Genomic DNA, 113,899 nt, shown 5'->3' with positions numbered 1-113,899 from the left:
GGCAGCGAGTGGCGCAGCGCGGCCGGCGGCTCCCGGGGCCGCGCCGGAGGCGGCGGCGGCGGCGTGGGGGGGACACGGGGCTCGGTGCCGCTTTAGCCACGGAACATCCCCCGCCTTCCCCGGCACCCGCTCTTACAGGTAGCGACCGGCCCCGCCGCGTCCTCCCGGCCCCGCGGCGCCTTCCCGAGCCCGCTGCCTGGGAAGGTTTGCGGGCGCCGCTGCTGCCCGCCCGCCTGCGCGCGGCCTTTCCCCGCTGCGAAAGTTTGCCTGAAATGGGAGCGCAGAAGCCGGCGKGTTCCCCGCGATGCCGGCTGCTCGGGGAGCCCGCAGGGAGCTTGCAGAGCAAGCGTGGATTGTGTGCAATCCACACAAACCCCCTGCTCACCCCTCTCTTGTCCCAGGTATTGCCACGGTGTTTTATTGAGCGCGTTCTTCCTGGTGTTATTGCTAGTCCCCAAGCGTGGCGTGTTTTGGTGGCCTGGAATATCCGGCAAGCTGTTAGGAAATCTGCCCACGCGATGTATGAGACTCGCGTTTTCTCGTCTTGCAGCCTTTATTTGTGTGTCTCGCCTCCAAAACCGGATCATGCGCCTCTTTTATTGCTCTAACATGCGTGGCCTAAGAGGTTCGGAACGCCGCGGAGCGGTGGCGAGCAGTTTGCAGAGCGCCCGGAGAGGGTTTCTCAAGTCTCAGCGCGCTGGGATGTTAATGGCTGGGATGGCTCTGGCCCAGGCCGTCTCCCGCTTCGAAACAAGCTCTGAATCCTCAGCCGAGTCCATGCTGTTGGCAAGTGGCTTCAAGGAGAAGGTCCCTCTTTGGGCAGCTGCAGCAGTCAGCCCRAAGCTGGCGGCTCGCGGCGCCCGGTGTTCCTAGACGGCGTGTTGCCTTCCTGGTGAGGTCACTGCTGGATGGCATGCCGGGAATTTGGGAAGCGGTGCCAGCTGCTTGCTGGGCTGCACGCGGGACCACGACACAGCGAGCTGGGGTTTCCGTCGTCGCTGCCACCGGGATTGCTTGCGGAGCTGCTCGCTTGGCTTGGCTTGGCTTGCTTCCTGCCCACCCTCTGAACAGGCAAGAAATAAGGGAGATGCCGAAGGGATGGATGCAGGTGCATTTATGCGGTRTTCTCCATTCCCAGAGGCTATGCCCCAAAACCCGCTTCTGTGAGATGAGCTGGGAAAAGGCAGTGCAGGGGGATGAGCGCGTGAGCGGGAAGCGCGCGGACAGCGGCAGCAGGAGCAGCAGCTGCGGCGGCTCAGGCAGGTGGTGGCAGTGCTGCAGAGAGCCTCTGCGAGCCATGAGAGACGGCTCTGTGCCCTGCTCATCCGTCTGCGGCTTCGGTGGCGGGGGGAAGGCTGTGCATGTGATATTTCGGGATGTGATGGGGCTGCTCTCATGGAAGCTTAGAGAAGGCTATAGTCAACTTTTATTGCCATAACAGAGCTCTTTGCTGCTGTTTTTTTCGTGGAACCAGCCCAATTGGTGGCACCAGTAGGTCCCCGCTATGGAGGCTCTGCCTCCGCAAAGCTGCAGGGCTTCAAGGGCTCTGAGAGCAGATACTGTGTGCCTGGCCGGACAGGGGAGGCAGGACAGAACTGCTCTCCTTGCTAGAGCTTGGGGCTGAGCCTGGGCTTTGCAGGCATCCCAATACCTCGGCCGGGTGTCGGGGCTGCTGGCTGGCTCACGTACACGGCACGGACGGAGCGTCCTGGTCCCGGCCTCCCCTCCTGCCTTCCTGTTTTCCCACTGGAAAGCATCAGGCTGCAGCTCCCGTTGGCCTTGGAAGCTCTCCGGAGCCCACTGCAGAGCTCGCCACGGCCCTCGCAGTGTGGGCCCTTGCTGGCTGGGGCTGCCTGCCCTTCCCCCGGCTCCTAGCCAGACCAGCAGCAGAATAGCTCCTTTTGTGAGTCCGTCTGCACCGCCGTCTCACAGGAAATGGGCTTTTGTGTTGGCTCCCACGGCCCAGGCTCCCAGTTCCTGCCTTTCCTCCGTCTGTCCCAGCACGGAGATGCTGGGATGCTCCCAAGCAGAGGAGTGTGCTTGGTGCCCTGCTGCAAACAGCTGCCTTGGTAAAGGGCCCTCCGCTCTTCCCTGCGGATGGGTTTTGGCAAAGGCTGCTGCTGGTCCGGCCTGATTCCCTCTTGACTTTTCCTGGAGGGATTTCCAAGGAGCTTGGGAAGGAAGAGGGCATGGGTGCCATGTAGCGTGCATAAGATCCATCAGTCAGAAGGCTCCYGGCGAGGAACTGGGGCTTTTTCTCCCCGGATGAAAAATGATGTTGAATCTTTTGCTTGCAAACTTTAAGAGCAGAAAGACAAGCAGGAAAATGCAGTAGATGCTTTGGCAAGAAAATGCTTTGCTGGTGTGTTTGCCAGCTCCTCTCGTACCTGGGACACAGGAATGCAAACACTTGCCCACTTTCTGTGCAGGGACTCAGCATCTTGCAAAGGGAAAGGGCTCTGTGCGTGGGCAAAATGTGCAATTATTTATTGCTAGGCTTATGTGAAATTAATTGTTAGGCTTCTGTATTTATTTCSCTTTTACAAGGACAGCAAATGAACTGCACGGGGGTAATGGCCTAGAAATGAAGCTTCATTTTCCGAAGCAAAGCCCTTTTTGAGTGGTTGATTGAAGCAGGGAAAGAGAGGGAGGAATAAATCTTAACTTCAGAGAGCAAGCAGGGATCTTTCTATTGGAGAGCTTCAGCGCAGCATAATGAACGTGCTCTGTTAGCAGAGCTGCGCAGGAGGATGAAGAGGAAAGTTGCATGCACCTGTGCATCCCTGAAATGCAGCTGGCCCACATCCATCACGGGCGACTCGGAGGTGACGGGGAACAAATTAGCTCACAGAGGCCCCACAAAAGGGTTTGAGGTGGCACCGATGCGGGTGGGTGCTTGGAGGCAGGTATGTCCCCGCAGGYGTTCCCAGAAGGAATGATGTCCTGGGAAAGCAGCTTGGAGCATTCTGTCATTGGGATGAATCTGTGACCCTCTCAGGCTCCCATAAAGGGCACGGCAAAGAATTTCCCTGTCTCCGGGTTTGCTCCAGAGTCAGATGGGCTGAAGCAGCAGGTGTTTCCCTGCGGCAGAAACATTTGTGCAAGGAGCTGGAGCACCAAGGAATAAGTGCTGGACCTGGCACAGAATCCGCTGCTGCGTCTCCTTGGCACTTCCAAGATCCCGATYGTGGGCAGTGGTGGCATTTGTTTGGCAAATCGGCGCGTGCTGGGTGGAATCAGGGCTCCACATCGCAGTGCGGCTGCAGCGTGTCGGGACGTGGCCTCAGCTCTCCGCAGCGATGCCTCCGTCTGCCTGGGCTGTTTTTCTTTCCCTCCCAGAAAGGAGCTGGGRTTTTGCTTGGCCGTTTGCCCAGGCTGCCGGTGGCTCCGTCTCTCGCAGGGTGACGCCGGAAGCTTTTTGCACGCCTGCTAAGAGAGGAGGACTGAGCTCCGCTTTGCAGAAAGGCGGTAGGTGCTCAGTTGTACAACGGATCAACCTGGCCGTACGCTTTTGCTTTCTGCCTTGGCTTGTTCATTTTCCACKGTGGCCCGTGCACAGGGTGAGAGCCATCTGACCCCTTGACCATGCCTGGCCTTCTCCTAAGCCCCTTCTTCCCTTCACCCGCCGGTATCCCCTGCCCTTCTGATGCTCTCCCTTCCTCTCCGTCACAGCCAGAGCCACCTCAGATTAGATGATGTGCTGCASAGAGCCCTTCCAGTTCCTCTTCCCYTCTCTCTTGGCATCTTCGGTCCCTGCTATTTTCTCCCTACCTCTTTTTTTCCTCTCCCTCCTCTCTCCTTAACGCTTCCATGGCTGCTCTCCTTGCTGTTGATGCCTCCCAGATCCATGCAGGCTGGAGCATTGACATCTTAGCATTCTGTCCCTCCTTCTCCCAAGGATTTGGTGTCCTCCTTGGACATCTCCTGGTGCTCTGCCAGCCTTCTGGCAGCTGCTTCTGTGCTGGACCAGGGCTACATCCTGCACTGTGTCCTATCTACAGTCTCTGCTGTCCCTCCAGTGAAGTGAAGATGCCGGAGGTGCTGGTTCTCTGAACATTTGCGGAAAGAGCACAAAATGCACCAAATAAAACCTTGAAAAACAAGGTTCAGCCRTAGCACCTATCTCTCCTGCTAAGAYGACCATGGCAGAGGGATYGGCAAATCTTTTTGCACGTGCCGGCAGGTTATTCCTGTGCGGCAGCAGCTCCTGAGCTGAACATTGTGGCTTCCTGCATCCTGGAGGGATGCTGAGTTGCTGCATTGGGCTGTGCACGTTCCAGCTGTGAGGAGCCACAAATAGTGAGAAACTTGAAATATTTTGTGAGGRAAAACATCACATTGGCCACTGCTTTCCTCACTGGGCTTTAAAGCTGGGAGCCCGACTTCTTCTTGTCATYAAAGGTCCCTTTTTTGACTGCTGTTGCCCTTGTGGCCTTATGCCCCTCCATGTGTGTTACACATTTGCTGTTCTCAGGGCTGGAATATTTTGTCCCTTTTCGAATCCTTTTTTTTCYTCTGAGGAATAACCATCCACCAGAGATAGCTTTCCAGCAGCGGGGAGGTGATCTGGATTGGTCCTTGCAGCGAGACCAATATTGGTGTTGCAATGGTCATCTTGGCAGGGTTGGCATCACTGCAGAGCACAGCTGGCCGCATCTCCAGTGCGCTGCGTGCTCCCCGGATTGGATGTGCCATGGATTGGATATGCCATGAGCTTTCCACTGGGAATCTATGCCCTCGGTGACGTCGTGAGAAGATGCCCCCCAGCTGCAAGATGACCCTGAGGAGGGTATTTAGGGCAGGCGCCTGGCCAGGTTCCACATGTGCCGGTGGAGCAGCGCCAAAACAATTGGAAAAAAATAATCTTGTTTTGCTGGGAATACAGCAGAGGAAAAGCTGCTTGAATTGAATTGCTTCTTTTGGGGAAGATTAAGGGTAAAAAGTGCTTATGCTTAGAAGTGATTTCAGGTCGGAGAGAGCCGTCTCTAAAGGAATGCAGATGTTTCTGGGTCACCTTGCAGTGCCTGGGAAATCCACCTCAGAWGGCTTCAAGTGGCCTCTGTGTGTGATTTTATTATTATATATATTTGTAATATAATATTTGTAATATATATATTTGTACTAATAATGGAGGGGAAATGGAGTCTGCAGCTGAGTTGCATCCTTTGCTGGGAGCCCCTTTTTGCAAAAGGGAGGCTTGAGATACATGTGCCCTGGGCCTCTTTCTTGCTTGTTGGCTCAGCCTGGGCTTTCTCTTTTACATGCTCGATACTTCTAGTGAGTTGTGGCTGCTGGACCAGGCTGCGCCAGTCCCGGTGCCTCTTCCTGCACTGGTGAAGGGTGATGGTGCAATTCCAGAATATCCGCTCGCCAGGCGGTTCATGCCACAGGGATTAGCGCTCGTTATCCCTATTGTCTGCACTTCCCGCAGGAAGCACTGTTTATCTTGCCTATTGAGCTGGGGAGCCTCTGCAGATATATTTAAACTTCCACAAATCGGCACAACAGCCTTTGAGATTCTGGATGCCTCGAGAAGCTCCGTGAAAAGTGGGAAACCTCAAGAAGAAATTGCAGTTTTGCCTTTTGCATCCCTATGCACTTTAGTCCGATGGGGCCAGGCAAATATGATGTTAGGAGCAGGTGGTTCAGCAGGAGGCCAAAGAAACAAAAAAATACTGTAGACACGAGCCTGTCCCGTAGGCAATTTCCCAATGCAGAGCAGCTTTGCTCTTCATTTTGCATGGAAGATTGTGGTCGACGGAAAGGTTTCATTTCATCGTGTCGACAAATGGCTTAATGCACCGATTTCTGTCCAGCTGCAGCAGCACTATTGGCCCTTTAAAGCGATGGAAACCGTTTAGCAGCAGCAAGGGAGAAGCGTTGGGGAGAGCCTGCCTGAAAAAATTGCATGGGCATGTGGAAATGCCCACGTTTCGAAGCAAGAGATTAAGGATAATCAAGCATGACTTTTGGAGCAGGAAACCCAGTTTAAGAGGGTTTGTATTGCAATAAAGAGTTTGGGGGGGAGATAAATTATTTGGCCTTCCCCAGCACCTCCAATAAATTCCCTGAACCACTGTGGAAACTGCCGGGTCTCATTGGTCCAGCCAAAGGTTGCTCCTCTCTGTTGGGGGGCTTGAAAGCTGGAAATGTCACATTAAATATWCCTGGCGGCCACGTACGTGCGTGAGTTGATGCAGTTGCCTCGCAGCCTTGATAGAGATTAGGCACCGCTAGGTCTAAATTGGCTGCGGGAGCTTGATTGCCTCCCCTCCTCTTCTCCCTTGAGCATCTGCATTAGGTAGGAAGCGGAGCTAATTACACGGCCGTGCGCTATTTTTACTCGTAGGGCACGTGCTCCGTGCTGTACGTGGGAGAGACCTGCTCCAAGGGCAAATAGGGCCAGCACGGTGCTGAGTAGTAATTTTTTTAAATATTTATTTATGGGGGGAGGGGATGGGGGGCCCACAGTTGCATGATGGAGGACACCAGGAATTACATCCTGTAGAAGCCAGCCTTCCTAGCTTGCTGGTCTGGGGAATAGCTGTGTTGACCAGTGCTTTGGAGAGGCTCTTGATGGGGCAGGAGTGATTGTGGATGTAGAATCCTACCAGATGTAGGGATGCAGGTGGAAGCAGAGGGCCTGAATCTCCTGTAGTTGTGCTCCTGGACCACAACTGGCTTCTCTCGGAGCTGGGGTGTGCRTGACCAGCCAACCCTATGACCCCGATGATGGGAATCTTTGTAGCCAAATGAGGTTGGGTTGTCTGCATGCGTTAGATACTTTTTATATTTTKGGGGAGTTAATTAATCCAAACAAAGTCGATTTTAATCTAATCGGCGCTTCCTTGTGCCACATCAATCATGGTGCATCAAAGTAAACATCAAAGGGAGAGGCGTGAATGGCTTTGGAGGCAGTGCCAACTGCTTTAGCCAGGTGCATCCCTGGAAGAGCGTCCTGTTCCACGGCCCTTGTCTCTGTTTCTGAGGCTCCTTCCATTTATCTCGGATCTAAGGGGTGCTKCAGAGGTGAGGAAAACAAGATTAACATAAGAATGGCCAGCATGAACAAAATCTCTCTGAACTTTATGCTCCTTTTTTGTTATTATTATTATTTTTTTTCTGTTCTCCCCCGGGCTCCCTCAGATGGCCTCTCCAGCAGGTGCTCTGGAGGAGGATGTAAACTCCATCCAGCCTGTAGTAGATGGGTCTAGCCATGAGCAAGACACGGGCAACTGCGTCCTAACCGGTGCACCTGCAGTCACTTTGCTGGGATCCAGCTTTGATTGCAGCTCCCTACAGAAGTCACTGGAAATGTCCTGTTGTGGTCCTTAATTTTCAAATGATATCCTTGAGACTCTAAAAAAAAAAGTSCTGTTTTGGTTAATTATATATATTTTTTGTATGCTCTTAAGACAGTAATTTTGCTTGTTGGTCCAACAGAGCCAAATCGGGGAGGTGGGAGCTGCTGGGTTCGCTTGGGTAGCACTAGTGTTTGCACTTGTGGATGCTCTGCAAGGAGAGAGATGGATGCTCAGCCCTGCAAGGGAGAACCCTAGTGAAGGGGCAGCTTGAAATGCAGGGATGTTATGACATGCGAACGCCCAGGATCTAAAAATACGACCTTGTTTTCCTGCAGCTGAAGTCGATTTAGGCATCCCTGTTTTGGTTCTTTTTTTTTTTTTTTCCACTGAGTGCAAGGCAGGGCAGCGCGGAGACAGGACTTTGCAGGCTGTRATTTTGCTCTCTGTCCTTCCTCACCCTCCTCCTAAAAGAAATAGGCTGGTAGAAGCTCTGCTTGCCGAAGACATCCCAGACTCCATTGGTCTTTCCCCTGCACATTAGCAAAGGCAAGGGAGAGGCTTTGTTGGATCAGGGTGCATGGAACCCAAGGGTCTTACGGACTGGGTGTCCTCAAACCCATCCTGCCTGCGGGCTCCTGCTGGAGAGGAGTCYCCAAGGTTTGGTTTTGCTGGCCACGATAACCCCTTTCTCACGCTGCTCCTTTCTGTTCTCCTTCCTCGCAGGTAACTGGCCAGCTTCCTTGGATTTCCATGCAGAATCAGGCTCGTTTTAACTAAAAATGGAAACACTGGAGTCAGAATTGACCTGCCCAATCTGCCTGGAGTTGTTTGAAGACCCTCTCTTGCTGCCGTGCGCTCACAGCCTCTGCTTCAGTTGCGCCCATCGTATCCTGGTGTCCAGCTGCTCCTCCAGCGAGTCCATCGAGCCCATCGCCGCCTTCCAGTGCCCCACGTGCCGCTATGTCATCTCCCTCAACCACCGCGGCCTGGAGGGCCTCAAGCGCAACGTGACCCTGCAGAACATCATTGACCGCTTCCAGAAGGCATCCCTGAGCGGCCCCAACTCCCCCAACGAGAGCCGACGGGAGCGGCCGTACCGCCAGAGCCCGACCATGGCCGGTGAACGGATCGCCTGCCAGTTCTGCGAGCAGGACCCACCCCGGGACGCGGTGAAGACGTGCATCACCTGCGAGGTGTCCTACTGCGACCGCTGCCTCCGGGCCACGCACCCCAACAAGAAGCCGTTCACCAGCCACCGGCTGGTGGAGCCCGTGCCCGACGCGCACTTCCGCGGACTCACTTGCCTGGAGCACGAGAACGAGAAAGTGAACATGTACTGTGTGGCCGACGACCAACTCATTTGTGCCTTATGCAAACTGGTGGGCCGCCACCGGGACCACCAAGTGGCATCGCTCAGCGACCGGTTTGAGAAGCTCAAGGTAAGCTCAGAGGGCTTTCAGGTTCTTGGGGACTGTGGTGTCCACGGTGGAGCCTTTGCTGCTCCCCAGCTTGATCAAAGCTTGAGGCTCCAAGCATGAAGGTGGCCATGTGGGGCTGGGAAGGACTCGTAGCCTCATGTCCTGCTCCTGTTTCCATGTGTCCCAGCCCTACGGCAAGGTGGAGCGTGAAGTAGTCAGATGGGAGTGGTGCAATAAGCCCTTGGGCTGTGAGCGAGGGCAAAGTGCCCAGGAGCTTTCTTTTGTAGGAACTGCTGTTGGCTGATGGAGTAGTTTCAGAGCAGGAATTGCTTCCAGATGTCCCAAGCAGCATCTCTCACTTAAGCTGAGCAARCTCTCTGAAACCCAAAAAGCCATGAACTGTGGGGCACTTTGTTGGCTCGCTTGGGTACCAGCAGGGTGAGCTGGGTCTCGTTTGTGTCGTTGCAGCGAAGTTTGAACCACTGTCCTTGGCCGCTGTCTGTGGAGAACCTCTTCTCTACCAGAGCCTTAATGTTGCAATGAAGCAGCAGAAATGGGCAGTCATTTTCCAGCCCCCTTCACTTGAGTACATAGCACATATTGATCCGAGCTGAATTACTGTTCTGATGCTCTTCAGGTTGGCAAGATCAAGCCTCTAGAGATCCCCCTGGAGTATGTTGAAGCTTAATTTTTATGCAGCGCTTGTGCTTGTACTGGATATTGTGTGAACCCGCATGGCTGATATTTGACCTATATAAAGCTAGAAATCCCTCTCCATCCCCTGTGCATTCCACGTGAATCTGCAAAACAATTTCAATTTATTTTCTTCCTTAATATTGAAAAAAATATAGCTGGTCCCATTAGAGCAAATGCTAGTATGACTGTAACTGTGGTTGCGCATTATAACCTTTATAATATGTTTCCAACTTCTTCTTCATGGGTTTTGTTCACCCTTAATCTTCTGGGCTTGTTCTGGCCCAAAAGTGCTTTTCTTGGCTCTTTGTCTTGTTAATGCCTTTGACAAAAATCGATTTGTCTGCTCTCGCATTGTTTTTTTTTTTTTTTTTTTTTTTTTTTTGAGGGCAGAGGAAATATTTCTATCAATCTAACAAAAATACTGACTTTTTCTTATGTGCAGACTAGATGATTGTTTAAAAAAAATCGTCTGTAAAAGTTCTGATGGTGGTAGAAACTGCCACTTGCAGTGCATGGAAAGGCTTGCATAGAAAGCACAGGATGTGTGGTTGCTGGTATGTGACTGCTGTATCTTGAAACCTTGACCTGACAGTTTCATCCTTAAATTTTGCTTCACCTAAGCTCTCCCTATTTTTCCTTTCCTATTAGTCTGTAGCCAGTAGGCCAATTTTTAGTTCAGAACATTCTTTTTCAATGAGGAAACGTCTCAATTAGCAAATTGGAAAGCTTGGAAAGAAACGACCGTGGATGTTTGCATGCAATAAAACCAGAGGATGGGAATGAAAACCCTTTAATGTTTTCCCCCCACTCTTCTGGAATGTGTCGGCTAGCTGGGCAAATTGATCAGAAGACAAAAAAAACCCTCAACCACCTAAATTGTTTCTTCCACTGGCCAAATTTTGCCCATTGCCAAAACACCATTAAAAAAAATATTCACAAGTGATTTTTAAGGAAAAAGGAAACTCTTCCTGGCTTATAATCATTCTTCCTATGGTGCTCGTCTCCCATAGTCCACCTTCAAAGCAGTGGAGCTGTGGTTGAATCCGTGAGATAGAGGGATCACAAGCTGCGATGCTTCTACCTGTATTTTCCCACCTGCAGGTTTTCTACTGGGAAATGCTGCTTTCGTGGGAATGTGTTCTCCACAGTGCTTTGGAGTCTTACTTCTTCCTTTTTCTTTCTTTTTTTCCCACTTAGCTGGCCTCCTTTTGCTTGATCTTAGAAGTATACAAATTCCCACCTGCAAGGGGCCGGTGGCCCCTTGAGGACAGGGTCTCTGCACGGCCAGCAGCCCAGCTGCTCTGTGCTGGATGACTCCACAATAACCTTTCCCGAGTGGAATGCCTTGCCCAATCCAAGGCCGTAAATAGCTAGTTTCTTCCTTGAAGTTGCAGGAGTTTCACCCCCGGGTCCACTCAGTGGAGCCAARAGGGATGAAGATTTTGCTGTCAAGGGATAATCATCTGAGGCACAGCCTTAGGGTACGTGCGACCAGAGCCCTCAGGTGTGGTATTAAGCTTCAATGGACCATAACGGCTTGCAAAGCCCAAAGTCAATCGACCAACCTGCTTCCTTGAAATGCTACCGTGCTCTGGCTTGGGGCAGCTACTTCTGTACATGAGAACTAGGCAGAGTGGATTTTTTTTCTTTTTTTTTACTTTTTTTTTTTTTTTTTCCTGTTCTGCCAGGTATATTTTGCCTGCAAATCTGATGAGTTTAGGAATTGTCTTTATATGTTTCTTTTTTTTTTTTCCCCCTATTACTCTACTATTACTGCAAGAAYTGCACACACTACACATGGAGTATGTGCCTCCAAGCTTTATAGTGAGTGTTTGCAATAGTGTTTTGTGTCTTCCTTCTCCTACAGCCTTGGTCTAAAGCAGACCTCAGCATTGTCCAAACTACTGCCTTCCGAAATACTGTTCAGTAAAACCTGAGATGTGAGCACAGGCGTGACAGTGCCTGCCACGAACCTGAGCCGAGTTGTGTTGGTTTGCAGGCACAGTTCTTGCCGCGCTCGATGATGGTTTTTGCTCTCTCCTTTCATCTTTAAGTGGTTAATCAGTGAGTTATACTGTCTCGAATGCWTGGACATTGAGTAGCTTAATCTCCAGCTTTGATGGCATAGCTAGAGCTAGCTGGATTTCTTTGCTTTTTCTTTTTTTAGATGGAAAATTGTGTTTTCAACCTGGTAACGCCTGTCAAAAGAAGCGTGCTTTCCCCCAGAGAAGTCCCCAGCGGTTCTCACCTATTTCTAGTGGTGGTGCTGTAGTCTCTATTTCTTTCCTCCATCCCTTACCGGTGTCCCAGAGTAACTCTACCAAGCCATCTGCCAGTCCTCCTCCTCCTCGCATGCTTGAATCCCAAATCCCCAGTGAGTCCCTGCAGCCTGGATTCCCCTTCGCGGCGCCGCACTGATTCATCCCCATCATAYTATGCACCACGAAGTATTTTAGGAACCATGTCTAATCCCTTTKAAAAAGTACGATGGCTTTTTTTATTATTATTTTGTGCATCTTTAGCTCAAGCAAGAAGAAATCAGTAAGCACAAGCAGGCTTCCTGCCCCTGCTGCAAGCACGAGCTGGAAAGCTTGCTTGGCTCGCTCTCGGGTGAGCTCACACATGCACCACCATCCCAGGGAGCTGCTTTAAGCTGCACGTAGCTGGCTACGCTGCTGCTCTGAAGTCACTCGCCCCTTGTTGGACCTTTTTCCACCTCCTCATCCCTTCGCTGTGACTTGCAGCCTGGGCGAGAAGATACCTGCATTTCAGAGGAGCACCAAGGAAAAGGAGGTGTTGCCTGGCCACAATGGGGTTCAGAGAACACCACGACCAGCACAATAATGAGCTGGGAGCGTGTCTGGGAGTTTTCTGAAGTTGTAATTACCGGGATTCCCAAAGGAGGCTTGGTGGCTTCCATTTATCCCATTTTCCAGGAGCTGCTGGAGAGGCTCCACATCAAAGGCCGCTGGCTAAGTCACGGCGACGGGAAGCCCGGGCAAAATAACTCTTTGGGTAGCAAAACACTTCATAATAGAGYGGCACTTTCCAGGACCTGTACTTAAGTGCTCCTAGAATTGCAGATAGAGGAGATGAAAAGACTTTATAATATAGAGTTTTGTCCTGCGGATGCTTGGGTTGCGCCTAGGCATGAGGGGATAGCAACGCCAGGGTTACCTGCTCGGGCAGGAGAGCTGAGTTAGGAGCAGCATCGCAGGTAGATGCACGTGGGTGAAAACAGAGGGAAATAGCAAGTTGCTTCGGGACTGCGGGACAGCACATGCCAGTGGCTGGGCTGGGCAAATCTCTCACTCTGGGCTACATCAGGAAACGGGACATACGCAGGGATGGGGTGAGGCCACGGTGTTAACGAGGGCAGGCAATTTCTTGGAGGCATTGCATTTCTTGGGGTTTGCTTTTGGGCATTGCTTTTCTGTTGGGTTTTGGTGTTTGCTCGGCATGATGCATTTTGGAGCATCCTGGTGAAATGTGACCTGGGCTGCCAAGACGTCCACTGAAATATTTATGTGCAATTCTGCACTGACGGTCACCTCTCTTCAACCATGAAAAGCGCTCACCTTTGGCCGCTTCCTGTGTTTTTAAGCGGCGACAGGTAGAGCGAGAAGTGCTCGTTCTCTTCTCCCTCTCTCGACAAGATGAGATCCGCATTAATATTTACCCCAGTGCAGGATTAGTGCCTCTGGGGTTCAAGCTTGCCTGCTAAACCAGACCTTTGAGGGTGGCCCTGCGCCTAAGGAGAGAACCGGGACGTGAACCGCAGCAAATGCCAACTAGCCCTGCAAATTCGGCTTGCTCATTAAGAGAATTGCTCCTGCTCCCAAAAGCTGACAGGAGAGCGTGCGTGATGCTTGCGACAGGTGAGCTTGGCTGTGAGCAGTCCCTGAACCTGGCCTTGATGCTTATTTTCCCTTCCTGCGTGTTCAGAAAGGGTTGAGATGTTGCACGTGGCAACAGCAGGAAGGGCCTTCTCAGGCTAGACTCACTGAAGAGATCAACATGAAAGATGCAATTAAAAATTCATGTAGATTAAGAGCGAAAAAAGGAGGAGAAAAAGCATGACCTAGATAAAGCAAACGCCGAGGAAAGCAGCGCGTTATCAGCCACGTATCATCTTTGCCGATTATAAAAGCAACCCAGCTTGCAACCCGTAATTATGCTGCTCTCGGTGGAGCATTGCCCCGTTGCGGGTGCCGCTCGCTCTGGCAAGCCCGGCGAGAGCACAGCGAGGTCGCCTTGCAGCACACAAATGCAAGACTGGAGCGAGAGGTTTTGGACTAGAAGCTCTTGGCCACATGCACATAAATGCAAGATTGGAGCAAGAGATTTTGGACTAGGAGCTCTTGGCCACATATCCCCGTCAGGGATTTGCGTCGCAAGGAGAAGTATTCAGAGGAAGGGTTTTGCTTTAATGACTTGGCTCCTTTTGCTTTCTCATTGCCGAGGCTCTCAGCAGATTGCTGTGCTAGAAATCCCGGGGAAATATAGGTGCCTTTTGTAACACTTTTATATAAGCTCTTTGCTAAAGGAAGAGCAATCCGCCAGGTAGAAAGCCTATCTTCCGTCTTTCAGAKAGCTGCAGTGACTCTAGTGGATTTATGCAAGTGTGACTGGAAGACAGAAAAATCCCTGTGCTAGACAAATCGCATACAGAAAGTTGCTACTTGTTCCAAGGCTCTTAAGAAAGTGGTAGAGTCGAAAGCATGAGGTGGGGGAAACTTCCATCACGCTGAAATGTAGGACTTCTTTGCCTAGGGACTTTTGAACGTGTTCTCACTTGCGCTGTGTGAGTCACCAAGATTGCTGCTTAATTTATAATTTACTGTAGCGCCATGGGGCTAAACTGAATTTTATGTATTTCTGTATTTCTTGCACACAAGAAAAGGAGTTAGCTTAGAATTAGGGTTGCAATTGGGATTGCTGCAACTCCCACACAAAACATTGGGGAGCATTACCAGAAAAACATGAAAATCTTTAGTTGTGTTCTCGGAGAGCTTGTACATTTGAGCTGCTTTGCTCTTGTAGAGAATGAGATATGCATTTATTAGCTTTCCTCAAGACCAACCTAGAGGGAGAGATTCAAAAATGGMCGAGATGTGGGTCTGAACAGGAGCTCCTTTGACCTGCTTTGGCAAGAGGACATGGCGTTGAGGTTGGAGTTGGGCACGTCCTGCTGCATGACTAGATGCGACAGCGTTGGGATTAGAGGCTAATGTCACTTCTGTGGTTCAAAAATCAAAATCTGTGGCTGCTTCAGGGAAGGCATCAAAATGTAGCCTGGTTTCTGGTGTAACTCYGCATTGATTAGGTTTTCCACCAATGCAGAAAGCATAAATATGTATCACAGAAGACATATAAAGCCCTCGCATTACATGAGATAGGTGAACTAGACTTGAAGTCTGCAGGTGAAGCACGATACCAACCAAATTTTTTTTTTTTAATAAGATGCCACTTATTCATTTAGTTATTTAGTAATTAAAGTCCTTGAAGCAAAATGCCTTCATTTCAGAAAGTCGATGTTAATCTGCTCACCTGGCAGATCATCCGCAAACTCAAGTGCGCAAAAGTGATGAAGCTAATGGTTAAAGATAAGATAAATATCATCGTTATGGGACTTGATAAGCCTAAATTCACTGGGTTTTTTTGTTTGTTTGTTTTTTAATCAGCTATATGAAATCATATGTTCTCAGAAAGCAGTAATTTTAAATAATCCCACATTAAATATTCCATTTTCAGTGGATAGATGCTATCAGCATCAGTTTATTACAATGCACTATATCCCTTCAAGGGAAAAATAGTAACTGGGSAACAAAGAGAAGTTGGCACTGCATCTTTTTATCCCCCAGTAAGCATGGGGTGATGTTGGTTTGGACACCATCACGGGAATATTTGTGTCATGAGCCTGCTGCCTTGAGGTGTTTTGGTGATTTGGAAAATTCCTTTGATCTGCATGTTGGGTGGAGGGAGATGTGTGAAGCCACGGCTTTGGTGCTGKCTACTCTGGAATTAAAAATTCAGACTGATCTGGGTCCTCCCAAAGCCACTGTTTGGAGCTGGAGGAGAGAGAGAGAGAGATGCAGGAACCTCSCCAATGAATCCTCAGAAGTTTTGTGGAGCAGCTCAGCCTTGTAAAACTTGGTCCTGGTCTTAAGGATGTGAATCCCTATTTTAGCAATGCGCCGGTGTGAGGGAAACGTGGCTCATGTGGACCTGGAGTCCCAAGGGTGTTGGGCAGCAGGCTACTCACATCACAGTTGTCACTTTGAGGGACACAGGTGACCTCCCARCCTTCTCTTGCTCCCTGTCCCAGTGGCTTGCAAGACTGGCTTGTTTTAAGCTATGTTCTCCCTTTAGGTCAGTGCTTGTGAAGTGTTTGTGGGGCACCATGTGCAACATCACCCCATGACTTCTACTGTCTTCTTCTGCACTTGGTGTGGTGCCCATCAGACAGATTTATGTGTGAGATCACAGGCTTAGCAGTCAGATTTTCAGCGCTATTTCTGGACAGTGAGAATAATCTCTAAGATCTAAGATGTAATATTTTTTTTCCAGCATAAACAAATCTCTGCCAGGCCTGGAGCTACAACCCTGTAGTTTTTCAAGCCAGTTTATGTTCCCAGCAAACGCTAATCTTTGTTCTATCCATCCCTTGTCTTGTGATTTAACATTTTTTTCCCCTGTCAACAGGTTTGTTAACAAAACAAATGCTTTTATGTTATCTCTTTCTCTGTGGGTGCTTTGAATTTGTGTTCTCTGTTGCAGTTTATACATTTGCATGTAATTCCGCTTTTTCTTTCCCTGCATTCCTACTGTTTCTCTCTGATAGAAGCTCTTGGAGGAAAACTTGGTCTTGCATAGATTTTTTCCTCCCCTAGTGCAGGTACCGCTATTTTCTGAAATAATTGCAGGTTTTATATCCAGTAAGGATGCCTGGCGTTGGGAAGGTGATGCTGCAACATCTGGATGTTGTCTCCTCTTAGCAGAGCCAGATGTTACACTCGGCAGGRGTGCCTGGATCTCGTGGCTGTGCAGCAGAGATCACCGCAGAAGTGACTTGCCCAAGTCTGCAGCACCCTCGCCTATGTGCAAAGAGAAGCAATTAATATTCTGTCCCTCAGTGGATGGCGTTTAATATTCAAGAAATATTGCATTATGGCCGTAATGAATATTCAGAGCGCCAATTAGCATCGTGTGGTTAATTACGCTCTGGGTGAGATACGGTGTGCGCAGCTTTTTTATTAGGTCCCTGCTCAGCTATTCGTGGCGCGTAGGCTCGCTCGGAGAATGTGTCCCAGGAACGGTGGAGATCCTTAARTAATTTGGAGAATCAGCTGTGTGCGCTTTGGCGAGCGTAATATGAATTTCATAGCAGGTTTGAAGTCATGCTCTGAGATGCTGAATATTGCTATTATTATCACATTAGACCCTTAAATAGGTTTACAGGTGTTATTAAGTGATTTTTACCATGATGGTTGACTTTTATTTTTTTTTTAAACTCAATTTGAATATCCTGTCAGTGTGTGCTTGATATGCCCTTTTAGAGGTGTTCGTGTGTTTCCTGATGAAGATCCTGCTGGGATTGGGTGGGAAATAGATCTTGGGACCTGGAGTTAAGAGATGTGTGAGGCTACCTGTTCCTGAAGTGGCTCCTACTTTGGGTTTATTTATTTATTTATTTATTTATTTATTTGTGTGTGTGTGTGTGTGTGTGTGTGTGTGTTTGCTTGCTCCAAAGATCCCATCGTCGGGCAGGTTGTCCAGCCTGCTCTCTTTGGACAGCATGAGCTTTTGGCACGGGTGCTATGAATGAGTGATGATGATGAAAGCCATAGGTTCCCATCATTGCCTAACTGGAGGACATTGCCACCCCTAAAGCACTTCCTCCTGGCTGGATGGCCTGTAGGAAGCCACATCTGAGGCATCCGGAGGGCTCTGCCCTTTCAGAATGTGGCGACTGTATAATGCTCTATAGGATGTATAGAAACTATGCATTTCTATGCTGTAATGGCAAAGATGGAAGCGTCATCATGGGCCACGCAGCCCAGCTGGGTGACAGTGCTGGCTAATTGCTGCGAGTGAGCCGTCACTTGCTGATTCAGCTAGTTAGGCCGTCAGTCCTCCTGACCTGTGCTTCTCCTGTGATTGTGTTTGGCCCTTCCCGACCGGATTAGCGCTGCTGCCCTTCRTTAATGCTAATGGGAATTGCATTCCTGAGCCTCTGGAAGCACTCCGGCTTCCTGCCTGCTTCCCGGAGTCCGGGCTTTGGCAGCGAGACGTGTTTTGAACTTGGCCTTCCCTAGGCGAGGGAGGGGACAGGGGATGGTGYGGGGGACATCAAGGGGATGGCGAGCGCGCGCTCCCCTCGTCGTGCTGGCACTGCTAAGCCCAGCCTGGCTGGGCTCCCAGATGTTGGAGCTGGCTGCCCAGGAGCGAGAGCTCAAGAAGCAAACCTAAACCTGTTCCTGCTGAGCTTACGGTGCCGCCTTCGGAGGCCAGAAGTGTCTGTATGAGCTGAATAACTTGTAGGCTTGAGAGCTGGTGAGCCGAGGCACCTATTTTTAGGGATCGGAGCCCTGCATCCCRACCGCCTTTGCTGCTTGGAGCAAAATGAGTTGCAAATGCGAGGAACAAAAATAACACTGGCAAGCTCCAAGTTGTGGATTAGGTGTCTCTTTTCCGCTCCTGCCCATTGTGTTTCTTTTGATTGGTTTGGGACTTTGTTTTTGCTTTGGGTTGGATCCTGTCCAAAAAAACATTTTTGGTGGCCAGGGCAGTTTTCCATGTGTTGCTAAGAGCAGCCGTGGTAGGGAGGCAGCAGTGTCTTGTCCCATCAGTCTTGTGCAAGCAGTTCTTTGTTAGTCATTCACTATAGACAGACCTCGGACTCCTGGGGTAGAATACACAAAGTGTACAACTGTTGTTACACACCATGGTTTCTCCCTTTTCAACCTCCTGCCCAGGTTGTACAGCTGAAGCTTGCATGGTGTGCACCATGAGTCTTGAAGAGGTTCAATATGAGCATCGTGGCTCTCCACACGAGCAACCAGCATACATCTCCAGCACCTAATGTGGCTTCTGATGCCCCACAGACGTGTGCATGGTGGTCCCTCATTTCTAAAGGCTGCTGGAGCTAAGGGTGTGGGTGCAAAACTGATGCTAGGAAGCTTGTAGAGGTATATATGGCTCCTTAACCTATAGAGAACTATCAAGAGTAATCAACAACATCTCACTGTTTGCTCTAAACACAGCACTTAACTGCGTCCCATGTGAGCCCAACTGCCTGGGTGGAAAAAAGGGGATTTTGGGAGATGGTTTGTCAGGTTGGATTTGTTGGAGGGCAGCTCAGAAGCCCCACCCCTGCTTCCATCTGAAGAGCAACTCGCTGTAAAAGGCCAGACTTCCCTTCATCCTCCCTGYGCCAATATCCCTCCCTTTGGGGAGAGCAAATGTATCCCTCAAAGGAAACATGGTTCTGACAAAGCTTGCTTGCGTTGCTGGCCAACTGGCCGTGGAACAAGAAATGAGGTTTCATGACGGTCCTGTGCTAAATAGATAGATACAGCGTGCTGTCCTGCATTCCTGAGGAGCTGTGTTTCTTTCTGCCAGCGAGAAAGCAGTCCTTAGCYTTTTCCTACAGGCCATTGCTCTGAATTTGGCCAAGTCTGTGTTCACTAACGGGATGTTTCTGAGGGCTGAATACGCCAACTTTATGCCCCAAAAAAGCGCCACAAGTTTCAAGGTGAAATGGGTTGTGATGGGCCAGGATTTGGCCTTTTAGTCCTCAAAACCAGGCTGACGTGCATCTGAATCCTCGTGAGCCTCTGCTTTCCACTCTTCTGAGCATTTCTGGTTTATGGAATAAGCTTGGAAAATGATGTGCAAAAAAAAAGGAGTGGGTCGTGCAGGATGTGTCAAAGCAGTAAGTCCAAAATCTTTGCTTCCTCCTCTACTGGCCTTTAGGGAACCAAACATCTGGCATCAGAAGAGATCCAAGAGCAAACATACAGGACGCCTCTTTTTATTTTATTTATTGTGTTTGCAAAATGAAACTGCTTGTTACAGCCAGTGCAGCCCAGAGTCCTGGCAGTTGTCTGAAACTCGTGGTTGGGTAGGCCCTAAAAATCGAGAGTATTATGCAAAAATGCCCCTGCTTGGCTGTTCTAGCAAGAGGTTAGGTTCTGCGTGAAGCTCCATCAAATTACAGAAAAGGTGTTTTCAAAGGTTGTATTTCAGAATAATGGGACAAAAAATGTTTGCCATATGTAGTTTACAAAGCTGAAGGCTCTTTCTAATCTCTGTTTTTAAAGACTTATCTCTAAATAACTTACCCTAAATTCTCCCATACCATTTAAAAAGGTCTTCTTCTCAGATAACGAGTGTATGGAACCGTTTTATTAAACTTGGATGGAGTTTCAAGGCTTTATTAGGTGTGAAAGTTTAAAGCTGGAAGTTCTCTGATAATATTTGCAGGCATAAAAAGGGGAGAAGGTCTTGAGGAAGTCATAAGCCTTGTAGGGCTATCTTGGGAGCTCTAACTTTTTAGGAGGCTAATAGCAAGGCTAAAACTGCATTTCCTTTATAAGTTCCAATTTCCTTTAACCCACGCCTCACTTCTGACAAAAATATTGTTGTTCTGAGAAACTTCTTAGACTTGGTTCTTCTATAGGAAGCCAAGTCATTTTCAAAAATCGAAAGATGTAGAGATGGTGTCACAGAGAAATAAGCTTGGTTGATGGGGAACGTATTTTAGGAAATCTGTTTGTGACTTAAATGTGCCAGCTTCATTTTGAAAATATGACTCTGCAGCGARGACAAATGCAGAGATTTATTTATGCGTAGCCAGGATATGTAGGTTTAGGTGAGGGGTAGAAATGCAATATAGTTTGCAATATATTCTCCTCCCAGATTCTTCCAGGTACAGGCAGTGGAAATCACAGTAAGTGATAAGAATTGTTATTCAGGTGCTTGCCCAGTGAGGGAGACAAGGGTCTGGTTGATGGTAGTTGCTCTGCTTTGGGCCAAGAGCTGCACCAATTCTGCTTTCAGAGGAAGTGATTTATGTCCCATGACTCCCTGAGCTCTGCTGCCTTGGTCTTTGGGATTGCACATTGGACAAAGTCTACCTTCCATGCTTTGTTGAAGTTGTTGGCAAATCCAACAGTGGGACCAAGGTCTGCCACAGAAGTCACAGGAAGTAGTTAATTCTTTGGGACATTCATATCTCTCAGCTCTGGAAGACATTAGATTTTTCCTAGCACCACGCTTCCCTTTGCATGTGAAGCTCGCAGGTCTTGGCTAAAGCTCTACCTTGGATAATTTGTCCCTTGACCCACTGCCAAACGTATGAGATGCACTGGCTTCCGCAAAGGCCTTCCGAGATCAAAGCAAAGCAAGAGTGACAGGACATATCTTTGCAAGGGTAGATGGGTGCTATGTGAGCTTTGGCCCAAGGAGTTCCCTAGGGGTGAGGAACACGTGGACTGCCGTGTCCCTCACCTCTAAGGAGTGACAATGCAGGAGGTGATTCTTGGTTTTCTCTTTGTGCAGAGCTGTTGGAACAAGAGGCAGTGCCTCATATACAGGTGTGCATTGCTGCTGCCTGGGAGAGCAGGAGATCAGTTGTGCTCTTGTGCCTGCCCATCTCTGCAGTCCACCTGAAGAACAGCTGTGTAAAAACGTGAGCCGGAGCCATTCAAGCAGCTTAAATTGCTTCTTGCAGAGCAGTGGCTGGCTCAGCTTTTTCCGTTGGCTCTGCTTTGATCTGACAAGCGTTTGCGAAGAAAATTAGCTGCAAGGCCTCTGCTTTTGTGAAACATGAGCACTTTGGAGCACAAAACTTGAGCCCCAAGTAGCTGCACTGCGCAGGCCTGCTGTGAGTAGATGTGCTGCACAGAACCTCTCTCTCGTTGCAGTCTCCCCATGCTTGCATTGATTTGCTCCCTTTTGATTGTCCTGCTGAGAATCCTGCTCCTGCTGGCACCGAGGACTAGCATTAGGGATCCTGCCTGAGCTAGGATGCTGGGGTTGAGCTCACCAGATGACCATCTCCTATGACCTCTGTTCTCCTGAAGCCTCCTGCTGCCTTCAAGCATTTTTTGAGTTGGGAGAAGAGTTTAATCCTTGCCAAAGATGAAAGACCTAATTAATTACCAATTCATCAAATTAATCGCTTAGTTAGTCCCTCATCTCCAGATAAGACCCCTCTGTTGTGGTAGCGTGGGCATCCTTCTTCCACATACTGGGCTTCTTTGACCTCTGCCRGGAGCAGCTTGAACTGCATTTGCCCCAAACCAGTTTACTGTAATTCAGCCTCTAACTTTTTGCTTGCCTAAGGCAAACTCTACATTTCCATGCCTCAGTTTCCCATCTTAAGAGCATTGCTGTATCAGATTGGCACTTGAAAGGCAGAAAATCACTGAGAAACTACTACTGAAGGGCAAAACAGTTTCCTGAACTCAGAGTTCAGCTGGCAGAGGGCAGAGCTATTGATTTTTCTTTTATCTTGTTTTTGAAGGAACTTCTCATTTTTATGACTCAACATTATGTGCCATTAATGATTTGCTGTCTCAACTTCTGTTTTAAATCTTGGCTGTTCACCCTTTCAAAGGTTAAGTGCACGAGTGGCAGTGTGCAGGAGCTATTCTGGASAGCAAAACACTTTCCCTCTCTTTGTCCATTTGCTGTCAACTCCAAGAAAAGCAAAGTCAAGACCCAAAGGGGCTTGATTTCTTTTGAAGCCAAAGTGAGAAGGAAAGAGGGCAAGAAAATCCCCCAGAAGCAGAAGCTGGAGCTAAATACCATTCCGTAGCAGATGTAAAACCCTTTGAGTGCAGTTCAGCATGCCAAAAAAATACACCCAGGATGGGCACTGCTTCCCAGGAAGTCTCCAGTGCCTGGGACAGTGTAGTGTGCTGGAAGCTACTTCTTGCTGTGCTTCTTTATTGCAAAAGAGTTTTCACTGCTTTGGCTTTTTATTTTATTTTAAACAGGAAGCAGAGAGAGAAAATTACTGGGCTCCCGCAATCTGTTTGCGGCTCTCTTGGTGCTAGAAGATGACACCAGCTGTGGTGATTTATATATATATATATATATATACATGTGTGTGTGTGTGTGTGTGTGTGTAAAGAATAACCCCAAGCCCACACTAGCAATTAAACATGTCACTTGCTGAGCTCCAGAGTAAATCTTGATAGGCAACACAGGGCTTTTATAGGGGTATTTTGGTCAGTTAAATTGGGTGCGTTGGTCTGTACAGTTTTTGCTCTTAAGAAAATGTTCTGCAGAGATGGCCTGGCAGTGCCTGGGAGTTGCTTTGGCAGCGCTAGTGACAAAGTTCAGAGGTCCCATCCAAGGGAAGCTGCAGGTTTGGCACCCCACATCAGGCACCCGAAGGCACGCAGGGGCATGATGCAGGGTGCTCGGGCAAGCCAGTTCTTCTTGTGCCAACCGAAGTGAAAACTGTGGCAAGCAACTGCTGGCTTGACAATGCTGGAAAGCTYAAGAGCTCTTCAGAGCCATCATTTGCAAAGAGGGTGCCATGCCAGGAAGTAACTGGCCAAGAGTGGCCAGTGTTTGTCTGTACTGTCTCATACACATTTGGCAAGTGGAAAGGTGGAATTTACAGTTCCTCCTCTCTTGAGAGGCACATTTGACTCACCTGACATAACCATTGCAAACTTGGACTGAAGCTGCATTGATCATGCAGGCTATCATGGAAGTCTTACATCCATCACATCTTGCTGGAGGTTGGAGTAATCTTTGGACGCAGGCTTGTTGTGTTTGTCCCGATCGGTTCTCCCTGAACAGGGACTCGGGGAGGTTCTGATCTCCCTCAATCTCTCTCCTGGAGTCATGTCTTTTAGGGTAACAMTGAATGCTGTTACTTGATCCTCAGCTGATCTCTGCTGCTTTGTTGGGGTGCAAAGTGAGCATTAGTGGGATGATGCCCTTGGGTGTCCCAATGCTAGCAACCTTAGCTGTAGCACTTGTGTGTTTTGTCCCTAGTGCAGCCTTGGAGGGATTTGCTGAAGACAAGGACACACAAACTCATGGATGGGTAGGCTCCTCACGTGTCCTTTGAGAGCTAGACCCTCCCCTCTGAAAGTCAATGTGGGTCAGCCTTTCCATTAAGCCCCTGAAATGTCCTGTTTCAGCACATCGGAGCCTGCCCACGCTTCCTTCCCTTCGCCTTCCTGCCATTGCTTTCCACTTYGTGGCCCTCATTTCCATATTTCATCCTTTGCCGCTGCTTCTCACACAAGTCTTGGCACCTCTTCAGCCTGCTGATAACGCACAGCCCCTAGTGAGGTGCTGCAGTCAAGCGCGTCATTGAAATAAATTGTCTCATAAATTATCAACAAAACCGGCTCCTCCGCTCCAACGTGCAGTGGTGTCTTGGGCAAGGAAGCTGAGGGCTTTTAATATTGCAGCACAGGAAAAAGGAGCTGTTCTTATATTCGGCCAGATCCTTGGAAAAGGAAGGGGTGAAGCCAGTGTGGGAATTGCCCTGGGTGTGACCTGTGTCCCCCGTCCCCACTGGGACAAGAGCATGGAAAAGGAGAGAAGTGGTACAGAGAAGTGACTTCTCCCTGTCCTCTGTGCCATCTCCGTGGTCGCTTTTGCTTGAGGGAGAGTAGAGGATTGATTCTGCACTTTAAAATATCGCTTGCCTCTGTGTGTTGCTGGTTCTCAGCAGGGTTTGCCAAGAAACATGTCTGAGCTCAAATCCGTCTTGCCCGCTGGATGGGTTGACATGCTCTTCTGGGAGGAGCGAAGGGCGCAGTCGGAGGAGGATTTGGGTTGGAAGGGCCCTCAGGAGGTTGCTTAGTCCATCCTCCTGCTTGCAACAGCAAGCCCTGCCAGACCAGGGGTTTCCCTGTGATCCCTCCAACTCCTTGTGCTCTGTGTTTGTGGGTTATTTAGTTCCAAAAGACAGTGRTTCCTTTAAATTGAGAAATTTTGACACGTGATGCAGAATTTGCACGTCTCTTCTAGATGGAGAACGTGTCCTGTGGAGAATTCCTGCTTGGACACACGTTTTCTACAAATTTTTATGCCACTTATATCCTTTACCTGTCTAGATTTGACTGGGGAGCAGCGAGGACTRTGGCATCTTTTATTTTAAAGCCTACTGCTTTAATGCAATAACAGGATTGAACCCTCTTCTCCCTGGGGGAAGGACCTCTCCTGCAGGATGCTGCTCTTTAGCCCTTGTCTCTGAATGGTTTTGAAGCAGTGATTTAGTGAAATAATGGGAAAGTCACATTTTTCTTCTCTGCTAGGTGGCCTTTGGTGGCTAGGGCAAGCATTTGGGGTGGTAAATCCTTAGTAGTCCTGGTATATGTCCCCATAGACCCTCTCCAGAGAGTGTTTTTGTAACAGATGGGCTATACATCCCAAGTGCCAGAGCACACAAATCTGGCAGTTTGGGCTTTACATAATGTGCAATATGGTTAAGTGAGTGGGCTGGGAGATTTATGACAAAACATTTTTCATCTATGAATAGGGATGTTTGGGGAAACGCCCTGGCAGGGTCCTCCCGTGCTTGGCTGTTTTCCTCACCCAGGCTCCTGGCCAAGTGGAGGAGACCCCAGGTTTGCTTGGGTCTGTGGTTCCTGCAGTGCAGGAGGGTCTTCCTGATGCAGAACTGGTCCTTTTTGATCTGAAATGGGATAGAGCATRGAGTGTTCCTTAAAACTTCTGCATTTCCTGCTCAGTGTTGCAACTACTGCTTAGCTCCAATGCACCTAGCACAGTAGTGCTTGACCAGGGATCGTCATTGCTTTTGTCATTAAAAAAGAGGTAATGGAGGAGACATGGATGAATGATGTAAAGTTTGGAGGGCAAAGCATGGCAGGAAACATTCAGGGGAAACAAGCAAAGTAAAATGAGATATATAGAATTATTGTAATTAGCATCTACAGATTTTATGAATGGAGAAATGTGATGGTGGTGGACATCTCCACCAGTTAGATGCTCCAGTGTCTTTCCCCTTTTCTCCTTAAGCGAGCATCACTATTCCAAGAACYCAAGTGCCATTGGTTATACTAAGAGAAGCAGAGCAGTCAGGAGCTGTGGAGAAAGAAGGAATCATCTCCCATGGGAATAACAACCCACGCTTGCTGCCAGGCGCTAGAGAGGGGTCATTGAGTTTCATTGACAGGCATTGAGCTGGAGCACAAAGAAAGATAGACCAGAAAAAAAATAAGGGGGCAAGGGGTAGAACGAGCAATAAAAGTGACAGCTTTGGAAAGGATTTAAATCCTAGTTGTGCAAAACTGGGGAGTTTATCTTGCACATTATCCGTGGCCAAGCTTTTTTCAACCTTGAGTGATTCTTCTTGGGCAAGCGGAAAGATGTCTTACACCTAGCGAGTTATTTAGTGTTCGATTAGTTCCTTTTTAGAATGTTGTAAAGCATTTCAGGTTGAAAATAAAAATTCAGCGCTGATTGCTTCTGGTTTCAAAGGCTGTGGCAAGGCCTTCTACAAAAGATGTGTGTTTGCAGACGTGCTTGCCAGCATGGATATTAGCGGTGTCAGAGGGAACAAGAAGTTCCCCTTAGCAAAGATTAGCTTTTAAAGAAAGATGAGGGGAAGGGGAGAAAAAAAAACAGGAAAAAAAAAAAAAAGGAAAAAAAGCACAAAATCCTAGATAAAGGTTTTCTGAGCAAGCCTCTTTGTGGAGGTCCCTGCCAGGAAGATCAATGAGGTTGTTTTATTATTGTGCCTCGACACTGCTAAATTATGAAGGAGTCTTTTGAGCTGCTGGTTAGCGTGCGGGGAAGGAGAGCTGCCGCGGCGAGCGGGAGGAGGGCTGCGTGCCTGCCTGCTCTGCGGTGCTGAAGGAGGCAGGGAGCCTCTTTCCCTCGCCCGTGCTTTGTTATAATCCTCCCTAGTCCTGCTGAGGATGGTGGCTTGGGTCCCTCAGATCAAGATAGGGGGGCCTTTGCATTCCAGCTGCTTAACGCGGGAGAGGAACATGGGCCAACGTGAGGCTGGGATGACTTGTGGCGTTCGTTTTGTTTTTGTTTTTTTCTTTATTATTATTATTATTATTATTATTATTATGTATTTCTGGTGGGCTGGTGTATTTTGGAAAGCCCATCCTATGGGCAGCAGAGGCTACATGAGAACCTCCCCATTCTTTTCCCAGGAAGCATGTGGAGAGGTTGGGATGTTATCCTGAAGCTCCAGCGCTGACTCAAATCCACTGCAAAGGCTGCAAAAGACATAGAAGGCAAAGAAAAGAGTGCCCACAATGGGTTTATTTATTTTTCTGAAAGTCTCCGGATTTTTTCACCGGTCTCATGACTTGCTTGGGTTCTGACTCATAAGGTTTGAATGCTGGGGCCTTGGCAGCCTCGTAAATCTGCAAGCACAGATGAGCAAAATGATGGGTTTGCATAAACCCGGGATCTGGGGATCTGCTCTGTCTGSTGGAGCTGGGCTTGGTTTCCCAAAGCCCGGTCTGCCTGCGGGTACCGAGCTGAAGGATGCTGCACTCCACATCCCCAGCTCGCTGAAGAGACACCTGGTGCAGCCAAAACTCTTTGGAGACTGAGCCATGGCCTCATGCAAGCTTGGAGGCACTTGTGTTTTTCCATAAGAATAGAGAAAGTGCTCTGTTAACTTCAATTTGTCTGCAGGAAGGGCTCCTTTGAGTTTTCTAGGGAAATAACTGAAATTTTAGGGCTCTTCCTGTACTTTCCGTCTCTCACTATGAGAAATGGCTGGACCGTTTTTGTGCTTTTTTTRTTTTCCTGAGAAAGCAAGGAAGAACGATGGCAGCTTTATGCTTCCCCAGGAAAGCTCCGAGCCAATTTTAAAGCAGCTGAAACAGGTCTTGGCATGATGAGAMGTCCTTGCGCTTGCCTTGGAGGCTCTAGCAGTTCCTCCCCTCTGCATTTTCCAGATGTTGTAATGCTCTGAACAAACTTTCTTGGTTGAATTTTGTCCTTTCGCTGCATGGTGGCCTCCAGAAAGGCTTCAGCAAAGCACACTGGGTCACTCAGGAGCTGTAGGGGAATCAGAAGCATCTCTCTGGTTCCCCARTTCCCAGCGGTTGGAGAGAATGGGTGATGCAGCTTCCTGGTGTTCTTAGGAGTTTCCAGGAATTTTTTCTTTGTTTTTACTGCCAAAGATAGCAACCAGGGGGCCGGGCAGACAGAAGGAATGGGATTTTCCTGTGCTTTCGGCTGCACAAGGAGTTAAAGCGTTCTTGCCCTGCTGCAGTCAGTGCGTTTACCCCGCGGCGGAGGCTGTACCGGTGCGCGCTTATCGCACCATCTCCGTCTCTGGCGTTAAGCGTCTCGCTGTGCCTTAAACACAAGCAGCAGAGGAGCCCAAATCAGCCCCATCCTGGGCAGCTGCCTGCTGCCTTGTATCTGCTTCCAAGAGAAACCCGTGGCTCTGTCTGCGTCTCGGCGCTTTGGCAGGGTTTGCAGCTCGCCCCCGCTCCGCTCGGCCAACGCCACGGATGGGAGCGTGGGGGAGAAACCCGGAGTCTCTCAGCCTTTCTCACGGCCTCCGTGTTTCCTCTGTACGCAACCAGGTGCTGGGATTGTGGCATCGGTGCACTGGGATGTCCCGGCCAAACCAGCAGTGTAGCTTGGGGCGGGATAAGGAGAGAACTTAGGCTGAGTTCCTTGTGTATCYGCAGAAAACCAGATCCTGCACTCTAGGGTGGAGGGGACGCAATATCCCAGTCTCTCACTTGCTTCCTGCTCTCCGTCCAGGCTAGGGTAGTTGAGAGGCCACTGGAGCAGTCCCAGTGCCCCCTTCCCTGCGGCAGGGAATAAGACCAGCCCTTTCTCTTAACGAAGCAGCCTAGTGGCAAGAGGCAACTGCACATTAGATGTTAAGGCTCCTGCAGGGCACGTTGCACTTAATCGTCCCTGTTTGTCACTGTCTTCCTACCCTTGCGCAGCTGGAGCRGATGGGTGCTCCAGGAATATCCCCACCATCCCTTAGGTCCCTTCTGCCCCAAGCGTTGTGGTCCTGGCCCTGTCTTCTGGGTCATCAAGGGGTAATCAATGCCTTCCTAAATTGGAAGATCTATGGCAAGGAACCCATTCACGCTTCGTTCCTGGTCTTGGAAGCCTTTTGCTGTTGTCTCTTGCAGCCCCAATGCCAGAGTGCTGCCAAACAGTGGTGTGGTTTGAGGGCTGTCTTTGAGAAGCCGCTACCGATGTTTTGTGACAATTAATCTCACTATTTATATCAGTATAATTAGCAACGTTATTAATATTATCGAGGCACCACAGTGCTAATTATATGTCTGCTTAACATGTACTATCAGTGCTGTTTAAAATCCAGTGTAATTCTGCTTGACATTATCCCTACCATTAGCGTTATTTGTTGTATGCTGCGGAGAGTAATTTGATGCATCTAATCACTACAATCCCAATTCTGCACGTGGGGACCATTTGCTGAAGCTTTGGAGCGCGATGCCACCAAGTGGTGCAACTTTCCTAGGGATCTTCCCTGGAGAAGTTCTCCCCTTCATCTCCTGCCCCAACAGCTCTTGGAAAGGAGAGGGAGCCCAGGAGAGTCCTGCCAAAAGCTGGAGCTTGGGCTTTGCTCTGGCTTCTGTAGGAAGTTCTCCACATTTTTGGTGGCCCCATCCCTCCCACGGCCTGTGTTGTGGAGCTGTGCATGCAGACGCTCCCCGGCCTTGCAGTAGCTGAGAGGGAAGAAAAAAAGAAAATTAAATGCACACAGGATTTACAGCAATGGGGAATTTGAGCCCAGCTGCTATCGCGTTTGATCCTCGCGTTTGATCCTCGGAGCTGGGAGCGGAGTTTTTTGAGGACAGAATGGGAGTGGGAAGGCACTTAATAGCAGGCTCAGTACTTCGTTATCRTTCGTTTGCAGCAGTTTCGCTGCCCTCTCTCCGGCACGAGATGCTGAAAGAGGGGAAGGCTTCATAACTTGAAAGGGGGCTGCATCTGCTTGGAGCCAGACGAGTAAATATTTAAACAGCTTTGGCAAGTGCCCTGTGCTGCGATGAGCTCTAAAATATTGAAGCAGCTTTGTTGAGCACCCCGCTATGGGATGAGCTGTAACCTGTCGTGGGTGGGTTTAACCCAATTCTGGCACTTCTGACCACCAAGCTCTTTGCTAAGAGATGCTGGTGCGAATTAGTGGGTCCCTTCTGTCCCAGAGATGGCTCCAATCTCTGCTTTTAATGCATCATCCCATGCTGYCTGTGTAAGTAGCCTTTCTCTAGCTAGAGGGGTACGTCACCCCATAGAGTGTCTGGGGTGAGGTTTTGATCCAGTCRTAGGTTTTCAGAGACTCTCTGCAGATTTAGGTCCGTCTTCCRAAGTTCCATGTGGAGGGAGCTGCATGCTTGGGGAATGAAGGGAGGCTTCAGGCCTGATGGGCTCTCCTTGTATCACAGCCCTTTTCCATGGCAGGGTTGGGACTACGGAAGCTTGGATGAGATACAATGGGAGATCCCATCCAAGCCGTCGCTGACATCTTTGATTACTCCAGAAATACTGTGTTATGGCAGGTGGTGCCTGGGCCAGAGCAGTCCTTTGTTGTTGCRTGAGAAGAGAAAATCAGTGGCCTTCACCGTGACCTTCTCCTTCCCCTTGTCCAAGGAAGTTTCTCCATGAACTCTTCCACTCCATGTGAACCTCCATTTCTCCCCATCCTTGGCTSTGGAGAAATAGGCCTCCTCTTGCCTTCCTCACACTGTCCTGCTTCTTAGTCTTGGGTCTTGTGATAAGACTCTTTGGAGCTGGGGAACAAGTGGGAATGGTGGAAAATAAGCCAAGGTGGATTTGACAACCCACAGTATTTCCACAGGCTGTCTTTTGCCTGGCTGTTTACTCCAAATAGCAATGTTGCTGCTATGTCACTGTGTTGCTGCCAAGTCCTTGGGGTGCTGTAAAGGCCCCAATGGCAGCACTAAAGCCGCAGAGGCTTGAGGAAGAGGCAGTCTGGAGGGAGAGGAGCTATTTGAAGGCATCATTTATGCATTTTATTGCTGAATAATATTTCAGATTAAAATCAGACTCAGCGCTATTTTGGCATAGTAAACTCTGAGATGTGGTTGTAAGACAAGTCAAGCTCCCCTTGACTTGCTTTCTCCCCTCCTCAGTTGTCACGGAGCTCTGATGCTATATCTGATCTCTGCCAAATTCAATACATTTTTCTGCAATAATTTGAAATGCAGAAGCCTAAGCTCCACTTTCAAGCTAATTTTGTATTTGTAATTCAAAACGTATCTCACTGTTGTCTGGGCTCGAGTTCCACTTCTAATTCATTTTGTGCATTTCCCATAGAGTTTTTGAGAAGCTGAATCTAAATATTTGTAGGCWGAGCAGGCAGAGAGAAGAGGGGCTTTACAGATACCTGTTTTGAAAATTTTTGTTACTTTTTTGGCCTGAAGAATCAAGTGTGGGAGGGGAGCTAGAAATTGAATGAAACAATTAACAATTCTTGGGTAAAACCCTTAGTTATCCATTGAAAATCACAAAGTATCTTTTTGTTGTTTAGCCGGGACCACATGTTCCTCTCTCTGAGTCTCCCATGATTTTTCCCTAGGACTTTTGTAAACTTGCTGTTGAGTGAATGCTCATTGAATTTCAGCCTGTCATTGCTGCAACAGAGGGTTGATTGTTGAGTTAGTGCAAAAGTGAATTTGCCTACATATTTGCCCAATGACAAATTTCCCCTTTGTATCCCAACATTGAGTGTTTAAGCTCTTTAGATGATTTCATTCGCTTGGAAAGGCTGTCAAGAACTTTTAAGACTCGAGCCATACACTGCACTTTGTGTTGCAAATGGCCCGCTGGATGATTTCATAGGTTCTTGGGGTGCATCAGACAGCCTTTTTGGCTGACAGACCCCGTTTAAAATGTGGACAAGAGCCTATACAGTACACTAGGAGTTTATATACTTAGTTTCCACCAAGAGATTTGGGCCCAGGGTAGAATAGCTTGGGAGTGGAGGTAGCAAAATGGTTAGAATCCACAGAGTGAAGTTTACTGGAGACCCATTTTTTTTTCCATTTGGTCCTATCTAGGCTTGAACTCAGTAGGAATAGACTCCTGAGTGATGCTAAATGAGGTTCCTTTGCATTGACTGTAGTGGGTTTTCACCTGTCTTGCCTTCCTTTTTTGGGCAGAGAAACTTCTAAAGACAGCTTTTATGTCACTCTTTGTCTAAGGTGCTCATATTTGTTCTTCATCCTTCAGWCTTTTCCTCCATGAGGATATACATATTTATGGGAATTAAGCTGTGATTCCTATCTTCCATATTTTGAATGAAGATTTGCTCCCTTTCAGCTTCAAAGCCAATGGTAATATGGTGTTACTTGCTTCAATCCCACTCCTGTTTCATGTCTGCAATAGCCCTTCTTCTGTTGTCAGACAGAATGGGCTTGCTAACAAGGCAAGGTCTGCTTGCTCGTGGCCTGATCTCTTCTTGAGCTGGGTTGGTAGCTGTGTCCTCTACTTATTCTTTTCCATTCAGAAAGGCTCCTGGCTCATCTTACCTCCGAACACTCTATGCTCTGATTTCTAATCCTTTTTCCATGTTTGAAGTCATAAATCTGCATTATAGTCTGTGGTTTGTTGAAAGTCACTAGACAATTTTTGCCTTCTAAGGGTTGTGTGTGTTACTCTTACCTAACCTTGAACTGGACATGGGACTTGTTTCTGCCTCGTTTGTTTTATGCGATGTGGCTGCTGTAGCCATCCAGATACAGGAACATTCTTCCCCTTGCTTAGGTCTTGAAGACCCTAGGAGACGTAGCACATCTTGCAAATTAGAATACACACTAGCAGCCAGCCCTGAACTCTTTCYAGAATTTCCTATGCTCTTGAGGCCAGATTCTTAAAACCACTTCTGTAAGTCCCTGTGCTGCTTTCTGCACCTGAAATACCYTGTTAAGGTCTATTATCAGCTGAGTGAGCAAGGGCAGGGGTTGCCCTTGCCCTCAGTTGCCCTTGGAGAGTGGGGAGAGCTACAGTGAAGATGGCAKGTAGTAAATCATTTGGTTTTGAAGCATGCACCTTTTTGCTAGTGAAAAGCTTTTGCTTTTTGCTTTTCAAGAAGCAAAGAGAAATTTGAAAAGGCCTCCGATTTTCTTAATTTTAAATTGTTTTGAATATTTTTCCCTTTCCTGGCCTGGCGTCACATTCGTGGAGATGTTTGCATCCGAGCCAATTGACCGGATGTCCTTTCTCATCAGTGGAGAGAAAAATGCTGCTGGAGCCCAGTTTGTTTAACCCCTTTTAATGTCTCCCATCAAGAAGTTTATCTTTTATTAAGTCATCTGCTTCTTGCCATTAGAAGTTTGAGAAGCTCAAGTACTCTGCTCRGCCATAGAGGTTATATGCTAACTGCCTACGTCTCATCAAGCGATTCCTGTCCTCTCCTCCTGCTAAAATGGGTCAGAGTTTAGACAAAGTTTTGTTTCAGGCTGCAGAAAGTATTTGATTCCACCCAGCTTTCTCTCATGCTCCCTTTTCAAGAACACAGTCCTTGTAGAGCATCACATGCAGGGCTTTCAGCATCGGTGCCAAGGCTCCTTGCGCTTTCTGTCACGTTGTCCTGAAAGGATGATAAACTTAGCTAACCCTGATAAAAAAGAAGAGCAGCAGGAAGCTTCAAAGGGGTTTTAAGTTCCTCGTGCTCATGTGGAAGGTATAAATGGAACTTGGCTAGAGCTCAAGGCTGCTTTTCTAAGGATGTACGTAGGAGACAAGGTGTCCAGCAGGGACCAGCCCTGCAGCTGCATCCATATTGTGTCCTAACCCTTGCCCTGGAATTCAGCAGGTAGGATTAGATCTGAAGAAGCTCTAGACACCCTGGTATCTTCAGCTGCTGGTGATGGTGACCACAGGGCACCCAAAAATGGCCTCTCTGGACCTCCTATTACAGTTTTGAAGTAAGTCAGTAGAAATTATAATAAAGGAAACTCCTGGAAAAATAAGGCAATGTGTGGAATGACGGAAATTTTTTCCTCCCTTTTGGTCTTTTTAAAGGAATGAATAAAAATAATGAAAAATGCACAAACAAGCTCACAACTTGCCACAGCGAGGGAATTTCGACATCAAATGAAACAAATTTAATAAGATGTCTGAAAATCACATTCTTTTAGGTTGAAAAGCACACAGCTTGCACTAGGGAATAAAATCTCAGAGTATTTAAATAGGACAGCTCAAACAACCAGATAATGATTAGATGGCTTCAGGAATAAGAACTGGCTTGTCACAGACAGGATGAATTTAATAAAATATTTAAACAATTTTCAACAGTGCTGTGATGATAGAGAAAACCGTGATAATATCCAATAATAGAAGACTGGCTTTGAAAAGATTAAAGGATGTAAATACCGAAGGACCTAAATAAGCTTATGCAGTATTGTTGTGTAAGCATTCGTTAAGTGAGCCCCGCAGTGACTCCTTAGATCCTCTTTATAGATGAATGGATTTAGGATGGAAGGAGCCATCTGGTTAACACCAGGACTGGAATAAGAGCTGCAGTCCAAATTGTCTTGTCTCCTGTCCTCTCAGACCTTTTTGGGGAGTGTGGCTGTTCTCTGAGTGACATTCGATGAAGAATCAGTCAACACAAATGTGGCACTTTGAGCACCAGCTTCCTTGTTCGTTGACTTGAGGAGATGATGCACCAGGTCTGTTTTCATCGTGACTAACAGGCAGCAATTATCCCTCCCATGAGATCAGTCTTGGGCAACCAGGCAAAGGGGAGCATTGCTTCTAGTTAGGCCTGGAARGATTACAGCAGCAGGCACATAGGTTCTTGTAGGTGCCCTGTCAGCCACCTTATTCCTCCATAGATTGGAAAGAGGTGTCCTAACAAGATCTTCCCCATGATGCCACAGTTGGAGGGTCCTTAATGAAGGATCCAGAAGAGATATCGCTCAAAGCGTTGATGTGCTTCCTCCTTGGAGAACTGCATTGACTTCTTGTTGGCATAAAAGGAAATTGCCTGCATCTGGAGTTTATTTGGTGGAAGTAAGAAAACTGAGCTCTTCTTTGGGCAGTTCATGATTTTTGAGTCCAGCTCACAAGGACATAACAAAAGATCATTTGATCCTGGGTGTCTTGTAATGACTTACGAGAAGTTATGAGGACGGATGCCAGGTGGCTTGATTTGGCCTTAGTCTCTTTTTACCTAGGAAAACGGGTCAATGTTCCTTGCCAGAGAACAGTTTGTTCCTTAGCTTATGTGCTTAGGTGGATGGACTCCAGCAGCCAAAGCTAGTTGAACACAGCCATTCCTCAGAACACAGCCATTCCTCATCTCTCTGTAGCAATGAGGACAACTCACTGTAGTTGTGAGGAAAGTCAAGGACTTGTGGATKTTAGGGTTCTTGCAGCATGTCTTTGCTCAAAGGAAGCAAAGTCCCTGTGTCTGTAGTACCAAAGGGACTGAAAAAGCATATGGAGAATATAAGTTCTAGAGAAGCACACCAAGCAGCCAGACACTGGGACTTGCCAACAGGATGCTGTAGACCAAACTTGTACCAAACCAGGAGTTTTGGAGAAATCACAGTGTTTAAGTATTCGAATGCAATGAGGATGAACTAATGTTCAGATGCATTTCCATATGTGACAGCGAGAAGACAAGCCAAAGGTCTGGCTGTTAGACACATTCACAGGACAGGGCTGCAAGAGTGTAGGGAGCTTCCTGAAAATGTGTCGGCTTGATTGCATAGCTTGAAACTGCAGGCGTTGGAGAGAGTTGCCACCTCACTTGGCAGAAGCAGCTTATGATAGTGACCTTGGTGGCGGGGAGCAGGAAGGAAGGAAGGGAGGGGGCAGGAAAGCGGACAGGAAACAGTCACACTGAACCACAGGCATTTCTGGCGGTTGTGGAAAGGTGGTTGACCCACGGCCGGAGGTGGTTCCCAACCGCTGAGTCACATTAAAAGGGGGCTTAAATAGACACTTTCCTATTGTGATTTTTTTTTCAATGCTTTGGTCGTGACAGGAATGCCTGTTGGCAGAGGGAAAAGAGGAGGTCTTGGCAATGCCATCACATTTTGGAGGGAAGGTGCCCAGGGCTTGCTTTGGAGCCTCTTGGTCAGGCTTATCCTGGATTGTTCTCATTGATAAGATGACTCTTCCAGTAGCATCCAGGCCCTAGAGATAGGAAAGGTAGTTATGGTCCTGATATTGGATGTATCTCGGGGTCTTGGGACAAGCAGCACCTCTGTGTGTGATAGTAGAGGTAGGTTGTGGACAGCATGTTGAAAGAAGCACAGTGGCCGCTGCAGATGCAACGGGCCACCAGGCATGCTGGGGAGCAGCAGAGACTGGGGAGAGTGAAGAGACCCATGTGAGGGGAGGACACTCAACAAACTCTGGGCATGTTCAGGCGTCTGGCCACAATCCCAAGCATTTCTCCTCAGCACCTCATTATGGTGTCCCAGGGACAGATCCTGTGTGGAAGGAGTTCTTGGAAGACTGAAGAGCCAGGGCTGTACTTTTGGCTTTCCCCAGCCTAAGAATCCTTAACCCCAGGGGTCACCTCGCTTGCTTGGAGAGCAAGGTGATGTAACCCAGCCAAACTGCAGGGTTGAATTAAAAATAGTCAAGGAAAATGTTCCTGTGGTTCTTCAGTCTTGTGTGCGTACCCTCTGGCAGGAGCAACGTGGGATTAAAATGCCTAGGGAGGGTAAATGCTGGCTATTGTTTACATTTCTTAAAGGTGCCCGTGGCTTTTCTATGTCTTCCAGACTGTTTTTTGGCAAAAAAGAAATAGCAAGGCCAGATCCATAAAACATTAGCACTGCGCAGCAGAGCTTTTCTGGGCTTTAGCACAGGAGAATCTGGGAATGGTATCAAAGCAAAAGCAAAAACCTATATGTGCTGAACGCCCTTGTCTCTCTCCTCCTCCTCTTCTGGCTCCGCCTGTTTGCACCCTTTGGCTATGTCTGCTYCTGGGGCTCCCTTGGTTCCCCTTGGATGATTTTGGCTTTCTTCCCAGTGTTCATTTTAGAGACTGAGTGTGCAGGTCAAGCCGGGCTGAAGACTCCTCCTAGCAAGGTCTCAGCTGCTCAGAGCCCTGCAGGAAGGTGGTAGCTTCCTTGGGCTGCCTGGGAAGAAGCTATGGGGCTGGCTCTGCAGCAAGCCACCCAGCTGGACCTTCTCAAGGACCACCGGAGCTTGCCAGAAGAATGCAACATACTTTGAGGACAGGACTTTGTTGCCAGCAACCATCATGGAAAAAACGCTGGATGTTCTTATAAACCAAGAGAGAGGCAAGATTTCCTAGCAGATTTGCAGGACAGAGGTGGCCACACGTGTCTTTCGCTGGCTCTTCCTTGGGAAGGTTTGAATCTATCTTGCCACTGTTGCAAGCTGACAGCGTTGCAAGCCTGCGTGAGCAAAAATACGACATATCCTTAATTTTAAGGGCCTGCTTGTTGCAATTGCAAGATTTTCCAGCTGCCAGTGGTCATGAACCACATCTGTGGAAATTGAACGTGATTACTATAATTTGCCTTGCGAGCAATGTCTTCTGCAGTTTCCATTCCCTCCCTCTTGCTACCTCTCCCTTCCCGCCTCCAACCTGCCAAGAAAACGGAGCTTGAGTGCTGCAGCGGGAGGAATGGAATTTCCTGGAAAGGATCAACAAGCCTCATCTCATCACGGCGTCCTTGCTGCTGCAGAGGAGCCTTTTGCATTAAGGAGTCTCATGTCTGACATGTCCTGGAAGCTTCTTGTGTTGGTTTCTAGCATGGATGTGTGCAAGATGAAGAAGAAAAAAATAGGAGGCTGTTGTGCCTGAGGATCATGGCTGGGCTGGATTGCAGATACCCACATCTCATTGTCGTAGAAATCTCACAGTGAAGAAGATGGAGCAGGTGGCCAGGACACCTTGGACCATAGCAGAGTCTTCTGCAGCTGCAAGCGAGCTGGGACTGAGTCCCTTCTGTCAAGCAGACATGAGAAAGAGGAATAAATAACCCATTGCTGTTTCAGTACTTTAGCAAACTTCCATCCAGGCCCATCTGCTCTCATTAGACTGTTGGTTAATTAAATGCCCGAGCTGCTGGGAAGCTGCCGTGTTTGCAGTGGGGTCCTGCCAAGTGCTGGATCCCTATGCAAAAACATGGCCAGTTGGGGCAGAGAGGAATTGCCTTGCAAGCCGGGAGGGACTGGTGTCTTTAGGGAGGTGAGACATGAGAGGAGTTTGCTCTCCCTAATCAGCTCTAGCAGGATGAGTTCAAGCAGCGCTGATTAACTCAGCCCAAAAGAAGATGCTGGGAAAAAGCTAATAAAGCTCAAATCCAATATGTGCTAATTAGCTGGTGGCACAACAAACAGAGCTGTGGTTTTTGCATTCATTTATCCCTGTTTATTTTCTTTTTTTCTTTTTTTTTTTTTCCGCTGAAGTGGAATCTGGAAGCAGCCGTTAGCTGCAGTATGCGCTAATGCCGCCTGCTTTGACATGTGATGTCTTGGAGCTCTGATTTCGGAGTCTTCCTCGCAGCTCACTCCCCTTCAGAGCGCTTGGGGTTTGCGGTACACCCGGAGGTTCCTTCATCTTCCTCCTCCTCTCCCCTCTGGCAGCTTGTGGAAGGTGACAGGATATGGAAGAGGACAGGATGAAGAGCCCCAGTGCTCCAGCATGGGGATTAGAGGACTTTGCTTGAGGACTGAATGCGGTGGGTTCAAGCAGATAGATGCATCCCTCCCTGCAACACTCCTGGTGATTTGACCCTCAGAAATAAATTCAGAGAAGCTCCCGATTGCTGTGGCTGGCAAAGGGAGAGGCGCGTGAGCATGACAGGTGGCAGCAGGAGTGACTTTTTAAAATTAAGGCAAGGCAAATAGCTGTCTTACCATATTTCCTCGGGGTTGTTTTTGTAAGCCAGTTTTCTGAGAGGTGAGAGTTCATTCCAAGCTCCCGGAGGGATGTGCAGCTCCCAGCACTGATGGGTGCATTAGTCACTCTATCACCTTGGTTTGGAGCATGGCATGGAGGTGGCTTTGCTGGCCTCGTGCTGACAGTCCCAAGCTCCTGCCCCCCAGGAGCTTCAACTCCTCACCCAGGGCGTTGTGCCTGGAGAAGGCAGCCCAAGATGCCCACAGCAGGCAGGGCAGGAGGCCCTTGTGGTGCCAGCTCATGGGTGCCCAGCTGGTTTGGATTCAGGGGTCTGCATGTGCGTGCGTGTTTATCCATACACATGTGTTTTGTGTTTGCAGGGTGGGTGGAGGAGGCACGGGGCCTGTGCGCCCTTTATATAAAGCAATTATAAACGAACAAGAGCAACAACATGAAATAGAAGCCTTAAATGAATCACTACATGTAAACACTCCCCAGTTTTGGCTGTCTTTGCACGAAGAGAAACATGGAAAGTCAGGCTTGCAGTAAAGCAAATCCAAGTGACTTCCTTGCATGCCTTCTGCCAGGATCATCCAGGGGTGATCCCTTGCTTTTCCCATCAGAGCATCAGTGGACTTCTGTGCTTCAAAGAGCGCAGCTCGGCGCTTGTGCCCTCTCCCTCCCACTTATGCCTTCCGTGAACATGAAAGCAGCTCCGCTGCAATTTCAAAGCTGCAGCATCAGTCACCATGAGGAAGATAATTAGCACGTTAAACGTTCCATGCTTTCGTCAGATTGTGTTTAATAACCCTGAGCTGGAAGCAGAGTTGGTGGCAAGAACGGTTAGCAGCACGRGTGTGCAAAGCGCTTGCAACTTAATGAAAGCTCTGGGAGTTTCTTGGGCTACTGAAGTCCACAGAAGACACCACAGGGATGCTCTTTCAGCCCCAAAGCTTAAAATATTAATGGGATATCATTTCCATGACAAGCGTTGCAACAGGTAGCAAGCACTTTGTCCTAAAACATTTGCTGTTAGCGGAATCACATATTTTAATGGAAATGCAGTGTCGCTTGAATTATTGATACCAACAAATATAAGTCCACTGTGTGTCCACAGATACCAAGATCTTTTTTTAAGCTGCACCAAGCTCTGCTCCATTGTCTTCACCCCCAGCAATATTGCATAAATGGACATTTAGCATAAGAAGCAGAGCTGGGAAGCTGCTCGCAGGCTGCTCTGCTTCACACGAGGGGTTACATGTTGCAACCTGCAAGGGTCTGCAAACTGTGCTTGAATCTCCTCTCCTCTACTCAGTTGGGTGCTTCTCTCCTTTTCCTGAAGAAGGAGCTCACCAAAAGTGCTCTGTGCACTCAGTTGTCTTTTTCTTCTGCTTGTGCTTCTCATTTGATGGAGAGGTTGTGCATTTTTCCCTCACACACTTTTGGACACTGAGCCCACAACCTTCTCCTAGGAGGCCTTTATCTCCATAGCCAGCAGAGGATGAGGAGGGGAGAGTAGGCATGGAAAATAGAAGCTATTCATTGCTATCAAAGAGAATTTCTGGCTGGAAGTTGAAGTAGAATAGCTTTTTCTATCGGTATAAAAAGGTGGGATGTGTTGGGAGAGAATCATAGAATCATAGAATGCTTAAGGTTAGAAGGGACCTCACAGGTCACGAAGTCCAACCTCTCTGCTCACGCAGGGTCACCTAGAGCACGTGGCACAGGGCTGCGTCCAAGCGAGGTATTTATAGACACTGATCAGGTCCCCTCTCAGCCTTCTCTTCTCCAGGCTGAACAGGCCCAGCTCTCTCAGCCTTTGTTCCAGGCCCTGATCATCCTCACAGCCCTGTGCTGGACTCTCTCCAGCAGCTCCAYGTCCCTCTTGTACTGGGGAGCCCAGAACTGGACATTGCACGTGGGGACACCAGGCCAAGCAGATCTGTGGCCACTCCATTCCGTTCTTCACACGCTCCTGACCCTCACAGCAGACAAGGCAATCAGTTTGTTTTGAATAACAGGAAACTGCTCTATCCAGGAATATGTTTTACTTTGCTGGAAAGCTGTAACGTCTGGCCCAAACAGAAAAGCATAAGGGGAAAAAAAAAAAACCCAAAAAACAAGGAAAAACACAGGATTTAAGACTAATAAATGAAATAATCAAACTGGCATCCCACGCTTCCAGATCCATACACTATTCTAAACCAGATCCTCTCTTCATATCACTACAATTCAATACTTGATTTGAARGACGCATTTAGGGATTGTCCTCCCATAGAGGATAGTAAACAATATCTAACTTTTGAATGGGCACAAGAGGAGGGAGGGAAAAGGACAACAAAAATTGACACGTCCTCCCACAAGGATACACTGAGGCACTGCTCCTATTCAGAAAAGCCTTGCAGCCATCCTACTCCCAATGTTTACCCTCGGTCGTACTCCGATGTTTACCCTCGGTGCTACTCCGATGTTTACCCTCGGTCGTACTGTGTTGCTAGCCTTGACTGTCTGGAAAGCACCCATCACCAGGAGAAATTCTGTGTTTGTAGGAGGAATGAGAGGAAATGTGGGTTTGAGACTTGATAGCTTGAGAAAATTAAATGCTGTTGATATTTTTCCTGGTGCCCATAAAGTTTTCCGGGAAAATTGGGAGATCCGCAGCTTTCCTGCAGCAGCAGTAAAACCTTTGTGGCTTCCCCAGGTGCCTGCCAAACAGAGCAGCAAGGGCCCAAGCAGAAGAACGGGCAGGCACCCACCCTCTTCTCCCTGGCTGTTGATGTCCACAGCAAGACTGCAGAGTCCAAAGGCTCCCCCATTCTCTTGCATTTTGCTGCCCACCCTAGGTCATCACTGAGCTGAGCAAGAGGACGACATGAATTTTAGGGAGATGTCCAACCTGGTGTCTTCTTCTTCTAGACAAAGCTCTAGGTCTCAGCCCTGCACCCACAAGCATAAGAAGAAACAGCTCTCAAGAAGCTCAAAGGCCTTTGCCTGATGGTTTTGATGGTTTTGTTCCCCTGGGCAAAATGGTGTCCTTTGTTGATGACCAGTTGGTTATAATCCTCTGATTTTGCTAGTCTTACACTTTCTGTCCTTAACGCCGTTTTCTCTCTCTCTCCCATTTCTGTTCTCGCAGCAAACCCTGGAGACGAATCTCACCAACCTGGTTAAACGTAACAGCGAGCTGGAAAATCAGATGGCCAAGCTGATACAGATCTGCCAGCAAGTGGAGGTTGGTGAGAGCAATGTTTTCCGGGGAAATGTCTGGGTGTGACGGGGTAGGTCTTGGAGCACAGGGAAACTCCACCTTCTAGCAAACGCTCTCTATCACAAAGGTGTTATGGGACAGGGTGTCAGAAGACGGCCCAGGGATTGTCATGGGAGTAGATGTGCCACGTCATGGTGGAGAGATGTGTGGGAGAGCTCCCATGTCCTTTCTATGGAGACTGCCTTGGAGCAAAGATGGGAGTGGGGGGGATCATCAACACCAACGGKTTGATTACACAAGTGTGTTCCTCAGACCTTTGTTATAAAAGGAAAGGCTTCCAGCTATTGCCTCCGGCCATGTCTTCCCATTTGCCTGTGTAAATTGGTGGTATTTTGCTATTTAATTTAGTGGTAGCCATGTCATGACCCCTGGGGAGAGCCTCTCTAATCCTGTTCTTCTGGGAGCCTTTCCACTGTCTATGAAGTGACCCTTGAAACAGCGAGTCACAGGCGGGGGCTGGACAAGATCACTGCCTGTCAACGCTCAAGGCACACTGTCACACTCATGACAGATATCTGTCTCACCTAATCCTAAATGTTTGACAGAGACGTTGCACTTTTCCCAGGAGATCGGGAACTTCATGCTGCTTGGTGCCAGGAGGTTTTTCTGGACCAAAATCCAATTTAAATCTCTCTTGCTGTGTCTAGACCAGTGGCTCTCCGTTCTGTCCTGTCCACCATAGATAGAGGCAAATGGTTGTTTTGCTCTTCCCTCCAGTAGCCTGTGCTGTGCTTGCAGGTGGAGCTCTTTTTAATTCCTCTGTCAGCTAGATTGACTCCTTTTTGTCTACGTCTTGCTTGAGGTGCAGGGCTCTGCTGATTCTCCAGCCAGTGCAATGCTCTGCTGTTCTTCCCTTCGTCCAAATTATACAGTTGGCCTCCCTGCATCCTTCTTGCTCTCAGAAAGACTGTGATTGCAATCTCCCCTGCTCCGGCATCTGCTTTCTGTAGCAGAACAGCTCTCAGACTTAAGCCAGCAGCRAGTAGGAAAGGCTTTGTATTGGGGATTACAGGAACACATCAGGGGAAGGGAGAGGATCGCCTTTAATCTCGTGGAAGAAAGGGACTCAGATGACCCTGCTGCTTTGACCACTCCATCTAAGAAACTCCTCGTGCTCRCAATGTGCAATCAGGCATCTCTTGTTTGCATTTCCAAGGGAAACGTTTTCCAGCAGATTGACACTGCTTCTTGGCAGTGGCTCCGGAGCCGGCAGTTCATGGCAATGAGCAATCACGAAAACTGTTGGAGAGGAAGAAGGCAGCTAATACCTCAGTGTTGTTCCAAAGCACCTACCAGTTAATAGGGAGTTAATTTGCAGCTTCGTCTACTGAAGTGATACATGGAGAGAAGTTCTGGTAATTTAGTTTCTTATTAACAGGCTGCCAATTTTCATGCCTTGTGCACAAAGCCAGCAGCAGTGATGCAGCGTGCAACTGCCTTACGTTAAGTCTTCTCCAGTGAAGCACATGGAGATGTTTCTGTGCTGGGGAGCTGCCTGTTCATCTTCACTCTCCGTCTCTTAGAAAGGGCTTGGTGCTCTGGGGYCAAGAATAATTTGGGCAGTTTGAAAGTGAATACAGGGGGATAAACAGCAAGCAGCTGTTTTGCAGGCAATGTTAGGAGGAGGAGGCCGGACGTCCCTTGCAGAACCCTGGTGACACTCACTACTGTTCAGTTTTTATAGGTCATACAATGAGTCCAAGGCCCTGCTGGGAGTGGAGCAGGGACATATCTGGGTATGTCAGCGCCTTCAGTCCGTGGAAGGTGGTCATCTTGGGGATTTATATTTAGAACCAGTTGTAGGCTTTTCATGTTCAGCAGTTTCAGCCATGCGGTAGGGAAGTGACAGGACTTCAGACTTGTGCTCTATCCCCATGTGAGCTCTGCGCCAGAGCATGAATGCTGGCAGAGCTGAAATTCCTTGCTCTGGGTAAGGTTTCTGATTGAGATTTAATTTAACTCAGAGCCCAGGAGTTTTGCACAACAAGACAGGTTGGAAGGGTAGCATGGTGCCTGCTAAAGGACTCCCACCCCYGGATTTGTTCCTCCTCTCCCTTACAGCAGATTTTTGAGATTTTTTGAGATTATCCACTATTTTTTCTCGGCGGAGTTATCTTTGCAGACCTCCATCAGCTGTCTCCCCACTTCGGTTACATAATCTGCTCAGCAGCTTTTAAAAAAAGATCTTTATGAATCTCCATTTAACCCTGGGTTGGCCTCCAACCCCTCCTTTGCTTTCCAAGTGTGTGTAAAGCCTGGATGGAGGTGGCCAGGAAAACAAGGCTAGAGGAAGCTACGATGCAGCAATGCTACATGGCATTGCTAGCCCAGCTGGCCTGTAGCCCTTTTGTTGAGACTTTACCATGATAAATCACTGGCTGACTGTGGTCTTTGCAGCCCTGCTCTGACCTCCTGGGCAGAGCTAGAGCTCAGTCTGGAGGACCACAGGAACCTTGCCAGGGAAAGCCATTGCTTGTCACTCAGCATGAGCTGCAAGAGCCCCTAGAACTGCCAAGCTTGAAGTCAAGCGAGTTACCTTCTAACAGTGTCAACAATGTCACCTTCTGCTGTTCGTGGCTAGGTGAATACAGCCATGCACGAGGCCAAGCTGATGGAGGAGTGCGATGAGCTCATGGAGATCATCCGCCAGCGCAAGCAAGTCATCGCTGTCAAGATTAAAGAGACGAAGGTAAGGATGGACCGCTCGTGAGTGCAGAAGCTCACTGGGTTATGCACGTGTGCACGAGGGCTTGTCTGTGTCCCCATCCGTGGTGACCTTTCCTCCCACACCATGGGGCAACTGCAGCCTGGGGTGCTGGGATGTGACAGCAGCGTGTAAAGGACACAGCTGTACACTGAGTGTTGCCTTTCCACCATATGGAATGGCTTCAGACAGCCGCCAGTGAGCACACCTTCCCRTCCCTGCCACCCAGACTGCTGGGTGGGTCACAGTGTCCCACRCTGCTGTTGTCCCCAGGGCTCCTCTGCTGAGGACACATCCGTATTAGAAGGGTCATGGCTGGAGGAGGGAAGGCGCTCTGATTAGCATGCTGAATTGGTGTGGTTGCTTGCATCGGTCCAGAGAGCTTCCTCAGGGGTTTTATAGCACTGTGGGGTTAATATAATAATGTTGAATTAATATTGAAAGGCCATCTTAGGCCTTTACTGCAGATAAAACCGCATGTTCTGCATTGCAGCTTAGCCCCAAGTTGGATTTTCTAAAAGTCTGAGGTGTTTGGACCCTTTCTGCAGCACTTCCAGGTGTTCTGGCTTTTCTCAGTAGTTTCCATTCAGTGGAGGAGAGACTCAACGGATCAGCTGTAATTCTTAAATTATAGCATGTGTTAAGGCCAAGTGAGCTCAGAATTGCTCTTAACGCTGCTGGGGCTTCAACCTTTCGCTCTGTTATTGTAGAGTCTCCTTGCGACTATAAAGCGGGACTCCATCCCGGTCCAAGTGGCTCCCGAGGGAGTTTATAGTATGTGTGCGCAAGCCGTTCTCCATCCTCATGGAGCGTGAACGTGCACCAAGCCCCAGCTGAACGTATCCATCCCAGCACATTAAGTCAGAGGACTCTTCCTACTTGGAGCATCATCACCCCAAATATAGATTTATTCACAGKGTGACACTCGGATTCCTGCACCCTCGGCAGGAGCAGCAGCTGCAACGTGAACGTGGTTTTAGCGTCGCCGCTTAGGAAAACATGCCTTATGTAACGGTGCCGTCTGCTGGTCCATCTGCCTGTCTGCTCCTTGCTTCCTCCCCTCTCCCCCAAACATCTTTGGACCCTGTTGTCCCATTTCAGCCACACCAGGCAATGGGCTGGACTTCTCAGCGATGTTGCTTGCCTACAGATTTCATGAGAATTGGCAACTGGGGAGAGAAGCAAGGTCCTGGCTGGTGCCCAGCAAGGGAAAGAGATGCTGAGATGCTTATAAATCTTCAGCCCTGCGAGCCGGTAACCTTGTGCACATACMGCTTCAAGCCCAACACCGGACCTGGAGAAGGATGTTGGGAATGTGGCAGGAAGCGAGACGTACCAGGGAGAAAAAGGGTAGATGGGCGAATTCAGGGGGTGCAGGGCAGAGTCCTTAGGGTTTGGTGATCCCAGCAGGTGGGGTTCCACTTTACAACCTAAGCCAACGCAAAAGGGCAGGGGATGATACTTAAAAGTGCAGCGGATGATGCGGAAGTGCAGCCAGGCCAGACCTTTTGGAAACAGTACCAGCATGGGGAGGCCTGGAGCTGGTGAGATTGGGCTGGAGAGGATGATGTGCCACTTTGCTGGCACCCATGCAGTCACCCCATGCTGCCAGAGCTGGTTCTGCTGAGGCTGAAGGAGCACAGCTCTGTGTTGCACTCCAACCTCTTGTGTTTGCTGCGAGCTRCTCAGAAGCAAAACAAGGAACAGGACATCGGGATAAGCACCGAGGAGTTTCTCCATCYTCACAGCAGCGAAACACCTAGGAGCAACCCTTTCCAAGTGAGAACCTTTCCTAGGAGCCCCAACCTCAAACATTTGACAATRTAAAGCCCTCAAGGCTTTGTTCTGCCCTTGTGTGGGTTTAATCAGGATGAAGCTCTCTAGCATCCCAGGAGTGTGGGAGAGAGCTGAGTGGAAAGGATGCCCTCCTGCCCCTGGGCTTCACAGAAGCTCTGCAGATAAGTCTCTTTCCRTTTTCTCATTTAGAGACAAAAATGTATTGGGGATCCAGATGGAAATAGCCCTTGTCGTGGCTGTGTCACACAGGATGTGTGCTTGGGAACCTTTAGAAATTTGCTGGATGTGTCTTTGGAAACCCACCAAAGGCTGGATACAGCCTGCTTTGCAGAGAGCATCTCTTTGACATTTTTCCCTATCAAGTGCAGCTATGTACAGCTAGATCACAGCAATGTGGTCGCATCATCCCAGAGTGCCATAAATCAGTAGCTGTAATTGACAGCAGCATTAGTGCTCCTTGCCTTTCCCATGCAGCAAAACATTTCTGCTAATCTTAGGTACTTACCTTTAGCCAGGGGCAGAATCCGTCTGGCTGTCAGCTTTGTACTGTTTTCTCTAGCTGGTCCATGACACTCGAATGTCCTCCTGGTTCCCCTTCTTTCCTGTYGTTCATCCAAACTGACATCCTCTTGCTCACTAATGGGTTTGTTCAGAGCAATGCTCTGCTGCCCTGTAAACTAGGAAGCAAGGAAAACAGGAGAGGGAAAAGGCAAARGGTATGGATGGACCCATGGCATGGTTTTGGGTACAGTGTTCCTGGCTTTACTCATCTGTATCTTCCCCAATAAGTTAGACATGACCTGTGCTCTTTGGATGGCTGCTTCAAGATATTGCTGGCTGTARCATGTGTGCCCTGAACCCTGCTCTTCTGACTGCAGCCCTGGCTTTGCAGCACGATGGACAGGGATGATCCAGGCCACGAGGAGCCAAGGGCATCATGCCCTGTGCAGGCTGAAACTCCAGTGCCTGGGAGCCAGTGTGTACTTTGGAAAAGGGACTTCTCGCAGGCCCCGCTTATACAGGCTCATAATGCAGCCCGCAAGGTGAGGGAATTGAATGAAAAATCATGGGATTGTCAAAATCAAGTGAGCGGGTCTTTTCAAGGGCTTTCCTGCTTCTCAGCYTCATCAGGTCACATTCTTATAGGTTTTTGCTGTGCCAAGGAGAGAACTGAAGCATACCTGGAAAATGACAGCAGACTTCCTGATGCAATCACTCCACTCCAGGAGCTGAGGCTTTCAAAAATAATGCATGATAAAGTGATGAGCCCCTGGTGCTGGTGGCRTGGTAGTTATGGTAAGGGATGCATCTCCACCTGGATACTCTTCTTGGGGAGGACAAAGCACAGCAGGGCAGCGTGGTGCAATTACATTCATTTCCATTTACAGCAAGAAGCAGATGTGGGATCACAGGGAGACCGAGCTTTCTGCCCTCCTTTCCCAGGAAGAGGCAAGGAGAGTTGATATTTAGGACCAGTTTTTACTTACTTAAGGGACAGATACTCCCACATTTGTGGTTCTGGCTGCAGAAGCCATCTCCCYGTGGACAGAGCTGGTACGGCTGACAGGCTCTCAACGCTGGAGCTCAGCTCCTCCCCAGCTTGCAATGGTATTTGGAGCCTCTTACCTCAAAAGACACATGCCACCCATGTCCCACTAGCCAACTAGTGCTGGCTTTAGGCAAACTGAGCACAGCAGCCGGCTCTGACAACCTGCTGAGCATTCAGCTATGTGTGCAGACCTAACTAGCACCCCGGTTAAGCCAGCACGAGTCCATGCAGCTGCCCCATTGCCTGCTAGGCAGCACCACAGGGAGATGTGCATGGTGGCAGTGGAGTAAAATAAGGTTTAGCAGGAGTGTATTGGGTATGTGGCAGCTTGTCAGGCCCTGGGAGGAGTGCTTATGAATTCACCATGCACTTTCTGCTGCTGTAATTGAAGCTACACGTGAGCTTGAATGTGAGAAGTCAACAGTGAGTCACAGCCTGCGACTCTCTGCTGCAGTGGAAGCCGGCGGAGTGCTGCGAGGCTGTTATTGATAGTGCACTTACTGCAGCCCTCAGTAATAGTAGCAAATCTGTCGTAAATCACAGTGCCACATGGCACAACGGGCGCTACCTGCTTCATCTGCTCGTGCTGCTGTTCGCTCCTGCCTCCAGCTCCCTGTGTGCACGTTTCTGAGCATCTGGGAGTTGTCAAAAYGCTGGTGGGGAGTGGGGTCAAAGCTATTAAACCACTGAGACCTGCAGGAGATCATTGTAGGAAAAAGCACAAGTGTGTTTCCACCATCCTCACCAGTGACATCTTCTCCATGCCATCTCTTAATGCTCTGGGGACCCAGTGGGACAGGTGAGGGGACAGCTGGGGGTGCACTTAGCAGAGAGTTTCCATCTGTGCAAACTCCTTGACCTGCATTCAACGTGTGTAGGTGGCTGAGACTCAACCAAGATTAGTGTCAAGTGTCAGCCTCAGGAGAGCAACCAAAAAGAAAGAGGTGGCAGACGATAYCTGGACCTGCCACTTGCCAGATGGTCCCTCAGTCTCTGCATGGCACCTGAGATCTTGTCCTGGTGTTTGAGTCCTGCTTCTGGACCAATGTTTGTCCTTTTCCTTTGGGACACAGAGAACATCATACCTTGACCCTTGGTACGACTGACCATCATTTGCCAACCCAAATTTGGCTCCAGGTCAGTTTATTGAGGAATATGTTTCGGCTCTACTTGACTCACGGCACTCGTTGGGTTCATCTGTTGGTTCTTCTGCCTTGGTTCAGTCTATTTTGAGCTCTTGCAAAAGTGCTAAGGGAACTGATGGGAGGAAGCTCAGTTTCCTAGACCGGTGCAAGGGAGAGCAGAGCTGTGGTGTCAGGAAGGGGGATTAGCCTCATATTTAAATGTAAGAGTGCTGACAGTGCTGATGCCTTAAAAGAGCTGCTCAAGTATTCCCCTTGTCAGCTCCGAAAGCTGCTGGCTCCTGTTTCTTGTCAGATTTTCCCACTGTGGACAGGGGTTTCGGATTGACAGCGTGTTCCAGGACAGTGGCGGTGTGCGAGGAGCTGCCAAGTGAGAAGCCCTGTGAGCTGCTGTCACGGGGGCTTGGCAGGGCTCGCAAAATGTCCCGCTCTTCAGTTAAAACGGGAAAGAAGAAAATCATTTTGGGGTATGCTGCTTCAAATATTCACAGTTCTGGCTTCTGGAAGATGTTTGCTCCTCCTCTGGGTACCTGCAGGCTCCTTCCCTGCAGGCACGCACGCCAGGGTGCATCCAGGAACAGGGCAGCTATATATATATTTTGTTAGCAATTGCCAAGTTGCCCTCTCCTGAGATGGCTTTCCGGATATAGAATTGCTTCCAGCTTGGCCATTCATGGGATTGCGATTGCACTCATGCACTTCCTTCCTTCTGGTGCCCATGTAGGACCCAGGAATGCCCGCTGAATCAAAATATTGTSTCTGGCACCGGCCAAGCATCAGACAGCAAGAGATTTGTGTTTGCTGCTGGAAGCGAGCTGCACTAAGGGAGAAGCATCTGTGAAGCTCTGCGCTTCTCCGTCTTACATAACACCAGGAATAGCTCGATTGCTCAATTTTGTTTTCAGTCTGGGAGGAGGAGGAGTGTTTGTGTGTATTGCCAGGATAAGAGCTTGTCATTACACTTATCTACAAACTGACTTTCATTCTTCCCTATCCTGGCTKCTTGGAGCATTTGGGAGTTTTAGGGGGAATAGCCACCACCTGAGTCACGTCCTAAGTGGCCTTTCACCTAAGCTCCTCCTGAGCTTGCTACCTACTTGTTCAGCTCAGTGTTGCCCCAAATGAGAGYGTGGAGATTTACCCTAAGAAATAGCATTTGTTCTGGTTGCTTTGCTCTCCTCATTGCTGCTGAGTTCCGCTATTTTGCAGAAGGCAAGGAGATGCCATCAAACGTTTCTTCCTTCGTGGCTTGCTCAGCACAGTCTTAAGCCAGCCGTGAATATCTTTCAGGGAGTCTTATGGAGATTCAGGGATGGTTTTCCCAACATCCTTCATCTCCCATTTTCTACACAAGCTGGGCCACATCTGAGTTTCCACCAGGCGCATCAGGGATGGTGGGGTTGCCATCCTTGCCCTGAGCACCAGGTTGTGCAGGGACTCATGTGAACCCTGTATGATCCAGAGCAGAGCCCGTTCGTGCCACATACCCCTATTTTTAGAGGCAAGTTGTTGCGTGGGCTTGYTTTTCAGCTCAGTGGCAGGGACACTGTCTGTGTTGTGGGCAGCTCACCCTGTCCCACCTTCCTGCAGCCCATGATTGCAAAATGATCTGTGGTGGGAAGGTGACATTTTCCAGCCACAAGTCTGAGCTCTGCTCTTGCTAAACTTTTCCCTGGGGCTCTGCTGACTGTAATCAAAAWTTAACATGGAAAGTGTGCTGGTGCTCCCTCTCCAGAGAGAGCCTTTGGAGACATTCCTGCGCAGTTCCTCTGCTTCCCCCATCCACTGAGCAGCTCTTGAGCTCGCAGGGTTTCACCTTGGATCTTCAAGCTCTGCCTGTTATGTGCCCTGGGGCTGCCTGAGCCCAGGGCTCCTTGCACATCTCTGCAAGCAAATTTCTGAGTATTTTCATCTCCTTCTGCTCCTCTCCCAGGTGATGAAGCTGAGGAAATTGGCCCAGCAAGTCGCTAACTGCCGACAGTGTCTGGAGCGCTCCACAGTCCTCATAAATCAGGCCGAGCATATCCTGAAGGAGAACGACCACGCGCGATTCCTGCAGACAGCCAGGAACGTGGCCGAGAGGTAGGCTCCTGACACAGCACCAGTTTTAATTCTGGTGGCACCTGGGAAATAGGTGACAGCATCTCTTGGCCCAGCCTTAAGGACTTGTCTTCTGCAAACAGCACCCGACTCCTTTGGGTCACTCCCAAGGATAGAGCCCCCAAACTCTCTGGGAATGTGTCCCAGCACCGTGCCACCCTCATGAGCTTCCCTTCGTGGGGCTACCCAACCCCACAGCACAGCTTGGGGCATCCCCTTCCAGTCCAATGCCTGACCCCACTCAGCATYGTTTGACTCTGCCACCTTCATGCTGGTCCTTCAAGTAGCTGTCACTGCTGCCAGTTCCCCCTTCATGTCCCCTCTGCGTACCCCCRTATGGATCCATGTTCCCAGCTCCTACTGATTTTAGCAGCCTCTGACAAACCTGTATATTGATGGTCCCTCTTTTTTTTTTGCCTTGCAGGGTCGCCATGGCAACTGCATCCTCGCAAGTTCTGATACCCGATATCAATTTTAATGATGCCTTTGAAAACTTTGCGTTAGATTTTTCCAGAGAGAAGAAGCTGCTGGAGGGGCTGGATTACCTCACGGGTATGTGCGCAGGCCAGCTCCCCGCCACGGGCACCGGCAGCATCCTTCCCTGCACCTTGCAGAGGGATCAGGAGGGTGTTGGGAAGCAAACTGGCTTGCCAGTCGTTCTCCCCTGTTAAACTTATGCATATAGCTGGTCTAGCCCTCCTAGGGCTGCACAGCATCTTTATTACCCTCTATGAGAAACAAGGACTTTTCCAGGAGTAAGATGGAAAATTTCAAGAAATTAGGAATAGGCTTAACACCAGTAAGGACAAGGGAGGGCTCTTCTTGGGCTCATTTATCTGGCCCAGGCGAGGTGATGTTTTGACAGGAGCTGCCCAGCTTGTTTKTGCTGCTGTCTGCTGTAAAATCAAAGGCAGGAACACAAGCTCTGAGGAAACTAGGGCATCATTACTTACATAAATCTGATTTTCTTCGTGTTTACGTGGGTAAGCGTAGAATGGATGAGAAATGAAAAGAGAAAAAAAAAAAAAAAGAAAAAAAAAAGGCAGCTCTGTCCGAAGCATTTCTTGCTTGTATGTGAAAAGCGTTATTAAAATGTGTGACTTGTGATCTCCTGCAGCACCTAACCCTCCGTCCGTGCGCGAGGAGCTTTGCACCGCCTCCCATGACACAATTACGGTTCACTGGATATCGGAGGATGAGTTCAGTGTCAGCTCCTACGAGCTCCAGTACACCATCTTCACTGGCCAAGCCAACTTCATCAGTAAGTCTTTGCTCAACGGCTCTCTAAGGGGAACCACGGTCCGATTTGGGAAGAAGGAGGTCTTTGAGGAATAACCCACTTCTCCCAGGACCTTCTCTTCTTCAAGGCTTCACTAGCACCCTTGGCTTCTCCTTGTYCCTCAGTGCTTCAGTCTCAGTCATCTTGGGGATCTCAATGGGGTTCACTGCAGTGTGTCCATTCCTGTTTGGGTCTGGAGAGCTCACAGATGGATGCAGTGCTGAGATGTGGTGTCTCCTGTGTTGTGATGAAGAGAGAAATCTCTTCTCTCAACCCCCTGGCTAACAAAGCCCAGTGTATAGGGCAGAGTTGTCCATCCTAAACAGATTTTAGGGGAGGAAACTATAAGAGAGGTCCTCTGAGGACACCTCTGAAGGCTCTAATCTAAATGATGGAGGAGGCAAGAGGTGCTCTGAAGTACAGTTTGTTAACCCTGTGCTGGAGGTCCATAATCAAATCATTTCACACCACATTCAGCATCTGGCTATCATCATCTCAATGAAGCATCTGTCAYGTTAGAGGATCTCGTCTGTCTTGTAGTTGGTCATGAAGGAAACTACCCAAATTGGTGTTACTTGCAACCCATTCACATTGCTCCCAGGGGTCATAGAGACAGATCAGAGCTGGCTGCTCTGCAGGCTGTGGGCTAAAAAGGAAGCGTGATTTATTTGTCCTTCATAGCAATGGCAATACTAAGAAAAGTCTCCAGGTACTTCTTCCTGAAAAATCTCCCTTGCCTAATTATTCTTCCACACCAGCACAAATGTGCTTGCCAGAAATGGGATTAGAGAAATGATGAGAGCTCTTGCCAAGTCGTATGTGTTAGTGCCTAATGATTTAGGAAGTGCTGTGGTCAAAGAGCAAGGAATTAGCTGCTGAGRTTGCAGCATCCATCTTCTCATTATGGGGCGTTATGGGACCTGTCTTGGTCAGCATACTTTCTTTCCAAGTTTAGTTCATGTTATGCAACAGGACAGCTTAGAAGAGCTCTGTAAGGCTGAACCTGCCCCCAGGCCAGTCATGAAATCAAGACAGCAACGTCTCAGGTGCAAATTCCATCCTGGATATGTGCTATAAGATCAAAATAGAGTAGTTGGCACCACCGTCCATCCAGGCAGGACATTTTCAGCCTCAATGGGTCTGTTCCACCCAACACTTCTGATGTGGTTTTGTGTTTTTGACACTGAGCAGAGATGCCTTTCGCAGGACCTAGACTTGTGTTGTCACTGGCGCTATTTCTTGGAGCAATTATTCCTAAAAAGGAACCATTTCCTTTTTACTACAAGGGATATTTTAATGGTGCATTTAACAGCTTGTTCCACCGTCTTCRGAGGGAGGTGATCTGATCCAGAGACTTCCTCACAATTTATGGCTGGTTATTTCCAAGGCCCCCTCTGGAGGCGTGATGTGTGTTCAAACAGAGCAGGCAGGAGAAAGAAAGGTTGTGATTATAACGACTTTAGAGAGACACACTCTTCCCTAATCCTGATGTCTGAGTAGGATGGATAATATCAGGAATAAATGCCAGACAGAGAAGGAAAAAAAAAAAAAAAAAAGAAAAAAAAAGGAAGCACAGTAGAAAATTAGAGGAAGACAAAACTGCTCAGGGAGTGTAATTTTGCCTTGGGGATGTGGCTGTGAAGATCAGAAGCTAACAGCAAGGGTTGTCCTCATCCCTTAGCATGGGGCTGAGAAGCATGTGGCTGCAGTCTGGGACTGGGAAGCATGTGGCTGCAGTCACAAATCTGGTCCAGACTCAAAGGAGAAGTCCTTGGAGAGTCTCAGGTGCCCATCCTTGAGCCCATGTGGCTGCAGTCACGAATCTGGTCCAGACTCAAAGGAGAAGTCCTTGGAGAGTCTCAGGTGCCCATCCTTGAGCCCAGCCACGCTGGAGCAACCAAGGCCTTGTGTCCTGCATGGGCACAGCTGGCAGAGGGCACCGAATCTCCCCTTTGGGACCTCAGCAAAGGCTGAAGTCCAGGTCTCCTCAAAGACATCCATGTGGGATGCATCTTACCACCACTCATCATCACCTTATTGCCCTTCATGAGCTTCACCTTGGTTTAGCAGAAGACTCCGTGCCCCACGGCAAAGAGGAGCCAGGAATATTTAAGGCAGCTGCTCTCAGCGCTGCACCATGCTGGGCCAAACACGATCTGACAGTGCAGAACAGTATGAGGCAAAGCAAATCCGAGCTGTTCAAATCCATGTGGAGCCACTCGGATGCTAAAAGCAGTTGTAGCTCCCCTTTCAAAGTGGTGCCTCTGACAGTAGGGCTGGASTTGTGCTCTAATATTAGCCAGGCAGAATTCAGCAGACATCGTGAATCTGCTGAAGGCTTTACAGATGAAACGGGCCCAGAATTGCCTGGGGATTCAAACTTGACAAATATGCCAAATGTCTGTTTAATTTCCTCCCCCCTCCTGGAAAAAAAATGATCAAAACAGACCAAGGCTCTGATCTTTTTAACACCATCGATTATTGTTCCGGAGAGCTGGTGAGCGGCAGGTTGCAAAAGCCGAGGCTCAAACCTGTGACTTCCCCCAAGGACAGAGGTGCCACATCTGCAGCCGCTATTTCCTTTTTCTCCTTCCTCACCGTCATGAGGGCTTATTTTGAAAAGAAAAAGCTGACCTGATTGTAATCATGGAAAAGAACTCCGATTTCCGCAGAGGTGTAGTTAATATGGGAAAAGCATTGCAGTCATAGTGCTAAGGGCTATTTACCAGACTCAGAAGCAGTGATTTATTTTGTTAGGCTCCCAGTGAATCCCCCAGGTGTCAAAAATATGTATTTTTGTCAGCTTTTCTAACAGTACTTTTTTTCCCCCAAATTTGAGGGGTTTTGCATACTAAAAAAAAGTTAGTGTATCAGCTCCAAGAGAAACATTGTATTTCAATATGATGAAAAACATGAAAATTTTAACAGAAGAACTAAAATGTATCTTCCAGCTTGTCTGTTTTGAAGTTAGGCTTCAAAAAAAAAAGCGTGGCATCCTGACAATATGACTCTTGCAATAAAATTTTAGCCCTGATTTTAATTAAGAGCAGTTACTGCTGTAGGAAATGCCAACAAAATGCTTTGGAATAGGCTTTTGGGGGCTCTGTTAACTTATCTCAATTATCAGTAAAACATCACTGCTGGAAATGCTGTGTCATAGCCCAGGGAAATTGTTAAGTGCACCTTAAAATATACAGGAAGCCACCAGAAATAGCTTCTGCCTGAGCCATAGGCATACAAGTCTGATGCATCCCCCACCTTCATTAGGAGCCTTTGCTTTTGTTTTTAAAAAACAAACAAACAAATGAAAACGTGATGACGTATTTCCTTTTGGTCAGAGATTTATTGTGTTTACCCAGTCCTCCTCTATCTAGGATTTTCCATACTCGCCTCTTCTGGGCTTTCCCCAGCCACAGAATGTTGCTTTCAGCTGGCAGAGTTCAGAGTTGGACCTGGTTGCTCGGGTTTTTGTTCAGTTGAGTGAGCAAACTGAATCAATAATGCTTTGAAGATATTGGGAATTAGTCACCTACACAGWCCTATTGGCTCTGTATGGACTTTGGTGGGAGCATTAAGAAGATGAGGGGTCTGTAGATACTGATGATGAGGAAAAACTGCAGCAAGTGGAGAGCCAGCTCTGAAAAGAATGGACTAACTTCAGGAGTGTTTTCCTGACTATCTTYGTTAGCACTTCATAGAGGGAGCAAAGAAAGCAACATTTAGCATCTCAGAGGAAGGAATGAATAATATATTGTCACTTGGAATAGCACAGTCAGAGCTGGGTGGTGGGACCATTTAAGACCTGGTTGAACTCATGCGTGAGGAGACACTGAAAGTAGTGGGATGGTTTACATTGCAGCTATAAAAGCAGGTTGACTCCAGGGAAAAGGGGCTCTGTGCTAGGGCTTACCTGGCAGGAACACAACCAGAAGGCTTCCCATTAAAGGAAATACTTTCCCGAAGAGCACACTGTTGGCCTGTAGAAACCATCCCCTCACACTGTCCTTAAAGCCAAGAGCACGGCAGGAGACCAGCATTTTTATGGATGACAAATGCTGTAAAAAAAAAACGTTGGCAAGAACAAAAAAATAGAAGTTGTCAGTCTTCAAGGCCAACCTCTCATTGATTGGTTTTAGCAAGAAAGTTGTCCTGGAGGCTGAGTCACTCCGTGGCTATTGTTACCCAGCCACTTTGTCCCAAGGCTGACCTGTCTGCAATGAGATAACATCTACCAGTGCTTGTCTGAAGGGCGGTGTATGCTYCAAGGAAAGCAGCTCTGTAGTGTACAGAGAATGCAATTGGCATCATATCTGCTTTGTTTTTTCACTTGAAATAAGATTGCCTTGATCCCCAGGGCCATTTCAACCTATATTTTGAACCAAATCTATGCAAACTGTGACTGTAACCAGCCCTTGTTATAGGACTGAGTGAGCCACCAGGGATAAACAAACCCCCTCAGACAGTGTCTCCTCATGGGCATGAGGTCCCACAGAGCAGAGGAGCAGCGTGGAGGAGCTCGGGAAATTCTTTCTGACAGATCCATGTTTTCATTTCAATACTGTTTGCAATGTGTGTGGGATCCTGCAGCTTCAGCAGGAGAAAGCTCAGCTGCGTGAGGGCTTATGGTGTTGCAGGTCTTTGAACTCCTAGTTCCTTTCCATTTCAAATATATATGTATTTATATATATATATATATATTTGCAGGTCTTTGAACTCCTAGTTCCTTTCCATTTCAAATATATATGTATTTATATATATATATATATATGTCTAGGCTCCTGAAATTTTTCTGAGTACCAGATTGCAGCTGCTTTGGCTGGAGCTACAATTCCTTTTGAACCCCTTTGCACAGCAGGCTGCTAAGGGACATGAAGTGTCAATGTCCCATGGACATTCGTTGTTGCTCCCAACCCAAGAGCCATGCAGGACGTGGTCTGTCAGGTCCTGTTCTTCTCCCAAGATTAATGGAAGGCCTTTCCCAGTCTCTAATCAGCAGCACTTTAAAACAGCAGTGAAGAATGAGAGCTGCCAGCCAGGCACATGTTCACCTGATCAGTGAGGTTTCATCAGGGCTTTGCTGAGCTCGGCTTCCCTCACCTTCTCCTGGGTGCCATCTGCTCCCAGCACCAGCTCCTTGCCAGCCCTGGTCAGAAAGTCTCCATTTGAAATCCTGTTTATCTGCACCCTTTCCTCATCACAGCAGCATCTTGAGCACCTCACTCCTGCCTTTACCATATCAAGCATCGCTTTCATGTGCTAATAAAAAAAGGCTTCTCTGAGCTGCTGGTTTTATCATTTATGTAAATTTTCCTGACGATTCTCTTAACTTTCAGGCAGGCAGTAAATCAGCCTGAAGGATGCATGAGCCACGAGCTCTGCATTAACAGCTGGGTGTTGTTTGTGCTCTCTCCTTCCCTCCGAGTGTTATCTGTTAATAAATCTCCCCCCGCTGCCTCTCCGGTCACGCAGGTCTCTACAACTCCATGGACAGCTGGATGATCGTTCCCAACATCAAGCAGAACCACTACACGGTGCACGGGCTCCAGAGCGGCACGCGCTACATCTTCCTCGTGAAGGCCATCAACCAAGCCGGCAGCCGCAACAGCGAGCCCGCCAGGCTCAAGACCAACAGTACGTGCCCGGGTGGCCACAGCGCGTTTGCATTGGGTGGGATGTGGAGGAGCAGCCGTTTCTTGCATGCTGGTTTGTTGTAGGGTTGTTGCAGGGCTTCTAGGCAGAGATAGGCAGCGCAGGGTGCCTGTCTCTTGCTTCTCTCAGCTGCTTCCCTGGCTTGTCCATTGGAGGTGCCGTCAAGGGTCAAGAGGTGTTTGGGAGGTGTCTGCRCTGTGATGGATGGGGCTTGGCCCATGTTGACAAAGCAGGGAGTGGTTCACGCTTCAGCTTGTCCCTGGGGAAGACAAAGAAGGGTTAAAGACATCTAGGAAAATCAGAGCAGAATTCAGTCAAAAYCTGATTAACTTCAAAGGGCAGAACTGGATCTATCCGACAAGGAGTTATGGCAAGGGCTGGGCTCYTGCCATTGCAGTAGCCAAGCCCCAACCCCTCTGGGGCCAGTTATCTCCTTTTGCTTGGTGGGACATAATAGCAGGGTCAGTGTGAAACAGCAGAAGTTGTGAGTGGCTTTTCGGGCTTTTGTGTAACCTTCTCCATGGCCACATCTCACTTGTGATGGTTATAAAATGCCTCTGCCTGGTCCAAACGAGCACAGCGAGGCTTTGTGTCTCCTTCCTTGATGTTTCAATCRCATCTGCGTTGCGCACTTGAGGCTTTGCAAGTGATTTATTGCCGCTGCCACCGCCTTTTCTTCGCAGGACCCATGCACCCAGCTCTCGTTTATGAAACGCGATTAAACAAAGCCAGGGCATCGTCAGGGATGGAGGGAGGCTGATGAAAAGCAAGCTCCCATCAGCTTCCTCCCTGCTCATTGAAAATGTATCCCTCCTTCAGCTGCTGTCTTTGAGTACTTTCTCCAGTGTTGAGAGCTCATTCTGGGAGTGAGAAATTGGTGACTTGACAAGCCAAGAGCGATGAGATGACAAAACAGAGCGGAAGGGAGTGAAAGAGGTTTGTTTCAGTAGCTCCCTCGAGACCGGGCATGCTCTTTTTTTTTTTTTTAATATTATTCAGTGTCAGTCATCGGAGATACTAGTAGAGTACTAAGTGCTCTGCTTCAGAGATGGACTTGATTTAGTAGATTAAATAAGTGCCCGATCAGATTTTGAATTCCCCCTCATTCAGTGGATGTGTCTGCAGCAGCTCGTTGCATTTTTAAAGACAGAGAGCAAGAATTGCCCGGAGCGCTACAGAAAATGCGCTGCCGTAGGTCTGCATGTGCCAAAAGGAACTTCTTTCACGGGGCTGAATGACCACTGCAACAACCGTCTCCAGCTCAGTAAACGGAGGAGAAAGGAACGCAGCATTAATGTGCATGCATTCCTCTCAGTTGATGCTGAGGCGTTTATCTACAGCCAACCTCATCATTCATCTTGTCTTTAGACTTCCTCTGTCACCATCTGTTTTCATGTGCTCAAAGCTTGAACTTTTTTTGGACCGGTGACTTGCAATTTGGCAGTAAAGATGGACTCGGGCTGAGAAAAGTGCTCACTATCACTACTGTGAATAGTTGTCCAAATTTGGCCAAGTTTATGAGCCTCTGGATGATTACCAATTGCTTGTGCTCAATGGGAGCTTCTCTGGAGTCATGCAGAATCCTGGCTGTGATTAAACATGCTTGGTGCCCTCACAGCCTTTAGTACTGATACCCTTCCCACCAGCCTCATGAACCTTGTGAGCTGTTCCCATCAGCTCCATGAACCTCATGATGTTCCCACCAGACTCAGTGGAGTGGAGGGCAAATCTGCTTTGGGGTCTTTCTGTGGCCCACAGAAGTTACTTCAGTAATGATTTCTGTGTGGTGGGAAACATTGAGGATGAGGTCTTCTCTTTCCACATSCCATACTTGAGATGCCCAGGGTGCTATGTGATATTGAGTGTCCTTAGAAGCCAAACACCCAAAATTGGTGGAAATATTTTAATTCCTTTAAATTGCAGCTGATTTAAGTGCAGGTGTTGTTATGATTATAACAGGGCACTATGAAGATTCATTATCCAATGCTAGGCTGACCCTACAGTGATAGGAAATATATATATATTATAGGAATTGTAMTATATATATATACTACAGGAAATACTATGAGATGACCAGCAATACCTTGACCAGAGTTTCCATTCAGAGCAATGAATAAGACACATGGGTATAGTAAAATTCTACTCAAGAGCTCCCTGTCCAAGAGGCATCCAGGCTCTGAGGTGAACAACAGCTCTGAGGTGAGCAACAAGCTCCCCATGGAAAAATAGTTTCTCCTCACTTAATTAATGACAATCGTAATGTTGTAAGACATAATGTAAATGGGGGTATTCAGGAAAGGGTATTTTGGGGAACTTTTGATTTTCCAGGCATTTGATTTAGCAGCCTTTGTCRTCATCTTTGCACAACCAGTCTTGTGTATGAGGACTCCCCATGGGGCTGGCTGCGCATCACGGACTCACGCGTGCTGCTGCCTGGAACATCCTGGGCTGAGCTCACAGCACATCCTTATTTGCTGTTTTCTTCCGTGTCTATATTTGTTGTTCAGTGGTAAAATACTTTCCTCATTTTCAAGTGGTCGACTAGGAGAGGGTGCATGCTTTTGTGCTGGCCCTAAATCTATGTTCCCAAACTGTTTAAATAGATGCAGTTGAGAGAAAAAATATAGGTGGATTTATTGTTTTTCTGCAAGTTGGCAACTCCATTACAGTCCTGTAGCTTTGCTTCCTCAAGGTGACATCAGGTAGGAGGACACTGTTTTCAAGGCACCTTCTCCACCCCTCATTTCAGGAGGACATCAGGATTTCAGTAGAGCTCCAGAGAGAGCAGTCCCAAGATGTGTGATGTGACAGGGTCATGGTTCAGCTGCCCTTCCTTGCAGAGAGCATATGGCCAGTGCGTGTGGCATGACATGTTATCTACCGTTCTTAGACCCCTCAAACACCCCACCTGCTATCAGCTTTTATGCCTCTCCCATAAGAGAGCATGGAACGTTTCCTACCAGCCCATGGAAAGGACACTGCAATCACTGCTGCCTGGCAGCTAGTTTATCTCAGCCGTGCTGTTGCTGTGGGCTTACATTCAGCTGCTAATGCTTCCACTTTGCAATTTCCTTTATGGGAAAAAAAAAAAAAAAAAAAGAAGAACTAGGGAATTACATAAAGAAAAAGCCTATGAAAAGAAAAAAAGAAGGAAAGAAAGGGGGGGGAAATTATGTTTGCAAAGCCAAGAGCACAGGATTTGAAAAGCACCAGAATTAAGTTGCCTGTTCAATTTAATTTTATGCCTGCTGTTCTCACATTATGCAGCTGTCTTTAATTCYGCAATCACATACTCCTCGCAGTTGGGTTCTGGGTTGGTGCAAGCAGGGAACAGCCTGTGGCAGAGAAGGGCAGAAGAAGACTTGTTTTCCYGTGTGTCCTTGGCTTTGCTTCGTGGTTTGGAAGAGCTGAGCTCGGCCACAGATGACTCGGGCTTCAGTTTCTTTGGCTGGCAGAGTGACACATCTCTGCTTGGAGACCTTGGCACTTCAAAACAGGACTGTTGGAGAAAGGTTGGCTGCTTTCAGCCTTCATGTGAACCTACCAAAAAAAAAGTTGTTACATGGGGAAACTCAAAGTCATTCCTGAACTGAGAGCAAATGCACTCAACCAAAAAAATTGGATGGAGCAGGGAGCACCAGCATTCCTCAGATACTGCAGCTCTCCTCCTCTCACTGCTCTGAAATGGAGCACATCACTTGGGGCTTTTCAAAATGCAAAGTTTTGGCTTTTTCACAGCTACTTGTCTTAAAAAGACCATAAATTATTAAAGGAGGAGCAGAGGGGGAAGCATTTAAGCGAAAAGGATTGTGTATCCCCCCAAACTGACCTGGGGCATCCTTGGCACAACTTCCTCAGGCAGCCAGGACCAGGAAGGCTGGAGATGTCAAATGCTTTACCGGGAAAGGCTACAGGGAAAGTCAGCCTGAGAAAAGCTACAGGGAAAAGTCAGCAAGGGAAAGGCTACAGGGTTAAGTCAGCCTGGGAAAGTCAGCGGGGCCCTTGGCCGCATGAAACCTGGTCTCAGGAGCTCTCAGCACCAGCAGTTTGTTTTGCAGCAAGGCTGTGCAGCATCCAGCAAACCACTGTATAATGTAAGAGCCRTGTATGATCTGCAGGGAGCAGTCTGCATCAGCCGGAGAGGGGAATGTGGGGCTACACTCTGTGCTGCAGCATTTATTTTACGGCTTAATATTGTTATAGCAGCACTTAAGGGCCTATTCTCCTTTCCCTGTGCTCATATAGCTCCCATTACTGCTAATAGAGTATGAATCTGTTAAAGAATTCAGACTATGCACCCAGGCTAGGGTCTGTTTGCAGTACTTGATGATATCTTCAGTGCCTTTTCTATTACCTGGAAACACCCCTTGTTAAGGAGGTCTGGCATGATTCCCTACAGAAATATTAGAGATCCTCTGACTTGTGGATCAGCCCTTGACAACAGATGAACAAGGTACCTGGATATGCCCCAGTGTATTAATAAGACTAATTAACATCTGTAAAGCAGCATCTTTGATTGAGGGAGGAAAGGATTGTCCCTACAGTTGCCATGTTTCACTGTGACAGCCTGCAGAGGACGGCCAAAGAGCCTCGGGGAAAGATGTCATCCCATGTTCAGCCAGCATGATGATGCTAACAAACATAAATCCTTGTGCCCCCCTTGCAATAGGTCAGCCGTTCAAGCTAGACCCTAAGATGGCTCACAAGAAGTTGAAGATCTCCAATGACGGGCTGCAGATGGAAAAGGATGAGAGCTCCTTGAAGAAGAGCCACACACCCGAGAGGTTCAGCGGGACGGGGTGCTACGGAGCTGCAGGCAACGTGTTCCTCGACAGTGGCTGCCACTACTGGGAGGTGGTGGTAGGATCCTCAACCTGGTAGGCACCGCTSTTGTTTTCTCTTCCTCCCTCCCTTCCTTCATCCCTCGTACACCCTCAGTGATTTCAACAGAGATACTGTAGGATCTGCTATTATAAAAGACATTTTTTTGGCTGGAGAGGTGGCTAGTGTGGCCACTGCTGAGAGGGAGAAGCTTAAATTCTGGTAGCTGTGGGTTTGCAAGACATCGTGAAAGACAGTCTAGAGCTCAGGCTGCAGGAGTATATCCCATGCCTACCCTTTTCCATCCTTTTCCATCCACAAACTGAGCCCAGCTCACCATCAGGAGCTGGTGACTGCTGTTACCGCAGAAAGCTGGACAGTGCTACCTCGTGGTCCCTTGTGGTCATACCCCAAGCACAGCCTCTTGCTTCCAACACTGGTAAGGAGGACTGGGTAAGGTCCTACTGCCTTCTCTCTACCCTTGAGTTCATTAATCATTCATAGTGTGGAAATGGTTCTTGAAAAGCACTGTTTGGAAAGCAGAGATCACCAGGCAGTGCGGGATTCCTGTGATTTACAACCCTTACCAGTGTTGTCATTTCTTGGAGAGTTTTGTCTTAGCTTGCATTGTCTTCGATGCTGTGATGCGCTTGTAGAGCAGAAGGGGATCACTTACCTTTCTCCCAAACCTTCCCATGGAGCTGTTGCAGAACACAAAATGCATCTTCTTGCCATAGCTAGATGGAAGCCCATTTCCAGATGTGCCTGTCTCCCCTGTCTTTATTGGGATGGGTTTCAGAGGTTAAAATATGAGTGATCTCAGCTGGCAGCCAGGAGTCAGCAGCTGTAGCAAATGCTCATATATCCCAGGATCAGTGTCCCTGCTGGAAAGCACATTGACACCAAAGCAGCTGATGTGCTTAGAAAGATCTGTAGAGCAACTGRGGTATATTAAGCTCCAAGGAGCCCTGGAAGGGCTCTGCTCCCCGTCTCCCCACATGCACAGTGAAGATTTGCTGAAAGATATTGAAGAAACTGCTATTGGGAGGAAAGTAGGACAGGAAGAAGCAGCTGGATGGACTGAGCTTGGGAATCCCATCCATTCCCATGCCAAAGGAGCCATGAAACCTCCAGGTTCACTCCACAGAGTGTGTTCAGTGCCATTTCTGCAGTGGTCACACCTGTAGGCTGCCATCTAGGACACCAGCTGGAGCCTGGCCGGCATAAGGAGCAAATAAGGAGCAGATCTGTGACCCCCTTGTTAGGCAGAGGGTACTCTGCCTTCTCCCAAGACTGTGATCCTGCAAGGTRCCAGGATGGTGGGTAGTCTCCTGAGGCTCTGTTGAAGCCCTGGTAGGACTGACAACATGAAATAACCTCACCAAGGATAATTTGGAAGGGGGCTCTTGAAGCACACAATTATCTCACTCCAAGGTGGTAGGTTACTAAGCAAAGCTTGTCCTGTCTTCTAGGTACGCCATTGGTGTCGCCTACAAGTCAGCCCCCAAGAACGAGTGGATTGGAAAGAACTCCTCATCCTGGGTCTTCTCCCGCTGCAACAACAACTTTGTGGTGAGGCACAACAACAAGGAGATGCTGGTGGAGGTCCACCCACAGATGAAGCGTCTCGGCGTCCTCTTGGATTACGACAACAACGCGCTGTCCTTCTATGACCCAGCCAACTCCCTCCACCTCCACACATTTGAAGTTTCCTTCATCCTACCAGTGTGTCCAACGTTCACCATCTGGAACAAATCTTTGATGATCCTCTCGGGTCTACCTGCTCCAGACTTCATAGACTACCCAGAACAGCAGGAGTGTAACTGCAGGCCGCAGGAGTCCCCGTATGTCTCAGGGATGAAAGCCTGTCACTAGGCTGGGGCCAGCCCTTCCCGTGTCCCGCAGCCCGGCACTGGGTTGCTGATGGATGCTCATGGTTGGCGCCCAGATGGTTCCAGACAGCGAGGCTGGAGAGCAGCCCAGCAGCCGGCTCGGTAATGCTCATGCAAGCAAGCACCCTCCCACACGAAGCTCTTCTCTTTCTTTTTTAGGGGGAGAAAGAATCTCTAACCACGGGTGAATATGAACTCATGTTGACGAGCTCCCTTTCTGTGAGAGTGAGTCTTGTGAAACTCCCAGTGCGGTGTGAGCGAACCCTCCCCCTGAAGCAGATTGCCATGTGGATTGTTTTGCTTTCATTTTGGGGATTCAAGGGCCGAACTGGGTTTTTGGGTGACCTTCGCAGGCGCTGGCGTGGTCAGAGGGCTTGTCTCTCCAAGAGATGCAGGTGGAGCAGAAGGGACCAGTTTCCTTGAGCCCTTTCCTGGCCATCTCAAGCGTCAAGTGGGACCTAAGCACCATTTCGGGTGAGAATTTTCTGTTTGGCAGCTTCTCTAAAACTTCACTAGTGTCCAGTGTCTTGCAGAAGAAAAGCACATATCCCTGCACTGAGTGGCCAGGAAAGTCATGCCCACAGATGGTTTCCACGGTTTATCACCCACAGCCAAGCTTCTGCCTCTGCACTTACTGATCTCAGCTTGAGCTGGCATGGGACATGAATGAAGGGGGTCATGAGGTTGGAGAGGGCACATGCTAATGCCAGGGCTATGCAAAGGGCATCGGTTTGCACATTGTGGGAAGCTCCTGGGAACAAAAGTCCAGCGTAGATGTCTGCASACATGAGCTTTGGTGTGACTTGGTGCAGGCAGCTCAATGTCCCCAGGAGCTGGAGTCTAAAGCGAGTGCAGTGGCCATGGAAAGACCTTGAGATGTGTCACTGCTCTGCGCCCTGGGCCCATGTTAGCATTGGTCCATGAGCTATGACACCTACTGTTGTCCTATGGATAACGTTCTAGGGGAAGTATTTGAAACTGCTGCTCATCCTCAACCCTCTCCCGCTASAGAAGTCCCAAGCTGTTGGCACAGCCAGGACCTAGATGGGCAGAGCTGGCATTTTCCATGCACTGCTGGACGAAGGTGCCTCCATGGCATGGCAGGAGGACAGTGGCCTGACCTTCATCCCGCAGCCACTACGGCTGGTGGRTGGGACCTGTTGCTTTAGGTACAATTAATTTCTAAGATGACAAATTGCCATTTCTGTTTGCCTGTTTTGTTTCAAAGATGTGTGAGGCTGCCACTAAATTGTTTTCCCCTTGTGTTGGGCCCRTAAGGGGCTGCTTGCAATGCCTCGACCTCAAAGAAATGCCCAAGCACTGGAGATGGATTTTAGCATTTGCAATGTGGGTGCCAAGCTTTCTGCCTGCCCTGGCACCGCTTTGCCTGGCTTCTTGCTAGAGGACTGAGCGTACCCATTAACTCAGAGCACACGAGCCATTAATGTGACATTTGCACCTGATGAAATTGCACTAATTGCAGTGGGATCCCTGTAGCCGCCACATCTGTCTCATACCCATGTCAGGCAGGAAAGGGGGTTAGGGGGTTTCTCATGCTTTTCCAAAGGCCAAACCTGCCCCAGCACTATCCAGGTGGGATGAGCGGCCCCCTCTCTTGCTCATGTCAATGGGAACAGATCCCTTTGAGACCCAACTCAGCCCATGAGCGAGCAATCCCATTGGTTAAAACTGCCCAGCATTTGATGACACAGCAACCGTTTCAGCCAATCAGAACCCCCCCCCAGGGATCATGAATGAACCTTTCCCACAGGCCAATCAGAGCTCCCCCAAGGCTCATGAATTAACCTTTCCCACTGTCCGGGGTTTCGGCCAATCAGAGCCCCCCCAGGGCTCATGAATGAACCTYTCCCAGAGTCTGAGGTTTCGRCCAATCAGARCCCCCCCAGGGCTCATGAATGAATCTTTCCCACAATCTGGCCCGCAGGGAGCAGCCCTGGTGGCTCTGGCCCTCCATGGAGGCCGCAGGACCATCACAGTTCTGCTCCCTGCAGGGCCTGGGGCTGCTGCTCACTGTTCTTCTCATAGTGACTCCATTGTATAAGCTTGGGATGTGGTGAAATTCTGGTTACCGTGCAACCTGTCATATTCTTCTCTTCCATATGTAACATATTCGGTTTGGTTTGGGGAGGGGGGTTGCTTCTCCTTTTATGTTTTTTCTTTTTTTTTTTTTTGTTTTGGTTTTTGTTTGTTTTTATTTTGCAACTTCTTTGTTAATGTGTATATATATATAAATATAATATAATATATATACGTTACCGGATATGTCTGTGTGTGTTGGAGATTTGGCAGTTAGGGACATCTCTGGTGCTCCACATGCCCTCTTGGGCCATCATGGTTGGCATTCTCCAAGTCTTCCACTGTCACTGGGCTGTATCTTTCTCCAAAGGTGTTTGTGTGTCCCACAGGAACAGCCCCACTTACTCCCCTCCACCTCTATTTTACACAAAACCTTTACCCTGAATTTTGGCTCAATACCTCAGCAAAAGCTTTCTCAACTGAGAATGGACCCAGGCATCTCAACCACCTTCCACAGCCCTCTTCAATGCAAGAAATGAGGTAGTCTGACTCAGGATTACAGAGTCAGATATGACCATATCAATAAATAAGCAGCACCAAAGAACAGGCCTTTGTCAATAGAGAGGTAACACAAGATGGGCATGGAAAGACATCCCAGCTGAGTCTCTGCTGGAGAAATCCCTGAGTTTGGGTCTGTCTCCCATTGATTAACTTGGTGCTGGCCTGAGCTTTCCCAGAACTTTCCTCTGGCACCTTTCTCGCTCTCCATGTCAAAGACAGTTAATTGGAGGGAAGTGACTCAAAACTTGACCAAGACCTGGSCAAAATAAGAAAGAGTGTGGAAGGTTAGGCCAAGACCCACAAGCCCGCAGAACACACAGCCCATGTTTGGTGAGCAGAAGTGTTTTAAAATATTTATAAAGGGGAAACATATGGTGCAAACTCAAACTATAAAATTAAATATTTCATACTTTATTTCTTTGCTCAAGGCTCTTTCCCATTAAACATTAAATGGCAGCACATGGAAACCAGCCTCGATGTCAAATATCTGCTTTTATTATGGGACAAATCCATGGCATACACAGTATCTCAGGCTCCTGTTCTTGAGGCATGATGGAGCCCTCAGTTGAGCCTCAAGAATTTGTCACATACCATATTCAAAATCTCCTTTTAGTAACACACCCAGATAAACATTTTTAAAACCATATCTGACATACCAGCAAGTAATGTCTGGGGATTGTTCATTAGTATCAAAATGTCCACAGACATTCAGAGSATTTCCCATTAGTCCCAACATAGATCCTAAAACACTCACGAAAAGCCCAAGGCAACACAAGCCCAGGTGACCGGAGCAAAAAAGACCCCAAGCCATAGAGCCAAGGCTGAGCATCCAAGGGACAGTGGGGGCACAAGAAGAGCAAGATTTAAATTTTCCTGAACTCTACACAGGGGAACATGGTGTTAGTCACTGCAGCAGCCCTGGAATTCACAAACACTGCTGTATTTCCAGCGCTCCCGTGAGAGGCAGCAGTATTATCTCCATTCTGCAGAGGGCTGGCACATGAGCACAGAGAGATTAATGGGATCCTTGTCAAAAGTGTCGGGCAACGTGCGGGGCTGTGTTTCTCCGAGCTATTAACACTTTCAGGGAGCGGTGTTTAATGCTTATCCCACAGTGACCGCTGGGGATGACTGTGCATGTGGAAGTGGCATTTTCTGACATTTGTAACYTGGAACCAGCGAGCCTAACAAGCCTGCTTTCATCTTACAGCAGCAATGTCCATGAAATATTAAGCATCATTAAAAAATATATACTTCCTTATGCTTGTTTCAAACCTACCACTGAATAATTTCAGGTTTGGGGGCAAAAACCTCCTGCTTTTTCCCCTCGAACATAACAACAGGACTCGCAGAAATAGAGATTTTTTTTCAAGTTTGTAGAGGTCGCTGGATGAGGCAAAACAGAGGCTGAGAGCTCCCACAAGGGAAATGCAATGTATGGAGAAAAGCCAGAGAGAGGATTGGCTCCTCTTGGGCATGGATGTTGTCTAAGAGGGTCAGAAAAGTCTGCAGTGCTGCAGAGCAGATCTAAGCACTCAGATGGATCAGAATTTCACTGCATCACACTGGGAGTAGGGGTTAGTGTGGAGAAAAAGGACATCTGTCCCGGACAAAACAATGACAAGGTCTTCTCCCATGTCTCCTGGCCATGCCCAGGGCCCTTGGAGCACATCTGTCCTGATATCCTCCTCCTCCCTGCTTCATTCTGTCCTCAGCCAGCTCCCCAGGGTAACCAGGACATCCATCCACAGCATGAGGATGTTCTTTCCAGGCCCTATAGCAAACTGGATATGGCCGCGTGCGCTCTATCCACATTTCTGCAAAGCCAAAGGAGACTTCACCCTGCAAAGACATTGTAATAGCTGGTCATCTTTACTCTTTTTTATTAACAGCTGAGAGCAGTTAAGAGCTTTTCTTCTTTCCTCGTTATTTATTTGGAGCCTTCCTCCATTAACCTCTGGGTTCTAAGGAAACGATCTGTTTTTGGTGGGCACTTGTGAAATGCAGTTTAAACCCATTACTGACATRGCAGGTTGCTTCATAGGAGGAGAAAGACGTCACCGAGCAAGATGAAATCAGCTTTACTGCTGCTTTCCAGGAATCTGCTTTTAAACAYGGGAGACTTCGCTGTCACACAAGCAGCAACTCAAACAAGAAATTGCTTCCTTCAGTCTGCCAACGGGGCAAGGATTGTGCTGCAGACTGCTAGCGTAATGAAGGCAGCTACGGGAACGTCTGAAGCAGCAACCTCCCCTCACTGCGTTCCAGCACAGATCCCATTTTCGGTTCAGCTCTCTGGCAGAGGAAGGCAGAGGATACTTGGAGGCGGGAGAAGGACTTTTTCAAGCTATTCCATAGGCTTGGGGGAACTAGTGATATATCGGGAGAAGGATATGACAGTGCCAGGGATCACCTGCATGGRACAAATGGTTTATCGTGCTCTTCTACATGTCTGAGCTGGCCTCAAATTAATCCTTCRTCATATAATATAGTTTTTTAATACACATCTTGAGAATCAGTACCCAGAACTGTCAAGTCTTGATCATTAGCCCTRTCAATGCATCCCTTAACATGCTGTAGAAATATTCTCTTGATGTGGCTATGGACTGACCTCTCTCTGCATCTGTGAAAATACCAAGAAAAACTTTACTATTTAAGCTCAGCTCAGTGGGGAAAATTGCCTGTTAATCGAGAAAGTTGAGGGTTTGTGGGCTCTGAGTGAAGCCACCCACCCATCTAGGGAAGACGAGCACAGCAAGTCTAAGTTACCACCAGTGTGAACCAACATCTGGAGAAAAGAACCTGAGACTGGCAGGGAAGGACGTGGGGCTAGTGGGGATACCTCAATGCAGGCAGCACTCCAGGATCCAACCTGTGTTAAGGATTCTAACAGAAAACCCACCCATGCTGGAGGATACATACCTGGAGGAGGGGCAGAGAGGAGCTTTCCTCCATGTGCTCAGTAGCATCTGCAAAGCCAAGCTGCCTCATGAGCATGTCTGCTGTGAATCTCCCATGAGGTCTGGTTGCAACATCAGCACTCAAGAGCAGGTCCACRCAGTCAAGACAAGAGCAGCTCGAAAGCTGCTAAATGGAAATGAGTCCAATTCTCCATAGCAACCAGAAAGAACTGGGTCAACAAAGGGACTGGAGGAGGCAAGTGCTTCGAGAGATTTAATAGTAGACATTCAGCTGGACTTCACAACCAAGGAGTCAGCATTGAGAAGAGGTGGCCAGTTGGGACCCCAACAGCAAATCTCAGGGTTTCTTCTTCACAACTCCCACCAGGAGCAAGCAGGTGGGCTTCCCAGACATGCCCAAGTGTCATGCAGCACAGTGGGACCCAGTTCTGCCCAAGCTCTGTTYTCCAGGCACAAGAGAAAGGGTCATTAGAAAAGCAGAAGGCACTTCTGTACCAGTTAGTATGGATGCTACTCCGAGTAGGCCCCAGAGCACAGATGTCTGTGGTCTCCCATCCTGATCTCTCAAAGCCTCAAAAATACATCTTTCATCCTACTTCTCAGTTATTCTGAGCCAAGTCCCTTCTCATCACGTAGACACCGTTCTCCCATTTCTGAGATGCCTCTGCTTTCCTGGATGAAGCACCTGCTGCTTGAATGGGCCCCTTCTAATATAGTGAGATAACCAGGCTGAAATATTTTTCTAGGGATTCTCTTTGCACGCTCTGTCTTTGTGAAAAATCCTCATTACAGCTCACTCCTTGACAGTGAACATGCTGCCTCAGCTTGCAGCACTGGCTTTGATCACCTCAATGCAGCAGGACGGGACTGGGATCTATCCCCTGCTTTTGCCTGCGTGCCTGACAGCTCCATCATTATCTTGCTTTTAACATGCAGGTGCTTTTGCAGTAGCAATGGTTCATTAGTTACCTGGAACTACCAGAGCCACTGCGGATCTGCCCGGGGCAGGGAAGGGAGGAAGGAGGGGATTGACAAGGAATAAAAAGCCCCGGGATGGCCGGCACTGTCAGAGCATAACAGCAGGTTGCCCCAGTACCATCCGAGCTGGCTGCCCCATTGGCATTTTGCAGATGAAGACAGCCCGCTGTGCCAGGTAGCTGTGGTGCATCTTTCCCATATTTGTTAGTCCAATTAAGCACCAGGCATGAATTTTGAAAGCAGCAGAGAAGCTACCTGCAAGATTCCTTGCACAGCCTGTCAGAGCTGTGAATTCAGCCACCGAGTTTATCAGTGTTACAAGGAGACATCACTACTTTAAGCTGATTTCCCCAACTTGGATGACACTTAGGCTCTGATATTTTTAAATACCTGAAATGTGGCAATCACTTGTCAGACCTTTGCCCTTTGCTTTTCATTAAATCCCTCAGCTCTGTTCCCAACTATCTCAATCTGCAACCTGGAGATGAATAATTTATCTTGAACAGCGTCTTCATTTGTAAAACGAGCTTCTTAATACTGCTCTAGCTGATAATGAATTAAACACACTCTTAACATTTACAGAGTACCTTGAGAACTGAGGGGGGAAGTGCTGTTGATGAGGAAATTAGGATGTTACTTCATCTTGGCAGCACACAGTGACTACACAAATGCAAGGCAACGTCTTTCCAGGAGACCAAGAAGCACCTTTCCATYGGTGCTCAGGCCTCCACAAAGGCTCGGCCTCCCTTCTGCTCAACATTCACTCCCCAGCTGAAATCACTGTAAGGCTGTCTCTGCTATATCAAATCCTTTGAGGAAAGCCAAAGGAAGGCTGCTCTTCTCCAGACATCACTGTGTTTTGTATCTCTAATCAACAGCCTCTTCATTCCCTTCAGCATGTTGCTCTGTGCAATTTTCCTTGGAGAGCTGCAGGAAATTTCTGTTCCAGACTCACAAACAAAGCTCAAAGTCAGCTTCTTTCTGCYTACCTTCACAGGACATGGTCTCTCAGAGGCCACTTTCTCCAGTCTGCATGCTCAGCTTATCTGCCAGCTTCCAAGAGGAGCCCTCAGTTCTTCCCATAGACATCACAGTGCTGTGTTTAACATGGGTTTCACCCTTAATCCCTTTTAAAGGGGATTAAAGGGAACAAATTGATGGAGATAAATCTCATGCCTGTTGACCACACCGGTCAATGCAATGCAGTTGCCTTCAATCAGCCACAGCTGCAGACTGATGACAGCAGGTAGCATTACTCTTAAATCCAAGAGCCGCCCAGTCAAGCCATGGACCAGAGCAATTGGGCACAAAGGCAGTGAAGGAATTTGTAATTAAATTGCTATTAGATGAATAACAGATTGTCTAGCAGCTGACATTGAGTGAAAATACTCTATTCTGTCATGTTTTATCAGCATTAAAACCATTTGCAAGTGCTCTAATTACATTCCTAATTGCCAATGTGATTAGGGACCTGCAGCTGTTCATTAAACGTGTGTCACCCTCAGCCAGCATTTTGTAGGAGAGAGTATTTAATTAATTGAATGGCACACTGGATGAAAGCAGGAGATGGACAGACCTGGAAGATGAGTGAGGAGCAGAGGAACCTTACACTAAAAGGGGTCAGTGGGTGGCATGTTCTTCAAGTGTTGGGCAATGTGTCATACAACCTCTTTCAGAAACTTAACAAGCACAATCATAAAAAAAGTCAGGTTTCTGTTCAAATTATTCCTACAAGAGCTCTCCAGTCTTAATGGTCAGGAACTAATTTCTAGTTTCCAGCAGTTCTTTGTTGATAAGGCAGTGCTCCCCTTCTAGCTTCCTTTGCAACAACAGCCTATGCTCCCTGCCAACGCTTCACCTATTGCATCCACACAGAGCAATCAGAGCTCTCTCAGCTCTCACTTGTTGAGGAAGGGAGGAATCATTTCCTCAGCAGATGTCTGGCTGCTCACCACAAWTCCTGCACCCCTTCTCTGCAACTCTTCCATGCTCTTTTTCTCTTCCTTGAACCTGCTGACTCCTTAGATGGAGATGATCTTCCTCTAGGATGGACAGAAGGACTGTCAGCCTTTCAGAAGCCTCCTGTGCTGCACTTCCACATTGTCAACATCAGTTAAGGCTTGGGACTGCAGCCTCAAGTCTGACTTCCAGAGGAGCCATGGGGGAGACAAACCCAACCTGTGGGTTTGGTGCTGASCTACAAGCACTCGGCCAGGGGAGACAGTAAGGCATATTGCAACTCATACAGTCAGGCACAAGAACCCAATTTCTCTAATAAGTGGGGATGAGAAAAGGTCTGGACCAATACAGACCTACTGTTTTATACAATGACACTGCAAATTGAGTTTAGTTACATTAGGACTCTTAAAAAATTTGTTACATCAGGACTCTTAAAAAAACAGGGAAACTTGCTAGAGCTGGCAGCAAATTCGTGTCACTTTGCTTGCTTGATATTAACAGGAATGAAGTGGCTGAAAGGAGGTAGAAGAGTTTTCCAGTAAATCACAGGCTTGCCAGGAAGGAGGTAAAAGGAGGGACACAGAGCTCTCCTTCACAGAGCAACCCTTGGAGCAAAAAGAGTTTGGAAAACAAAGGGTTTGGAAACYTCTCAAATTTTTCTGGTCCATATGGGCCAAGTCCTTCTCACAGAACCTCTCCAAGTAGGGAGTATAAGGCCTTTGGGATGTAATTCTGCCAGTGGCTGAAATGCTTGTGATATAAATACCTGCACTGGGATCGTTTTGCCTCATCACTGCTGCCAGTGGGAATTGCCCCAGGAACAAAGCAGCAGAGGATGAGAAAGTGTGCATGCTGTCACACGGATGGAGCTGCAGATGTGGCACACAGMTGAAATTACACCTCACTGCATGGACATCCTCTCTCGATGTGTGATGACCACGTCTTGCTGCTAATCCAGAGGGTGGCCAGAGAGCCTGACCTGCAGGAGCTCTGGGCAAGCACTCCCATTTTGTCTTTTATTTAGGATTTCTGTCACTAAGAATTGTCTTGTTCCTCCCGTTTCAGGCTGTGTTTACAAATGCAGGCGAGATGCCAGGGCTCAGAGGAGGCAAGATCATCTCTGTTTGCTGAGCATCTCAGTATCTCCAGCTCAGCCTGGTTGCCGGAGCAGCAGGATGCGGACAGGGAAAGATGCAAAAGTGCGTCCAGCTCATTTCCTTGAATTTAAGATAGTCCAGGGCCTTTGACTTAAAATATGCTTGATCACAGCAGAGAGAATATGAGGAGGCTCACCTTAATCCSGTTTAATTTCCACTTGAGAAAATGTCACTGTGAGAGTTTAATAAGAATTAACTGTTTTTTTTTTCTACAGTTATTTTCAATTAATAGTCCCAGTGTTTCCTGACTCCTCAAATGGCCATTGAAATATCTTGAATGCTGCTTCCCATTCATTAACTCCAGTCTCCACTTACTGTCAGAGCTTGCATTTCCGCCACCGAGATTTATTGACGTTGCAGAGTCCCTCCGGTGTGTGATGGATGGAGAGGAGCTGTGGCTCTTCTCTGGGCCCTCCTTTGCCAGTTGTTGATTTGGGCTGACACCCATCTCTGTCTCAGCCTGGGGATACTTTTAGCCACAGCAGCAGAGCCGGGTGTGAAGGACATGGGGCTGTCGCGAGTCATTTATGAACATGACATGCTCAGTCTGTGAAATCGCTCCTGTGCCACTAGCTGCTGTCTCCAAGGAGGTAATTCAAGTTGTACCTGGTTCTCCTTATTCAGGAAAGTAGAAAATGTCCCCACTGTCTCCCCTTCTAGGACTAAGCTGGCTCCATTTATTTTTCCGTTTGGGAAGGACTTTCTGGAGATMTCTCATCCATTGTTACGGTCAGAGCAGTGCAGACTTCAAAGTTAAGAGTCTTGTCCAGCTGAGATTTATTGTGCCCAAGATCAGAGATTCCTTCACCTCTCTGGGCTCCTGTTCTAATATTTGAACACTCTTGGCATGACTTTTTTTTCTTATATTGTATTTAGTCAGAGCTGTGCAACTTGTGCCCATTACCTCTCAGCCTGTCACTGTGAAAGTTAGAGTGTGACCGTCTCTTCTCTCTAAACTCCCTCTGGGGGGTAAGAGATGCTATTAAATCCCCCTGGACCTCCTCTTCTCCACGCTGAACAAACGCATCTCCCTCAGCCTTTCCAGGTATAATGCTCTGGTCTTCAGAGTGTCTCGGTGTCCCCTTCCTGCAGTCACTCCAAGACATTGATATTACTCCAACAGCCCCAAATTGGGCACTTCAGCCAGATGTGGTCTCACAAGCACCCTATAAAAAGGAATAATCACTTCCTCCAGGCTGCTAGCTATGGTCTTGCTAACGCAACTCACTATGCCATTAGTCTTCAGCACTGCAAGGGCAGAGTGCTGACTCACATGCCACCATTGATGACCCATCCTCATGAGATACCCGGAGACAGGAAACAAATTAGTAGCAGAACCCAGAAGGGATATGAAATCCAATGCCAGATCTAATATGTCACAGATTTCCCTTCCAGGCACTGCAGTACACTTCAGCACTGTCAACATCTTTAATCTTTTAGAGGATCCAGCAGAAGTTGCCTGAAGAAGTTGTTGACCCAACTGAAAGGCCCAGCCAGTGCAGAAAGCTCTTTCACTACCACACAGTGGGTAAAGGAGGATGAGGAGCTTGACTTATCTCTCCTTATTACGTACTGATGTTTCCTAGAAACTGCTGCCGTTAGTCTCTGATGTGAATCTGTGTGTAATTCTGTAAATCTGAATGTAGAAGCACTGTCACTGGGTCAGAAGCAAATCTTGTTTTCTCTTTGCTGCAATCTCTGGGGTTTTGATGCCAGAACAGCGTCTCTGTGACTCTCTCACATGCTGGGAGACCAGTGCTCAGCAGTCCAAGGAAAACTACTCCATCCAACTATACAACAAGCAATTGAGTAGAGTCCTGATCTTTAATTGAGCAAAGAGACACCACAACAGTGCAAACATTCAAGTCACAAAGCCCTGCGACTGCCTCGGTAATAATTTGTTGCAGGGACTTTCTGCCCTGTCCAGAACCTGCTGAACCATCTCCATCCTATAAAATCAATAACATGGTGTTATGTCTCTAAGCCTCTTCTCYCAGAGGGTGGAGGTAGATGGCAACCTCTGGAGTGGGATCTGCCTTCCCACCTTGGAAGTCTTCTCTGGGAGAAGATTGATCTCACTTTGGACATGGTCCTTTTCCTCTGCACTSTTATTGCTATGCTTGACAGAGAGCCTTTGGTCTGAAAATTTGTGGTCAGCATGTAGGACCAGAATGAGCAGACAACTCTTTAGGTGTTTAGACCATCTTTGTTTTTATTCTTCTACAATACCACCTCCTCCATAACAGCTCCTTATTCTCACTCTACTCCTCTGGTCCTGGTGCTTCCCCCTCCTCTAAACAGCTCAGACCTCCTTTTCACAGGAGCCACCTTTCTCCCAGAGATGCCACATGCCTCTTTCCTCTGAATTTCTCTTTAATTATTTCCTCCCCTTGCACTTTCTGCACTAAACCATRCAGACTTTATCACGCTCCAAATGAAGGGCAAAGTATGAAGATAAATTGTGTCATATTTATGCTACTCTGAATTGCTGTGAGCAGGAGCACTGCAATTTTAAAAGCTTTTATAATCAGTTAAAGATTTAGATTTCTTTTGTTAGTGACATTTGCAACTTGATGTTGTTAAACACTTGAGTACAGCTCATTTGCAGACATTACCAAACATATCAGAGGAGTCTGAAGCATTAACAGACTTGCTAATCTGCTATTATTTACAATACTCTGGTTATCACCAAGCCAAGAGCTGTTAGCCTACAGCTGGAGCATAATCTTCCTTAAAAGCAGCATTAGTTTCACAGCCAGCCTCCTTTGCTGTGCACATGCTGTGGGAAACAGCATTCACCCTGTGTCTCTCTAGGCACAAACAGTTAAGGGTGTAAATTCTATGGATCAGAAGGATCTTTTGATTCTTCCTTATCAGCAAGATGCTTTGATAGCATCCAWGTGACTTTTATGGAATTAAAAAGAGAATGTGCAGGACAACCCATCACATAAAATGTGAACTGATTCCAAATAGACCATGGCAACCCAGATTGCTGATGTTTCCTCTGTGCTTTGGTGTAAAGCAAGTGTGGAACTCTCCAAATTGGAGACTTSGCGATGGCACAAAACCTCTTTGAAGGCAGGCGAAGGAGGAGTTGCTACATCTGGGGCAAGAAGGACCCCGATGGCAATGGCTCCAGCCACACTATTTCCGCAAGGTGGAAATCATAGATATTTCGTAGACATTACCATATTTCTTTGGYGGGGGGACACATTGTTCTTCTGTAGCCTGCTCTTGAGACATTGTCAAGTCTGGTGCACAGCAGATAAAAAAAAGTTATGGTAGATCTTTACTGTTCTCTTGAGACATGGCATTAGCCTAACTTGCAGGTAGGGTGTTCCTCAAGGAGGATGGCAAGTCTGTAGGAGGGTGGAGAAGAGACCAAGTGATTAAGAGCCGATTAATCACCACTGTACTCATTGGGAATCCTCCTGCACCCAAAACCTTTCACTGCCTCCTGAGGGTAGATTTGAGCTGCTCTGATTCTACCTGGCTTTAAGCAAGAAGAGGTGCACTTGGTCCTTAGCACTTCCAGGGCATCTCTTGGAAATTTTCACAGTAGAACCAAGTGAAGGGTTTTGAATTCATTCAATTTAGAATTCATACTGTCTCTGTTATGACGACTGCTCTCACAAAGCTGGACATGGAGGAAGAAAAAAGTTGTTTATGTGTTACAGTGTCCTTTCTGCATACAGTCTCACCAGTCAGACCTTGTTCCCTGCTTAGCAAGGCTGATATCAAATGCCATTTCCCCAGGCCTATACTAAGATGGCCCATTTATTGTTCATTAAACAATTGCAGATCTTTGTAGACCTGTCACACACTTTTTTGACATGTGCCTGCACATTCCTCAGTTTACCATAGGGTCAGTGGGGCTTTCAGGCTTGATTTCTCTCACGGCAGAGGCAAGTATCTCTACCTAACTCACTCCTCTTGCTTGGCTTCCATGCTAATTTACATCATTWGAAATTTGTTATTTATTAATGAGGGTTCCACTATCCCCCAGGAGATGGGGTGATCTAAGGCTCACTAGAGCTGGGCAATGAACTTCTCATAACTGGATGAATGTGAAAAGCAGCCTTGAAATTCAGTCTCTATTTAGTCCCCATCTTCACTATGGTTGGGGCCAATTACAGCCAAGTGCTGTGGACATCTGTCCACCAGGATCCAAAACAAAATTATTGTTTTCTTTCACATTAGAGACTAAAGAGACATGAAGTGGYGATTACTTCATCTAATTAACATCCAAATTTTAAGCTGGGCTAGTCTTTAATCAGCRATTCAAAAATGAAAGACTACATTACCATCCCTAACACTTAAGAGAATCATTCCCCCATAAATATCTTTAAATGACAATTTTGGAGCTACTGGTTACACAGGAGGCAATGAATTACTTGCTGTGTTTAATACAGACACATAATTTATTGAACTGAGAGAATTAAGTCTTTCTAGTCTGTTGGAGATGAACCCAAGCAGACATGATTTAGAAGGCAGCCGATAATGGCAGCCCTTAGCATGGCACGCAGCAGGCTGGCGGCTGTGCCACCGCCTGCGTAATTTACAGCTCTTTGTTGCCAGAGTGCAATATATTATTAATCAGTCATATATTAGGAGATGGATCTCCTATTTATATTGGCTTTAATTAGACCGGTCTCATTTAAATCTCCGAGTGTGCCCGGGATTAATGGCTTAACAGGGAGAGGTATATTCTGGCACACTGTTACTATCTCCTTTCTTAGATTCATCTGAAGGTGTTTGGGTAGCCATTAAGATTCATATCCATGATGACACTGCCATGCACCATTCCTTGTACCTCCYGAGTCATCAGCAAGATCTCTTTGGAATTATTTTGAAAAGGTGAAACCACAGCTATTAAAGAAAAGACCTTGAACTGAATACATTGGGGACAGAAACAGCATGTTTGGTATGCAGCATAGATGCAGAAGGATGAATGTTCCTGYGCAAGAAAATGAATACTGAAGGGGAATGAAGCATTTGGAATATGTGATCAGCTGTCATTTCCAGTGCACGGGGGAGAAGGAGTGTTGGGCCAGTCCTTGTCTCATGATGTCAACTGCGGTTTAAATGGACAATTTTGGCAGAGAAGTGGATTTAACTCAGAGGACCAAAAGAAAGGAGTCAGAGGATGAGAAAGAGAGAGAATGAGAAGTTTGAGGAAGAGAGCATGAGATCTTCATGCAGTTAAGCTGAGAACACTCTCCAATGGTCTTTGCACCTGTAAAGACAACCCTTTCCAAAGCAATGATCTTGTTAGGAAGTCTCCTACTGCTAGTCAGCTTTTGCTGGTCTCTTGCGAGAGTCTATTTAGCATCTCCATCCAGCTTACAAGGGCATCCCTTTTCAGTGGGGCAGCAAAGGCATCTCCGCTTCATCATGATCTGGTTCAGGACCAAGCACATAAAGAGTCTTCCTAAAACAACTGAGGCAGAGATATAGGGTGGGGTAAAGCAGCACAAAGCAAGAGGGCAGGAAGCCCCGAAGAAAATGTGTGGAGCGCCAGGAGCAGGGAGAGCAAGAAAGTGGAGCATATAAGAACAAGGAAGAAAAGAGGATGAGTGARAAGCTGCTATTGCCATGCCTGAAGATACAGAGCTTGGTGTCTCTGGTTCAAGGTCTATGTTAGCTACAAGGAAACTGCCCGATGCTTTTGAAAAATGCTTGCTCGAATCCAATGCTTTGCAAATGAAGCAGAAGTCACCATTGGGCAGAAAGTTAATTCCCCACAATGACCAAAATGCATTTTGGGCTAGCAGTTACAGTGTTCTTTCCAAAGTTTCTGCCTCGTGTGACTCCGCCAGCACAAATCAGGACTAGTGAATCTCAGATAAATAGTGTTGGGGAAAAAAAATAATAAAATAAATAAAATAACAGCTGGGCCCTGGGGATTGAAGCTCTTCAGTAAATAACAACTTAACTAAAGCATTCAAGGAAAAGCAGAGTTTGTTCATGAATGATTTATCACCCTGCCTTACCCAGGAGGTCAGATTAGTTGATCATAAAAGTCTGTTAAGATTAATGTCTTTAAGAATTAGCCAGAAAGGAAACAACATTGCAGCTAAGATTTCTCAGTGCTGTGCTATAAAACACATCCCTTATGTTAGTAATTGCAAATGARCCACGTATTTGTACTACTGTTGTGCAATCCTTTATTTTGGACACATTTATGTCACAGAAAGACTATTGTTTTGCGGTAGAACAGCCCATAGCACATAAATATTAGCACAAGTACTTTTTATCATTACTGTTTTTAAGACACTTCAAAACCTTGTGCCAGTTTCCTTACCTGTAACCCCAGCAGCTGAAAAGTTGAGAAAACTATTTCCTCATTTCCAAAACATTTAAAAAAAAAGTAAAATCTTCTTCCAAAACCAAAGGAAAAAGTTAAAAAAGAGTATCCAAGGGAAAAGAAATTATATATATGTAAATATTTATGTATGCATATATATACACACACATAGCTTCAAATAGCTTTGTTTTAGTTTCAACTTTTAAATCTTTGAAGTACTTTTCARCCATTTGTTAAATACATAGACACTAGAAACTCTCTTCCCAAGACTCAAGTCTTGACTTTTKCCATTTCAAACCATTCCATTTCCAGCCATTTCAAACCACTTATCTACCTAGCAGTTTTTCACTTGAAGGATTCCTTGAAACCACATACACCTCTCCAGGCATCCGTATTTTTAAATTAAAAGGGAGAATTCARTCAGGAACTTACCGGCAGACAGGGATGTAGCCTCACATGTAGGAAGGACTTGGGTGATGGGCTCCAAGCASCAGCTCTGACCTTCCAGCAGGACTGCAGCCTTTCCAGCAAGGTCCCATAAACCCAGCACATCACAGAGCTGTGTTTTCAGATTGAAAGCATCACATTCAGTATCGTCCTGGCATGATAAACTGTAGCTCCAAATAGATRAGGTTTATACAAAATAGTCCCTCCTTGTGCACTGAAATATGTAATTTGGCTTCACCTTTTAAGTCTCTTTCAGCCACTTAAGGGATGAAGGTCGTCTATAAASTGCGTGGTAGCTCTGGCACAGCATTTCACCTCCAAGCAGGTGTCATTAGGACTTATTCTCTGGCTTTGTAGTAAGTAGGATGCTGGACTAACAGACCCTCCATCATATCTGCTGTGCCAAAACCCATACACTGTCCTTTCTCCTGCATCACTTCCCTAATTTCCTGGAGAATCTACACTTGAACTTCCCCATGGACCTGGCTTCTGGCTTTGACATACCTGTCCTGTCATCTTGATTTAATCCCTTCCACTAAAAGGAGAAAATTGCCTCATCAGTCCCAGTTTTACAGCTCTTGGGTTTATGCGCCTGTGGMCTGCATGGCCTTGCTTTTTACAGCACCACATCAGGGACCCATGGTAAATTGCTTATTCAGTGAGGCTCTAAAACCTTTCTGGAGCCACTGATTCCCCAGGAGCCCATTTTGAGCTCTCTTTTGACTAAGTCCAGCTTATTACGGGATCCAATTTGTTCCCTTAGGCCTGTCCTTAACTATTCTTCAGATATTGCCAAGGTAACCTGTGTCAGTCACTTGCTTTAGCAGCAGCGATTTCATATGCCCTTGCAGATCACTAATGAAAAGTAAAGCCTTGTCAAGATCCCTTTTAGATGCCAGTAGACCATCCCACTTTGTATTGATCCTGGGCTGATCACCCATAGTTTGAGCTAGATGCTCCTGTAAGGACACATTCCTGAGCCTGTTTGCCCAGAAGACATTGAGCAGCTACAAGGATCTGGCAGTTCTGATGTGCCAGTTGCAGTGGCCGAGAACTTCACAGAAGTATGGAACCACAAAGCAGTTGAGGCTGGTGGAGACCTTTAAAGGTCATCTAGTCCAACCCCTCCTGCTCAAGCAGACTCGTATAGAGCATGTTGCCCAAGATCATATTCAGATGGCTTTGGAATATCTTCAAGGAGAAATCACCACGGTAGCCTTTCAGTGACTGACTCCAATAGCTCTCTGTGTTGGGAATACCAGAACTGGACACATCACTACACATGTGACTTCATCACGGCTGAGCAGAGAGGAAGGACCACATCCTTCAATATTGGCAATGCTCTTCCTAACACAATCCAGGAGAATTCCATCATTTTACAACAGAAGAAGAGGTCAACACCCCTAATTTGCCTTAGAAGAGATGTGAACACTTAAACCCACAGAGAAAGAAGAGGCTGGCAAAGAGCRGAGCTGGAGTCACAGCAAGGGCAGGGAGGGCCTTGACCTCTTTGGAGAGCTGAGACCAGCATCTTCTCCAGCACCTCCAGACCGCAGCAAAGCGAGCAGCATGTTTAAGCCATCTCTTCCCAAGTGCCTCTCCCTGCTGCTGCCAAGCTGAGCTTTTCAGCTAAACAAACATTTGTTTTAATAGGGGGCCATTACTGGAATGTTTATTTCATCTCCACAAAAGATAGGGAATAAAAATGAAAAATTGTGGTTTTTATTTACTTGCAAGAGAGGCAGCGTGGGAGCTAATGTTCTGTGCCAGCTCTTCTCAGGAGTAACTGTCCCCTCTACTGTAAACTCCCCATAAAAACAATAAATAAAAATGACAGAAATAAAGAAAATCAGAGAACTATTGTTGGGCAATTTCATTACAGAGGCAAGTATCACCTGGATGCGTTCGAATTGCTTTGGCTTCTTGCRATGACATTGCAGTGGGACACCACGTTTAACCCCTAAAACCCAAGCCATAGCTAGAACTGACCTTATTAGAATTACACACATATTCATGGAGCTCTCCAAGCMCCTGGTTAATATTTTCATCTTTTATGGTAAGGCCATAAAAGATGTCAAGGCCATTGTGTTTTAGGATAATTTTCTTTCTTGTGCTCCCAGACTCATGACATTTATGGCTAATCTCTCTATGCATCTCTGTAACATCTCTATACCACAACCACTTGGGCTTCACAAATTCCTCCGAAGCCCCAGAAGGGTGTTTGGAAAGAGCCACAGAGGAGTACGAGAACAACCTGTCAAGAAGAGGGGGAGTTCAGCCAGTGTGAGACCAGCATAGCAATTAGCTGGCAGTTGTGTGGAGTAATGGTTCCATTACTGATCTATTATTGAAAATAATGGAATAATAACACACCGCTGTAAAAGCATCTACTGTGATATCCAAGGGTGCAAAGTAACCCAAMATTATCTGATATAAATACTCCAAAGGGCCTAACAGGTAAAGTCTGAGAGGATATAAGCAGGCAAAAGCCTTTTTGCTGTGTTTCAAAGGAGGCAGCCRAATCCTAGAGCAAGCAAAAGTCATTATCCAAGCCAAGGAGGCGGCTTCGGTAAAGTGTGGTGTATGGCATGGGTGGTCCCTTCCCAGAGGGAATGCCTCCAGATGAAAAGTGGCTCTGAGAGAAAAACAAAGAGGAAGATAAATGTCCAGAAACTTTGTGCTTTGAAGAGAAACTGAAAAGATCGATTATTTCCTTCGGAGGGGAGACGAATGTGAAGGGTCTGGAGAAGAGCCTACAAAGTTGTGCGTGGTCTGCAAAAGAAAGATTAGGACCTTTGGTTCCTCAACACAAGAACAAAAAGCTGAAAGAAATCGCAGACTACCAAGAAACGCCCTCCACATCCCTCCTCACCCAATACAAAAATTTGCCATGGAAATTCCTGCCTAGAAAGTCACTGTCAGCAGTACAAAGCAGGGCTGGCTACTCGTGTCCTGAATGCGAGTGCCTGGCTTGCTATCACAAACAGTGATTTTACTGTTAGAAGTGTTTAGTCACTGTGCTTGAGGCGAGGGGATGTCACATGTGGCCAAAAATGAAGGTTTTTTCTCTTAACTTTTTCACATTGATGGGTAAGCACGATGTGAGCCTCTGGATAGAGACCTAATGGAATCTATGCCCACTGACAGTAAGATCCATCCAGCCACCTGTTTTGAAGGTATACCTGGAAAAGACAGAAAGAGGCTCAGGCCAGCTAGATTTATCCACAGTTCAGCTTTGTTCTAACTAGGAGAGAAAAAGAGAATTTCCAGCCCATGCCCCGAATCAAGCTCTCAGAGCCACATCACCTACAGCATGCACGAGGGACTATGCTGCTCTCATACACTCCTGTCATTCCCAAGCCTAACAGGCAGTGTGGCCTCCCAGGAGGTCAAAACCACTGGACAGCAGGAGGAAAACTCATGACAACATGGAGAAATGCTTGGAAAAGAGCAGRATGTGGCTATATGGAACAGCTCCATGCCCAGCTTGTCATATCTCATGGTCTGGCAGGGCCAGCCTCCCCCCAGCCCCTTGGTGCTCGCCTTTCACACACCCTGCCCATTGCTGCTAATGACATGGACATGTTCATTCAGAGCTAAAATGGCAAAAAGACTGGTCAAAACRCTGTCATATAACAGATTTGGAGCCAGATAATGAAGAAAAATAGCTGCATTATCTGCTCTGAGCTATTTAAAGGAGAGAAAACAGACAAAATATGCAGAATCAGAAGGGACAGAGCTGGCTTCTCTTTTGGACCAAATGAGTTTTAATGGCAGTGAATTGAGGATAATTTGGTGAAGGATCTTTTGCTGGCAAAACAGCACCAGCCATCCCCAGTTCTGTGTTTGGGTTTGCACAGCACAGAGGTAGCAGCTGCTTGCACCCACACTGGCTCTTGGTTGAGGCATTGAGTAGGACCTAGCCCGTGATTGCACAGCTTGTGCTTGAGCCCCACATGGAACTACATGGGAGCACAGAGGTAGTCACARAGACTTAGAACTAGACTCAACAGTGGCTTCCCAGTCACTCAACCCCAGGCTTCAAGCACTGGGTTTTTGCAAGCTACTCTTTTGAAATGTCACCACCAACTTTGCAGTGACTGATCATTCTTTAGACACAAACATCTCCTCGTCCTGCGTGCACTCAACCAAGGCAAATGTATTCCAAAGACRGTTTTTTTCCAAAGAGAAACAGCTGGTAGCAGCAAGGGAGCTGGAAGCAGGGCAGGGACTCTGAAGTAGCTTGCTAGACAGGCAGCCTGGATACATCCATCTGCATCTCTTCCCAAGGGCCCAGAATGAGGGAGAAAAGCTGAGTTTCACTTTACAAGAATAAAAAAAAAGTAGTCAGAGAACAGGAACATGTTGCAGCTGTCAATGCAGTTGATGTATTCAAAATGCCCATGGCACAGTCTCATGATCTCCTTATCCAAATGCACTAGCAATCAGGAGCTAAGTGAAATGCTGTGTTGCCAGGAATCACCAGTGAACTTCCTTTCAGGAAAGGATTCAGAAGTCTTGAAGAAGGCAAGTGGACCATACATTTTAGTCAGATGAAGACCCTGAATTTTCAAAAGKGCCTATTGATTTGGGCCTTGTTGTGCTGCCCAGGGACCAATAGTCAGGATTTCTGCAACATCAGCRCGAGTCAAGAACAGAGGGAGGAGGATGGAGGATGTCTGGGCAGCACAGACTTTGTGAGACAAGGAGTTCCCACACAGTAACAGGAAGCCCCAAATCTGCCAGGTGGTTTATGTCCTGCTGAGGCTGACCATGTAGCAAGGTAAAGCACCCTGTGAACCTGCTGCACCCCAGCTCTGCCAGAGCTCCAGAGTTTAGCAGCAGGATGGGACCCCAATGAGTTCCTCCATGCGAGTCCTGGAGGAAGGAGAACTTGCAGGACCATATTGCCATTGAAACATGTGCAATATAACTATGGCACATTACATAGAGTCAGGGAAAGTTGCTAATTACCCACAAATAACAAGCTACAACCATATAACACACTTAATTAGAMGAGAAATTAATCACAACATGGAAGAAACACTTTAATTATCTCAATACACTGCACTGTGTAATAATGAGTGTCACTAGAGCTGGTAAGCACTGGCTTGTGGTCTCAATCTCATTAAGTCCAGTCTCCCACCACACTCCTTCAAGCATATCCATGCACATTTGACCTCGCACATCGAGGTTCCTGCTGCTGTAGCACAGAGCTGGGCTTTCCCCGCCTGGAAGGGGTGCAAAAGCTTTATATCACACACTCTGGGGTTACACTACCCCTGCAGTTCCAAAACAAGCCACAGAGCAAWGTCAAAGTGATGGAGAACTTGATGTGTAGGGAGAGAAAAAAATATATATTATATATATATTTTAGTCTACAACCACAGGTCTCTAGAGAACTTCAAGGAAAAAGTGCAAGAAAATTTTCAGAGCTTATCTGGGCAAAGTCCTGAACGACCATCTCTGATTTTGAAGTTGGCTTACCTTAGAGCAGGGAATCGGCCTAGACACATCCAGAGATCCCTTTCCACCCAAAACTTCCTATGCTTCTACAAACGTGGCTTGCTCCAACCTACTATTCCCTTGATTCTGCTAACATGACACTGCTTGGTTTAATCCTTATGCCTCAGACTCTTCTAGGTTTGTTTTGCTTTGTTTTTGCTTTCTTTGTGCAGCATTTCTGCAAACATCTCCCTCGATGGCTCAGGGAACTCCTCCAGGCCTACTCCAGGTTTTCTTCTCCCAATGCAATTTTACTACAGCAGAGATTTCAATATACCTCAACCTTACCTTCAATCTCCTAATCAGCCAATCCCCCATTTCTGCACACTTCACTGTCCTCCCAAATCATCACTGTGCCTCACATTGTGTCATCTCCTATTTGCACTTTCCTGCAAGTTCTCACATCCGGCATGTATGTGAGGCTGGCAGATTCCCTTTTCCTCATGTGTCTGGGATATAGCTGGTCTCATTCTTCTACATGGCTGAGACTTGYCCTCAGCCTTTTGGAAACCCATGGTTTTCTGCTACTATTTATGCCAGATCATTTTCCTACCCGTTGCTCCCCAAATCACCAGAGCAGATGATTCTTCTTCATAAAACCTATTTTTGTGTATATGGCCCAACTCTTTCTTATCTTCCAAAAAAGCCCCTATATGCTTCCTGCCATGCTACATTTCACACGGCAAGCATTCCCTACAAAAGACATACGAAACTATTTACTGGACCCCTGCAAACACTCCTTTACTGTGGGATATCTATCGAGACTCCAAAGTCATTGCCGGAGTTAGCACCGAACATCATTTTGCTCTCAGCAGCCACATTCTCCTTACCTTGACATTATCGTCACTCTCAAATCACAGAGTCCTGTGAATATTTGCAGCAGCTTCTTCTCCAAGAACCTGGGTGCAGCATCATGGTAGCACTATCTACATGGTGGAAGGTGGTACCAGGCTTGGTACTATCTGGGAGATGTCTCTCTGGCATCACTAACACATTATTATAAGGGTGTCTCCCCTCTTCTCATTTGCCAAAATCCACTAGGAGGTAGAGAGAATCCAATTAAAGCAGGTGGAACACGTCACTTCCCCGTCACTGCTTCTGCTCAGTTGAGGTTAATTAGATAATTATTCACATGTTGACAGCTTGTCAGCCACTAAGAACACAGTGATTACCAGTTGGGAAAGCTTTAGTTCCCTTATAGCTGTGTTGAAGGTTTTGCTGATACATACAGACACCTCTGTTCCACGGATTTGCTAATGCCTTGTGATGCCCTTCCATAGCCTGGAATGAGAGGAGATGGCACTCGGCACCTCTCTCTGGGGAGGCACGGCATGGGGAGGACTGCAGCTTGAAAMACATCCACTCAATTACGTGATCCAATTAGTGCTATACGCACGCCTTTGCAGTGGTGTTTTGTGGTCTCAGGCGTTATGGTGTGAAGAGAGGTTCATCATTTTGATGTAATCTATGAAACCCTTGTGAGTGCATAGCCAGCTCTTTTATTTGCACTGTGAAGCCTTATGTCTCCGAGCATGTTGCACGCTGGATTTGCCATCAGCATAAAGCATTACCACTATCTTCTCTGTCAATAGCAATGTCTTATCGCACATTTTTTCTAGCAAAAATGCAGTATCTTTTTCCAAACTTCCAGATATTGCACAGTGACTGACGACACGCCACATCCATGAGATGTAACAAGGCAGCACCTTATAAAATCACCCAGGATAATATGTTCAGCAGATTATGTCATGATGGACTGTCTCCCAGCGTTAGCCTAATAGGGCAAGACGTRAAAACGGCATTGCTAAACTAGTGCTTCTGTCAGGAGCGTCAAGTAGAAAAACTGCACAGGAAATCTGAGAGGCGGAGATGGTGCTGGTGCACAGCACACTGTCCTCAGAGCTTGACAGCATCAGGGGTCTTGAACATGGGTATACTCAGTGCTATACTTGCTCCTGCTCCTCATTTCTGTTCCAGTGAGATCCAGGGATTACCTGTCATTCGGCATTGTTAATTTGGTTCTGTTATCTCCTTCACATCCAGTGGTGATGAGCAGAATTGGCCATGCTAAAAATACCGGCGTTATGTAACACCTTGTTACAAAAACGGCCTCATTCCCAGCAGCCAGTTCAGATCAAGTGAAGACATCAAAAGCCATTCCAGCCCTGGGAAACACGTCCGTCTGCTACAGCACATAATTAAAAAGTTTAGATGTAGCCTTCCACTGTGCCCTGTGCACTGGGAGTGGGAAGGAAAAACAGGGCTCACACTGTCCTTTAAAGGAAGGGTCTGTGCAAAACAGTGACTATGCAAAAAGCAGAGCATCCTTTCCAAGAGCTACCTACTGAGTAGATCTGCAGCTGCATTAAAAAAAAAAATATGTCTCTTTTATGAATATCTGTGCGGACTGGAATTGTCCTTGACAAACCAGGAGCTATCTTGTCTCCACGTCCTTCAGTGAAATGAGGGTGATACCTTCTTATCACCAGCTATGGAGCTCACTGGACAGGGTTCCCTCCAGCGGGGCAGAGATGGACCTTCTGCTCTGCTCCCAGCATTCACAAAACTCACAGGAACTCTGATGAATCTGCTTGGAATTGGTTAAAAAATTATGAGGGCAAGGGACATATGGTGTGACTGACTGAGCACAGCTGGGTAACAGCATATGTTACTGTCCTTTACATTTCTGTAGGAAAAAAAAAAAAGCATAAGGAATCCAATGTCATCTACTGCACATCAGGGAATTACTGTCCTTGGGGCATGCAGGCAGCCATGGTACAAAAAAAAGTTTGTTTAAGGGCTTTGCTGAATTTCATAACCTATTTCACAAGCGATATTTATCCCATAACCAGGCTGCTAGACTAACTCCATGGAGTGCTGCATGTATTTCAGAAAATGCTGTTCTTTTTTGTTACTACTACTTCTTTTTCCTCTCTTGCCTTCCTCAAGCTTTCTCAGCATATGCATTACCTCTCCCTGGGATTGCTGAGCTCCAGAGACTGCGGCACATGGCAAGAAATTTGGGATTTCATCACAAGCTCCCCGATCTGAGTTGCGCAAGTGGGAGATTTAGCACGTTCATGGCTGATCACCCTGTTGTCAAAGGCCATCTGGCTAAAGGGGAAGCAGCAAGTGCAGAGAAAAGGAAGCCAGAAAAGAGAGAGCTCAGGTCACTCAGGGCAGGAGCTGTTCTCARTGCACAGGAGTCTTCTGAGACCCTCAGATGAGTTTGACCTGCAGAGGAGACCATGTTCCTCTGTAGTCCCATCATAATCAGCAGCAGTGCTCAGGAGTGAGCTAGAGCCAAGGGGGCATTTCCCAGTCAGCATGGGAAGTGCTTCCTTCYGGGTCCCAGATCACAGCAACTGCAGTGGCTCGGATTTTCCTGTTAAAGTTATGTTGAGTGGAAAAGGAAAGGAAAACAGAAAGGAGAGGAAAACACAAAGAGCATTGCCATGAAACAACCTGGGAGAAGCTGCCATAGCCTCCCATACAGAAGGATGGTCCCATGGACTGGGATCTAGGGAGGGTTTTGACGAGCCAGTTATTCTCACATTTCAAGCTCTGCCAAAGCAAGTCTGAATCTGTCTCAGATCAAACAGAGAAAGGAAAGGAGAAAGTGCCTTTCCCCTTATCTGATCTGAAGGAACATGAGGTCTCTATACTAAGGGCACAGGAGCCAAAGACAGAGCAAAGAGAAAAGATGAGTGCTCAGATACTGGTTTTGGTGTATTTTTCCCAGGGGATTTTATGAGGAGGAGACTCATGGAAAGGTAGTGGAGACCAGCTGCTACTCTAGATATCTGAAGAGGGAGACAAGCTCTGGAAGAACCAGGATAAAAAAGATGCAGAAGGAACTAATTCATGCATGGTTTACTAATTGATGCATGCTGATGTGCAAACTAAGCACGCTGGGTACAGTGCATTTCTTCAAGACAAAAACACCCAACTGTTTAAACCAAGATGATTTAGGAGGAAGGGTTCATCTTCACTAGTCTGCAAAAGACCAAATGGCGGCAGAAAATGCGTCAGGGATACAATTCTCATTGATTTTCCAATAAAAATCTAGACAACATGACCAAAGCATACAGTATTCAGTGACAAAGAATCCACCATAAATTTCTTGGCATGCCTGTACTCAACATTATTCCCCTTTAATACCAAAAGGTCTCATATACTCTGCAAAAAGGCCCAGTCAACCCACTCTCTCCTTTGTGGTTTGACAGCACACAAAGATTGGAGCTCTACAAGCCATTTATTTTTCAGTCAGGGACTAAATCAAGAAAATTAAGAAAATATATTTTAGATATATCCAAAATAAAAATGTTACAGTTTTCTTATTGATCTAAAAGTCCATTTTATTTCCTCTTGAGGGCTGCTAATTTTTCACTTCCCTCTGAAAAATTAAATCTAATTTTAGAACTGGGTCCTAAAAGCTATTATTTTTTAAAATGTCAAAATTAAACATTTTATTTTTCCCCTAAATACCTTCAGGTTTCAATTTGCCTTGGATATTTGAAAACTTTTACTCAATCCAAAACTCCATTTCCCAGGGAATAAGTCATTTTCGGGAAGCAGGGCAGCCAGCTCGCGTTATGAGCACAAACATTCAGGCTGTGCTAGGTTGTGTGCAAAACGCTACTGCCCTTCTGATACTGCAGTCAAAATCAATTACAACTGCAACCAGTTCAGCTATTTCCATAGTCTGCTTTTCTGACAGGGCAAAATCCCATCCAGGTAGTATTTTGCAAGAATTTTCTCTCAAAAAGAGATTTCTCCCTGACAACAAGATGCCTGATTTCTAGCTCCRTTTTAGTCCCAGCAGCTTTTTTCCTTCCACTTCTTTCTTCTTACTTTCTTTTGCCATCTTGTCATATATACTGCTGGAGAACTTCCTTTTAACCATTCTGTCTTTTTAAAAATATTTTCTGGTTTATAAGCATTGTTGATACCAACCTTTTTCTTGTCACTCTCTCTTCTGGTTGCTGACCGAGGGCTGGGAGCCAAACAGTGTGTCCAGGTGGACTTGGTTCAGGAGACAGATCTGATTTAAGATGAAGGGGCAGATCATCCCCACATTAAAGGCATGCTGATGTCCCTGTAGCCTGGATCTGACTCACAGACAGGYTTTATGATGGGGCACAAGGTCGGATGGAGCACAAGGCCACCAAGACCCTTGCCCCATTCCCTTCTCCAGACCTATTCCTTGAGACCACAAGCCAGCCAAGGGTCCTTCCAGGCTGCACTGAGCTGGGAACGGCCTTTAACTTGCAGCCTTGACAAGATTTACACACATCATGAAGGGTGAATCTAGTTCCTTTATTTGCTCCATAAATAGTTCCCATCTCTACTTGAGACTTATTCCCYTTCTATAAACCCTGACATTTTATTTCTTCCCCTAGGAAGGACCCTACAYGGTCCATTCTGTCCTAATGGATTCTCAGGTGACACTGTGTCAGTGGTACATCCTCATCCATCTTACATCACCTTACAGTCAAACATCTCCATAGAAAGACCAGGAACATCCAGATCATGAAGCCACATCGTCACAGTTGATTAAGGCAGGAAATGGAAATAAAAGGTAGTGATTTTCATGGTKCACAGGCTTACAAAAACTTGTCCAGCAGCAGGCAAGTATAAGGGAATGATGTGGAAGATCTGGCATGGTGATATGTCACTTGGCCATCTCCCAGATGAGATGTCTATGTTCTGCAGGAGGCAGAGGTGACTCTCATGGAGTTAGCACATTGACACTGTTGACTTGCTGCCTGGAGCGGAGCCAGTGTAAGACCTCAGTGTGGTGCAGGCTTGATGCCAAACCTACCAACACATGCCCCCACCCCCATGGGACCAAACATATCCATTAAAGGACCCACAGGACCTGGGCGACTGAGGCTGGACCATCACTAAAAGACAGACATTCTTGCTGATCTCTATGATCAGAAGGAATGTGTCATGGGACCCTGCTGTCCCCAGGTGCCAGGAAGGAGAAGTGCCCACATCTGATTCAATTTGCTGAGACACTGACTTTTTCAGAGCAGAAACTATCTGCAATGCATCACAGTCTTCCTTTCCTTCTTAAACAGAGAAGGAACCCTGACAGACTAAGATCCCAAGGGCATTAGGAAGATCCAAGATGAGCTGAGGATACACAAGTTCATCTTGGGATGCACAAGCTCGTCTCAAGCTAAGCCCTGTAATTGAGAGTTCGTATGTGTTTCCCTGACAGATCCTCTGTTAGGTCACTGATATTAATGGCATCACTTGCTTCCAAGCCTTTTTGTCAAGCACAGGCACTTTCTCTTTTCTCTCCAGCCAGTTTTGGGGAAGCTAATGAGCAGCAGAAGCCTTGTTTCTTCACTATCATGTATAATAAATGTGCTTTTGATTAAATTTTTACACATTGCCTAATGCCTCAAGCAGGAATGCAATATTTCACCAGCAACACAACACAGAAACCCCTCTGCAACAAAGCATTTGTTTCCCAGACTGTTTCTGAAGGAAGCGCCACTTCCACACTAAGAAAAGATGACTGTGACAGTTTTCTGGGGGAGGTTCAGACAACGTCTGCACTAAGGTTTTCCGTCAGCTTGCTTTAAATTTTACAACTCCAGTGCAAACACGTTTATGGTAAATAACCCGTCTCAAATGGAGTGAAACCACGTTACCTTTTCAATCTGTGCAAACATTTGCTTAATTTTGGCAGAAACTTGGAAGCGCTTCATTCTTAGCACTTACATAACTTCGCAGAACCAACGACCTGCTTTAACTAGCTTTATCRGAACTCATATCTCATTAAAGCATATCTCAGCCTTGGCCAGGAGACTGATTCCAGGGAACACTGACACTTTTCCAAGAGGCCAGACATGATCTGCTGTGCATCCTGGCATGCTTACTACTTTCAACATGAAGAATGAGGAGCTTGACTCTACCAGCTCCACATCTTGCTGCTCAGCCACAAACCTTCAGCATCACTGAAATGGCTAGGACTGGGTTTCTGGACAAACTTGATAAATAGCCTGGACTTTGAAGACATTCTGAGGACAGAAATGATACCTCCCAAGGAAAAAGATGGTCCTGAGACTGGAGAAACAAACTTCTGCAGCCTGCAGATCTCAAAAGTCRAAGGAGGAATTCTTTAGAGCCTCTGGAGTCCCTGGAGGATCTGCTTTTACCTGCAGGTCTACTACAGCTTGGTCTAACTGGGGGAGTCAGGGCACGTCACAGCCTGACACCTGCATGCAACCACTCTGGTGCTGACACAAACCAACCAAACGAGATATCACCTTGAGCAACCAACATTGCCACCAGGCTTGCAATCACTTCCAAACTCGTATGAAACGAACTGGAAGAATATTTAACAATGCACTGCTGGTGGGAAATGCCTTTCTCCCAGGGATAAATAGCTGAATGTAGTGTTTCCCGTGCTTGTGTAGGAGTGGCAGGGTTGAAAGGCAAGTAAATGTGGGCCAGCAAAGAAGGAGTTATGGCTTGCAATGCTGAAATGAGCTCCTTATTAAGTGTGACAACTAAAAGAGAGGGGACCAAGGAGTGTGTGAAGGGAATCAGTAAGAAATRCAATATTGTTTAGAATACATCAACTCCTTTTTGAGCTATTTAGACCACTTTCTCAGAGTTTTCATCTCCTCTGCAGCTGTAACGTCTTCTGGTTTTGAGTAGCAGAGCTTTCTTACCTGCTGTTTGCAAACAGCCTGTGGGTAGAGAAGCCAAATGAACATCCCTGTGGGATGGGTGTCCTGCTCTAAGCATCTCCTGTACATGAAAGGCAGGACTGAGTGAAGGGAGAGAAGCCTCGAAGCAGAAGAGCACACAGAGCAGCCAATGTAGCCCACCACGACCTGCTAATGTTGAGATTTTGGGAGAGACTCCTTTGGAATAAAGATAAATAGAGAGGATGTAAACTGGAGAGGATTTAACAGCCTCCAGATTTCACTGAAAACATCTGGCAGCTGAGAAAAGAAAAACTCTTCGAAGTGTCCAATCCAAATCCAAAAAAATAAAGTTTTTTTGATGAAGAATACCCACCTTTCCCTAATATAAAAAAAAAAAAAAAAAGAGAGAGAGAGAAATTGAAAAGAACTAGAAGCAATAGATTCTACCTCATTTTAGTGCTACTACAAAAGGTTCTGAGTAGTGCAGGGCTTGGTGCTGACTTGCCTCAGATGTCACTGGGAGTGAGCTGGATCTTTTATTACTCTCTCAACTATTTCTGCAAGTCATCAGTGAGGACAGTCCCCTGGACTCCGACCTCGTCTCCCCTGCAGTCACGCAGCACCTAACACTGTGGATGTCTTGTCTGTGAAGCGAGTCTGTGCGGCCGGGTTCAGAAGCACTTCCAGCAAGCCTTGGTGCTGGCACTCCCATTAGAGCCACTCTATGCTGGGAGAGTTCATTGCTCCAAAAATGCAGGAAAGCGCAAGATCACCTCTCTCACGTGCCAGGACTAACACCAGAACCATCACGTGCTGCACAGACGAAATAACTCCTGCCAATGCTCAGCTTCACTGATGGTATCTAAGCTCCTGCTGAAGGATTCACTGTCTTTCCCCTGGCAGGAATTGATCCTTTCCCAGTTTCTCCTGCTGCACTCCAAAACCTGCAAGATATCCCCGAGCTGTAATAATATTTTACAGATTACAGTCAGGGAGCTAAAGGAAACAATGCCACAGAGATTACAGCAAGYGCTTTCCTTGGGAGCAGGGGAGAAATTTCCATCAATGAATCACTTGACCATCTTTTATTTCATTTAATTTTTTTCTTTTTTATTACAGAGCTTTGTAGCAGCAGTTGTGATTAATCTGGATAATTCCCTCCGGCARTAAACACCAGGGCAGTAAATTACGTGTCATTAACTAGCCATTACACACCAGTGCTGCTCCAGAGAAGAGTCTTTTGCCTCCAGGGGAGCATCAGCCAGAGCATCAGTGCATTTGCTGGCTTGTAGCCTGTCCCACACAGCATGGTAGACATGGGTGCTGTCTTTTTTGGAGGGATGATGTTCAGCAGTGTAACACGTCCTGACAGGCACCCAATCCTCAGTTACCAGAGCAGGATTTCTAGGAGCCCAAGAAGCTCCTAGCAGGGCTCTGAGGCTCCCCTGACCCACATGCAGGCCAGTATGGAACTGGGAAGAATCAGAGGGCCATGGGTAAAGTCATTCCACCCTTCCCTCCTGCAACAAAAAATGCCACAACTGTTGCAGGGAGGGGAACAAGCAATATTTGAAAGCAAGATGTGTAGTTCCCCAATCACCTCCTTGGAGAAGTGGCTTAGCTCTGTAAATGTCTTGATATTCAACCTTTTTGTCTCTCCCCACCAAAGTTGTCTCATTTTACCTCAAAGCAAGGTATCACAGTGATGTGGACCTGTGTCCTATGTAGGTGGAACAGCCTATAATTTACTGTAAAGCCTACTACACATATAGAAGAGTGTTATTTCATGGATGATGGAGAATCCACCATCACGCATGCAAAGGGCGTGTGCAGACAACCTCTTTGGAGAGGATAGCTTAGGAAAAGAGTGCGACAGGAAAGAAGAGCCCATCAGTTCTGACATATACAGCCAAAAGCCCAGCCATATCCAATCTAGCTTCCATGTCTGGAGCCATTCCCTGATATTCAGTTTACACCAGCTTTTGCCAAGTTTTACCCTATTATTCCCATTTCATACAGTATCAAGACTCCTGCCTGGGCTTACAGAAGTCCTTGAGGTCCTGAAGAAACCTCCCCAATACCTTTCCTCCAGCAAGGACTGCGTTGTGTGAAGGAAATACTGATCCCAAAGCATCTGAGCCTGGCCACATAGTYTGAGTTTCTCCAGGAGAGACAGGAGGCTGTTGTAGCTCCAGCACAGATGCCTTACAGCAAGGAGGAGAAGACACCATCCTCTGGAGAGCAGTCAGGCTTCCCTGTTCCATTTGCATGTCCTCAAATGYGCCATCCGGCTGCCTTTGAGCTCAGTGTGTTTACACTCATCTTTGGGCTGAATCATCAACACATGGAAAGCTTTGCACTTGTCTGGCTTAGCAGATGCTCCTTCCACTGTCTGCCAACACYGGTTTTCTGCCAGAAGACAAATTCTTCTTCATCTAGAAGAGATAACTGATCTGAAGGCAGCATGACAGAGAGCAGCTCTTGCCCACTGCTAGAGCAGCCCTGTAGGAAACCACAGTGGGGGCAGATCCCCCCTTTCTGACCTGGTTGCTTGCACTCCTTTTGAGATGCTCRCAGGAAAGGAGCTAGTCACGGGCTTTGGAGAACAATTTKGGAAAGCATAGATGAYGTCCAAACTTCTCTCTCCAGAGACTCTCATAAARCCTAGGGAGACAGCGTAGATGCCTACACTGCCTGCACAGTAAACAATATGGAAGTGATATCTCCAMCAGCCCAGCTTGTGCTACTCACACCTTCTGCTCCTGCCCATCTTCTTGCAGGTGCAGTGAAGAAAATTGCTCAGACATCCAGATCAGCTGTGTTGAAACCTCCTCTATGCTTCTTTCCCAGAATAGGGACATTACAGTGGACTGAGACCTTTTCATCTTTGCATTGTATTTACTGCTGAAGGACCAACACAGCAATGTGTGGCTCGGGCTGCAGGGAGAGGCATCATTGGGTCTGCAGGAGCTGCTGGCAGGTGCTGCAGCAAAGCTGTGAGATGCACCAGGAGAGCTGCGTGGTGGGAGAGTGCAGCCACACCACAGGGAAACCGCCAGTCAGAGTAATGATGCCCAACGCTCTTGCCTGCCCTCCTTCACCCTTAAACCTCCTCGAAGACCCATTCTTCACAAGGAGCTCTCTCCTAGTCCCAAATCTCTGGAAAGCCCAGTGGTTTCCAGCACTGCAGGGAAAGCAATAAGAGCTGGGTCACATTTTGAAACAGGTTTCATTTCCCCAGAGATGCTGCAGCAGTAGTTCTAAAGGGAGAACAGTTAATGCTCAATTTAGCTCCACACGACCTAATTTGCCACCACTTACTCAACAAGGGAGAAGCAAGCTATGAGAACTGCTGGCACATAGACCTTGAAACCTACTGAATTGCTGGAGGCGTGAAGGGAAGGGATATTTATGCCGTGATATTTCTGCAAGGCACTAGGTTGCTCTTGCTGATGAGCTGGAGACCAGTCTGTGGTCCCTCAGGTAGTCGGAATGAAATCCCTGGTAACAAGCTCCCCAAAGCTGGACTCAGGTAGCACCTGCACTGCCTAACTTCCCATCTCAGTCACCTACGTATGTTCATCCAGCTGAAGAGAGGACAATTTTGACAGGTAGAAGCAATCATGCTATTAGACATAGATTAATATTTGAGTCAATGGCACAAGGATATTTTGATATAAATCTTTGTACAATGCGAAACTAGTCAGATACTCATCGTTAAAACTCGTGTTTAAAACCACCTTGCTGGTGGCTGATTCTGCTCTTGGTGCAAGGAATACACTTCCCAGAGACTGCTGTTTCTGCTGTCAATCTTGTCTTTAATTAACAACAAGACCCCATCACCTAATCTTTTCTCCGGACCTTCTGGTTCTTTCATACACCTATGCAGCTGTATGAAAGAACTATGTGTTCTATTTACACTTCCAAATGCTCTTAATAGCTCTGTTATAAGTCACTTCAGYGCTTGCCTGCCCTATCCAAATTTAATCTTCCTTCCCAATAATTTGAATATTTTCCTTTAAAATTATAAAAGCATATTACTGCAATGGGAGATTGTGCTGTCCCATTTTTTACAAAAAAGGGCCTATTTACAATGTGCTATTACTCTATCGTGAAATATGTATTTTTTTATTTAAGAAAACAAGGATAAATATTTGCTGGTAAACATTTCAGGGCAGCATACCAATTAGCATACCCTCCTATTCCTTACAGAAATTTCAAACATCAGCATGCTGCCAGCCACCAAGATTGCAATGTTTTTCCTTTCATACATAAAAATGTCTTGCTAATTAATCATCCTCTCGCCATCGCCAAGAACAAGGCAGCTCTGCCATATGCTAGTGCATGCCAGGACTTTGCAAGTTGTGAAACCTTTAATTCTAACCAGACATAAAGAATATTGTTCCCTCTTCAGATAAACAGCTATATGGCATTGTGTTAAAATTTAAGGTAGTAAGTAGTTCTCTATAGTTTGTCTCTTGTCTGTCTGTCTAGATGGAGCATCCATTCAGGCAGGGGCACTCTGGCTCAGAGCAGCACCTGACACAGAGAAGCCCTGACCCGCTCGAGATGCCTGGTTGCTGTTTATCACAATTAGAAACAACATCAGCAACGAAGGATAACTCAGGTGGAGTGACATAAGCCACGGGAATATGTGTCATGAGAACAGCGGGTGCGCTTGAGAGTTGCTGCCACTTCCCATTTCTCACATTGCCCAGGGGAGAATGGGGAAGAGTTGGGAACAACTTCCCTGGGGGAGGTAGCRGTGGGTGACGTTTTTCAATAGAGAGCAGTTCCAAAATATCCTTCCTCAGCCTCAGCTGAGGAAGTCCAGCCCCCAGCTGGGAGATAGATAGAGCTGATCCTAGCACCAGATAACATCAGGCAGAGCAGAAAGGGGAAAAAAAAATCTCACTTGGAACAGGAGCCAAGGACCCCACGGACATCAGTGCTCCTTGCCTCATAAGGAAGCTGGCTTAGCCCCTTCCTCACCTCAGTGATTTCTATTTGCAGCAGACATGGGACAATTTAGAAGACCAAGTCAAGGGTAGGTGGATTTACTGTCCCTGGTAGATGAGGTCCAAAGACTTTTCTCCAGAGRTCCTAAACCTGGAGGCAAAATTGGGAGGCAGCCCTGCATATTTCCCAATCTTGATATCCCAGGCCCATTTTAAATGAAAAGCCCCCATATAGATGCACTGAACTGAAATGTCCCCTTAGATACAAAGACTGTGAAGTGTCTCACACTTGGCTTGGGCCAGTGGACATCAGAGACATGAGAGGTTGCTAAGAGAGGAAATATATCCAGTCAGTCAGATTTAAAAGACTCTGTATATTATTAGTTGGGGATGGAGTTCTTGTCACCTTTAGGAGGGCCACTCTCCTGCTAATATCTCTAAGGACCTCTGAGAGATGAGCAAGACCCAAATCTAGCACTGTGAGAGGGTTACACCCTGTTTTCCAAAAGAAAGTTTACAAGTGTAAGAAATTGGGGCTCAACACATGGATTCAGGAGAGGTATCTTAGCCCATCGCAGTACGTGCTGCCCCCAAACCTCACACACATCCAGCTGCTTTTCTGTCCTGTGTTGTCCCACATGACACACGASTGCAATGTAATGAGCATTCAGCACAACTGTCTATTGCACTCTGTCGAAGGACACCCATTTAGGAGGGTTTTTGTGTCTCTTATGGATCAAGAGGCAAGAGGAAACTGAGGCAAGATGCTACCCCCACAGTGCACTACACTTTCCAAATGTGTACATATCTCTAATTGCAATCCCACTTGATGTTCACCAAGTAATGTTCTACAGACAGCACCCCATCCTGACAAACTGATTTAAATCAGACAAGAGCCCCTAATTCCGAGTATGACATTTAATAAACAGTGTAAATGATTGTACGTACCGCCTGAGGTTCAGAACCTAGTGGGTGTTATTTGTGAATAAATGCCTTCAAGTGCCTTCTTTTTAATTACATTCATAAAGAACAGAAGTGTATCGGTCACTGGCCCTTCCACTATGGCTATAAAGAGCATCACAATCAAATCATTAATACACATTCAAATGGCAGGCAATTAATTTTAATATTAGCATAAATACTATCATATGACTTTATTACTAGCCCGACCTTCAGGAGGGGACATCAATAGTACTAATTCAATAACATCTTCCAAATTAGTTATTKCCACTAGGTGGGAGGTGGATTTGGAGTGCTCAGGGCTAGACTGAGAGACCATTAGGGCTGTCAGGACAGAGGCGCAAGGATTTGCAAGGCCTTGACTCRTGGAGTCACTGCTGCTCTGCCATTATGATTTCTTATCATAATGATAAGAAGAGGGGGAAGAGAGAAGCGTAGTCTGAGCAGCCGTGTCTTCTAACCCTTTGCAGAGCAGCAGAGAGAGAAGCTGCATGGGACTCACTCAGGCACTCCCTGAATTTATCATTGCACTGGAAAGGCACCAAGAGTGGAGCCCCTGAATGCGCTCAGGCGGTGTCTCTGGGCCACAGCAGGAGACACAACCATAGTCTCCTCCATCCTCCTTCATTAAAACACTTGGATTATTTTATCAGTTGCATCATTCAAGACTGTAAATGGAGATGCTGCTTTGATCTGGGTGTCACTAAGTCCCTGGCGAGGCATCAGGACCGAGGGAAAGGAAAGGCTCTCCTTACCAGACATGGAGAAACGTGTAACCAATCCAGGCAGGCAGTATGAGGACAAAATACAGAGGTCATTGCCCCATTTGTAGCTCCTCCATTTCTTATGCCTACATAAGTCCACACTGATCCTTCTAAAGAACCTTCACCAGTCTGGGACTGAGAAGACCAGGTAAGTGAGGTATTACCCCTTCACAGAGAAGAACCTTTCCTTTCAATCTATCCAGGGAGACCAAGGACTACAGAATAGGTTGGAGGCCACATGGAACCAGGAAGCTGCCAAATTCAAGCAAGAAATGGGCATGAATATGGAGAGATGGGAGCAGGAAGGTGTCAGGATGGGCTACACTGCCCATGCTCAGGAGGGTGATTGGAGGCTGCACAGTGCCAGGGCTCTGTTTGGGATCAATGATTTTATATCTGTAACAGGAAGAAGAGACCCTGAATCAGCAGGAGGCTTAGGATGGATTTGCCTGGACATTTTCTGTATAGCAAGCTTCTCAAAAGGGCAGAAGAGTTTTTGAATTCAAAAGCAACATTTTCATTGGAAGAAAAACTGGAACARGTTCCTTTTGAAAGTATAGGAACCTCCAAATCAGTCAAGAGAGTCAGAACTAAAATAAAAGGTGATCATAAATAARTCTGCCCCTGCCCTGTATCCTCCCTGCAGGTCCTTTCATCTAAGTTTGCATGCARTCCCAGTTTGTTTGACTTTCAGGAGGTGAAGCAAGTTCTTCAAAGCCTCTCTGAGATGCGGCCTTCTCTGCTCTTTGTAGCCATCTCCTGGCTCCTTTTGAGCTCATTGCAAGAGCCACGCCATCAGAGGCTATGACTTTGCAGAGGGGCTGGACCAAGCATTCCTATTTTATGATTGGCTTTGGTCTGTACCATGCAGGGATGCAGAGACATCCAGTGCCTGAGGCATGAAGGCTCCTTGACACCAGCAAGCTACCAGCCTCCACTGTGCTGCCAACAGCTCAGCACATTGGCAGGATGGGCAAGGGTGGCCCAAGGTCCCTGTGCTGGCCTTATTCACCTTTCTGTTTACAGAGAAGACTCTTTGGAGGCCAAAAGATGTTCAGCAAGTTTTGTGATTATGTTCTATTCTTCTTTCCATATGGTCTCCTGCATCCCTAAGGAGTTACCCTACCCTAACTCCAGGTAGGAACCATTCTCCATGACATATTTGCACACTCCCCGGAACAACAGGCCTTCTCCCAGCCAGGGTATGGACATGGTTTCCAAATATGAAGGAATACAAAGGACTTTTTGTGATGGAGACCCACCATCCCAAGCAAAAGGATGTGCACAAAGTAGGTCTGAGCTGGCCATGCCAGTGCACAGCACTGTTGATTGACTCCAGTGTACTCCAAAGGAGAGGACGATGTGCACTGTAGCAGATACAAGCTAGCCAGAGAAGACTGGTGGACACCAKTCTCCCTGGAGCTAGATGTGCCAGCTACGAGGCCGTGGACATTATCTGTGACAAAGACAAGGCCAGTTAGAAGCCCAGGAATAGAGGAAGAGCTCCAGGTTGCTTTTTGGCAACCATGCTCTGTTCAGTTCTGCGAGCATGGCCCCATCATGCTTGTTGTATAGGAGAACTTCCCCTCAAAGTTTAGGAGTCTGGGGTTTGTCTGTTTGTGGCAGAGAAATCAGGTCAGAAGATGTAAGTTTGCAGCTGAACTRCCTCTCTCAAATGGGCAGCTGAGTTTCCCAAAGTAGCCGGTGCCAAGCTCTAACCCATGCCCACACGGGCATGCATCAGAAAATCGACTAAATATCATCTTCTTCCAGTGAGGAAAATGTGCCAACTCCGGCTTTCAAACATCAAAACTCCCCAGGAACTCCTCACACACGCATTATCAAGAGCTAGTCAAGAAAGAGAGGCAGCAAGGCTGGAATAGCAAAGAACTCTGGCTCCTTTTGCAGAGARTCAAGCACAGAGGAGGGTGGAAAAGGGATGTTGGAAGTGACTCAGCTCTCGCGGGCACGCAGGGCCAGCAGGTCCCATGGAGCAGGCACTCAGCAACACTTCAAAGAGGAAGGCGAAGGAGACGAAATGCTCTTGCTGGCTCGGAGTGGCCCGTGAGTTCCTGGGAAAGGAGATGAGTGATTTAAAAGAAACTCTGTGGAAGAAGTTTGCCCTCGTTTGGCTGCCTAAAACTTGTTCGTTTGACCATCTCCCTCTCAACATTCGCTTGCAGGAAGGAAAGCGTTCGCAGCRCACTACAAAGAGTGTGCTCTGCTGTGCTAATTATGTTTGTTCTTTAAACTTGGCAGAAGCCTACTGAGGACTAGGCGATGCAGTGCCTTCAGGAGCATCAGTGTTATTAAAGGCTAATTCCTTTTCCTCGCCAGTCTGAAGTGCTATTTGTGAGTCCTAACACCACCACCAACAAAACATCAAGCAATTCCGGACACAACCAAGCACAGTCAAAGCAAAGAGCAGCAAAACACACGGCATGACAATGAGATGAAAGATGGGGATCTCAGCCTCCTAGGATCAGCAGCTCTGTATCTCAGATGGAAATCCTGGTATGCATTGATACCAACACYGGATCCCGGGATAAACAAGCGGGATGAGATATGGGCACGCCAGGGAAATATCTGGTGATTTTCCACACAGAGATGTGGCATCCCTGCCAGAAGATGTTTCACTCCCAGCCACAGCTGCAGCATGACTGTTGCTGAACCCAAGCACGAGCATTTGCCCAGAGCATCCTTGAGATCTCCTCTGTGTTGGAAACAGTATCTCCTATCCCTCACATTTCCCCCAACTCTTCTTCTGTTTCCAGAGTTTCTCTGTGCAAGTCTCCTCCACTCCACCCCAAGAGACCCTAATTAGATCCTGTCACTGTTTAAACAGTGACAAGGATCTGCGTAGCACAGGGTTGCATGGCTGGGGCAGGATGTGGGTTGGATGAGGCTCAGAGCTGGTTGGAAAGGACATTTGCTGGATGAAGGCAAGAGGACTGCCAGCCTGCCTGCTTCTCTCATTGATGCTGTAATTGSGTGTGCAGAGCCACCAAAGGAGTGAGAATTGAAAGCTTCACTCCCTGCAGAAAACAGATCTCCACAGCTGCCCATGCATAAGCYGGTGCATTGAACATAAATAAGTGGCTGGCCAGAAATAGAGAGGGGTTTGCCTCTGCAGAGGGTGCAATGGCCTGGGAGGAAGGAAGTGCTTCAGGGCTTGCCCAAGCAGCTGTGTCCATGGCAGGGCTGTCCCGGGAATGCCACAGCACTGTGGCATTGTGGCACCATGAGCCTTGCCTTTCCCAGACCTCACTCCCCAGCCATCCCAGGCCTGGTCATAGGTGCACAGGTCTTAGTCCCTCTGCTTCACCATGTTCTTGTCATCCCATCATCCCCACACTTCTGCTGGAGCTTGGAGCTGCACGTGTTCAGGCCTGAGGTCTCCATCCGTGCTAGGGAGCTACAGTGGGACTGGCATGTTCCCTAAGGGCCTACTGAAGAACGGCTCCTCCCACCATGTCTCCAAGCTCCTGATGCCACCTGTGACCACTGGAAGTCAGAGGCTCCCAAATCCCACACTGGAGTCATTAAAATTGTTCCATTCAGGTAGGTTTGGCTACTGCTCTCTCAAACCCAAGAAAGCCTCAGGGAATTAAGATACATTGCTGGGTAGCAAGCAGGTTTGCTACTGGCCCCTGAGGGTTCTGCAGGCGGAGGACTTGCCCAGCCAAGTAAAGCAGGAATATCCCACAGGGTCTCCTCGTGTGCATTAATTCCTTTTTTCCTGGCCTTTTGAGAATCACATACTAACAACACCGCTTTAAATCCTGGCCTTCTACCTCATCTCATTCCCCAAAGCCCAATTTTCCAACGATTATTGTCTAAGAGGCTATTATCAGCAGCTGGAGAGACATGGTCTCTGATCCTGGAGACAGATAATGCWCTTCTGCCTTCCCTTCCATTAGTTTTGGCTCATTTTTTATTTGGAAATATCACACACTCTGACAAAGGGCATTTTATCCTGAAGCGATCTATTTATCAAATTTCAAAAATTAACAGAAACAGCAGCAAGACATATGTTACTGATCCCATTAAAGGAGCGTGGAACAGCTCCAGGGACAGTGCTGCTGGGCCCTGCAGACAGACAGAGCTACCCCACGGTTATGTCAGCGTGAGGTGGATGGAGATCGACAATCCTGTTTCACAAGGGCTCGGTGTTACAGGAATAACCAAAGCTCTCTTCCCACCTACAGGAGTAATTATTAGCTAATTATGGTTCTTGGAGCCTTTAAGGTCAYGCTGGGGAATCCCAAGCAAGACAAACAGGGCAGGATGTGGGACCCAAGGCAAGGGATGTTCTGGCAGGTAGAGTGCCCTACACTCTGTCTGAAAGGTCCTAGGCTCCAGCACTGCTCAGTATCACAGTCAAGGGCTTCCAGCAGCCATGGCAAAGAGCAAACCCATCCTAGGTACCATAAACATACCTCCTCATCAGCCTCCTCCAACCTTCCAGGACGCAGGACTGAGGAGGAAAGGGCTTCTCCAGAGAGAGACAGCCAGAGCCTGGACTTCCAGCCACAACTTCTGGCAYGTCCATCCACAGGGCAGCAGCTCTAAGGTGCTGGGGACAGACTCTCCCTCCTTAGCTCGACACACAGGCAGGATTTTCTGCTGAGGCAAGGGGTGGAGCTCCATGGAAATGTTACGGCTGGCCTCCCGAGGAGGAAAGGGAGCCTGAGCCATAGGGAAGATGAGAACAGCACGAACGGAGATCAGTATTTTGGCAGGAGGGAGGCAAACACTGCAGCCGGAGTAGAGACAGACTTGAGCAGGCCAAAGGAGAAGAAAGCACAAAACATCGAGAGCTCTTGGCCGTCAGCAACACTGGAATTCTTGTACATGATGATAAATATTTTCCTTCTGTCTTTGGGCCAAATTCCTCCCCAAGCAGTGTTCAGCATTTCTACAGTGATTGCACAGTGACACCCAGAGGACAAGCTGTCACAGTCATGTCTGGCTGTGACATCCCATTGTCATGTCTGAGTGAGGAACGGGGTGACAGGACACCCCACCTGGCCAGCCAGGCAGGACTGCGGGACAACACGGCAGTGTGGAGTGATGGAGGAAAGAGATCTGAGGTAAATGCTTCCCTTCTGGAGATTGCTTTGATGCTGGACAAATTCACATGAGGGGAATAAATAATTCATTTCTCTCCCAGAAATATGTATTTCAATATCGAAAAGTAGCACTATTTATTTCTAAGATAGGAAGTCGCCCCCTGGGTGCTATAAATATTTATATAAAACCAGGCAAAAAAAATATGCTGGTAATTTAGGACATCTTTAAAATATCTGTTGCATATAAACTAGCACATATTTAATTAGTTATATTGCTGCATTGTATGAGGCTACTGCTCATCCATTTATAGTCACATCAATACATGAAAAGCTTGGATTAGATAGTGACTGAAGCCACTGAATATAAATGTGAAGTCAGGCTTTGGCAGAGTGGGAGTTTGCTCCGGACTCCTTACCTGCTCTGTGAGATGATGATTTCTTCCCCTCACTGGCCTGAGTCCAGCTGGGGCTGAGACAGCCAAGAGCTGATGGAGACAGGGCCTGCTTGGTTTGGGATGTGCCAGGGTTCCTCCCCACATTGTACCTCTTTGAACTTCTGTTCTGTTTGTCCAGAGCTCCAAAGTGCTAGGCAGAGGCTAGACACAGTGGACATTCAAGCTCAGGACCTCACTGCTCCAGGGTTTCACAGCCACTGCTACAACTCTGAACCAGCCTTCTCAGTGTGACACATTTAGCATCTTCCATCCAGGGGCTCACACAGTGTCACAGCAGGTAGGACAGGAAAGCTTCCAAGCCTCCTTTGATTTTCACATATCTGACACAGAGGTTTTCCATTGTGGAACCTTGTTAGCACTGAGTCAGATGCAGGGTGTCCCTGGTACAAGACCTCTTTGCAACGCTTGTTTTCCAGGCGGTTCTACTCCTCTTTCAAAAAAAAGGCAGGCTAATAACAGCTTACCCATGTTCTTGTTGACGTGGCATGAGCTCATGGCCCAAGGCCCAGAGTCCTCTGCCCATGGGTAAAACAGCTCACACACAAGCAACCATAAGTGACCTTATCAATATGTGCATTTTGTGTAATGTGTAATTTTGCAGTTTGGCAAGAGAGCAGTTTGTCTGATGTTCTTGCTCAGCTGTGCTACTTTGGACAACAGTAAAAAGAAGACTTTGCAAGTAGATGAATAGTTAAGAGCCCTGAAAGATGAACAGAAAGATGAGATTTTACCTCAGTGATGACTTTGAAGGCCAGAGGAGTTACTTCAGGTGAGTTACTTCAGATAAGCTTCAGTACAGGATTTAGTCTACCTCTACCTAGTTGCTGGTCTATGGAGGAAACTCAAGATCCCTGTGCCGGGTTCCTGACCTGGTTTGGGGAACAGAGCAACAAATGTGCAAACTGCATGTAGATACCCACTCCCAGCTCCTGGCCTCTTTGCATGCTACAGGCTGGTTCCAAGAAAGGAGCTGGGCAGCAAAAAGAGCAGGAGATCACATTTCCCAAGAGCAAAGGAGTGCATTGCTATGAGAATAAGATCTAACCAACATTTATTTAACTTGCTGAAAGCCATTTAGCAAATGGCATGGACAGTAATGACCATGTTCTTTGGGTATTTAATACATATGTGGAGCACGACAGAGGCTGGCAGAACTAGGAGAACAAGTTAGGAAGAAGGAGACATTTATTATCATAATCAGAAGTGACAGTGATTGATCACCTTGAGTGACATTCCTCTTGACACTGCGTGCTAATGAGAGTGAATGAGCTGTTGAGGCAAGTTCTGGCTTAATGAACCATGCCAAACACTGGGTAACGTAGGGACATGTGTGTCCCCCGTTCTGTTTGGTGTGGCTTAAAGGAAGACCTCCTGGGTTCTTAAATGCCAGGAGAGCATGACTGTCCTGCTGGTGAGGACACAGCCTGTGACACTGTGCTCCCCCTGAGGAGGACAGCTCAGATCTTAGAGATGTAGTAGGGGCTTCCTATATGTAAGAGCAGATTATAGATTGGATCAGGTTATAGAGCTAAGGTCCAGGAACAGAATGCAGATATCACTAGATACTGGGTATCACCAAATCCTGCAGCTCTATATTGGCCCTTGTTTCAATTTTTAATCTCCACAGAGCCYGTGCCTGTGAATGCCACAAGTTGAACTCACCAGATACATCGACTTCACATGTCAAGTGTCACACTGGAGACACTGGTTTGCTCTCTGTGCCACAGGGATGGCTCAGCTCCAGCTCTTTTACTGGTACCAGTGGGTGCACGTTCACCMATTCAATTGCAGGCACAGCCTGCCGCAGAGCTTCATTAGCCCACATCTTTTAAATAAGTAGAAATCTTTGGTGGAAATGTTCTGAATCTATTGGAAAAATAACAAAAAAAAATATATTGCTTCAATTGAAGACTGAATTACATTAAGAATGAAAGACAGAATGAACATAAATCCCACTGCAGAAAATACCATGCACTGTCAGCATGCCCAGTCCTATGTTACAACAAGAGAAAAGCAATTCCGAGTATGAAGTAAGCTCCTTCCACAAAGACTCTGCCCAGATGACCCATATATTAAGACTCATTTAAAAATCACAGGTATTCATGTGGCATCAAAGTATCATTTCTGTACAGACACAAATACCTACAGCACCTCTATTAGAAGAATCATGTTCCTTTGCCCTGTAGATTGAATTTTGCCTGTGGGTTTTGTCAGATAATTATTATTTTGTGCCAGTTTATTTAAGCACTTACTCATCACGGCAAGCACATCACATACTGAGTTTGGTGTCCCCAAAGATTAAATAGCAACATTCTGCAAAACACGGGCAAGGCAACGTGGTGGAGCTTTGCAAAGCTGTTAATTAACATTTGATACTGGGAGGAATTACCCAAAAAGCAGGACACTGCTGAATGTTACATAAGGTGACATTCATTCATAAAGGAAATTTTAGGCTTCCCTGATAAGGTAGGTGAGAAGAGTTCCCTGCATCCTGTTGGGAAACCCTTTCAAGGGTTGTGCTCTAGGAAAAGCCAACAGATCCTCACCAGTTCCTGCATATGCTAGTGTACCTACTCCTAGTATACTCCTAATATTTTGAAAGCTGTCACCTTGTTGATGAAGCCCCAGTCTGTTGTTTGAAGCCCCAGTCATCCGAATGTGGTTGGGGATACACATGGAACCCAGCGGCACAGAGATTTCCTTTCAGGCCTGAGTCATGAGGGTTTCATGTCAAGGCCTTTTCCCCCAATACGGTGAAAACTTAAATCCACATTACTTGTTCACTCAAGCACAGCCCTTAATCCTGACCACCATTCCAAGTCGGAAGGCCATGAAGCCAAAGGAGGCCTTGCTTCTCACTTCTCTCTCTGCTCCAGCCATGAGATCACACATCTGCAGAGGCCCCTCATGAATCAAGACATCAGGCGCTGGCTGAAGAAGAGCAACGCTGCTTCTCTGCAGCAAAGAGCCAGCYGATGAGCTCAGAAGCTCCAATATTCATCCCTCATCCCCACAGGGCCATGCTGGCATCCTCTCCTTTCGCAAATGTGAAATGGTCAACGCAAACAAGAGTGTGAGCAGATACAGGTCCTCAGCTGGCTGTCTGAGAGAGGAAACTGGGCTGGAAGGCAGAAGGAAACTGTCCACGTGTAAGATCCCACCTGGCAGGGGTTACATACAGATGTGTGGACATGTGTATGTGCATGGCAGACCTGCAGGATTCAACATGCAAAAGTTAGAGAACATGGAGAAGTGAGCAGAGGACTATTAGCAGAATATATGCAGAAAGGAATTAGCTGCATGATGTTGACTCAACAAGGTGCAGCACCATACAAATTGGGAYGATTTTAAATACTGATCTTCTCTCAAAAATACGCAACCCTTAAAGACAGCCCCTGTTCTACCAGGCAGCAAGTGATGAACCTGGACCTAGAAGGACGTTAGGGAATTGAGGAATTCCAGAGTAGTAATCTTTACATTTGTTCCTGGAAAATGTTTTCAAATGGTGATTAAGAATAGACTCACAGAACACAGACAGGATAACATGGAATCCATGAAGGAAAATTTGTCAGTCTCTCCAGTCTCTCCAAAAAGTACTGGATATTGCTCCTACTTTTAACGCTAATACAGTTTACCTGGATCAGTCAGAGATCTTTACAAAGTGGAGCACAAAAAGCAGGAGAAAGGATGAGAGGGAAATACTGTTAAGGAATAAAAATGATTAAAAGACAGGAAATTAAGGAGATTTAATCCATAATATTTTTGTGAAGGCTGTGACCAGGGGGTCTCATTACCGCATGTGCTAATGTTTTCAGCAGTGATCTGGAAAGGAGGAAGAGCTGGAAAAYGGAGAATAAACATTGACAAAAGTTAACTGAATCCAGAAAAACCCACAAGCATCTCAGCATAACCTAATCAAGCCCTGGAACGGAAGATGCGTTTGGACATGAAGTTCCAATTCAACAAATGAACATTGTTGCACGTTGGAGAGAAATATTCCAACTATTGTGGAGCTCAACTTCTCAGCACGAGAAAATCCATATGCAGGGCAGAAACAAGCTAATTTAAAGAGAGCAAAAGCTACTATAATCATTAGGATCGACTATCTYGTAATGTGAGGGCCATACATTTTCTCCAGCAAGTCTCCATGAGCTAAGGACAGGGGATGTGATATCAGAGGAATCAAGAAATTCCAGATGCCCATCCAAGCTCGTTCTGTGTTAGGGAGATGGAGCAGATTTTCCAGAGGGATTTTGCTTGGTCGCTGCAAACGTTGGCAGAGAGCACCCTCCAGTGGACTATGAGAGGCAAGTGGGAGCCCCGTGCCCATCACTGCTCCATGCACATTGCCATGGGTGCCCAGGTGTCCAGGCACCAACCCAGAGACCCAGGCGTGGGGTGATGCTGTGAGTTATGTAGCTCACGAACTTTGCTCCTTGTTGCTATAACTACTCTTAATTATTTCTAGGCTTCCTAGAATGTATATCTACCACGAACTTTTTTTGGAGAGGATATCAGCAAGCAGTAAATGAAGCMGTGCAAAGCACCTTGCAGCCACACAGGCTCCCAGCAGCGCATGACAGTAGAGGGCAGGACTGGGCACTTCAGGCTCTTTGGCACAATCACCTGGTCACCTTCTGAGACACAGCCCTGAGAACCACCCTGGGGACAAACAGAGCGCTGGGGAGGCAAAGAACAACCTCCATCGGGGACCTGGCTCCCTCTGGATCATGATGGCASCAGCTTGGACACCCCTGTGTCTCCAGTCCAGTCTGTTTTGACACCCAGTCTTGAGCAAAATGAGATCCAGGGAGATTGCACAGCAGCTTGCCTGGGTCCCCCAGCCTCCAAAGGAAAGCAGAGGAAATCCCAGTCGTACAAGACATCTGGCTGTCCTTGCCGCCAAGCTTGTCCCCCTCCCTGCTCCTGCACTTGCAGCGACGACGCCTCCTCCCTTCCTGCCCGGACAGCCCTGGAGCTTCCCCGTCGCATTGCATCAGCTGTGGAGCAGGGCGAGGAGCACCAGGGAAGCCAAGTCCCTCGCACTACACCTTGCTCTGCAGACAAGGCCGACTCAGGGCTCGGCCACCCCAAAGAGCGCAGGCATTGCCACCCAGGCCATGCCATGTCCCCTGCCTCCGAGGCAATGTTCAGCTGCAGGGAGGAGCAGAGCCAGAGGAGGAAGAGTATCCACAGCACCATCTGGTTGCAATCAATGCTCAGAGAACTAGCTAAGCTCCTTTCCGGCCAGGAGCCAAGCGAGTTTGTTTCCCACAGGATCCTGAGCCCATCGCTGTTTTTTTTTTGTGTTGGGCCAAGTGCCGGCTGGTCATCCAGCTACTCTCTTGTTCAGTTTGATTCATATTCAACACGTTTCATTTCATTTTCTTGCACTGGTTAGTTGCACTCAACACTGACCTGTCTTRCAAATCTGCTGCTTGCTGAGCCACTCTGGAGACAACCCATGCAAAGAGAGAAGCCCTCGTCCTGCGCGTCCTCCTGGCCCCTGGATGCCTGCCTAGATGCATTCACGTTACCTCCTTGCAAAGCTCTGCCCTCCGTGCTTGGTTATCAGCTACGTGGGCCAAATCTGAAAGCCGATTTCATGGGGTTCTCCTGGCATAGCTGTTAGGAGGCTCCAGCCAAAAAGGCAGAGCAAGAGGAAGCCGCCTCCAAAGCAGGAGGAAATTGGATTAACGTGTGTTTAGTTAGAGCCTCCCTGCCTGCTTCACACCTGCGTGGGCAGCCGGGATGCAAGGCAGCCCAGCAAGAGGGCTCCAGGACAGTTCATCGCTGCCTGCTTTTTTAGGATTTTCAGAAATCAGGGCAGCTGAAGGCTGGCTCTTGACACCTGCAGACACACRGTCTGCAAGGACATCTTGAAAGAAGTCAATCTCTGCTAGAAATCTTGTAAAAATAGGCATGTTATCCCTGCAGGCTCCTTCTTTTCTGGCCGTCTCGGAGGTCAGTGCTGAGAACATGAGGTTGGCTGGGGCAGGGGAGCAGGCTGAGCCGCTCGCCAGGGCTCGGCACGGCCCCATCCTTCCTGCCAAGTCTCTATGAACTGCTCTGATGGGCTCCAGATGCTCTCTGTGGTGGGAATATGATTCATGACTGGGGACCGGCGAGGCCAAGAGGCTCATGCTGACTTCATCCTCTTTAACCCATGGCGTGATGCGGCCCCATGCCTCAGTTTCCCCACCTGCAGCCCACAGAGTCGTTTGAGACCTKCCTCTAGATATGTCCATTCCTGTCCTGATAAAACTGAGACAGCTCCGATTTTCCAGGATTTGCCTTATTGCAGGTCCATGGGATGTGGGAAGTCCTCACTGGTAGTAACCGGCGGCAACCCAAGTGGTTAAAGGCTCTTCTAGCTGTCCTCAGGCTGGATTAAAGCCTGGTGTTGGGTCAGCCCTTGAGGTGCATTTCTTCTGAGTCTTTCTCACTGGTAGCATCTCAGTAGCTTCTGACATGCAGAAATCCATAGGAGGAACTAGTAAATGCACTTTCAAATTAAACCTGGAGTAGGTAACCAACAGAGGTCAGCAAACATCCATTTGCCTGTATCCCTTTGGATATACACAAGTTTGGGCTTCCCTCCTCGCTGGAGAGCTGTATTTTGACATCTGCTTCAAACCTAAGGCTTGACACTTGATTTTCTCCCTGTCTTGTGTAGATCTATAACTTCTGCAAACATGCAAGTTTCCCAGTGCTTCTAGAGAGGGACTTCTCCTCCATGCAAATCCCATCCTCATGTTTTGTTCACTGATCATGGGACTGGGCAGCACCCAGCCCTCAAGGCCTGTGGTGAGGTTGAAGAACAGCATCCAGAACATCCACACATGGCTAGTCTCAAGGGACAGTGGGTCACAGAGGCTTTCCCCGATACCTCTCCCCAAAATTGCGCCAGCATTGAGTCAGGAGTTCATAGCAAGGCCTGGAACCACCCTGCCAGGCACGGCACGGAGGAAAAGCCGATCCCCACTGCATGGGCAGCACAGAGCACACGCCTGGAGCTGGCACTGAAGGAAGGCAGCAAACACCTGCAAGAGCCAGAGGCCAGCACAGCTGCTGCAGCACACCTCACAGCACAGGCTGCTGGAGGCTTTCCAGGCYGAGTTGTCTCTCTGCAGGTGCCCACCCAGCATGCCATGATCGTCCCAAAACTCAGCAGCAGCAGAGAAACAGGAACAGTAGCACAGCAGGTGCCCAAGCTGAGTGCCCAGTCCCAAAGAGGAGGTTTCACAGGTGCCTGGAGTAATGGGACACAACCTCTGCTGGCAGCAGGATGTCCAGGCAAGCCAGGAGCAGCACTGGCAATGGCGGGAGCAGCAGCACCCTAGGATGCTCGTGCTCTYCGGGGGAAAAGCAACTGGGGGGGATGCTTGCCAGAAGAGGAGCCAGGAGGGGAGATTTGGCATCGGGAAGGGGGAAAAGATCCCAGGAGGGGAGAGCCGGCCCAGTCGTGCGTGCACAAGCCCTGCCAAGCTGGCCCCTGGGGACAACTGCTCCCTGTGCAGCCCCACGCAGCCCCACGGCTGGGCCCGCCCGGGCGCCCGCGGGCCCCGCCGCGAGCATCCCCGCGCGGGGCCGGCCCTCCCTCCCTCCCCTTCCTCCTCCTCCTCCTCCTCCTGCTGCAGCTCGGGGCGGCCGGCGCAGAGCCGCGGCGGGCGCGGGCCGGCCCGGGCC

The 113,899-nt window shown here is 47.6% G+C and overlaps 1 protein-coding gene and 1 long non-coding RNA gene across 2 annotated transcripts; one reads left to right on the top strand and one right to left on the bottom strand.

Annotated features, from left to right (window-relative positions):
- The first annotated feature begins 3,430 nt into the window (after window positions 1-3,430).
- On the top strand, window positions 3,431-66,404 carry MID2 (midline 2). The gene is made up of 10 exons (XM_026039077.1): window positions 3,431-3,468; window positions 8,028-8,743; window positions 41,392-41,487; window positions 44,105-44,212; window positions 50,649-50,797; window positions 51,240-51,367; window positions 51,933-52,076; window positions 57,564-57,725; window positions 62,413-62,620; window positions 64,037-66,404. Exons 2-10 carry the CDS (start codon window positions 8,084-8,086, stop codon window positions 64,437-64,439), a joined length of 2,058 nt encoding a protein of 685 aa, XP_025894862.1. The 5' UTR covers window positions 3,431-3,468; window positions 8,028-8,083; the 3' UTR covers window positions 64,440-66,404.
- Window positions 66,405-76,696: 10,292 nt separating this feature from the next.
- On the bottom strand, window positions 76,697-87,286 carry LOC112946938. Its single transcript, XR_003249315.1, has 3 exons — window positions 87,159-87,286; window positions 80,809-80,935; window positions 76,697-77,428 (listed from the first exon to the last, which is right to left on the bottom strand). It is a non-coding gene; the product is annotated as an uncharacterized LOC112946938 (long non-coding RNA).
- Between the last annotated feature and the right edge of the window lie 26,613 nt (window positions 87,287-113,899).

This window comes from Nothoprocta perdicaria, unplaced genomic scaffold, assembly GCF_003342845.1.
Source record: "Nothoprocta perdicaria isolate Ctin4 unplaced genomic scaffold, notPer1 scaffold_22, whole genome shotgun sequence".
Classification (NCBI taxonomy): domain Eukaryota; kingdom Metazoa; phylum Chordata; class Aves; order Tinamiformes; family Tinamidae; genus Nothoprocta; species Nothoprocta perdicaria.
Note: the sequence above shows the minus strand (reverse complement) of the source record. Positions and strands in the feature narration are given on the sequence as shown.

Bases quoted from the DNA above. Each gene is read 5' to 3' on its own strand.
- MID2 (XM_026039077.1), top strand. From the start codon at position 8,084: ATGGAAACACTGGAGTCAGAATTGACCTGCCCAATCTGCCTGGAGTTG. The intron at 50,798-51,239 runs GTAGGCTCCTGA...TTTGCCTTGCAG, and splicing joins GCCAGGAACGTGGCCGAGAG to GGTCGCCATGGCAACTGCAT. The intron at 51,368-51,932 runs GTATGTGCGCAG...GATCTCCTGCAG, and splicing joins GGGGCTGGATTACCTCACGG to CACCTAACCCTCCGTCCGTG.